Source organism: Chelonoidis abingdonii, chromosome 14 (assembly GCF_003597395.2).
Source record: "Chelonoidis abingdonii isolate Lonesome George chromosome 14, CheloAbing_2.0, whole genome shotgun sequence".
In the NCBI taxonomy this organism is placed as follows: domain Eukaryota; kingdom Metazoa; phylum Chordata; order Testudines; family Testudinidae; genus Chelonoidis; species Chelonoidis abingdonii.
The window spans coordinates 2,648,441-2,788,315 of NC_133782.1; the positions used below are offsets into that span (position 1 = coordinate 2,648,441).

The following is a 139,875-nucleotide window of genomic DNA, read 5'->3' on the forward strand; positions in this document are numbered from 1 at the left end:
AAAACCTTCCCCATACACATTGTTGGCTGCTTATTGCTATTTGCCGAAGCTGTGCTCTTTTGACATCCCTTGAGCTTCTTGCATTCCAGGAGTGAGAATTCCATATAGCTGGTATCTCCAGAGAACGGAGAGCTACTTACCTTGGGATTTGGCTCTGAAGTCATCCTGCAGGGATCCCCTCTCTTTAGCCACCTCCTGAGATTAGGCTCTCAGAAAAAGATCAATTTTCAGTCTCTTGTGTCTTTTTGTTTTTAATGCATTTATTTTCTGTTGATGGAACTGGCTTCTCTGAGAACTTTGCCTTCTACTAAGTGGAAGGAACTGTCTCGTATGTTTGGAGGGCAGCATTTATGCTTTGCTGGAGTAGGGAGACAGACAGTATGGGGCCTGGCTCATGTTTTGTCCCACTACCATGGCCCTACTGGGTGAGCTGCCCCACCCCTCTCAAGAGCTAACTCCCACTCCCAGAGCTAAGAGACTTCAGTCAGTCTCCTGCTAGAGAGCTAAGACCCAGGACGGAGAATTCTGCACTAATGGAATCATTGGAAATGGTTGTTTCCTTCTTGCCACTACCTCAAGATAAGGTTAGAGAGTTTGTTCTTGCTGGAAAAGTTTGCAAGGCTCAACCCCACATCATTTCAGCCTTATTATAGCCAACAGACCATCTAGGAGAGACTCAGCTCACAGAATTAAATGCATCTCCTACAAGTGGAGAGGGCCAGGGCCCAGTGACCTGAAGCCCTTACATCCTTGAGAAGGCAGCTGAAGCAGAAGTCAAACTGGGGGAAGTGAAATGGCCATAATCACACATAGCGCTCTGAAATACTCCCAAGCCCACTCGCAGGGCTACAGCAGGCAGTCTCTCATAGCAGACTGTATGGATAACCATAGGATATTCCTACTTATTACTTTGCTAACTGTTTTACTGATCATCAGTGTTGACTATTAAGAGTCTTGTCCGTCGGCATCTGACTGAGCACCCACTGAAATGAATGGGGCAGTTCATACTTCAGCTATGGTTTCAGAATCTGCAGACCAAGGCATTACTGAATGACACTGTTCAGATTGTTTTAAAAAAAACAATCTCCAGCTGTGACCCTCAAACAAACACAAACAATCTTAGATTCTGGAAAACAAGGCGGCAGCTTGAAGAGGTGGCCAACACCCGATAGGTGTGCACCAACTGAATCCAAGACACATCCGAACCCTTCCACAAAAAGGGAATTGAGCCCAGCAGAACACCTTTTACTTTATTAAAGTATGCAAAGTAGTTAATTTGTGTACACTATTAAAACCTGGCTCAGTCTTTAAGATGAACATTTCTACATGTTGTGTGAAGCCATGTGACTGGTGATCTCCATCCAGGCACAGCATATTTCAGCCACTTGCCTCTGTGAAACTGTTAAAGCTACTCAGTATCAGATAAAATAATGGAGGTGGGCATTCATTTAAGAGGAGTCCCAAGTTAGATGCAAGTGTTTTCTCTACATTCAAGAGGCTGGGAAAGAAGGGCTCCTACACACTGGTGCAGATCAACACCGAAATCGGTCGGAAAAGTTCGGAGACTTGGGCACGGTCAGAGGCTGGTCACTTGGCTTCACCTCCAGACTGCGGTACTTGCGAATTGGGTTTGCCTTGTGTACCTACAAAAACAAAAAGGACAGCTAAGGGTCAGTTACCCTCATCCCAATTTACCATAGTACAAAGCAGCAGCCACCAGGAGGATGCAGTCAGGGAGCTGTGTTTAGGCACCAAAGAGTAATGACTGTTTCCAGTGGCCTGGGTACTACACCCTAAGCAGGAGTTCTCAACCAGAGGTCTGGGACCCCCTAGGGGGCCTTGAGCAGGTTTCAAGGGGGCCTCCAAGCCGGGCCAGCATTGGACTCGGTGGGGCCCAGGGCAGAAAGCTGAAGCCCCACTGCCTGGGGCTGAAGCCTGGGTCCCTGAGCCCTGCCACCTGGGGCTGAGGCTGAAGCCTGAACAATGTTGCTTTGGCCCCAGGCAGTTGCCCTGTTTGCTACCCCATAACACCAGCCCTGGCTTTTGTATGCAGTGGCACAAGTGGGCTGTGGAGTTTTTATAGAATGTTGGGGGGGCCTCAAAGAAAAAGATTGAGACCCCTGCCTTAAGCAACCTGATGTGCATTTGCAGGAGCCTGCTTTGGTGTTTTTACTGTTCAGTTCAAGCTGTGTACATGTACCCTGAAGTACCGATGTGCCAGGTTAAGAAAACAGTCTGCCACACGTATCAATACCACCTCCAGAGGGACTGGTTTTAGACCAGTTTAGGAGACAGGGGCCTTGGCAGATCACTACAGCAGTAGACTCAGGACTGCACTTGGCTGCTGCATGTCCAAGACAGACAAGTTAATAAGCCCAGTCAGTCTGTGTTCCAGCCCCTGACCAGGAATAGCCTGCTCATTTACCAGTTCCTGTCTCAGTCTGGAGAGTTCTTCTTTCTCCCGCTCAGCCTCCTGCTGTCTTGCCTCTTCTTGAAGCTTCTCTTTTTCAGTTTCCAACTCAGCTAGTCGCTTTTCGAACTCTTGACGCTCTTTTGCTCTCTTTTCTGTAGCCAGCTCAAAACTTTCAGCAACTATGGAACCAGAAAGGCTCTCTAAATTTAGAAAGAGGGAACAACATTGGCACAATAGTCACCCAGAGCATAGCTATGATAGGGTTAGACAGAAGTCTCCTCCTCTAGAGGTCCATGCTTTAAGTGTATTAGTGGAGGCTGTTAGGATTTTGGGAGAAGGAAGGAAGCGCTTTATGCATCTGGGCTGCTTTGATACAGTGTCAGTTCTCCAATAATGGGCCAATGAATGTAGGTACTGGTCAGTCTAGGGCAGAGGTTCCCAAACGTTTCTTATTGTGTACCTCCTTCTAGAGCTACCAGCTGCCAATGTACCTGTACCTTTCTCATCACTGATACTGTGAGTATTCTTCTTAACACACCTGTCTTCAGCCATCTGTCCACATTTCACTGTTACGTGCACATAGTTATATTGCAATGTATACAACTGAAGCGCATTTTATGGTGATTGGAGGTGACGGCTCTGTGTCAGCGTCTGTGTTTTCATTAGCACATTTTGAAGTAAATTAACTACTGTATTTTATATAACAAATTCCCATAGAGATTTAAAACTTTGGCTGAGTTGCCCAATACGAAAATGCAGTAAATAAATAAAATCCACCCTTACACACCAGTTTGGGAACCCCTGGTCTAGGGCACTTCTTGGAAGAGTTCTTTACAAACAGGCTTTTAAGGAGAAGGTTGTTGTAAGATAGAGAACAGACAAAAGCTCCCAGTTCCCACAAACCAAGCTCTGCCCCTCTTCATAAAGGGGAAGGGAGGGAAAGACTGGCAGCTGCTACAGAAGTGTCAGCTGTCTCTACAGGGAGCTCCTTGCATGTGCTGTACCTTATCCCAAGCTAGTAACCATTATCTGCCAACTGCAAAGCTGTTAAAGCAGCTGCCATGTTAGAACAGAAGATGGAGCAGTGAAGAGGAGCCCCCCCTCTCCCAGGCACTCAGGCTGTTAGAGAATTTGTTGATTAAGTATTGCACAAGCACCACTAGCTATGTGGATACTAAAAAGGTATCAGCAGGTTTTCCCAGTGCAGTTCAACAGCACTTATCCGTCAGCCCTGGACTGCCAGCAAGTCAGTGCAGTGAGTGCATGTAACTCCACCTGATATTGGCTTGCTATCCTTCTTTGGCACAAAAGGCTCCTGGTGCACAACGGTGTTTGGATTAGCTTTGAAACACGCTGCCTCTTTTTGCCGTTTCAGGTCTTCTTTGATCTGCAGGGGAAGAAGGGTCCTGTTAGGAGCTGAGTAACTGAAATGCACCCCACTCTGCTTCACAGAGAACAAAGTTTAGACTTCAGACAATTCCATAAGTGAAAATGGAGAGACTTTAAACCCAAAAGAAATGTAGCCAAGCAGCACTTGTCTGCTTGGCATTTGTGCAGTGAGCTGCTTGGAGAGCAGCTTCAAAAGCCAATGGTCAGTTTTATTGCAGCACTTGGAATTCCAACCTCAGACTACAGGAGAGCTCCAGCTGTGCACAGCTGCCCTGGGAAATAGCAGGTGACAGCTGTTCAGGGGTGCTTTTCACAATACCAAAGGTCTGATGAGACTTGAACCCAAGGCAGGATAATTCGCTGCGTGAACCAATGCCAATATACCACTGTGATGAATGAACTGGTTTTAGATGCCAACAAGTCCCATTTCTGCCTAATTAATACTTGATATAGAAGCCAGACTCTTCAGGCCCAGCTCTGGAGTTGCTGTGGCCCAAAGTGCCACAGAATTGCTGTCCCATTAGTCCTACCTGTTGCTGCCAATTCTGCAACTTGGTAGCTCCCCGTTCATCTGTCTGCAGATGGAAGGGCTCTGGTTGTGTTGTGTTCTTCACTTTTTTTTGTGGCAAGTTGATGTAATCAAACTGAGGCAGGGGTAGTGCTTTGAACTTTGGTACCTACAAGAAATAAATTCAAACCTGAATAATGGTAAGAAATGTGCTACTTGGATTAAGATCACCCTTACTTTTCAGGTGGCAAACACTACACTCCCTCATCCTCTGGCGCTTACTGGTACAAGATACACCAAGGGCAGGGTTTTTCAAAGGAAACTAAGGGAGTTAAGTGTCCAACTCCTATTGAATTTCCAATGGGATTTGGGCTCCTAAGTCCCTTAGACACTTTTGAAAATCCTAAGGAATTTAGCTGACTCAAGAGGAATAAACATTTACAGGGGTAAGATTATCCAGCAATGCATTAGTTATTAAAAAGGAACTAATGGTTTAAGAAGGAAAAAGGTCTTTCTGCTTCAGGAAATAAGTCAGACTAATGGGGGTTAGGAAGAAGCTTGCTTTGCAGGCCTGCCTTTTTGTAACTGCCTTTTGAAGGATTTCTTGCACCTGTCTCAGAAGCATCTGCTACTGGTCCCTAGACCACACAGCCCAGTGCATCGATCCAGAATGGCAGTTCCCATGCTTCCTCTGAATATTGGGCCAACAAGAACAGAGGAAGAGGAAAACAGGAATTCCATTATTTTCCTCCAGGGATTTAAGGACAGTGAGATGGACAGTTGGAATATCTTCGCAGGTGAAGATATTCCCTAGAGATCCATATACTCTTATCAGGGGAACTGAAACCTCCTCCCGCCCCCAATGATTTTGTAGCACTCTTGAGATCTTGCTAAATAGGTTTTCAAAAAGCTGTACATCTGGTCAGTCTACATGAGCAGTTATGTTTGAACATGAAGCCCCACGAGCATTTCTGCCAGTAGCAAGAGACGGGATTTATTTATTTTTTTTGGAAACAGTAATCCAAGACATTTCCCAGCACGCACCTCCTCTTTCTGCAGCTCTTCTATTTTTTTCTCCTTTTGGATCCACCTCTCTCTGTCACGAGAGTCAAAAGAGAAGGGGCACACTTCCACATGTCTCTGCTCGGGGGCTTTGGGTTTGAAGGGCACTCCATAGTGTGGCATGGGGTTAGCTTTGATCACTGGGACCACCTCCTCTCCCTAAAGAAACATCAGCATTAAGGAGACAGGCTGAGAAACACAAGAGACACACTGATCCCCTGACCAGTGTTGTTCTTTGATGACAGGTTTAGGACTTTTGGTGATGGGAGATTCCTAGTGTTGCTAAAAATGAAGGGCTTAAGACTGGTACATTGTCCTCTCCTACTAGGAGGCACAGTACAGTGTAACAGACTGCCACAGGAATAATAATGCAGGTATCAGTCTTGAGACTTCTTGGTGAATAAGCTGAACAATGCAAGATCTTGCTTGTTCTACTACTCACAAAGGTTGGATTGTAGTTTCTCCACCCACCCTCAAGGGCCCTGGGTCTCCCCAGATGGACCATGGTAGCACCAAGGTGTTTGAGCCAGAAAGGCCTTCATCCTGCTTATGAAGAAGCTCCCCTTGCACCTAGAATAACTACAGTGAATAATACAAATCCTGAACATCCACTTCCCTCCCCAGCAGATTAGCATCAGGGCCAGAACCCTCACTCCTCAAGAAGGCTAAACCATGTAGTTTTCCCCAGGAAGACAAAGTTAGTGACAGCAGCAAAAGGCATACATTCAGTACCTCAGGAGCCCAAACAACGTCCCTTAAAATAAAAGGTCTACTTAGTTAAATGTATTTTCTTAAGAGGATTTGATTTCTCTGAAGGACAGAGAAAAGTCGTTCCCTTTGGGAGGTAATGGCCGTTGGAAAGAGGGCTAATTGGAGGTCCACTGAGTCATTTTCCCCCAAGTCTGAAGGCAAGAACTGCTTAACCAGAAGACCTGTTAATGCTTGTGAAGTCGCTGCTGGTTGGCTATGGGAAGGGTAGGGTCCCAGCTGCCACATGCTACAGAGACCAGAAACCGTCCCAAATTAGTCACCTTTTCTTCCTCTCTATCAGGCATTCGGATTCTGTTCTTCAGTGCAAAGGCTGGGGATTTAGGAACTGTAACAGGAAGGGGCTTCTTTTCTGGAACACCCTATCAGGAGGAGATAGTAAAGTGAGAATTTAGCCCTGACTAGGCAATACTTCACAGGAGCACCCTGGCATAAATTAACCCATTGTAGCTCTTCCCTGATATGAAGTGATATTCAGAGCTCTTTGGTAGACACAAACTGCAGTACAGCATCATAAAGAAATAGGGAAGCATGTTCTGAAATGGAAGCTTACTGCTGCTTCAGATGTTCTCATTTCTTGAGCAGAGATTGTGTTGCAAGAGAGTTCTTACCACAACATCCTCCAAGATTTTAGCTGGACATGGCCTGGAATGGAATTCATAATGCTCCTCCTCCTGCTGCTTCTTGCTCTCTCGCTCCTGAATCCTTTTTTCAACTTCCAAGTCAAATCCAATAGGCTGTGTGGGCTCTTTCACAGGGGGTTTCTTGGGCAGGATTGGCCCACCCTCTATGATCCTTGGATTAAGCTCCTGAGCTTTGAATTTGTATCTGCATGAAGAATAAGGGGACAATCATCTACAAACAGAACAAGGCAGAGAACAGTCATAAGTAGTTTTTCACTTGTCACAACAGTAGAAATCAGCAACAGTGACCAATTGAGCCTTGTATACTTCACCTTAAGCACAGCTCCGCTTCCTTACTAGGAGTTAGCAAGGATCAACTAAGCCACTCACCACATTTTGGACATGGAGTTCCCCAGGCGCAACCTTACCCATTGGATTACGCGACTATGTGTTTTTTACTTTAGAACTCAACTAGAAAAAAACAAGAAGTCTGGTTGTAGGAGAATTTATACTGCATGTGGTGATTGTACTTGCTTATTAGGGGAGTGTTACTAACCATAACTCTTGGCCAAGAGTTAGAGTCCTTTCCTTTTATGAACTGGATCATTTTCCAAATCCACATTATCAATCCTATATCCTTTTGCTTTAAATCTAGATCCATTAAGCCCATTTACACTATTGTTTCTAGCTTTACACAAGACTGTTCCTCAGAAGCAGTAGTTTAGCACCTGGAGACTTATGGGTTGGTTAAAGGTTGCTCTGTGGACACTAGGTTATTTTAGTGTCCAAACAATGCTTCCACTTACTGTCGGAGCTTCTCTATTTCCTCGGCCTCCAACTCAGCTGCACTCTTGCAAGTTACAGGTCTGAAGCGCTGTTTTGTTTGAAGCAGGGGAGTTTTGGGCTGCGTAAGCCTGGCCTTCAGTGGCTTTACTGGAATGGGACCTACAAATCCAAATCACAAAAACTAGTAATTAATAGCCTGAAACAGTTAATTTTAATTAGAGCAGATGGCCAGGCTCAGAGACACTCACACAAACTAGGCAGAACTTTAACAAGTTACTGCTTCCTGCTCCCCTTTTACCTTGGTGCACAAATTACCAGTTAGCCCACTTCACTAAGACTTACTTTCATCGGTCCTCCTGCTCCTCAAATGGTAACGAGAGGGAGTACGTTTCTGGAAGTTTTCAATCTGCTGAGCAAGGGGGACATACTCTGATGTAGTTTCTTCAAACTTCCTTTTGTTGCCACAGGAGAGATTGAAAGGTTTGGGGATGGTGGGCCCCTTCACCACTCGTGCCTGGAAAGAGAAGCTGCTGGTCATTGTAGCAATCTAAACAAGGCACTCCACCAAAGCGTCGCTCTTCCATCTTCCCACTAGTAAGGGAAAGTGTCAATGCTTAACATGTGACAGAACAGGAGGGAGGCACCGTACAATCGTTCGTTTAATCCTCTATGCCAACTGGTTGAAGCATTCTAATCGCCTCCTTATGTTCTAGTCTGCCACCTCAGATACTGTAGTCATATCTTCAGCTTATATTAAATGGACCCCCAAAGTTCTCTTCTCTCAAAACTACTTTAACAGCAAGAAGAGAATCCATGCAGAGATGAGAGCACAGCTCCCACTGATTTGAACAGATGTGCCTGCTCAGCACTGCTGAGGATAGATCCTACTACACTGATACTCAGATGTAGCTAAATAAGCAGACTCCAGCTTGGAAATAGAATCCTTGGTATGTTACTGGGGCTGAGGACTTGCAATAGCTTTGCTGGTAAGGAATCACCTGTAAGGAAAGAATACTTAGTTCCCATCTCAGACATCTGAAGCACAGGGGTACTAGGGAAGGCATACTCTTCTATTTTCAGAGGATCCTCTTTTTGGAGCTTCATGGGAACTCAATCTGTTGGAGTAGTAGAAGGGATTCCAGATTCCACTTACAACAAGCTCTGGGATGGGCCAGATTGGAAACTCTGCAGAGATGCTGACAGCCAGCGCCGCGATGCTCAGTAAGACCACAGCACCTCTATTAGTCGGTCACATCCCACATGACCTCTTACATTCACACCCAGTTAATTACTACCAGAAAATCCCACATTAGCAAACAGTAGAACAGGAAGAGCCACCAATAGATTTAGAACAATCAAGTAGCACCCTTGCTGCCCTATCTGCTCACCGGAGACGCAGGGTGCTTTCTCAGAGCTGCTATGAAATCCAGCTTCTTGTATTCATTCCCAGGTTGGCTTTCTGTGTGCTGTTTAATCCTCTCATCTGTGCAGAAATGGAAGTCAACTGGCTTTGTTACCTGGACAGTTGTTTTCTTCACAGGTTGTCCTAAAAAGGAGAAAACCCCATGAGGCTGATACCAAAGAGGAGCAGTTTATGCTTATCCAAAATCTGTGTTCTCTATGCAGCTATGTGCATTACATCAGGCCTGCAAACTCATCCTCAGCCCTTTATATTTCACAAGATAATTAAGCTTTGTTTCCTGGTAGATTTGTGGCCCAATACACTTTGGACATGTCATTTGATATGGTTCCAGAAATATGCTGTTAAGAATGTGGAAAATCTGTTTTTTGTGGATACATCTACCTCTGTCTATTCAGTTATAGTCATGCTGTCTGCTACATGGTGCAGAGATCTGACTCAGACTGACATACAGTTACATGTGCAAGAAAGCAGACGATGGTTGTAGCCAGCCCATCCCCAACACTTAAATACTAAAGAACCTGGAAATGGTTAAAAGCCTCAGTCCTGAAACTATGGGGAAGAAGAGGGTCTGGAGACTAAGGCCTACAGTGAAATTAATAAAGATTAAGGTAGGGTGTGAATTTAAAGCAGAGTAGCTATTCCTCACTAACTCCCTGTGTGAGTACTCTTATCCTGGATCAATCCAATCCACTTCCAAAGTGGATTACACTACTACACAACAAAACCCTTATTCCAAAATCAGAGTATCCACACAGGGAGTCATAGTTAAGGCTGCGAATCATTCACGGAGGTCGCAGTGTCCATGACTTTCTGTGACCTCTGATTTTTGCTGCACTGGTGAGGCTGAACCCAGGACCACCCCAGCAGCTGGGGATGCCCTGGGGAAAGCTGCCATGGCCACTGCTCTGGCAGCCCCAGGCAGCTGGTCCTGAAGTGGCAAGGGCGGGGGGCAGCACCTGGCCATCTCCCTACTGGAGCAGCAGCAAGGCCATAGGCCTGCCTGGACTGTTGGTGGGTGGCGCCATGCGCTGCCCCCTCCCCCAACAACAGCAGTTTCAACCAGTTTGTCTGGTACTAAAGTTCGGCTCACTGGCCTATAATTGCCAGGACTGCATCTAGAGCCTTTTTAAAAAATGGGTGTCACATTAGCTATCCTCCAGTCATCTCGTACATAAGCAGATTTAAATGATAGGTTACATACCACAATTAGTAGTGCTGCAATGTCATATCTGAGCTCCTTCAGAACCTACAGAACCTACCATCTGGTCCTGGTGATTTATTACTGTTTAATTCACCAATTTGTTCCAAAACCTCGTCCAATGACATCTCAATCTGGGACAGTTCCTCAGACTTGTCACCTAAAAAGAACGGCTCAGGTTTGGGAATCTCCCTCACATCCTCAGCTCTGAAGATTGATGCAAATAATTAATTTAGTTTCTCCACAATGGACTTATCTTCTTTGAGTGCTCCTTTAGCATCTCAATTGTCCAGTGGCCCCACTAGTTGTTTAAAAGGCTTCCTGCTTCTGATGTACTTAACCTTTTTGCTATTACTTTGAGTCTTTGGCTAGCTGTTCTCCAAATTCTTTTTTGGCCTAATTATATTTTTATATTTCATCTGCCAGAATTTATGCTCCTTTCTAGTTTTCTCAATAGGGTTTAACTTCCACTTTTCAATGGATACCTTTTTGCCTGTTTCTTTTACTCTGTTCAGCCACAGTAGCACTTTTTTGGTCCTCTGTTTTTTAGTTTGCACCCGTAGGGCCCCCCCCCAGGAACTTACAGTGCAGTACTCTGGTGCATGCGGATACTCACACCACTGAATTGTGGTACAGTGCAGATAAGCCAAGAGTCCTCAGAAAGCAGGGATACCAGGGTTAAGTCAGGACCATCTAACAATTTGTCTACAGATAGACACTCAGGAAAATTAATCCAAATTAATTAAAAGGTGTGAATTTAAAAAACGGATTTGTGAAATTGCATTGGATGGAGTATCCCCTCTTTACTGTGCGGAGCACCCAGCGGTCCAAAGTGATACAAGGCCATGCATGGTAGAAAGGGGATAGCTGGGACAAAAAGATAAGGTGGGGCGGATCCAGTTCTTGCTCTTGTGAGCCGTCCTCAACCATCCCTTCAAAAAGCTTATCTCTGGCCAGAAAGAGGCTTGGGTTGGCCAGAGCTCTGGCCTGAGGACAGGTGTGGCCTTTTCCTGCTGCTCCTATTCCTTCTTCAGGAACCATCCTGACAATTCTGTTGGTAGAACCTCAGAGGAGGTTGTGGCCTGAAGTGCTTCCGCTGAGTGGAAGGAGTGTGCAGGCCCAAAGATTTGAGGGTGGCTCTAGAAATCTTTCAGGCTATGTAGCCTTTTATCTGTCTTCTTGGCAAACAGTCACACCCTCAACGGAGAGGTCCTGTATGGTCTGCTGAACCTCATATGGGATCCAGAAGCCCCTTCTCATGGCCACCCTTGTAGCCATGACTCATGGTAGCATCAGCACAGTCCAGTACAGCCTGGAGGGAAGCTCGTGAGATTAGCTTGCCCTCTTCAACCAAGGCTGAAAACTCGGCACAGGAGTCGAGGGGGAGCAGCTCCGTAACTTTTGCCATTGCCGCACAGGTATTAGAAGAGTACCCGCTAACAATGCCCTGTTGGCTGGAAATATGGAGTTGCAATCCATCCATATAATAGACCTCTCTCTCAAAAAGGTAGAGTTTTTTTTAGTCTCCCTGTTTTTCGGAGAGGGCCCTTGGAAGCCTTGTCGCTTGCACTGATTGGCAACATCCACAACCAGGGAATCAGGTTGTGAGTGGGAATATAGGTGTTATTAGTCCTTAGAGGGCACAGAGTATCACCATTTGCCACCTGCGGTCAAGTGTAACAATGAGGCTGGGGTCTGCCACAGTCTTGGTGGTGTCTGCAATGTTTTTTTTATGAGCGGCAGGGCAATACGGGAAGGCCCAGAGGGTGCAAGGATATCCACCATGGGATTAGAATACTCATCTACCTCCTCTGCCTTGATGCCCAGACCCTGGCCAAGTTGACGCAGCAACTGCTGCAATACCCTATTGTCTTCAAGTGCTGGTGCTATGGCAGTGCCCGCCAGGGCTTCATCTGGCGTCGACGAGGAGGATGCTCCCTGCTGTCAGCGCCCAAGGGGTCTCGGGTAGGTGCCGACCTGGACAGCGCCATGCCCCTTAGTGCTTGGGCTGTGGATGACTGTATTGGTGCCGCTGTCAGTGCAGGAGCCAAAGTCTAAGCCAGTATCGATAGCGTCGACCCAGGTGGTGGCTGGTTGATCGACCGGAGGTGGAATAAAGGTGGCTGAAGCTACTGACATCACTGAGTGGGACCCCTGGTTCCTTCCCTGGCTCTGGTGGAAGGCCCAGGGAGTCCAGATGGGCCACTGTGATAAGTTCTACCACTGCGGTGGCAATCATGCCAGATAAACGCATCTGTCCCGCCGCAACCGGAACTTCCTGCTCTTGTCAGAGCAGTAGGAATCTGATTCCAAGGTCTCAGGAAAGGAAGACCATAGAGAAGACACACTTTGGGGAACCAATTGTTGGGAGCTCGGGGACCGACTTGGCTCTCTCTCTGGAGAAGCAAGTGCCAGAGGGTGCTGCAGAGAAGGAGAACGCTGGGACATCATCGCTGGCTTCCCTCTTGATTGCACCTGGGGCCAGGGTGGTGCTGATGGTGCTCTCTGGCTTCTTTTTCTTCTGAGGCACTGGCAACTGAGATTGGCGTCTACCTGCCGGCTGGCTGCAAAAAAAGCCGTGCCAGTGCTGAGTGTCTCAGGAAGAGTCCTTTCTTGGCACCAGTTCCTAGGATGACGGTGCTGGGGTGCTCTGCATCTACGATTACATGCTAGGTGAGAGGTCCTCTGACGCTGGGTCCAAATGGGGTCAGAGAGCTGCCTCCATAAGGAGAACTTTGAGCCACTGTTCCCTTTAATAGTTCTGGGATGGAACTCGGGGCAAATTTTAACACAGTCCTTTTGTGACCTTCCCCTAGGCACCTTAAACTAAAGGCATGAGGGTCACTATTTGGCATGCACTTAATGCAGACCTCACAGGTTTTAAACCCTGGGGACTGCAGCATACCATGGCTGCAGGGAGTCGGGGGGTAACACCCCCAACTAACTGAAGATGAACTATGGCACTTGACAGGGAGTGCTGTGTACCAGTGATGGTGAGGCCATCATTGAACCTTGTTTCCCTCCGTATCTTGAGAAACACCTTGTGTATGAGAGGCATAGGCGGAAAAGCATATAGGAAATAGCCTCCCCCTCGGAAAGTCTGGCATGCAAGGCATACTGCTCTCTGTTCTCTGACATTGATGTGGAGAGCAAGTTCCACCTGAGACCAGAGGCCTTGAGTCACCTGATTGGAATTGACATGAATAAGTACTTGAAGAAGAAAGCAGGGATACCAGGGTTAAGTCAGAACTATCTAACAGTTTTTCTTCAGATAGACACCTTAATTCTGAACAAGAGCATCCACATAGGGTTTTAATGCAATTTAAAAGGCTTAAATTTAAAGTGGGTTAGTTAATTTTGATTTATTTTCTTAAGGATCCCTATGTAGATGTAAGCAGAGTCAGGATGAGCTCTATCCCGATATCTGGTGGTGAACTGTGGTGAGTTGTGAAAAAGAACTTCAGGGGCTATCTTGTTTGCATAGGCACACCCACCCCACTTAGCATGAGCCCACAGCTGCCCAAATGGTCACTTTGGCTACGGTGGGATCCCGTTTCTCTGTTATTGGGGCAGGAAGTGTTGTTACCCTGATTATGTGAATCAAGGACAGTGAAACTGTTTTATGACAGAGGGACTCACCATCAACTCAAAAGCACTCGCTAGACAAGGGACTTGTGTTCCAAAACCCAGTGAATTGAGAGATCCTGGGGACAGGTATTTGTACCTGAGGTGTTTCAGGTCCTCAAAAACGGTCCATATCAAGTACACCTCCTCCTCCTCCCTCCACTGTGGAATATCAGAGCTAATTTTGATTCCATTAGGAGCCTAGTTACAGGCTGCTGAGCAGAATTCACTTTGTGCCATTGGTGCAACAGCACTGAGGTTCCCCTACAACAAGCTGAAATCACTAAAGGGCTAAAATTACTGCGTGCTGGGGGCAGCGGGGGACCCTGAAGATATATTGCTGAGCAGCTGGCGGAGCACAGCAGTTTGCGGGATGGCTGTAGCAGCTCACGGGACAGCGAGTGGAGTCGTTTGCAGTGGCTCATGGAGAAGACTGCAGCAGAACCCCATGGAGAGGCAGGGCAGTCAGCCTCGGACCACATAAAGTGCCCCTTAACACTCCCACATGCCCTCTCCCCCTCCATTTCCACCCAGGCTGGGAAGTAAAACTCTGCAGAAAAACTTTTTGAACTCTGGGGCTGCTCTGACCAGGGACAGAGACTTTTGGGTTGTTGGACTTTTGGGTGACTTTCTGGGTTGCTGGACTTAAGACCCTGAGGGGAAAAGGACACTGCCAAACTTACTTGGGGATGGGTCTTTTGCTCATGGTTTGTGTTATGAATCCTGGTTGTGGTGTTTCCCCAACATGCCACATTCTTTCCCTCCTTTATTAAAAGGATTTTGCTACACTCAGACTCGATGCTTGCGAGAGGGGAAGTATTGCCTCTTAGAGGCACCTGGGGGGGGTGGTATGTAATTGTCCCAGGTCACTGGGTAGGGGGTCGAGCTGGTTTTGCATTGTGTTATTCAAATGGAACCTCTAGATCCTGAACCCGGCCCTTGTTGCTGCCAACTCAGATGGGCAGAAGGGTTACACAGACAAGCCCCAAGTCTTCAGGGAAGCGATAAGCATAAGTAAGAAGATATGTATGTAGACCTTTTGTTATTTTTACCGTTCTGTTTTGGAGAAGCTGTCTACAGTCACTGCATTCGCATATTGAGGACATGCCCAAAGGGAAGCATCTAGCAGATGCCAAACCCTGTTGGGACCTGTTGCCTGCCAAGGAGCCAGTCTAAAACTAGGGTGAATCATGGGATTCTACTCTGAGAAGTGGAAGTGCTGCTCTGTCCCTGGAACCATGACATGCATCAACCCAAACCCTCCAGACTAGAATTCATTCAAGACAAGATAATCTGTGGATGGGTTAGTGAAATCAGGATATATCAGATGCCCATGTCAGGATCAGGGCATTTTATTTAGAGTACACCCACCAAAGAAAGGGAAGGTGAGAAGCAAACAGCTAAGGGGGCTCAGACTGCATTCCACGTTCTGAGAAATGGCCATATGTTGACATTTCCCTCCAGAAGGCACTATCCATAGCCACACCCACACAGGTCACTAGGAGGGCATGGAATGCGAAGCCTCCATGTCTAGCTAGAGCCTACCTGAGCCAGCAATAGCAGCTATCAGGGACTCTTCATTCTTTTTGCGCAGATCCATTGTCTCCTGCTGCAATTGCTTCATCTTTTCTAGCTCCTGCTCCTCTGTGCTCTTTAGCTTGCCAGAAAGACACTTCCTCCTGAAAGAGTGAAGTATGTTAGAAAGGTAGAGAGAGGAGTTGTGACACAAGGCCAGAAAGGGTTAAACATCCTGCAAAATAAATAACCCTCAAAAGACATGTGGAGGGATAATGTTTGTGTATTCACATATGTATGAGTAGGGTCAATGATATAATAAACAGACCCTGTCTATGCTGTATTCTGATACTTCAGAGATCAAAAGAACATTCTGCATTTAAATGAACTGTAAACATGAGATATCTCTGTATTTACCTCTCTTTGAAGTGTACTCTGAATGCTGGAGGAACAAGCAAATGGCCTAATGTTAATTTGTATAACTAAGTACTAGTGATGGACCTCCTTCAAAGTCACCCTAATTACCTTTTGTTCCCCAAGGAAATACCAAACTTGTCAAAAAAGATCATTAAATTGTCTAAGAGATCCTTGGGTCCTGATTCTGTCATCTCATATCTGCTTAGGCTTCATCGGGGAAGTCTGAGTTGCAAGACAGGTCCCAGTTATGCTGGTACGCCCTAAATATGATATTTGGATATCGGAATATAACCTATGAACTATTTCTAAAAGAGCTCTTTGCAACTACAAAGCTCACCATCTCCGCTATGAATCTGAATCTTAAGAATTGAACTCATGTCTGTATGTATATTGATTTTTTTTTTTAACTATACTCTCTTCTGTTTAATAAATTTTAGTTTAGTTAATAAGAACTAACTTAAGCGTGTTTTGGGTAAAATCTGGAATATTCAATAACCAGGGAGGTATGTGTCCAATCCTTTGGGACTGGTAGAACCTTTTCTTTTATGTGATGAAATAAGATTTTCAGAAGTCACCATATTTGACTTAGATGCCTGGATGAAGGCCTGAGGCTGGATCCTTTAAGGGAACTGCGTTGTTTGGATGTCTGAGTAACCAGTAAGGGAATAAAGAAGCTGTTTTATGCTGTATTGGAAAATCTAACTATTGGAATATCCACCAGCTTTTGGGGGATTGTCTGCTCCATTCTTTGCAGTTCACCCTAATTGAATGACTACAGCTGGCCCCCACTAGGACCCCTGTCACAGGAGTGAACAACTTCCACAAGTTTACAGGAGGTTTACCTGCTCCTCTTCAACAGCCTGAGGAGATACTAACCCGTTGCAAAATCTTTATGATCTCAACAAGCATAACTTCCCACTTCTATTTGATATTGCATTCCCACCTCACAGACACATCAAGTGAAGATCTGTAGAGCAGAATTGTGACTTCAATGCAGAAGTCTAACTCAAGTTCCAGAGACACTATTCAACAGCTGGCTAACTGCAGTCTTTGATTTTGTATCTCGAGGAGTACACATACAGCTGGTTGGGCACCTAAAGGCTACCTCCTCATTTGTACTTAAGGACTACTGCATACATGCTCAGAACACTTGTGGGCACACTGTCTCTCCCACCCACCATATAATAGTAAGACTTGAGATCACAGCTTTCCTTAAATGGTCATATTTTAAAATTATAGCTACTAGCACAAAAGAGATTCTTCCCATTCACAGGAAAGCTACGTACTTCAGCATTGTTGGCGTGGTAGGCATACTCAGCTTGCCCTTGGGTCTGGCTGGGGAGAGTTCGGTGCTCTGGGAGCGATCTCTCTTCATTGATACTTCAGTCATTCTCTCTCTACTGCTAGAGCTACAGTGACAAAAAAGATAAAGATCAACACAAAACTGAGCAAGCCATTCCTGGATGCCAGTGTTTTCAGTGCAACACTGGTTCTAGCTCTCACTAACATGCCCTGGACATCCCAAACACCTAGTGAATTCACCAGTCATCTGAAGATGACCCAAGGAAGAACCTTACCTGGCCATATAGCATGGCACTGGTGGTCTAGTTTTCCCTGGTACTCTGTTAAAGCTGCAAAAGGGAAGACTAGTTACTGAAGTTTCAGAATGTAGCTTCTCCTTCCAGAATGGGCTTTGATGTATGTCTGGTAGGTGGAGAGAGAGTAACTGCTGAGTCATACATCCCATCCTGTGACAACTGCACTAGTGTATTGTTTTCTTGATCCAAAGTTTCCTATCATATAGTGGAGTCATATTTAAATTGAATTTGAGAAATATTCTCTTCTCGTAGTCAAGAATTATTCGACTCCATCCTCACTAGTAGCATGAATCGAACTTAAAGACAGTTCACAGAAACACTGGGCCCAGAGTGATAGGGATTAAGACTCACAAAGCTGTATCACTCGCTATCTCTCCCCCTCCCACCCAGCATTCATCCTCAAATTTGGAGAGAAAAAATAAAACACAAAAACAAATCACTGGATTCATTTGTTATGAAATTAGTATCATGAACCAGGTCACCATCACCTCTACGTAAGCTTACAAGTCCACCTCATCTAGGCTGACGCCTATCAGAAGAATGGTCTCCAAGTAATTCGAGAGATAAAAAGCAGCACTCCCACCACCCAGCCCCAAGCAGGACTCTGGTGATGTACATTTTCTGTTTCTTGGTGGGTGGAACATCTTCCTTTTTGATGGAGGTGACAGTGCATCTCTCTGCTTTGACTTTGGCCTGACGTTTGCGTTGCTGGGCATTCTTCTGTTGTGCTGACAGTCTTCTGGATACCCTCCTGCAGGAAAGAACAGTGTCAAGTCTCCCATGTGGTCTTTGGGAAAGAGTCAGTTCCACATAGTGTATTTCAATATCTGCTGGAAAGAGTCACTGAAATCCAGACATGCTTCAGAGGAGACTAACAGCAGCTAATTGTTACACTGCTAATTGAAACCCTAAATCATTTCTGTTATTTGTACTATGGTACAAAGCCCTCTTGTGCATTTAGGTTGCAAGTCTGAACTCAGCCTCACTCGGTAGAAACTTCTGAGTATCACCAACAGCAAAGGGACTCTTAGAGCCTCAGTCCAATTCCAGATATCTATACATCCTGGAAATCACCAGCACAACTGGCTATCTCAGCCAACAAGTATGAAACTGAACTACCTTCTTATCCCCACAGATGGGGCCTCCGGGTTAGGAAATAGGCAGATTGACAGGACAGCACAGACAAGCTCACACGGTGCTGTATGTGGTGGGTTAAGCCGATAGAACTGGAGACTATCTATATGGAACTATTCATGAACATCTGAGACTGCTATGCCATCATTGCTCACCTAGCCCAAGACACAGCTTGGGCATGCTGCTGCTGAGGATCACCACTAGGCCTCACATAGAACTTGGTTAAGCTGACAAGCATTCTTACCTTTGAGAAGCTCCTGAAGGAGCAGGAGGTGAAGCATCATTTGAGGGGACTCTCCAGGCTGCTAAAGAACCGACAATATTCTGTGGTCTCAACATTGCCTGCGCCATTTCTCTCTCCTCCATCTCATGGTTTTCACCTAATTGGGTGAAACAGGGAAGTTAGTCTCTGCTTTTGAACAGGTTAAGGCTATGGCTACACTAGACAGTGGCACAGCTGCACCTGCACCACTATAAGATCTCTAATGTAGCTGCTGTAAGCTGACGGGAGAGCTCTCCTGTCAACTTCATTAATCCACCCCCAACGACCAGCCGTAGCTATATTAGCCGGAGGATCTCTCCTGCTGACACAGTGCTGCTCACACCAGTGCTTAGGTCAGTATAATTTACATCACTTGGAGGTGGCTTATTCACACCCAAGTGACAAAAAAGTTATATGACATAAGTGTCAATGTAGATATAGCCAAAAAGAGGGTAGTAGAAAATACCATATAAAACCTTGCTAAATGGTAATAGACTAAGAAGGTCCTGTACAGAACAGACTGAAAGGCTGCCCCTTCCCCCGCCCACACACATTTTTAGAGACTGAGCCTCAGGAGATGTTAGTACACAACTATGGAGATGGCCTTCTAAACTAAGGGCTTATATTTCTAGATATTATAGCAGACCATTGGTAAATGTTGGGACACCAGACACCTCCCTTGCCCTAGGAAAAAATAGGACGCAGGAATTCTAATGAAAAAAATCAGACCCGAGTTTGCTCTCTGAAATATGTAAAGTTTTTAGTTCTCTTTTCTGCAACTTAAGTCAAAAATGCTTTATCTAGTTTAACTTTTGCAAACTGTAAGTCCGGTTATGATAAGAACTTCTTGTTTCAAATTCTTCCCTCTACATTTTAATAAGTCTTGTTTTACAAAGAATTCTGCTGTTGAGTGGGATTTTCACATAGTTCTCTCTCTGAGAAAAGCATACCAGGATAAAGAGTTCTGAAACCAGGATACTCCACGCTTGTCTTGGTCGAAAAAGCATGGTGGTCCCCAAAAAATGTGCTGCAAGTGGCTCAGGCAGATAACTCTTAAAGAGGAAATGTAGAGATCTTGGAACTGGATACAGAGAATGAGGTGGGTCTACTGGTGACATTTCCTGATCAGCAGGGGAGTAACATTAATCTAGGAAAGTGTGTTTATAAGGTGACGGATGGATATGGTATCTTGGGCAGATGCAAGATTCTTTTTAGGAAGTTTATCAGGTTTAGAGTTGACATCATCTCTAGTATTAGAACCCAACAGAAGACTGTGTAAACAAATAAAAGGAAAAAGTTAAACATAGAACCCCAGAAGCAAGAGTGTTTGAGAGACCTCTCTAAACTGGACAGTAGAGAGGCATTACCGAATACAAAGTCTGGTCAGAAGACAAAATTTAAAAAGGCGAGAAAAAAATGTCTCACGTCTCCAGAGTGCATTTCTAAACTTTGCTTGTGAACTAACAAGTCTGAAAGGGTACTAAGACATGTCTGTCTTATCTTTCCAAGATGACCATAAGAACCTCACAGAACCATGCTGGACTAAGCCATTATGCCACTTAGCACCAATGCCTCTCAACTTCTAGTGGATGGAGGTTATTTTTTCAGAATTGTGCCAACTTACTGGATTTCACCATTGGTGAAACAATAGCTTGAGGAAGATTAGCCTTTGAAGAGGCAGGCTTGTACTGCAAAACAGTTGCCACGTTGTCTGCAGGAGGGACATTCTCTGAACTGGCTTTCAGATCTGTGAAAGAGTAAACACTGTCAACACATTCTATATTAAGCATTTGTAACAATACCACATGGTATACAAGTAATTATGATATTAGTTAAGCCTGACATCAACTCACTAGTTCTGATCAGGGATAGCATTTTACTGTATTTGGGTTTTAGACATGTCATTTACTGCATAATTCAACATAACCTACTTGATATAGAAGTCAAGTCTAACATAAGACAGTTTCCCAGAGCAGGGACATTTTCCTTTCCCAAAGCCTCACCTCAGCAGAAAGGAGACACCATAGTCTCCCAAACGCTAAGATACTTACCAAACCATGAATCTACACTCTGCATGTCATCATCATTCAGAGTCCTGAAGTTGATGTAGGTAGTTTCTGCATCATAGGAATAGGAAGACTGTGGATGAGACATTTTCAGTGCAGTCTTGTCCCCAGAAGTCTGTCACATGTACAACCACAAATCAGTTTTAGATTAATCACTGGGAAAAAAAGTGTTAAATTTAGGTTATTTACTCTAAATCACAATAGGACTTGCTACTGCTCCACACAATGGTGGAAATGTTAGACCCTGAAAGTCACCAGTATCAAGCATCTCTAGAGATGAAGGACAGAATGCATCAGACAAGACTCCTACTTGGGCTCAGAAGCACTAGGTATTATTGCATCTGTATCTAGTTTTCATGTCAAATGATAACAGTAGTTTATCTAAAGTTTGTTACTCTCTTATTAGCAAGCTTTAGATTCACATGAAAGCATCATGCCACACCCCTGAATATCGAAATTGCCCTTGAAAGTTGCTGAATGGTTAACATTGTGCGGACAAGCCCAACCACTGTGCCATCCACAGAAGATGCTGAGTATTCTACCAGTGTTGACCCTAGCTCCCAGAAGAGGTCCTCCATTTGTTGGATCAATGCTAGTAGGTGTCTAAAGCTTAGATTTTAAGATGCCACACTGAGTCCTCTAACTGGAAGAGAGAAGCAGCTCTGTCCTCTTTCATCTGCACAAGCCTCTGTAAAGATGAAAATAGGTCTCTGCCACTCTATTCCCTCTCCCAGTTAGTTCGGGAGGAATGGACAATTTCACCAATGTCCTCTGTGGAATTGTGGAACACTATAGTTTTGTTAATTTAAATCTACTGCTGCGCAAAACCAAGAGCAGCAGCTTTAGCATTGTAGTTGTTTAGAGAGTCAAATAAAAAACATGGCATCAGGTCACACTGAAAGTTTTGCAGCCATAATGGTTAGAAGCTTATTTTGAATAGAAAGTTTAAGTTCTGCAAAAAGCGATAGCTTTGCTGTGCGCCCGCCTACCCCACCAACCACACTTGGTAGGGAGATCTTCCCATTCATTGCTGGCAAACATTTTTCAAGTTGTGGTCCTTAGTCTAATAAAGAGAAACCTTCTACACTTTAGTGTGGCCTTCAGAAGCAACTTGGAATTCTACCACCATCTTGTTATATTAAACACCTCCATAAAAAAGGATTCTCAGCAACATTGGTCATTCAGTACAACCACGCCTTTGTACAATGAATGTTTAATTGCAATACTACAGAAACAGACACGTACTTAGCAACAATGCTGCAATGTCTCTTTATTTAAGCATACATACAGGATGGCAATGTAAACCCACGGAGAATGCCACTTCACTACCTGCTCAGTTTGCAGAGCTAGTATCGCCTGGAGTTTGTCTGCTTGGTGCTCCATAACCTTAAGAGCTGCTCTGTGGCTTCATTCTGGCTTGCCGCGTTCTCCTTTCGGTCCCTCTTCTCGCTGTCCTGCCACTCCTTCAAATTTCTCTTTCTTGGCTGTTGAGTGCATCATAACATCACACAGAAAGTCCTCCTTAGTTCTTGGCCACTTTCTAATTCTGTGCAGCTTTCAGCCACCGATAAAGTGGGAGTCTGGGCTCCCAAGGTCATAGAATGTCAGGGTTAGAAGGGACCTCAGGAGGTCATCTAGTCCAACCCCCTGCTCAAAGCAGGGCCAATCCCCAGACAGATTTTTGCCCCAAATCCCTAAATGGCCCCTCAAGGATTGAGCTGACAACTCTGGGTTTAGCAGGCCAATGCTCAAACCACTGAGCTATCTATCCCCCTCTGGTCATCTCTCTGAAGTTTAAATGCAACATTTTACAGAAGCAGTATTGTTTGCAATACACAGAATAGGGATTTAAAACACAGCCAGTACTCACACACTTGTTACTAACTGGTTCACCCCAAGCAAGTCCACATGAGCCACAAGAACACCCCCAAATGGTGAGTAGCCACAGGTGCAGGGTACATCAGTCTTCCTGGACCCTGCTGTACACTGGGCACATGGCTTGTGGGGAGAACTAGCACTGTAGGGAGGGCCTGATAATCATTCCTATCCCCACACTTTCCACAGTGGCGCAGGAAAGTTACCATTAATGGGGCAACAAAAAAAGCAGGTCTGCCAAAGAACCTGCGGCTGCAGATTGCCTAGTATCGCCACGAAAGTTTCCTGGAGATCTCAGGTAGATTCCTGTGAAGTGAAGGAGTCAACCAACAGCCTGTTCCGCCACTCAGACTAAGCATGTCGTAGGAGACAAACCTGCTTTCTGCAACCCTTCTGCCCCTAATAACTCACTTCAGTGATTCCCAAAGTCAAATCCACTTACCAGGAGCTTCCTCTTCTGTTTGCACTTCCCCAACATCCAACAGCTGAGACTGGCTAGCCTCCTCCGGGGTAGAAAAGAGCTCCTGGCTGCATGCATCTCTGCCTCCAGGTCCCCATCCCCCTTCAAGATTTCCTGCTCCTGGCTCAGTCCACTCTTGACTGGCACGTGAGCCACCAAAGTATCCACGGTGGTCTTCGCAGTGGAGGTAGGGTCACCACCAAGTGTCGTGCCCAGTTCTTTGCAGAACTGGCAGCTCGTGGGCCCAGCACTGGAGCGGCAGTTTGCCTCCCATGTCTTGTTGGTAGGCATTCTGCAGCTCCTTCCCTTTGACCCTGCACAATATGTCCTGGTCATGGCCCCTTTCTGTCATGTATCATGAAATCTGTCTGTAGGTATCATAATTCTTATGGCTGGAGCGCAGCCAGGACTGGACAGCCTCTCCCCAAATGCTGCTTAGGTCCACCAGCTCAGCATTGCTCCAAGCAGGGGATCGCCTGGTGCGTGGAGCAGGCATGGCCACTTGGAAAGATGTGCTGAGACCACTGCATGGATCACCAAGCAAACAGGAAGGGGACTTTCAAAATTCCAAAGAATTTACGTGGGCACGACAATTGGTTACCTGAGGGCAGGGCAGTAGAGTTCAAACAGATGACCAGAGAGGCAAGAACAGACATAGTGGGACAACTCCTGGAGGCCAACTGCAGTGCTGTAATCGACCATGGCGTCTACACTAGCACCACAGTGCTGTAGCCCTGGCGCAGAAAGCTGTATGCCTCTCGTTCGGGGAGTTTGTGCACTAAATGGTTTGGTAGTGTGTACATCTTGCATGTTACAGCGCAGAAACTTGCTAGTGTAGATAGAGCTTTAGAGACTCTCGGATACAAGAGAAATCCATGAATTAAGTTACAATTCCTTACATTGCAACCATTTAACATTTTGAACACAAGATCAGAGCTCATATAGTAAGGAGTAATGCAGACATTAAGAAAATCTGTATGCTGCAAGAGAGATATTGGGGTGGGGGGTGGACGGAAACCTTATGCAGCTGTTTGCTGTATATGAACACAACTTCTTCGGAGGCGGGCGATATTCTTGATCACCAGAAGCTGAACAGAATAATTCACTGCTTAAACAAGCCTAGCATGTTTCAGTCCAGAGCAGTTTATATATGCCTAAAAAAGGTTGGCTCCCTTCAGCAGGAAGGTTTGTCTGGGTATAAATCAGAGTACTATTAGCAGGTGCCATTGTAATTTACAACTCATGGATCCTCTCTTCCAAAATTTGCTGCATACTTGAGAAATCACCAGTCCCCCTAACATAGAAGTGCTGTAGCTAGGGAGAAAGTTGTCATTAGAGAAGAGTCATCTACATGATTGTGGAAATGTCAGGGCAAGAGCTTAAAAAACCGATAAGAGGCAAGCAGAAAAGAAAGCCATGGCCAAAACCAACTGTAACTGAGCTCAAGACACGGCTGGAATCAGATGCCTTCCTGTCCCTCTTAATCAGGATTGGGTTTCTGTCAACACTACTAACTTTTTTTTTTTTAAATCAAATGCGTCATCTGCATTCTTCCCCCTCCCCCTCCAAACAAGCCAATCTGCCAAGCTGGAGCACCAGGCATCAAATTTCACAAATATTTGTATCCACTGCAAGATTCCAGTGCCAGACTGCTGTAAAGTTAACAGCTCACTGAGAAGCCAAGTTACTTCTGTTCTTACTGTGAGATATCTAGAGAATGTTGCCTGATAATGGGGAGGCAGTTACTGAGTTAGAAGTATGCTTATGTTCTGCACATTTATGTGGCTAAGAGAAGTCAGACAAGCATTAATAAAGTGGGAATGTTTTCCCAGTTGTACACAGTGCACCTCATATTTCTTAGAAAGCCAGCAGGGAGCTGGCAATCAGACTCCAATGAGACTGATACACACCATTTCCTTATCTAACTATTTGCTCAGATTGACATTTATAGGTCTCTTTCCCATTTCCCACACTCTGCATCCATTCTCCAACCAAGTCAGTTTTATAGCAGAATAGTAGTTTACTAGAATGGCATCTCGGAGCTGTGCACATCAGTTTGAGCTCTGGACTCTGCCATTTGAATCTAGGTAGATTATGGAATTTAAGATGACTTGACAACTCTTTAGAAATGTTCATTCTAGTATTTATAACCGAGTTTAATCAGTTTGTGGTTTATGTATACTGTGCACCCCTCAAAGACAAGGTGCTGATATGCAGTTTGAAATCCCAGGTACACTGATTAACCAAAACATCTGACCAGAGGCTAGGAGTAAAGGCTGGCATCCCACCTCAATTCTTCCTGTAGGACATTGTTAAATAGTAGAGTAGGACAATCTCTTCTTCCATAAGATCTGCACTGGGAAAGTGCCTGCTGACACCATTTTTATCAAAAGAGAGTTTTTCTATGATGGCAGGCATGGGGCACATCTACTTTGACAAGTTCTCACTCTGGCTCTGCTCAGCTAGTTGACCAATATATGCTGCATTTGTGAAGGATGAACATGGTTAGTTACAGAACTGCACTTCATAGAGTACATAAAGGACAAGAGTTTAAGTGGCCAGTTTCTGTTCAGACTAAGGGCTTTTCTATGCTCGGAGTTACTCCTGAATAATTACGTGTTGACACCCTTATTCCAGAATAAGGGTGCTTTGGAGTAAACTAAACTGGAACGAGGCACTCTTAGGGTATGGCTACACTTGAAATTTCAAAGCGCGGCCGCGGCAGCGCTTTGAAGTGTGAGTGTGGTCGGAGCGCCAGTGCTGGGAGAGAGGTCTCCCAGCGCTGCATGTAAACCACATCCTCTACGGGTGTAGCGTGCAGCGCTGGGAGCCGCGTTCCCAGTACTGCCGCACTGATTACACTGAGGCTTTACAGCACTGCATCTTGCAGCGCTCGGGGGGGGTGTTTTTTCATACCCCTGAGCGCGGAAGTTGCAGCGCTGTAAAGTGCCAGTGTAGCCATACCCTTACTCTGGAATAAGAGGCCACAATTATTCAGGAGTAGCTCATTTTTAAGCATAGACAAGCCCTAAAAAATCAACCAGAGATCTACCCAACTTTCCAAAGAACTAACCAACTACATATAACACAAGCATGTAAGTACAAAATTAGAAAGGCCAAGGCACAAAACAAGATCAAACAAGAAAACATTCTACAAATACATTAGAAGCAAAAGGAAGACCAAGGACAGAGAAGGCCCATTACTCGGTGAGGAGGCGGGAGAAAGAACAACAGAAAATGTGGAAATAGCAGAGGTGCTTAATGACTTCTTTGTTTTGGTTTTCACCAGGAAGCTTGATGGTGATTGGATGTCTAACAGTGAATGCCAGTGAAAATGAGGTAGGATCAGAGGCTAAAATAGGGAAAGAACAAGTTAAAAGTTACTTAGACAAGTTAGATGTCTTCAAGTCACCTAGAATACTCAAGGACCTGACTGAGGAGATACTTGAGCCATTAGCAATTATCTTTGAAAAGTCATGGAAGATGGAAGACATTCCAGAAGACTGGAAAAAGGTAAATATAGTGCCCATTTATAAAAAAGGAAATAAGGACAACCCAGGGAATTATAGACCAGTCAGCTTAACTCCTGTACCCGGAAAGATAATGGAGCAAATAATTAAGCAATCAATAAAACTCATGGATTTTCACAAAGTTTAGTGGCCAATGGCCTCAGATATTTTTGAGTATAATTTGCCTATTTTGACCAGGTAAGCGAGATCTGGGCTGTGGTTCTCAACCTGCAGCCTGATCAGCACACAGCTGTGGCCCATGTGACATCCTCAGGGCCATACAGGTAGTATTGGATGTGGCCCACAATGGTAAACAGGTTGAGAACCACTGGATTAGAGCATAAGAAAAAGAATCACTGTTCTCAGTTTTCATAATAAACAGGTACACATCTCTTCAGATTTTAGAATAGTCTAATATTGGATAGACTTAAGATTATCGGTAAAGACAACACACTCTCTTATGGAGAGCCAGGACTGTTCTTTGTTCCAGACTTTGTAACCAGAGTGTATCTGAATTTCAAGACTCATTCACATCAAATACGCATAGTCTACCGAGGATGACTGTGCCAACCAGAGAGACCACAGACGATGGCATAGCAGCAGGCATCGTGTAGTGAATTTCCCAGATGTGGCTTAATCCTTCAAATGCATGAATCTCTGGGACTGCCCCCTGGTAGAGTCAGGACATACACCTCTTCGCGCATCAATGGAGAGTTTGAAAGTGGTGTGATGGGGTGTTTTTGGCCATCCTGGCAACATGGCCAAAAAGCATCCAGCACTGCTTTTGAATCTGAGGGACTGAAGGAAGACCAGATATTTTTTTAAAACCTGTGTCATGACATGTGCCCTGTTTTAGTAACTTGTTACATTGCTGTCACATCACAGTGCCTTTCAATATATAATGGAACAATCCTTAAAATCCCTATAGGATCTTATTAGTCTGTTTTACAGAGGGGAAGACCAGGCAAGGTAAGTAACTTGCCCGATGTGACAGTTCCTCAAGGCACCCAGTATCATAGGTCATCTGGTTACCCCCTGCCTCCAGCATGAGGAGTCTATCTTGTGGCAGCTCTTGCACAGCACGACTCTACCACTCAAACCCTCTCCTCAGGACTCTGCCAGTCCTATTTTGCTTTGCAAGTTAACACTAGGTGTACCCCTATCCCTGAAGGGCATTCTCCCTATAGCATCCAGCCCCATCACTGGGCACTCTCAACACTTACCAGTTAAGCTTTTGCCAAGAGACCGTATACATTACTCCTGGGGAAATTCTGCAGGACTGCGCACCCACAGAAAACATCCCCCCTGCAGAATGCCTGTGCTTCCCCGCAGAAAACGGCAGGAAAGAAAAGGGAAGCCGCCAGGGGTGGGGATCATGACCACGGGTGTCCTTTTGGGGGGGATTGCCTATCCCAGAGGCAAGGCATAGGGGGGCACACGGGGTTACCTGCTGCCACCGCTGCCCCCATTTCTGCAAGCACAGAGCTGCCCAGCTGAAGGAGGTTGCGTCTGGACTCCCCTGACTCTGCAGCTGAACTTCATCTCCTGGTTTCTAGTGCCAGTCATGCTCCCCTTTTGTGTGCTGGAAGCCTTCAGGTTTTCTGTGCAACAGTAAGTGCCCGGGGTGGGGCTGGGTAAGGGGTGGGGGTGAGGAGAATATGGGAGTGAGGGGAGGGGGATGAAGTGAGGATAGGGGAATTGGAGGGGTAGGGGGAGCAGGAACCCAGCATGTGGCATCTTCTCAGCAGCAGCTGAGGCTTCCCCATGAAACTGGTCAATCGAACCCTCACTCTGACAATCCCTAACCCCTCCTACACCTGGACCCAAACCCCAAACCTTTTAAGGGGCCCCCAACAGCTGCACCCGGCCCCTCCCGCCCCAAGCCCCACTCCATGCCCCCCAGCCTCATTCCCCACATCTGGACCCACACAACTGAGCCCCCCCGCCCCAAGCCCTCTCCCCACACCCAGACCCCCCTGTGAGCCCCAACAACCTTCACCCGGCTCCCCTGCAGAGTCCCATTGCCCCTACCATGCTGGAGCCACATTTATTTATTGACAATTTTAAAATATTGTGCACATAATTTTTTTTTTTGCACAGAATTCCTTCAGGAGTAATACACAGAGCTAGAAGTTTATATCTCGAATTTCACATTTGTTAGTACCACAGCAGTCAGGTATATCCAACATAAGACAAGAATAAGTTTAAGTGATACAGAGTAAGGATAATGGAAACAGGACTGGTTACACAAACAAAACAGAAGTATAACATGGTTTCTAGAGACTAAAAAGTAACTTAGGCTACCATTCTTATCTAAAGCAGTTTCTCCCCCTCATTACTATTAAATACACAAAGTAGGATTTAAATGGTTCCAAGTAGTAACAGAGAGAAAGAACAAAGTCAGTCACCGAGGAAAATAAAATAAAATGCGCAGATCTGTGTCTAATCAAAGTGAATACAGATAATTTCACCCTTAGACATGCTTTAGTAAATTTTTTCCTCAGACTGGACACCTTCCAGGCCTGGGCACAATTCTTCCCCCCTGGTACAGCTCTTGTTCCAGCTGAGGTGGTAGCTAGGGGATTTTTCATGATGGTTCTCTCTCTCTTCCTTTGTTTTCTTCCATCATTTTATATAACTTTTGCATAACGCGGGAATTCTTTTGTCGCTCTCTGAGTTTCCATCCCAATGGAAAGACACCAGGTTAAAGATGGATTTCAGTTCAGGTGACATGATCACATGCCACTGCAAGACTTCATTACCCACTTGCCAGCACACAGGTATACAGGAAGACTTACAGGTAAAACACACCCATCTGAAGACAATGGTCCTAGTTAATGGGAGTTATCAAGATTTCACAGCACCATTAATGGCCCACACTTTACATAATTACAATAGGCCCTTAGAGTTATATTTTATATTTCTAGTTTTAGATACAAGAGTGGTGCATTTATACAAATAGAATGATCACACTCAGATTATAAGATTTGTAAAGATACCTTATAAGAGACCTTTTGCATGAAGCATATCTTAGCTACATTATATTTACTTATTATTAAATCTTTATAAAACCATATAGACTGCACATTCCAAGGGGGTCTCCACCCACAAGAGAAAGTCTATTTAAACCCCTGGGAGACCCCTCCATTTGGTCTTCAGCTAGCTAAAGAGGGAGCCTCTCCACCCTCCAGGATACTTGGAAGAAACTGGAACAAAGGGGTGTGAGTGATTGCTTGACCCAGGCTAAAAGGAGATTAGTCTGTAAAAGGGAGCATTCTGGAACTGTTGAGGATCTTATCTGTATTCAGTTTAATTAGACATAGACTTGCACATTTTATTTTGCTTGGTGACTTACTTTGTTCTGTCTGTTGCTACTTGGAACCACTTAAATCCTACTTTCTGTATTTAATAAAATCACTTTTTACTTATTAATTAACTCCGAGTACGTATTAATACCTGGGGGAGCAAACAACTGTGGATCTCTCTATCAGTGTTATAGAGGGAGAACAATTTATGAGTTTACCCTGCATAAGCTTTATACAGGCTAAAACAGATTTATGTGGGTTTAGACCCCATTGGGAGTTGGGCATCTGGGTGTTAAAGACAAGCACACTTCTGTGAGCTGTTTTCAGGCAGACCGGCAGCTTTGGGGCAAGTAATTGGATCTTTGTTGCAGCAGACAGGAGTGTCTGGCTCAGCAAGACTGGGTGCTGGAGTCCTGAGCCGGCAGGGAAAACAGGAGCAGTGGCAGTCTTTTTTTGGGGGGGGAGGGCGGGGGGTTCTGTGATCTAACCTGTCACAAGTAGGTATACATAATTCCTCATACTGTTAATACATACACATCACAATGATACTAATGATCAGTGCATCACCAGTTTCCACTGATAGTCACAACATTCTTTACATATGAATACTAGGACAGCAATGTGTTAGGTATAATGAGTCTGGTAGGCCCCATAAAAGTTGCTGACACAACAGTGAACCCTTTGCCAATGAGGGCTTCAATGATATCCGGGAATTCTATGGCAGAGCTGCTACTGCAGTTCCACTTGACCAGTGGTTCTCAAAACTTATTTTTTCGCAGACCACTTGAAAATTGCTGAGGGTCTCGAGGGACCACTTAATGATCTTTCCAAACGTTTGTACCATTAGCTAACTTTTGTAAAGCGCTTTGGATATAAGTGCTATATAAAATAAACCTTAATATGTTTTGTTTGTTCTACAGATAAAAGCACACAACTCATTTTAATATCAGTAGCCTCATCTTTCTAATGCAATGGATGTGCCCTCTCCCCCACTACAGCAGCCCCTGAGCTGGGGTCGAAAAAAGGGGGAAGTCTATTTCAACAAATTGATGTGTTTTTAGTGTGTTGATTTTGACAAAATTATTTCTAAAATTACTTTTGAAGTTCTCTTTTCAAATGTGCCTATGTTGTAACAAGAAGAAATTACATAACATCACGATAACAAAGATGGAAAGTGTTTGTTCTTAATAGCTAAAGGAATCCAGTGCTCTGATACCAAAATTTGACATTTCAGTTACTTTGGAACTTCTTGCACTAGCCCATTCTCCAACATGCTCTTTAACCAAATGTTAAGTGTTTGTGTGTGTATGTTTTGTTTGCAATGGCACCTGAATGCCACAGAATATGGTCTGGGATATACACCTTAATACGCTTAAAACTGCCTTCTCCAAACAAGGATATTCCACCAAAGAAGTAGATAGCCTCATAAAACAAGCTACCGTGACTCCCTGAAAGAACCTGCTTCAATACAGCAAAAACTTCCCCAAACCCTTGCTCTGGCCTTCAAAGCACCCCACCCCACCCCCAAACCTCATCAGAAGCCAGCACCCCACCGACCAGGCCACACCAGAGCCTGCCAGAACAGATGCAAAAGCTGCAGCCACATCTCCGCTCCTATGACTATTAACCCCCCCACCCCAGCACACGTCCCCCATTCTGAGTTGGTCAAAACTTCAGCAAAGGGGCAGCTGAGTCGGGGCAGAGAGACGGGCCTGGAGCAACCCGCCCCTCCCAGCAACAGGCACCGAGCCGGGCACGAAGCTCGGCGGATGCTCGCCCCCGCCCCAGGCACCAGCGGGGAGAGGGGCCCGCTCCCGGGAACGCGGGACTCCCACCCCTCCGGCTACAGCCGGGCCCCAAGTCTGACACGGCCGGGGACCCACTAACGCCGCCCCCCAGGCGGAGACCCCAGCCGGGACGGGCGGGAGAGACCCCAGCCCGCGGGGGGCCAAGGGGCCCCCTTGCTCAGGAGCCAGCCAGGCCCGAACCCACTTACCGCCGCTACCGCCAATCCCAGCCCCGCTTTGCGCGAGTCTCCAGTGCTTCGCTTGGCTCCGCCGTTAACAAGTTTGAACAACGGTCCCTAGTCCAAACTCACCAATCACCGCTGGTCTCATCCCCATCCAACGTGCGGATTGGACAAGCCGCGGGACGGAGCCCAGTGCCCGGATGGAAACAAGCCCGCCCTGCTCTCTCATGAAACCAACTGCCCTCAAGGAGACTTCTGGGACATGTAGTCTCCAGCCTGATGGCGGCTTGCACGGCCGGCGAGCGTCGAAACCACAACTCCCAGAAGGCACCAGGAGCCGGAGTGCGTAGCCAATCCGAGAAGGAACTTTCAATTTTGGGGATGAAGTAGCCAATCGGCTTTCAGTAAGTAAGTAGCTGTTTGACTACGTTCCAGTGGCGGGGGCAATTGGTGTCCTTGGTGGCCGGAATAGTCCATTGTGAAGCTGATGTAACTATGGAGGTAGGGCAGGCAGACTACAGGAGACACTGGCGCTTGGCTTATCCCCATACCAAACCCTTCCCCCAACTCAGTGGGGTGCCACGTCTCCCATCCCCTCCAGCCCCATTGCCTCGACTCAGTGGGTCGGGCCATGTGATCTTCCCCAGCATAGAGCTAGGGGGTTGTGCTCTTTCCCCTAATCACCTTCCATGCCAAGGAGTCTCCCTAGTCCGGCACCTCCCAGGATCAGGCCCAACACACCTAGCCAGCTTTACACCAACACACTTCTCAGCAGGTTTATTTGCATTGTGCAGATGTCTAAATAACCCCCATTTTGAATTTTGGTTTCGTTAAAACTTGATGTGTTCACAAATAGTTTGGGGTTGGCCGAAACTGCATTTATCAGCAAGTGGTTTATTTGCTGAAATATTTCCCCTATCGCTAGCAGTAAAATATGGTATTCCACACTCCCTGATAACCCTGATCCCGCACCGCTCCCGTAAATGGCCAGCATGTTCCAGGGGGGGGCGGGGGCAAGGGACTCTGCACATTGCCCCAGCCTGCAGGCATGCTCCCACGGCTCCCATTGGTTTCAATTCCTGGCCAATGGGAATTGCGGAGTTGGTGTTCGGGGTGCAGGCAGCGCGCAGAGACCACTGCCCCTCCTCCAGGGGCTGCAGGGATGTGCTGGCCACTTCCGTGAGCAACACGGGGTTAGGGCAGGCAGAGCCTGCCTTAGCCCTGCTGCGCCTCTGGACTTTTAGCATGCAAAATCTCCCAGTTTGGCTTCAGTAGCCTCCAGGAAATAAAGTCCAATTCCAGGAGACTCCTGGCGAAACAAGGAGGATGGCAACCCTAAGCGTAAGATCAAAACAGCTCAAGCAACCCAGACTTCTTTATTCCCTTACCTTAGTTTGCATGCAACCAGACTATTTGACTTTTAAAACCTTACCCTGCGGAGAATACGTTACCCTTTAGTCGACTGCTCTTTGCACTGGCCAGGTACAGATAGTCGGTGTGATTCAGGTTTCCTCAGTTTGGGGGGGGGGGGGTCAGATGGTCAAAAAGAACAACATCCTAGACCAAGACATGCGCACATACCCTCCTGAGGTTTTACACATTTAATCTCATCTGCCTGCGGTGTTTTGAAGCAGGTCAACCAATCAGGTTAGGCCAAATTTAGTGTTATCGCTTTGGCTGTAGAATTCATGCTTATTTTCTTGTAGCCAATTATTGTTTTAGTTTATAAGTTATGCTCAAGGAGATAGCTTACTTCTATAAAGCCCACTGTCTCGACTGTGGTTTTCCTTAGTTTTCTAGGTAACTTACCTCTAAATGGGTTATTGGCTTGATTGTGGGTGAGGTTATCTTGATGACCTATGCCTAAAGGCCTAGCCTATCAAACCCACATAGGAATCTATTTTTTTGCTGCAGTGTCTCTTAACCACAAGTTCCAAAGGTGGTTTCAATAAGCCATACCCGGGGGCATGACCTATTATACCATATAGGAGTCAACATAAAATGTTGTCTGGCTGTAGGCCAGTTGCAGCTTAATTTTGCAAAGCTTGCTTTTTAAAGATAATTTTGCGAAGCTCATTTTATAAAGCTTCCGGAAGTTTTAGGCCTAACACTGGCAATACTGTTGTTCATCTTAAGCTTGACAATACTCATGCCCAAATTAATCACAACTGCCTATCATTACAGGGGCCAATCTGAACATATGTAAGGAACTCACCCAGGAATAAGCACCACTGCAAACCACCCCATCTTTTGCAGCAAACTCCAGGCAGGGGCACTGGAACTATTTGTACAGTGGGAGTGCTGACAGCCATTGATCCAAACTGTAAGCCCTGTATATGATGGAAACCACTTGGAGCCAGAGAGTGTGGCAGCACCCTAATTCCAGCACCTGTGACTCTAGGGTGCCAGTCCCTCTCTTGGCCAATACACTGGGGATTAAACTGGAGAGCTTCAGAGCTAAAAACATCAGCTGTTACAGCTTGAGCTACTGTAGCTGGGGACTGTAAGAACTCATATCCGCTGTAGACAGGCACAAAGGGGAACCTGAAAAACATACTCACCAAGGAGTTACACCATGCACACTTTGACCTGCTTCTGCTAACAGATGCAGAGTAGCATGTATAAAATTTAAAAACCCCAGCAAGACATGAGAAGTAATTCTTCTACTCTATTCCATGCTGATAAGGTCTCAGCTAGAGTAACATGTTGAGTTTTGGGTACCACATTTCAGGAAAGATGTGGACAAATTGGAGAAAGCCCAGAGGAGACTAGATTAAATGATTAAAGGTCTAGAAAAAATGACCTATGAAAAAATTGATTTGTTTAATCTGAAGAAAAGAAGATGGATGAGGGACATAAGTTTTCAAGTATGTAAAAGGTTGTTACAACGAGGAGAGTGAAAAATTGTTCTCCTTAACCTCTGAGACAAGAAGCAATAGTTTTAAATTGCATCAAGCATGGCTTAAGTTGGACATTAGGACAAATTGCCTACGGGGAGGTTGTGGACTCTCCAGCAGTGGAGGTTTTTAAGAACAAGTTAGATGCCTTAGGGATGGTCTAGTTATTACTCAGTCCTGATGTGAGCCCAGGGGAGAGACTAAATGACCTTGTGAGGTCCCTTCCAGGTCTACCCTTGTGATTCTATGAAAATGCTCCATTGCGCCCCCACTTCTTTCTGCCTGAGGACGAAAAGAGCTGGAACAACCATACATGAGGAGTGACCAGATGTCCCTGTTTTATAGGGACAGTCACGATAGTTGGGGCTTTGTCTTATATAGGCACCTACTATCCCCATCCCCTGTCCTGATTTTCACGCTTGCTGCCTGGTCAGCCTGCATAGGTGACTGATGCAGCCCTCTGGCTTTTCAGCTGGGAGCCACTGGCATTTTTGCACGGTGCCATCTAAGCCCCAGGCATGGGAATGGATGCCCCATAGGGCTGTTGGCAGGGCTGGCCCACGCAGGACACGCAGCCCCGCAGGACAGAGGCGGCGCTGATGGGCTGCTATGGGCACAGCCCCTCCAGCTGGGCGTGACCCAGCCCGACAGCTGCAAAGTGACATCACTGAGCGAGCCAGGCGGCGCGGTCCCTTTAAATCTCCACTTCTCTAGGGCGGTCACGCGAGGTCGCCAAAGTCTGCGCTCTGACACGATCTCCAGTTGTCTTGCGCATGCTCACTACTCACGCGTGTGCAGCCGCACGCTCAGTGAACCACATCTCGCGCATGGGTATTAACGCCCAGGCCTGGCCGGATATTCCCGCCCCAAGCGTGAGACCCGTTCGCGCATGCGTACTCCCCTCTCAGCCCTGACAAGGAGACCGTTGGGGGAGGAGGCCGCTGAAGCGGCTCAGGCGCTGCGGGCTCCCAGCGATCTCTGTCCCGGCGTCTTCCTGGGCGGGGAGCAGAGGGTTGGGCTCTTCGCCGGCCTCTGAGCAGAGAGCGAAGTGGGGCAGGCAAGGCGTGAGTGACAACCGGAAGCTGCCAATGGGAGGATGCTTGTTGGTCCCGCCCCTGATCCCCCAGGGGGCGGGGCCATGGGGAGGGGCAGAGGTGGGGGAGGGGAAAGGAAAGCGGGGGGGGGCGGTCTCCTTTTCTTCTCCTGCTGTTTGTTCCCCTCCCTCGGCAGGCTCCCAGTTCTGGGGCTCTCCCCAGCAGGGCCTTTGGCTAGGGTGGATCTCAGGTCCTAGGTTACAGCCATTCTCTCATTCACCCCTAAGCCTTCCCATGTGCCTGTCCTTTCCCCCCATTGCACGCGGACAAGGGAACTGGAAGGCGAACTCCTCAATGGCTTTGCCAAAGCCAAGAGAGTCAGTGCCTGGAAGGTGGGAGTCCTGGGCTTAGCCCATTAGCCCATCCTGCTACTCTTGGCTCAGAAATCACACTGGCTGTTCAGCAAAGAAGCCAATTCCTCTGTGGGCAACCAGCTAAGAGGGAATTTCTGGTAACATAGAGCCATCAGCAGCAACTAATTGGTACCTCTCCTACAGCCAGGAAAAAAGAGGGTCCCATAGGAGTGGGTTGCCAGGGTCCCAACAGCCTGCCCTGGATGCTTGTAGGATACTATGAATAAGCTACGATCACTGTGACAAACTTCCAGCTCTCAGCATCAGTGGGTTACATCTGTAGGGTTTTCTTTACAATAAAGGGTGCTGCAACTTTAGCCTCCCTGCTCCAAAAAGTAAGCTAAGATAAAAAATGATGCTGATTTACATGCAAGACCTATCAGGAATCAGTGGCATAGTACTGAGTGAGCGTCATTAATCCCAACAGATCCTGCAACAATTAATCATGCCCACTCTACTTTTCAACATATATTTGAGACCCACTGGAAAGTTTATGAAATGCCATTTGTTCTAATTCTGCACCCTCTGCTGATGGCGTGCATCTCTCCAAACAACAAAGAAGTATGAACTCTTGGGTTCTCCTAGATATATGGATTGCAACACGGGCAAGAAAGACCACCTTTTACCACCTTGCCAGAAGATTTCGGCTGTTTCTTTTGGATGAGTACTTAAAAACTGTAATCTCAGTTAACTACCGTAAGTCCACCTGGGTCTGAAGATGAATGCTACATAGAAATTCTAACTTGTGCAGCATGCAGCAGACTTTCTTTAAAGAAAGAAACTGCTAAGAGCTCATCACATGGGGACTTAAAAGAGTCCAGGGGCTCCCACTTCATTCTGGAATATAAGAACAACCATAATGGGCAAGATCAGTAGTCCATCTAGCCCAATAGCCTGTCTTCTCACAATGCCCACTGCCAGATTCTTCAGAAGAAATTAACAGCAGCATAATTAACACACAATCCATTTCCTGTCATCCAGTCCCCGATTCTAGCTGTCAGAGGTTTAGCAACACCCTGACCACCTTGGCTAGTAGCCATTGGTGGCCTTATCCTCCAGGAATTTATCTAAATTTTTTGTTTTAACCCAGCTAATACTTCAGATAGGTGAATAACAATCTTTGCTTTTAAGGAACAATACATACTAGATCTTGATGATCTTGGAGATCACCTTCACATCTGTGACCCTGCGAAACAGATGTGTTCCAAGCCAAGTGAATGCTCTGGCTGACAGAGTCCAGATGAAATTTACAAGAGCAAAGCCTTCTCAACCCACAGTTCTCAATTGGAGCTCCTCAGGAGAGGATATAAGAACTAGCCCAAGCCTGTTTGCTTTCAGAAGGTGATTTAAAAAACTTCCAGTGCTGATGAAGGCAGGAGAATGAATTTAAAAATAAAACAACAATAAAAACCTAGGACCTCTATGTAAGGTGTCTGAGCAAAATAGATATTGGCACCTAGATGTTGTGTTGAGGGGCTTACTGCAAATGCCTGAGAGAGAGGGCAGCAGCGAGAGGGGACTCTTGCTATGTATAGAGTTCCAAAGATCTGGGGGCTGGAAAGGGGGTGGGGCAAAGGAAGAGTTAGAAGACTAGTGGGGGAGGGACATGAGGGATGGGGAGCAGGGCAGCTCAATGCATCTTGTTGTGGGAGGGTCAGGGAGCAGCCTACTGCGTGCTGAGTCAGTGGTTGTCTTTTCTCCTCTGCTGCTGGTCCGACAGGGGCGGTGAACTGAGATTTCCGAGGCCAGAGCTTTCTCCCAGCAGCTACTCTAGCGGGTAAGTAGAAACACGCATGTATGTTCTCTCTCCAACCCATATTCTGATAGGGAGCCTAGGTATCCTGTCTATTGTTACAGATCCTTGTGGTTTAGGTGAGGCCACCCTATGCTGCTTCCCCTTGTAGGACCTAGGGCAGGGTGGAAATGGGGAAGAGAGAAGCTGCTCCTAGTAAAATCATAGAACTGAATACAGTAAAATGCTTTTAATAAAGAGTGTTGAGATGAAGGTAACTTCAGTCAGTGACTGAACTACCTGGTGATTTCTCTGTGGAACAATAAGGTTTCTTAATACAACTGATTACAGAAAGGTCTGAATATTTAGAATAACAGAAAACCCTGGCCCTCTTTCCCTGATAGATGATGACTGTATTTGTGATGGTAAGAGATTGAAAAAGAATGTATCTGGGGCATATTTCTGTAGGGTTATTTCTGTCCTTATATTACTCTAGGCTTCTCTGGTAATATTACAGGGTTTCCCTCAAAATTCAATGGTGCCAAGTCTCGCCCACTTTTATATGTGATTGGGTGCATTCCTTTTCCCTGGAAACCTCCCTCTGCAATGATTAACTACATCAGAAGTAATACAGCATAGATTGAATGTGCTTCCAGTCTTTGCTTGCTTTTCATGGGCACTCTGAAACTATTATGTGACTTCCTCTCCCAACTTTTGCTAACAAAGTAGGGCTGAGGGTGTGAACCTATAACTGGGATTCCAGTAAAACACATAAGGGGTCCGTTATAGGATCTCCTAAGGATGTAGTGGCACCCAAATCCAGCAAAGAGGAACTGCGCGGCTTCCATGCACCTGGAAGCTGGTGAAACTCAACCCAAGGCTAATCCTCTCTGGAATGGAAAAAGGAAAATGATGCTGTAAAGCTTAAAACAACTCCCCTGTGCAGGCTGGCAGCTGCTATTGTTCTAGGCTGAGCCTCGCTAATTGTTGGAAAATGTTACTTGACAGGAGTGAGAGAGGGCTGCATTGTTCTTTTAGTTAGTGCACAAGCAAATATTTCAAGGGACCTCACCCAGTAGTACGGGTCCCTTTAAAAAAAACAAAAAACCAGGAAGAGCTTTGATCTTCTCTGGGAGGCGGGGAGGAAGGAGGCGTGAGGGAGGGAGCGAGGGAGGGGCTCTTTGCGTTACTGCAGCAGAGCGGAGCTGCATGCACCACTCAATCAAGGTAATGGAGGAGCAGGCAGAGGGTGAGCTTTCGGGGCTCCAAAGCGTCTTTCTTTGCTTTCAGATTTCCAGCCTGCAGTGTCGCGTGATCGCTTCGGCAAGAGCTGCTTTTTCTTCTGCGGCTTAGCAGTGGCTGACTGGGCACTGAGCCCTTGTTGACCTTAGGCAGAGGTGTAGAAACCCCTCAACCTTCTGCGCAGCTACATGACAAAAGAGCTTTCAGGCTTTCCCTCATTCACGTAGAGGTGGCTGAACTGATTGCATTTCATGTGCATGTGACTTGTGGCTGTTTCAGAAGCAAGTCCAAGGGTTTTCAGCCTAGTTCTCATAGAAATTGATGGTTTTCCAGCAGTTTTCTGAGGTTCTGCCTAACATATAGCTACAAAAACACTTGAGGGTTTCAGTTTAGGAAGAAGCTACTGATGTTAATGCCCTAACAGTGAGTATAATGTTGTATTAACAGTTTATTTGCCTCTCTTTTCCCTCTAAAGATTGTCTGCTCAGGGTTCAGATGTTTGCCTTGACTCCAGAGGAGAGCAGAGTCTGGACGTGGTAAGCACGTTGGTCAGCTTGTGTTCTGGACCATGGACTCCATGAGAATCCCCCTAATGTGAAAATGTCGAACACTAACAGGGAATTAGTGATTGACTTTCTCTCCTACAAGCTATCGCAGAGGGGATACAGCTGGAGTCGGTTTGAAGGGGAGGATGAGATCAGGACTGATTCTGCAGAAGAGGCTGAGATGGCAAGTGTCCCTAATGGGAGTCCATCCTGGCATCCGGGTGCCAGCCACATAGTGAATGGGGCTGCTGGGCACAGTAACAGCCTTGAAGCCCATGAAAGGGTTCCAGCAACGGGAGTGAGGCAGGCGCTGAGAGAGGCAGGAGATGAGTTTGAATTGAGATATCGGAGGGCTTTCAGTGACCTCACTTCCCAACTCCATATCACCCCTGGCACGGCATACCAGAGCTTTGAGCAGGTAGTGAATGAACTCTTCCGGGACGGAGTGAACTGGGGGCGCATTGTGGCTTTTTTCTCCTTTGGAGGAGCCCTGTGTGTGGAGAGTGTCGACAAGGAGATGCAGGTGTTGGTTGGACGCATCGTCTCGTGGATGACCACTTACCTGACTGACCACCTAGATCCCTGGATCCAAGAGAATGGCGGTTGGGTAAGAACATGTCTCACTTCCAAGGGGACCGCGCTCCCCACTCAGCTATAGTACAAGTCTGATTAAAATGTAACTGGTTGAACGCCTTGTGCATGCTAGTAAATGTCCTAGATGTCCATAGTGAATCAAATGCAACTGGAATGAGCCTTTCCCTGCACGTTCTTAGTGATTTGCCGCAAGGGGTCACTCCATTGTGGCAGAGCCCACCGGCCAGGCTTGTCTGAATCCCTCTTTCTTCTCAGTCTCCTTGGATGTTGGAGGAACCGTTTTGGCAGCCCCCATAATCCAGGCTGGCTCTTAGAGATGAAAGCCCTTGTTCCTTAGCATGTCGGACAGTGGTTGGGAACCCAGCTCAGGACTGAACCTTCCTTCCACCTTTGTTAATGCAATGACCCTAAAATGCCAGGGCTGGGCTTTGCGGCCAGGTGGGATGGATGATGATATGCTAGCTGTCCACCTCTGGAGAGAAGAATTCACCTTCTGATTTGCTCTCAAATAAAGTAGGCCTTCTTCCACTGGGTATCTGTCCTCCATGTAGTTTGAGAATTAAGGTGCATGGCTAAAACTGTGTAAAGAGAGCCAACCAAAACTCCTACTGCTGTATAGCTGGCTCCCATCACAGTTGTTTCCCCCTGCTCTCCTGAGCACCAAACTTGCATGCCCTTTTAATGGGTTTGTGTTAACATGAGTAGGTGTTTTCCCACTGAAGTCCACAGTCTATTCTACTCATCACTAGATGGCTTGCACTGTGGAACTTGTTAGGTTCAGGGGATTTTGCCAATGGAAGATGGTTGGCCTAGTTTATACCTTATTTTAACTCCTACATTCTGGTGGCTCATGTACTAGTGCTGGCTGGACAGGGGGGACATTCCAGCTACTAAAATAATGAGGAGTCCGGTGGCATCTTAAAGACTAACAGATTTATTTGACCATAAGCTTTTGTGGGTAAAAAAAAGCCCTTTTTCGCTACTGGCATTTAAGCACTGGAGTATTGTTTCCCTTGCCCATTGATGAGCTGTGGTTTTGAAAATTGTGTTCACCTTCGCAGCCACAATCAGTATCCCACCCTGAAAGCTTGAGGAGGTGCTGGGGAGTATGGAGACAAGATTTTTTCAGCTCGGCCTTGCTCTGCACCTGCTCCTGGCACAGGTGAATTTGATCTGTCTCTTGGAGCTCAGGGAAGGCCAGCATTGGATCCAGGATAAAGTAAAGGAGTGGAGGCAGAAGGGAGGATGTGGAGCCCAGGAATGCAGTTGTCCTGGGGCACTGCCTAGGGTGTGGCTACCCATTTGGTTTCATTTTAATAACCAGGATTCTCACTGACCATCTCAGCAGGCTGTCTCTGGCCTTGTAGATCACCCTAGCAGTAGCTGAATGCTGGGTTTCATCCCTCTCCTCTCCAGCTTTGTCTTTTAAAAACAGAGATTAGTCCTAAATTGGGTGATCAACTGGAGGTTTCCCAGTCTCTGTGGCTGTTGCTGCTGGTGACAATTGGGTTGTGTCCTGGAGACCTGGGCGATAATGCAATCTGATTTTGTAAATGAACTCCCTGGGAGATTTAGATTAAATCACCGATAGAAAGTCACTGGTCTCTGCTTGTTGGGAATGCAATCCCCTCCCCCAGCCCAACCAAGTATCACAGTGTGCTTCCTTTTTGTCTGAGCACAAATTCATTGTTTGAAACAAATATTTGCTCAGCAGATTGCGTGAGGGTCAGGATTCCTCTGTCTGACACACCCACTGGCTCCTGTTCTTAAGATGGCTATTAGCCATTTTTTTTTTTTGCCAGAGAAGCAGCTTTGCTCTGTGCTGGTATCCCTGTTTGTGATTCTAGCTGCCTTGGCTGGCTTCGGCTTGCAACAATGTGGCACAGCCATTGATGCAGGGAGGCCATGCAAATACCCATGATGCCCAGAGAGAAGGTCTGGGCTGTTTCTGTAGGTTCATCTACACTGACAGCTGTGAAAAGATGTGGGGTGCATCTACTGTGTGGGTCCATTACAGGGGCTTCCAAGCAGACACCAGACCGGAGCTTTGATAGCTTTAGTAGTGGCGCTCCTGGCCTTGTTAGCACTAGGCCTCCCACCCACCCCCCAGCTTTCCCAGTCTTGTTCCCCTTGTTCACCGCTGCTGCTGCTGCTAACAATGGTGCTAATGTTAATAGTGCATCACAACCCAATAGGGGTGGAGGGTTATGGATATCTTCTCTTTCACCTTCCCCCTGCTTCTAGGTGCAGAGAGAAACCATTGGCCTCTTCCTAGCTAGTTCTGCCATGAGCCTTTACCCAGTGAGTGCTCCTCCTGGCCCAGTGATGGAGTAGTCGCTCTGTTACTGTCCTCTTTGCAGAGGATTACTGCTCACCAGCAGTGTGTATGGTACATGCGTAGCAGCTATTGCCTGGCCCATTCACAAAAAATTGCCATAGCCAAGTCTGAAACAGAGGAATGCAAGTTCTGGCTGGCCTGCTCCTGATATGTATCAGAATAGTTTGTTTCCTAGAGTATGGCAGCATTTCACTGCCTGCCAATTCCTGAGAGGCCAGGAGTAGGTCCAGACAGTCTTTTTGGGTAAGAGTTCCTGCTTTCCTGAGGCTGGTGAAAATGAAAGAGCTGCAGTGGTGCTTGGGATGGAGGGCCAGGATGCCATTAACAGAGAGAAATCCTTGCTTTTTTAGAGTGGGTGTGAATAATATTTTTCTGAGAGCTCTGCAAAGGCTGGGAATGATTCATGATGAATGACTCATTTACATTTCTAATAGAGATCTGGTCAGAAAGTAAAGGCTGGAATTGAAGGTTCTGGCAACAAATGTGCAATTCCTTGAATAAGTGGGAACTGGAGAATATACTGCTGTTTGCTGATGCTGACTGTCCTGTCTCTTGACTGGGGCATTGAGCTTTGTCCCATTGGAGTAATTCAAACAGTTCCCTAAAGTACTGATTTCCTGGATGTTTAACATGTAAACACCAAGGAGGCAAAGAAATTGAGGATGGCTCATGGGAGTATAATGAGAAGTAATGGGCGAAGATTGAACAAAGGAAAGGTTGGGGTTCCAATTTCTCACTGGAAAGAACTATTAGTTGTGTGTAATAGTGGAATAGTTTCTCAAGAAAAATAATGCCAATAGAATTATCTGAAGTCTGAAAAACTGGCCATCACTGGAAGGGGGATTCATAGATTCTAGGGCTGGAAGGGACCTCGAGAGGTCAAGCCCAGTCCCCTGTCCTCATGGCAGGACCAAATACTGTCTAGACCATCCCTGATAGACATTTATCTAACCTAGTCTTAAATATCTCCAGAGATGGAGATTCCACAACCTCCCTAGGCAGTTTATTCCAGTGCTTAACCACCCTGACAGTTAGGAACTTTTTCCTGATGTCCAACCTAAACCTCCCTTGCTGCAGTTTAAGCCCATTGCTGCTTGTTCTATCCGCAGAGGCTAAGATGAACACATTTTCTTCCTCCTCCTTATGACACCCTTTTATATACCTGAAAACTGCTATCATGTCCTCTAGAATGGACTAGATGAAGCCTCTTCCCTCTTCTTCTGACCTGCCCAACCCAAGGGAGTGCCCCAAGGGTCAGTCCTGGGGCTGGTTTTGTTCAATATCTTCATTAATGATCTGGAGGAGTGGATTGCACCCTCAGCAAGTTTGCAGATGACACTAAACTGATAAGCTGGAGTGTAGGGATAGGATACAGAGGGACCTCGACAAATTTGAGGATTGGGCCAAAAGAAATCTGATGAGGTTCAAGAAGGAGAAGTGCAGAGTCTTGCACTTAGGACGGAAGAATCCCATGCACTGCTACAGACTAGGGACTGAGTGGCTATGCAGCAGTTCTGCAGAAAAGGAACTTGGGGTTACAGTGGACGAGAAGCTGGATATAAGTCAACAGTGTGTCCTTGTTGCCAAGAAGGCTAACAGCATTTTGGGCTGTATAAGTAGGGACATGGCCAGCAGATCAAGGAACATGATCATTCCCCTCTATTTGGCATTGGTCAGGCCTCATCTGGAGTACTGTGTCTGGTTTTGGGCACCACACTACAAGAAGGATGTGGAAAAATTGGAAGAGTCCAGCAGAGGGCAACATAAATGATTAGGGGACTGGAGCACATGACTTATGAGGAGAGGCTGAGGGAACTGTAATTATTTAGTCCACAGAAGAGAAGAATGAGGAGGGATTTGATAGCTGTTTTCAACTACCTGGAAGGGGGTTCTAAAGAGGATGGATCTAGTCTGTTGTCAGTAATAGCAGATGACAGAACAAGGAGTAATGGGCTCAAGTTGCAGTGGGGGAGGTTTTTATTAGGAAAAACGTTTTCACTGGAATGGGTTCCCTAGGGAGGTAGTGGAATCTCCTTCCTTAGAGATTTTTTAGGCCCGGCTTGACAAAACCCTGGCCAGGATGATTTAGTTGGGGATTGGCCCTGCTTTGAGCAGGGGGGTTGGACTAGATGACCTCCTGAGGTCCCTTCCAACCCTGAGATTCTGTGAACCCAGATTTTGCCAGTTGCTGAGTGGTAGCCAGGTTGGATGGCGTCCTGCTGAGTTGCATTGCGGCAGGATGGAGTCTTGTGGCGCTTTGTGGAGAAAACCCTCTAGAAAATGTGATTATGGAGAGTCCATTTTCTAATGTCATTTTTTTTTTTTTGAATGATGGGAAATGACACAGATGCTTGTCATGACAGGCAAGTTGTGCTCTCCATGCACCCTCTGCTTTCAGAGAGCAAACGTGAGACTTTGCATCTCACCCTTCAGGCAGACTTTTTGCTCCTCTTCATGTCTACTCCTATGATTTCTGTTCCACTGTGGGGATTGGAAATAACCATGTCAAGGCATTCATCTCGCCCTCTTAGAGATGGCTGAGGTGGACTCAGTGGTAGAGTTTGTGACTGCACTGTGTGCAGATGCTAAATCCATGCTTGGGTTGGATGAGCAAACTAGATGTGCTCTCAAGCCCTCCTATCCTGGTATGCTAATCTCTGTTCCTAGCATGTAGGACTCCCATTGCCATTTAAGGGCGTTTGTGTCTTTAATTATGTCCATTTAGACCTTTTGGTTTGGGCAGTGAGAGGTTCACTGGCTGATTAGACAGCTTGGATAACCAAGATTTGGTGTGTAGTTAACACTGTGAGATTAAGCATTGATTCAAATAGGTATATTGCATGTTTAAAAGAGCTTTATAGAATCCACTACATTTTTCAAGGAAATGCAGCTATGTCTGGGTGGAACGTAGTCGTTTAACATACAGCACCACTGTACGACAGCTCGAAGACATGGAATGAAGACTAGGTGTTTGTGATGAGCGCAGTATAAATACCAAGATAGAAGAATACAGTATTCTTATTAAGTTACAAGGGAAATCCGTGTGGGCCAAATACAATTATGCAGACTGGACTGTGGCTAGCATACCAGAATTAATACTCCGACTCTTATATAGAAGTGACATGGGATCTTTAATGGCCATAAGTTGTCAGTATGACATCTTGGACCAAGAATGGTATCTCCAGGTGCACAGTCAGCTTTGACAGTGAAGTGCTCTCTAATTGTAAGGCTCCTGCATTATCAGGCAACTGGCTTTTCCTATTTTCTTTCCTCCTCCTGTCTTCTAAACAAATATCCCACCCATTCATCTACTCTGTGTGCTGTCTAGGGCTGGGGAAAGATGTCTCTCTAGGCATCACCTTTCTGGGTTAAATAAATATTTTTCTGAACACCAGATGGTTCTCTTCTCTCCCAGCTGAAGCCCTGAAGATTCTGTCTTCACTTCCGTCAGATTCAGTCTCACGGTCACACTTGTGTGGATCAGGGAGGGTATATCCAGGCACTCCCTGCAATCATGCTGATCCTTTCCCCAGAAGATTGACTGAGTACTAGGTGGAGAGGCAGGGTGGCTAGTTGCAGAAAGGGGCAATCTGAACAATGGGATTGTTTGAGATCTGTGCTCAGTGTGCAGACCTTTGGCATCTTCTCAAACTGATTTGGAGCTGGGAGACTTTTCTGTACAGCTCTTCAGGAAATGCCATTGGAATGACTTCCATTGCTGCTTCCTGTCCCAGCCCAGCAGCAGAATTCCTGCCTGCTAAAAAGTGAAAGATGGAAAGAAATCTTTGCAGACTTTCACTCTTCACCCTACTTCCTCAGTTTCTGCCTCTCTTCTCTCCCTATCTTTTTCCTATCTGGTGTCTCTCTCGGTGTTGTGCAATTTGATTACATATTTTGAAGGTCTGTCATCAAAGCAGGAATCTGTGTGTCAGAACCCCTGATCTCTCACCCCCTTGTTCTGTCACTGATAACACTTCCCTACCTTGCAGGGTGGACTGTGAGAGTTCATGTTTGTAAAGTTCTCTGAGATCCTGGGATTCAAAAAACAAAGTACTTTAAAAATACCCCAAGACGCATTTCCAACTATTTTTCACTGTTACCGATTCTCAGATGCTCTCGTTAACTTTAGTTCCCCCGATCTGCTGGTGGTGTTTGAGATTGGAGTTCAGGCCCTGACTGTGAGCTGCCCTAGGTCTTTGCATGTTCGTGCTATTGAGATGCCTTGCCTGACCCAGCCAGAGGGGTTGGGAATGGTGAGCCCTCACTCACCCTGTGGAAATTGCTGCTTTTTATGCATGTGCCTGACATGTACGGCCACACCTCGTTTTTGGGTCCCTGACTGGATGTCAGAAACTACATAAGTCTCCCTTTATATAATTTGAATGGAAACACACACAGCAGGCCCTCGGCAGGAGTGTGCTGGAGGCTCAGTGGTGATGTGATGTTTCAGGGCCTTTGCAGCTCTTCTTTCCTCCCCTCCTCCCTTCCCCCCCCTCACATTTTGTTGAGTGAAAGTTGGAATGTTGTGGGAATAGAGTCCCTTTCTGAGAGAACCAGGAGCACTTCTCTAGGACAAATAACTATTTCCCTAGCAATTACTAAGCCTGACCAGTCCTGGGAGAAACTGGATTGGCGGGCTTGGGGTGGGGATGCTCATCTGAGAACCTTAACAATATCTGATAACAAAAGTGGGAGCCATCCCTGATTGACGCTGGTTGTTTCTGAGACAACAGCAGAATGGCTAGGCAGAGATGTCTCCCCCCTTTGTGATGATCTGTGGCAGTAGGAGCTATAACTGCTATTGGCATCCTCCAGAGCATGCCTCAGTGGCCTTCTCTCTGCTGAGTGGTGCTCTCCTCTCCTGCTGCCCCTCCTGGCAGGGATGCTGCTCCTGGAAAACCCATTGTTCCAAAGTGGCTAAAGAGTACCATTGGTAACAGGGAAGGAAGCATTTTGGTCCCTCACAGACATTGCCCTGTTTGGGATGGGACCTGGGATTGTCTGTTTAGCATTCCTCTCCAAGGTCAGATTTCTTATTTCTGAACGTTCCCAGAACTCCCCGGTCCTATCTGTGCTGTGCCAGTGACAATGACGGTCTATTGGCACGAGACCTTCTCAAGCTTAGTTACTGACTGCCCTTTGGTGTGCACTTAAAGGGGAGCCCCTGTCGCTGGGCCTGCGAGAGCTCTCTCCACTTCACAGCATCAGGCCTGTCGGTCTGTTTCTAAAGAAGGAAGCATGACCTCGTCTGAACGCACAGGGCAGCTTCGGTTGTGTCCTCTGGGGCAGTGTTCGTTGTTGCAGCGTTCAGGTAGGGGGATAAGGTTACAGTTTGCCACACAAGCAAAACAGCCCAAGCTGACTGGAGGGCAGAACCGTTAACAGATGGCTCCAGCTGGGGGTTACTGGGGAGCAGGTGTGGGTTTCGTGACAGGAAAATTTTAAAAGAGACATGTTGATTTTGAATTCAGGAGGCCTATAAGGTTGTGTGCCTTCTGCCACAACTCGCATGCTGGCGAGCTGGGTGACCTAGTTATGGTGCAGAAAACTGCTTCCTTTGTTTTTTATTTTTAGGCCTTTCACTTATTTTTATTCTTGCACTTATTTTAGATAGAGCGTGAATAGAGGAGCTCACCAGTGCTGGGAAGGGCAACCTCCAGGCGGAAACGCCCAGCACAGCTCCTCCATGCAGCCAGCATCTTTACATCCACACGTGTTTTCTCCCAGGCACATGCTCACGTGTACTGATCCACTGCTGTCTCTTAGGATTCCATTAATGGGCACCCAGAAGCCCTCGGTGCTGGTGCCTGCCTTTAGGGGAGGGAGGGAGGAGTGGATGGAATTCAAAGGCGTCTTCGGAGTTTTAACCAGAGAAGTTTCTGCTGCCTCTGGGATTATTTGAATGCGGTGGTGGTTGTGCTTGTTTTCCCCCTCTCCCCCTTTTAAGGGAGCGGAGAGTTGAATGAACGTGGAGTTAATCTACTCTTCTGATTTCAGTGAGCTTTATACCCTGTGCACTAACTTGCAGCCTCTTCGGGTTGCTCTGTAACAGGGAGTTCCGAGGGAGGTCAGCATGCAGCCAGAGCTTCTGAAGCAGGATTTTGTCCCGTTGTAAACTGTGCATGAAGGGATGGCTATGTATAGCGTACCGTGAGGTGCCTTGCCCATGACGAAAGCAGCAGGTGCAGGCTGGGTTGATTTGTTGGTTGGAAATAGAATCATATGCTTGGGCTGAAGAGGGGAACGGACAGAACTGTCTGTTTGACAGCACAGGTGTCTGAGCACCTGGAGGCCCTTTACAGAGTGAGAAGAAAGGGGGGGAAAGAATAAAAGATCTCTCCTTTCCCTCCCCTCCCTCCTCCGCTGCTGTCGATACCAGTGCAGTCCTTCACCTGAAGCCAAGAGCTCCGCACTAAACAGAGCAAAGGTGAGGGAAGCACAGGACTCTCAACACCCAGCCACACCTTGGAGCGAGCTGCCTGGTTCACCATTGTGTGCACTGGAGCTAGAGTAAGGGCTTGTTTGACTGCTGCACCCTGGGACTGGTCAGTGCAGAGAGGAGGGGAACGGTAGGACAGCTTCCACTCAGATGGTTCCTGCCCTTTCTGGACCATTTCACTGGTGTTTTGGACATGATCTTGGTCCCACTCAGAAGTCCATGGGAGTTTTGCCATTGGCTTCAGTGGGAGCGGGTTAATGGCATTCCGCTGGCAGGAAAGCTGTGGTGACACTGTTGTCTCAGGCAGTGACTAGCTGTGCTGGTTAGGAAATGGAGGCTGTATACAGATGGTCACGAGTAGCCCTCAAGTGAAGCCCCAGCTTTGTGTATTCATAGAATCATAGAATCAAAAGGTTGGAAGGGACCTCATGAGGTCATCTAGTCCAACCGCCTGCTAAAGGCAGGACCACTTTCCCTAAATAATCCCAGCCAGGGTGCGGTCTAGCCGGACTTTAAATATCTCTAAAGATGGAGATTCTACCACTTCCCTAGGTAACCCATTCCAATACTTCACCACTCTCCTAGTCAGAAAGTTTTTTCTAATATCCAGCCTTGACTTCCGCAGCTGCAACTTCAAACCATTGCTCCTTGTTCTGTCCTCCGTCACCACTGAGAACAGCCTAGCTCCCTCCTCCTTGGAGCATCCCTTCAAGTAGTTGAAGGTTGCTATCAAATCCCCCCTTAGTCTTCTCTTCTGCAGGCTAAATAAGCCCAGTTCCTTCAGTCTCTCTTCATAAGTCATGTGCTCTAGTCCTCTAATCATTTTTGTTGCCCTCCGCTGGACTCTCTCCAATTGTTCCACGTCCTTTTTGTAGTGTGGCGCCCAAAACTGGACACAATATTCCAGATGCGGCCTCACCAGTGCCGAATAGAGGGGAATAATCACATCCCTCGATCTGCTGGCAACACTCCTACTAATACAGCCCAGTGTGCTATTAGCCTTTTTGGCTACAAGAGCACACTGTAGGCTCATGTTCAACTTTCCATCTACCGTAACCCCAAGATCCTTTTCTATTGAGGGCGTCCGATTTGAACTCCTATAAACCTGTGGCCATAAGCTCTTGGTTATGCTTATTCCGTCCTGAAATCATGTGGCTCACCAATATCTTATTGGATGAAACAATTATTTGCTTCCAGTGTGTGACTAAGGCCCAGAGTAGAGCGCTCCAAAGGAGCTTTCTCCTGCTGCAGTACTTTGCCTTGCATATGTTAGGGAGCTCCCTCTCCTGTTGGTCAGGAGGTTTCTTGCTAAGTGACTTCATGGGCTAAATCACTTGAGATCTCACATGGATTAAGAGGAACTAAATGAGTGCATCTCCCTCCCCTTCTCCAGCTCCATCCCAGGGGGGTGTTTGGAGGAGAAGCTCTGCTCAAAGGATCCCTGGGACTTACCCAAGAGAGAAGGGCTGAGACAGTCTATTTAAAATCAGAGTGGGTCTGTGTGTGGAAGGAGGAGTGGGTCCTGATTTCTTGTCTATTTGGACCATTTTCCCAAGGCATGTTTTTTGTGGGGGAGCATGTTCTTGCACCCAGCTTCTCAGTCTAGGGGGAGATGCCTAAGAAATGATAAGATTGCACTCTGGTCACAGGCTTGAGAGCATTGTAGGGCACACCCCAGCTCTGGCTCCAGAGAATGAGGAATGTGGACATGGTGTCAGAGTCCAGTGAAGCCCAAAGGTGGTGTCTTTGCAAAAGCTGCCTCCTTGCAGAAACTGTTGCCTCATACCCAGTTCTACAAAGATACAGGAACTTTCTTAATGCTTGGGGGCGAAGAGTGTGACTGGGTGAAAATGCAGCTCAGTTCCTCTCCTTGGGCACCACATACTGAAGGCATGGTCTCCCCCAAAAGTAGATGCTTGTGTTACATAGCAACCTCGCTAGGCACACAGCCGTTGCACTGTCTTCTAGGCTTCAGATAGCTCTGACACAAGACACAGAGTCTTCCCGCTGCCCCTAACATGTGCCTCTCTCACCACAGGCCAGCAGACTGGTCTGCCCTGTTGGGGCTCAGACACCATCTGTCCAGTGGGGAGAAGCCGCATAGAGACTGTTTTCCAAAAGGTATTAAATGGGTTAGTCCAAGGAAATGCAATCCCATTCCCAGCAGGTGCTAATCTCCTGAGTGGATCCGGCTCGACCTACACGTTCCTCACTGTGCTTTTGTATTATGGCTTCATGGCTCCCCGCTCTCCCTCTTCTCTGTGTTCCTGATACTGGTTCTGGTCTGTGGCTCAGCCCAGATGATTCTGAGGGAATAACTTTCACTGATGAAAGTTGGATGCAAGTGGATTAGTCATTCATGCCAGCTCTTGTTTTGCTGCACATTAATGTTTCATCTGATGGCTGATTGCCTCGCAATAGAGTGAACACGTCTGTCCTCTCCAGTCTCTTCTGAAATGCCCAGAACAGGCTGCAGCTCTCTGGATAACCCCTCTGACACATTGGGAAATGCTGAAATTGCTGGTGAGCACTTGTCATCTCGGAGTGGTGCAAGCGCATTGTAGTTTCCGTGAAGCTGGTGATGAAACCAGTTTGACAAGCGTCCCTGGCAGCAGGGTTAGGAATGGAATGTGCTAGTGACTGTTTGTCTCTGCTTCGCGGAGTACTGGCTTTGGCTGTAGTGTGCACTGAACTCTGGAGATTTATTGTACTTCCCACTCCAGTACCCACTCTGGCTGGAGCCTTTCTGCAAACTGGGACAGCCTGTGTGCCTTACCTAATGCTTGTGTCCTGCTGTGTGTGAATGGGGGTGGAGGGGGAGAGTGGCAGAGGTTTTATCTCTACACAGCCCTGGGTCACAACATCCTGGTGTTTGACAGTGATTGCTGAGAACTCAGGGTTCACATCACCCAGAATTCCCTGCTATTGTAATTGAAATTAGCCAGCTGCTTCCATGTAGGTCAGTTATTTGCATAACAGTTAAAACTGAGTCCCTGAAGCATTTGCACCTGCAGAGTCTGCTAGTATCTCCCCCCACTCTCTCCCCACTCGCCATGGAAGCTGGCAGTGAGTTACTGACAAAGCACTTGAAAGAACACTAGGGGCGGAACAGCAAAGCCGAGTGTGAGGGGCAGCTCTGGAGAGGGGTTGAGGCCTGTTCTCTGATGTCAAATCTGACGTGGGATGTGGCAGGGCAGTGGGGGAGAGGTAGTCTGTTTTCTGAAATATTTGGATTGCAAGGGTGGTGCTGTGCGCCAATGGCAATTATAACTGCTTGGACATTGCTGCTGCCTGACACTCAGGTCCTGGCTTTGAGGGATGTCTGAGCAGCCATACAAACATGCAAAGGGCTTGTGGGGTTTGCAGTCTGTCATCCGGTTCCGTGGAGGAGAGAGATGGAGCAGCGGACCCCTGGGCTCTCTTGGGCTCTAGTAGTCACGTGGGGACCCGCTGAGCTGTGTTTACAGGATTCTAGCAGCAGCCTTTGGGAATACTCCTGTTTTCAGTTTTTCTGATAGTGCTTTTCTCCATTGAGCTTCATCTGCAGGTTTGTACATGCCAATCCCGTGTGGTGAGTTGAGTAAAGGGCAGCTGTTGTTCCTGGGCTTTGCTGGAACCAGGGTGTTTCCTATTCCACACCTCGTCTTGCTCATCTCTGTGTGCAACTATTCCCAAATGCACATTAATCCAAATTCTAATGGCAGTTGCTAGCTCGTGGCTGGGGTGCATCATAGGTATTTTAGCAGTAACACAGCTGCTGTTACAGTTATAGTTACAGGTATACTAGAAACACAGAGAGCTTCTTTTGAGGGGAACAGTGTCCTGTGGCTAAACACCAGCAGTTGGGAGTCAAGAGCCCAGGATTGCGTTCCCAACTCTGCCACAGACTGGCATATGACTCTGGGCTGGTCACTTAAACTGCTTCGTGCCTCAGTTTCCCCATCTGGGATAATAGTGCTCCACACCATAGGATGGTTTTGAGAGCTAACTAATATTTAGACAGTGCTTTGAGACTCTTGAATGAACAGCCCAGTGTATTTGCTGAACTGTTTGGGGTGTTTCTCTCTACTGGTACACGGCTCTTTCCCAAGCAGATCTTGTTGGGGTGGCAGAGGGAGCCGTGTGTGTGGTGGTCACTCCGCTGTGTGTTTACTCACTGGGTTGGGCTATAAATAAGCTCCTGTTTTACAGGCTCGGGCTGTAAATAAGCAGGCGTGGCAGTGCCATTGCTAGGTGGAAGGTGCGGCCCTCGGGCTGATCTGTTGCCTGTTTCCTCCACATGGAATATTCTGTGTGAAAGGCCATTGAATTTTTTTCTGAACCCTGCCCAGGCTGGCTTGCAAAGGACCAAGCTCCCTCCCTGTCATCTGCACACACTGCCACTCTATAGGAGGGACTCCTCTGCTGTCAAAGAACCAAGTGACCCATTCACATGCTGGCGCACTTCAGCCATGCCACACCAAGGAATCTTTCTTGGTACCCAAACTCTTTCATTCCCCTATTAACTGCCCTGCTCTCCTCTGTACCCCAGCCGTGGCTCAGACAATATGCTGCTGCCCAGAGACTAGACAGGGATTATCCCCTACATCTGCTTCCCTCGTCTGTCCTCATGGATCACTGCTACTCGCTGAATCCTGCTTGTACCTTGAAAAAGGAACTTGGTCTGCGTCACTTGGCTCGAACTTGGCCCTGTTCCTGATTTCACTATAGAGAGTGCAACTGATTTCCTTCCCACCTGTCTAGTGTTAGCATTTCAGATAGTTACCTAGACACAAGAGAATGAAACTAACCCAGCTAACAGGGTTGGTACTACCAATTCATTTAAAGCTCTAGTTCCCATCAGTCTCCAGATAGGGATGTGAATGCCAGTGTCCTGGCCAAATTTCAGATCTGATAGATTATTGTTATCTGCCGAGATACTTCCTTCACACCCAGTTGACATTGTTGGCACTGTTTAAACATCTGCTGCATCTCACCCCAGAGGTGGCTGCGTTTTAGGGTGGATGAGGTGATTGGTAACTGCCTGCTTTACACATTTAAACGGATATGCAAAGTGTTGTGGGACCTTCAGGATGCCAAGCTCAGTGTAGGTGTGGGGGGGAATGAGGATCCAAGTGGGGTGGCGGATGGAGCGGAGTATGGGCTGTGAATCTGATTCTGTGCATGTACAATGTCTTCTGACCAGCAGGGAGGGTCGGGGTGGCAAAAACAAATAGAGAGATGCTGAACTGCACTGCTGAAACAGTGGATGGTTCCTGGATGACTTGGAGGTGAGGTGATACCTCACTAGCTATTGGCATAAGTGCTTCTGTTATATTTCACTATTGCCTACTGCCCCATCCTTGTTAGTGTATCTGTTGACTTGGGGGTGGGGGGGAAGGAGGGAATGTGTGAAGTGCAGAGAGGGCCTATTGTAAAACAATCTACCCTTGGGAGGATGGGGTAAGCCAATACAGATTGTCTGTGATCCTCTTTGTAACGTGCTGTTGCTATCAGAGAGTCATCGTTTGAGCAACTCAGGAATTCTAAACATTTCCTTTCAGATAAAGGTGACTGGGGGAGGCTAGAAATATCTGGACATGTCTGGACTAGTCTGATATCCAGAACAGGGGGTTGAAGAGGTTGAAACTGACACTTGGGGGGCTAGATCTCAGGTATAAGGGAAGCAAGGCCTTGAGTTAGTGCATGAGCTGAAAGGTAACCAGGAGACCTGCACTTCGCTAGTCTCCAGTATGGCCATCAAATTCTGAGCTAAAGCAGCCTTGTCCCTTCGTCCTGCCTGCCCCCAGTCTGGGCTTGCTGAGTCTGGGAACCGAGCATGGGGTGGGGGCAGAGCCTCATGCAGTGTGGCTGGAATGGGGAGCATTAGTGACTTCCGCAGAATTCACTGGCTTCTCCAGGCATGTTGACGTGGAAAGGGATGGGGGCCACTCTGCTGTGCGGCCCTCAGTGCCCTGCCAGCTACATGTTGTCCAGTTCTGGAGGAAGAGGAGGGGTGCTCCATGCTCCTCCACTGTTGTCCCTCCCTGCCTGTAGTGCCTGATAGCTCCATGTATTCACCAGATGCCATTTATCTCTTGCTCAGCAAACACTTTCTTTTCTTAGAAATAAGCGCTTCAAAACAAGTCAGGTTCCAAGAAGAATTCTAATGATTTCCACAAGCTCTGAGACAGATGCTATCAAAACTAGAAACAAAATGCTAGGCCAGCCTGCTTGCCCTATCGGCGCTCTGCCAAGCCAGCCTGCTTCATCTCTCGTGCCCTAGCGAAGGCCCTTCGTTCTGCTGGGTGACCGCTCCCTATAGCAGTTCTGTTTGCTTGGTGTCTATGCAGCTGCACAGTGTCTTGTGGGGGAAGGGCCTTTGGTTTTATCACCAAGTGGAAAGACTTAGTTCTTAGTTTCTTTGTGACAATTTTTGGTGCTATGATGAGATTGTGTCTAAATCCCTTAGTGCTGAAATCTATGCAAATATGGCAGCTTGTCAGTTACCAAGGCGTGCTAACACTCTGCCTGACAACACCCCCCCCCCTTTCCTGGAAGACTTATTAGAGCAGGGCAAGGGGGTGCTTGGGGACTGTGTAGGGGGAACAAGGATTTTCCCCCTTATTTAGCATTGGGCTCAATAAAGGAATCTCCACAGTCTTGATTCTCTCTCTTCGCCCCTGCCCCCCAAATAACAATATTGGTCACCCTAGAAACAAAGGTCTGGCGATTTCCTGAGAGGATGCGGAGACAGCAGCATCTGGGGGAGCGGCGGGAGGGAGGGAAAGGGTTCTAGTGCACCTGACTAGGGCCAGAGATCTGCCGTTGTCTTGTGAGGCAGCCCCAGCTGCGAACTGGCAGGTCAGGGAGCTGTTGGGCTGTGAGTCTACAGAATGACTGTGTGGACCCTTCTGAATAAGCACTGTGTTACCAGGGCCATTGGTGGGGAGGGGAGTGAGGCGATATATGCACTCAGCATGGAGGTTGGGGGAGTGGCAGGGTCATGCATATCCACACAGCGTGGCTGTTTGCAGTGGGAGGAGCTTATGCATTCCTGCCCAGCATCCTGCTAGGGAATCATTAACTAGCCCTTCCTTGGGAGCAAAGTGCTTCCCCTGACCCCAAAGTGTTCTGGATGCAACTGCCAACACATTGAGGGCTCGGTTTCTCTGTTATCACAAACCGCATGCTCACCTTCCCCCTCCCACCTGTAAATATGGAGGACGTTGGAAATAAACAAGAATCCTGATCTCTTTCTCTCTGGGCAGGATTCTTACATCAGTGACCTGTCCCCTCCCCACAGCAATGGCGCAGAGGATACAATATAACAGGTCTGTGGTGCCCAAAGGAGCTGGTAGCCCTAAAGTGAAACCTATCGGCCTTCTGTGTTCCTCTCAATGGATGGGAATTATAGACACACACATCTGGTACTTCTTCCCCAACAGAACGGTGAAGAATAAGGCTGGCATGGTAGGGCACATGGTATAAGTTAGCAGGAGTCTGTGCTGCCCTAGGGTCCTCTAATATTTCATTGCATTAGAGCGTGTTTTGCAATCAGTAGGTCGTGGCCCCTAGGGGGACAAGAAAGGCGAACAGGAGACTTCACTCCCAAGGTGTTGAAAACTTTATAACAATCTCAGGTTAAAAAAAATATCTTGTTCCTCCGTGCACACCCTGAGCCCTCAAGGTCAACTATTCCCTGTCAGCCTCTATAGGGGTTTATTGTTATCACTAAAAGCAGCAAAGAGTCCTGTGGCACCTTACAGACTAACTAGACTTCGTCGGATCTATTCACCCACGAAAGCTCATGCTCCAATACGTCTGTTAGTCTATAACAGGGGTAGGCAACCTATGGCATGTGTACCGAAGGCGGCATGCGAGCTGATTTTTCAGTGGTACTCACACTGCTCGGGTCCTGGCCACCAGTCCGGGGAGCTCTGCATTTTAATTGAAGCTTCTTAAACATAAAACAATAGTTTAGTTCTATATTATAGACTTATAGAAAGAGACCTTCTAAAAATGTTAAAATGTATTACTGGCACGCAAAATCTTAAATTAGAGTGAATAAATGAAGACTCGGCACAGCACTTCTGAAAGGTGCCACAGGACTCTTTGCTGCTTTTACAGATCCAGACTAACATGGCTACCCCTTTGATACTTGTTATCACTGTTATATTCACTGTAAAAATCAGAGTAAAAACATGTAAGGGGGCTGTGAAAAGTTTGACTTGGGAAAAGGGTTCGCCAACCTGATCCAGCTGCGAAACAGCATTAGTGTGTATCTGAGGCTGCAGCCAGAGACCCTCTGACACCTGGATCTGGGCCCTGTCCAGCTGGCTGTAGTATGAACTACTTGTTAGGTACTTTGAAGCACAATATAAACAGGAATGAATTTGTCCTCACTAACACGCCTGGGAGGTAAAATGATCCCCATTTTACAGGGCGAAATTGAGGCAGAGAGGTTAAGCAATTTGCTTCAGGCCACAGCAAGAATTGGTGTCGCTTGGGATTTTACATGACTCCCATCTGTTCCAAACAGGCCATTGAAAAACTTGCTTTTGAAATTGCACGTTTATCAATCTCTGCAGCAGCCTCATGTGGCAGCCCACAAAAATGAGGGTCTGTGACAAATGAGACAGGCTTCAGGCCAAATTCAGTCCTGGGGCAAGCAGGTGCAAAGCCCTGGGGCCTCTGAAAATCCCCAAATCCCTGCTTACTCCAGGCTGGAATTTGGTCATCGGTTAAAACTTTAGCATGTGTACACAGCAAGGTGTGGAGGGATGGGTGCTTTGCAAGGAGCTGTGATGGAGGGGCAGGATTTGAGGATGTTTCACATCTTCTAAGTAATGGGAGGAAGTGAGCTGCATTTTCTATGACTTATGGGGAGGAGCCAGTTTAAAAGCAGTTGGCTGAGCTACTTGTCAATCACAGCAGTAGCTTAGGAACTGAAACCCACGTAGCTGACCATGGCAACAGTCACAGCTTGTCTCTTGATGTCTTGTCTGGATGGTAATGGGGACATTACCAGGTGCTCCATGCCGTTCCTTGGCACAGCTGCTGGAGTCAGGAGAACCCTCTAGAGGCTCAGGCAGCGGGAGGGGATTTAGCAGAGAGCTGCCGCCTGTCTGATTTCTGTGCGTCGCACAATAAGGCGTGACACAGACACAGGGTCACTCCAAGCTTATCTGTGCTGTTGCAGACTGGATGACTTACTGCAGCCTTCTTTGTTCAGGAGAAAATCCTGCTGGGAAAAATGGCAGTCTGAATATAATACATACCCTGCTCCTGTGGGGGAAGAAAAGGGCCCTCAGCCCAGGTCAGGACGCAGAGCTTCTCATGGAGTGCGCTGGGAGCAAAGCGGTGTCTGGGGCCCATCAGTTGCTGGTGGGGCGGGGAAATGCTTGGCTGGCAAGCTCTCATTACCGTTTGTTGTTGTATTGATTCCCATTCGCTGGCCCTCCTTGGTCTCCAGTCCTGCGCTGTGCGATTTGTGCATAGCAGGGGAGCAGGCCTGTTTACTTCCCCAGTGAGCTAGGAGAACAAAGCTAGCCTCAGATTTGCCCTGCTCTCTGGAATGCTGTTGGGAAATGTTTGCAAGGCCAGTTCCTGCTTTAATCTGACCGACAGGCATGCTTGATAAACCTCAGGGCTGCCGGGGGTAAAGTTCTTCTGTAGTCTGGCTGCGTACTGAACTTGGACCCCCCGTTCCATGAGAGCCAGGATTGCTGTGGATTAGAGCTCTGATGGACAGCCGTGCCGTTTACCTGGGGCAGGTATATACCTTCTGCAGCAGGAGTTTCTCGTCTCCCCATCCCTCCCCAGGGTCAGACTTGTGCTTAATAGTAAGGTATCTAAACAAAAGCCTTGTGAATGTCCATTGCTCCTGTTGACTCCAGTGGGAATTCTGCACTTGGCACGGGGTACCCAAATTTGGTCTACATTGTGTTGCTGTATCTGGAAGAACCTCTTGCAGCTGCAGCGCAGCCCTATCCCTGTGGGTGGGGTCGGTGCTCTGTTCATGGAACTCTTTGGGGTGGGGCTTATTTTGGAGATTTGGAGTGCCTCAGTAGGTGGGAAGGAGTTGGTGTCCTGGGTGGGTCAGCAGAGCTGCTGACGTTTCCATGTGCTTTGGACCCAGATGATCAGCAAACTCCCCAGCCCTGGAAAGGCATCTTCTCGAGGTCCTGACCAGCCCTCCGGCTCTCTGACCCTTCCAAGGAACCAGCTCGGGGGGGGGGGTGGCCTACCTCGGTCATTCTCGGATCTCAGTCCAGGCTCTGCTGGGTCAAGGTTCTGCTGGGTGGTTGGGCGTGCAGTCAGGGCCTGCTCTCTAGCCAGACTGAGCATCTCACCGAGGAGATGCTATGTCTGTCTTCAAGCTGCCTTCCTGCGGTGACTATTGGAAATGTCACTTCAGGCCGAGACCCCTGCTCTGTGCATTGCTCTCAACTCCATGCAGCCCCAGGTCTAGCCTGTGTCTTCGGGGGGCGTGAAGATGGGTGGGATGTCTACCCAGCTCAGGGAATGAGCCTCCCGGCCCCGCTGGGCAGACCTGTGCTAGTGTGAGACCCCCTAGCCTTCCAGAACCACTGCACACAGTGCTTTGAAGTTGTGCTTGGGTGGTGCTCAGGCTGGGTAGCCTAGCAAGGGGAGGGCGGGGTAGGAGCTCTTGTTGCCGGGGCTATGGGAAGAGAGTGGATCCTGCCACTAGTGGTGCTGGAATAATGCAGTTGGGCAAGTATGGTTACGATGACAGTGCTTGTCCCGTAGGGGGTGAGGATCCCCCCAAATCCAAGCCACTGTGTCCTTTTGCCCGCTCCCCTGACTACCTTTCCAGCTATTCCCCACACTGTCCCTCTGATTCTGTCCTGTCCCTTCTCTCTGTCATGGGAGGGGAAGTTGGGGTCCAGTTGCCTCCTGTGCTGGCATGCTTTAAATCTATGTATATTTCAACATTCAGATGGGAGGTAGGAACCTCCATCTGTTGGCAGGAGGTGCAGGGCTGGGAGGAATCAGGCAGAGCCCTGAGTGGCTGCATTCCTGGTAGATGCCTGAGATTGCCCTGTGGCCTGAAACTCCAAGAATCTTGTTGTCCCAGAACACCCATTTTCCCAGAAATGACTCGTGGAGCTTGATAATGCTGAATGCAGGGCCCTGTTGTGAGGGAGCTCACTGCCAGAAGGGCTGGTGTGTCCCACTGGGCGCTAGCTGTGGGTGGGAGGAGAGGAGTGGGCACAGAGCAGACAATAACAGACATGTGGTGTTTGTTCTTAGAGTAACCATAGAAAATTGGGCTCCAGTCATGGAACGGTTTGCTCAGTCCAGCCTCCCCAGCAAACAAAGCTCAGCTGTCTCCCTGCTGCCCCCGCCCCCCTTCCTGAGTTCAGCACGCTGTGTGCTTGCGGTGCGCCTCCTGTCCTGCACTCATGGTGTCCTCCCCTCCCTGACACACGCTTCTCTCATGACTGGTCTTGTGCTTTCCTTTGCCGTCTTTACACACAGTTCAGGGTGGGGTGCGCAGGGCTTCTGTGTCCATTCAGCTCCCCTCCCTGAAGAAGGCTGATGTAGGTGGGGTCTGCTGCAGGAACACAGATGCTAGTCTCCCGCCTCTTCTCTCCCACACTGTCGGCTGCGGCGAAACTCCTGATGCCTGTTGGGTACTGACAGTGACAGGGCTGTACCAGGCCCTGGTGAAAGGCAGTCTCTGGCAGGTCCCCAAGATATTGTTGGTGAGTGGGAGGGTGTAATGGGTAGTTCACTGATCTCAGCGGGCACGGTGCACCTGGTGGAAGGGGTAAATGCCTGCAGGTGAAGATGGCTGCAGGCCTGGCAGCTGGGTGGAGTAGCTGCAATTGATGCTTGTTCTGTGGAGGAAACTGAAGTGCCTTGTGCCCCACTAGCGGGGACTAATCTGTGGAGGAGCCGTTGAGGCCTGGGGGAGCTGACCCATCCTGCCCGTTGGAAGGGCCAGGTCTCTCTGCCATTAGGCAGCCTCCATGTGACCACGCTGCAGTTTGGGGACCTGATCCGATGGCTGTTTAGGGCTCCGGCCTTGATCTCTCACGGAGAGTTCTGCCCCACGCTTCCCAGGGAGGGGAGCTCAAACCAGAAATGAGCCAACAGGAAGATGGCAGCTCAGCTGCTGAGCACTGAATTGGTTACATGTACACTGAAGAGAGAGAGCATTGCCACTGCAGTTACACAGTACTTCCCTTTCAGAACCTGTTCTAGCCACTTTAACCTGGAACATTAAAACATTAAATATGTTTTATACTGTAAAGATTAAACACGTGTAACAATCCATCCAGCCTTTGGCAGAAACGGCGAGTGTTAATGTAAAATGCACAAGTCCCTAGCGGTGGCAGCCCGAGAGCTGCTGGTGCCGATGGGAAAGCAGAGGCTCTGCAGAATATGGGCGAAGTCTGCACCCACAGAATCATAGCACAGGAAGGGACCTCGAGAGGTCATCTAATCCAGTCCCCTGCGCTCATGGCAGGACTAAGTATTATCTAGACCATCCCTGACAGGTGTTTGTCCAACCTGCTCTTAAAAATCCCCAATAATGGAGGTTCCATAACCTGCCTAGGCAATTTATTCCAGTGCTTAACCACCCTGACTGTCAGGAAGTTTTTCCTAATGTTCAGCCTAAACCTCCCTTGCTGCAATATAAGCTGCTTATCCTGTCCTCAGAGGTTAAGAACAACAATTTTTCTCCCTCCTTCTTGTAGCAACCTTTTATGTACTTGAAAACTTGTCATGTCCCCTCTGTCTTCTCTTCTCCAGACTAAACAAACCCAATTTTTTCAATCTTCCCTCCTAGGTCATGTTTTCTAGACCTTTCATCATTTTTATTGCTCTTCTCTGGATTCTCTCCAATTTGTCCACATCCTTCCTGAAATGTGGCACCCAGAACTGGGCACAATACTTAGTTGAGACCTAATCAGCGCGGAGTAGAGCAGAAGAATTACTTCTCATGTCTTGCTTACAATACTCCTGCTAATACAGCCCAGAGTGATGGTTTTTTGCAACAGCATAACACTGTTGACTCATATTTAGCTTGTGACCCCCGATCTCTTTCCGCAGTGCTCCTTCCTAGGCAGTCATTTCCCATTTTGTATGTGTGCAACTGATTGTTCCTTCCTAAGTGGAGTTCTCCTCATTTGTCCTTATTGAAATTCATCCTATTTACTTCAGACCATTTCTCCAGTTTGTCCAGATCATTTTGAATTTTAATCCTATCCTCCAAAGCACTTGCAACCCCTCCTAGCTTGGTAACATCCAAAACTTTATGCGTGTACTCTCTCTGCCATTATCTAAATCATTGATGAAGATATTGAACCGAACTGGACCAGAACTGATCCCTGCGGGATCCCACTTGTTATGCCCTTCTAGCATGACTGTGAACCACTGGTAACTACTCTCTGGGAATGGTTTTCCAACCAGTTTTGCACCCACCTTATAGTAGCTCCATCTAGGACGGTTGTATTTCCCTAGTTTGTTTATGAGGAGATCATGTGAGGCAGTATCAAAAGCCTTACTAAAGTCAAGCTATACCACCTCTACTGCTTCCCCCCCGCCCCCATCCACAAGGCTTGTTACCCTGTCAAAGAAAGCTGTCAGGTTGGTTTGACATGATTTGTTCTTGACAAATCCATGCTGAATGTTATTTATCACCTTATTCTACGTATTTGTAAGTCAATTGCTTAATGATTTGCTCCATTATCTTTCCAGGTACAGAAGTTAAGCTGACTGGTCTTTAATCCCCTGGGTTGGCCTTTTTCCCTTTTTATAGATCGGCACTAGATTTGGCCTTTTCCAGTCTTATGGAAGACGGGAGACATTCCAGGACTTTTCAAAGATAATTGCTAATGGCTCAGATATCTCTTCAGTCAGCTCCTTGAGTATTCTAGGATGCATTTCATCAGGCCCTGGTGATTTGAAGACATCTAACTTGTCTAAGTAATTTTTGACGTGTTCTTTCCCTATTTTAGACTCTGATCCTACCTCATTTTCCCTGGCATTCACTCTGCTAGATGTCCAATCGCCACCAACCTCTTGGTGAAAACCAAAACAAAGAAGTCATTAAGCACCTGTGCCATTTCCACATTTCCTGTAGTTGTCTTCCCCCGCCTCACTGAGTAATGGGCCTACTCTGTCCTTGGTCTTCCTCTTGCTTCTTATGTATTTGTAGCAGGTGCTTTTTTCCTTGTTACGTTTTTGGTAGAGGATCTCTGTTTGTTAGCGTGTCTCTGAAATCGTTTTCTTTTTAAACACGGGTGGCCCAATTTGTCTAGGAATTAGGGTGGTTCTCAAAGGAAACGTCCACATCTGACTCGGTTCGGTAGCTTTCGTCACTGTGTTCAAGGCTCGCCCTTCTCTTTTTCAGCGTTTGAGTTATTTCTGGTGTCATGGGAAGTGGATGCACACATGCCCTTCCTCTGGGTTTTGCAAGACCTCCCCTGCAGCAGGAACACACTCATTGTTCTCTTTCCCCAGTGCTGAAAATTGGATCCAATTGTCTTGTCCTTGGTGAACGTTCTCAGGATTTGTAATGGCTGCATACCTTGTCCTCCTGGATTTTCCAGCCAAATCTGACAGAGTTCTTGTGCATCTTAATCAGTATTTTAATCCACGCAAGTCCTTTGTTTTCTACATTTTTCTGCAGCCTTGTGGGGTAGCGACCAGGCTTGGTTTGGGGGAACTTCGGGGAAAAGGGGCTGAATAAAAGGAATGTCCTGGGTGTCTTGGCTGCTGCTCAGCTGGCTTCTTGCAGAGCAGGGCAGGAGGCTATTCTCCTGACTGCTGCCTAGCAAGGCTCAAAGGCATCTGTATCAGTACCTGCTCTCCACGAGAGAGAGAGGCATGGGGATGAAGGAGCAGTCACTGGCATGTGGCAGGGAGCGAACAAGAAACACGACATTGCCTATCCTTGGGGGGATCTCCCAGTCTGTTTCATGCCCTGCTCAGTGCAGGAGGCTGCTTGCGATGGTGCCATGGTGTGTGCGTGGGCCTGGGGGCCCAGTCATTGTGAACGAGGTGTGTGGCGTCATTCGGGAATGACTTTGTGAGTTTCAGGAAACCGGTATGAGCTCTCCTGGCACAAACAGACTTTTGTTGTTATAAGCCGCATCTGTGCCAGGAGGGTTTGCTGGTACATCAAGGGCAGCAAAGCTTTGCTGGTGCAGACTAGGCCAGGCTGCCTGACTCGTGCAGGGCCGGCCTTGGGCAGTGTCATCTGACTCGAGAACAGGGCTTGTGCCTCTGACCCAGGTGAGTGCCTGGGGGAGCAGCAGTTCAGGAATCCCCTCGTCTCCTGCTCACAAGATGGAGCCTGCATTTGATCATTGTCTGGTGTTTAAATGTGAGCTCTGCCCTGCCTCCCACACCCCGGCTTCTGCAGCTCCCTAACCCTTCTCTCTCTCTCTCTCTCACCCCCCCCCCCCCCCCCACAGGAGCGGTTTGTGGATCTCTATGGGAATGACGCTGCTGCCAAGAGCAGGAAAGGCCAGGAGCAGTTCAACAGGTGGCTTCTGACCGGGGCGACTCTGGCAGGAGTGCTCCTGCTGGGCTCTCTGCTGAGCCGCAAGTAACTGGACACTGACTCCTCCCCAGCGCCCAGGATGGCCCTGGGTCTGTGGCAAATGGCAAAAACCCATCACACTAATACTCCAGAGCAACGTGATCATTCCAAGGGGCAGCACCCCACCCACAGCCCATCTTGAAGGGCAGTGACTCCTGCCCCACAGATCTCTTCTGGCCTGTGTGCCACCATCTCCCTTTTATCCTAATCTTCACTTACTGTTGGTTTTAAAAACCCCGGAGACCAAGGCAGCTGTTCCGCAGGCTGCTGCCCGTAGGCTGCTGGGGACCCCAGCCCGTGCCTTAGGTCACCAAACAGCAGGGATTGGGGTGGAAACGTGCTTCCCCAGGTGGCATGGGGAGACGCACTTTGGGGGGGTGGGGAGGATGTTTAGGGTAAGGCTCTAGGGGCAAGCCCCACCCCCTCCACACACCCCCACCGTCATTGCAGGCTTTGTGCATATCTAGCAAGAGCCCTCAGTGCTTGGAGGGATGTTCCAGGCAATGCCCGACTCAGCTGGCCATGGGCGTGGCAGGGAGGTGGGGAGAAGTGTGCCTCTGGCAGACTGAACCCGGAAGATCTGCTGTTAACCATCAGTGCAACTTCCCCTCCTGGGTGTTCTGTCTGTGAGGTCAGCTGGTGCTGCGATTGCCTGGTTGCTGTGAGTGGCACCTGGAGCTGGTGGGAAGGGGTTAGGTGCAGCCAGGGCCCCGGGTCTGCCCTTAGCAGACCTCAAACCATTTTTTCTAGTTAAGGGGTAGAGTTTACAGTAGGCGTCTCCCCAGCCCTGAAAGTCCTAATCCTTCCCCTGTGCTGCAGGAGACTCCTCCCAGAGCCGTGTACTGCTGCATACGCCTGAATCTGCTCTCCCATTGCGTCTAGCTCCAGAGGCCAAGGCCCCGTCTCTACGCTGGCTGTGCCCAGCCCAGGGCACTCTGCTAGGACGGGTGTCAGGCCCAATTCTGTGCTCCCAGGCATGGGCACAGTGGGATCCTCGTGCTGTTCTCTCCCTATGAATGTAGATTTCTGCAGTGACTTACACTGTGCCGCCTCCTTCCCTTTTGCCCTAGGCTGCCACTTTTTCCCTACATGCTGCAAGCACCCGATCCTGCACCCCAGCACTCCAAGCAGGTACCCCACGTTCCTCGGGTTGGCTGCTCCGAGCATGGGCCTGGGGCTGCAAAGTGCTTTCCTACTCTCTGGGGACCAGGCATGTCTGCATTTGCTCTTCTTGCTTGGAATCCCCTAGATAGCGCCAGGTGGGCAACTCATGGACAGAGAAAAACACTGTGTCAGCAGCAGTGCCATGGCAGGTGTTTACATTTGGCTTCTAATTGCTCCCTGCCTCTGCTAGCATCGCTCTCTGGAGAGCTTGCGGTGGCTGCTGCCCAAGGAGCTTGCAGCAAGGGCAGAAGTAAACACTGCTCTGCCCAGGGCCTAGTAGGAGATCAGGTGGGGTTGCCCCAGCAGTGATGGGACTGCTTGCCCCGCCCCCTTCCTACACGCACCCTCTGGGCTAGCAGCAGAGTCTGTCTGTCTTTCCTCATTGCTGTGCAGGAGGGCAGGGTGGGAGGAATAAAGCGAGACTGCGGCAGAGGTGAGTGCTGCCCCATAGGGAACCAGCAGGAGCAGGGAGCTGTAGCATCATTGTCCCGAGGCCAGGGGGCAAAGTAGGAGCCTGATCTGTCCGAGGGGATGGAGGAGCTGGGCACTGGAACAGAGCACGGCCAGAGGCAGCCCGGCTGGCAAGGGGGAGAAGGGGCTGGAGATGGAGGAAGGCCCCTGCCCACCTTCCTGATAGTTCCACTTAGCTGAGTTCCAAGTCTGGCCCCACGCTCTAGCAGTGAGCAGGGCAGTGTTCAGAGCCCTGATGGCCCCCTGCTAGGTCCAGGGTGGCAGGTACTCCCTTGGAGTGCTCCCCGCTCACTCAGATACCCGCTGTGCTTTTCGGGATTGCCTGAGTAACAGCAGCATTTGGTTTAATACTGGGCCTGTGCATTCACCTCCTTGCGGGGCGTGGCATCTCCTGCTCCTAGCACGGGACATGCCCTCCCCTCCCTCCACATGGGGGGTGTGGGGCTGGGGAGGTGTGCCGCTTGTAGCCCCGCACCTCCTGTTCTCTCCTGCAAGCTGCTGAGGAGGAGCTGGGCCCTGCTAGTGCCTGCCTGGAGTTTCATCCCCCTGAAGCATTAACATGACGCTGGCTTTGAAACATCCCCCGTCTCCTGGGACTCCAGCGTCAGCGCCCGACAGGCCTAGCAGGTGTCTGCTTCATGTACATATTTTCTGTGCTCTGCTGTAAATACCGGAGAGTAGTTTTTATTCATTTGTGAATATTCTAATACTATTTTTGTTAACTGTATGTCTGTATTTATGTGTGTTGACAGTGCTCCCCCATCACCCTGCAGGGCATCTGCTATGCACTCTGCATGGGGCGGGCCCCAGGCCCCCATCCCCCCAAAGGAGAACCGGGGCGAGAGAGCAGGTCCCCGCAGACACTAAGAACCCACCTTGCACTCTCAGCTCCTGACTCAGCCTCTCATGGTGCTGGCCGGGCAGTGTGGGGTTAGGCCCACCCAGTCCTTTGCGTGCGAAAGTCACTCCCGACATAGCTTGTGGCAGGCATTTTGAAATGCTTTGATTTGCAGGTGGAGGCTCAATCCTATTAATAAACTCTGTTGTTGGAGCTGTGTGGTTCTGTGATTCTTGCTGAGAAGGGCCCTGTCCCTGCTGAGAGGTGTACCTGGCAAAACGTGGCTACTGCTGCTCCCTCCTCTCTCCCTGTCTTCAATTCACCCACTGGTGCAACGCTAGTGTAGACAGGGCACTGGCTGCTTTTAGCCACTCCAGCCCCGCTGGTGGCAGGTGGAGACGGTGTCCTGTAGAAACACCTGTGTCCTCTCTGCTCTGCCTGCACTGAAACCCCTTTGCACACTCGAGGAGGAGCCAACATGCACCAGCAGTGTGTCCGAGTGGAGAATGTGCCTATCCAAGCCCTGCAGGGCCAGGCCGATGTAGCGTTTAGCAGTGCGTGCCTGGCCCTACCTCCCTCTGTGAAATAGGTGGTTTGCCAGAGCCCAGCACTACGAGCTACAGCTGCCTGGGTTCCAATAGCCACTCTGGCCCTTCACTGCCTCAGATGAGTTGCTTATTCCCGCTTGAGGGAGAAGTCCAGGACTCTTCGCCCTGCTCCAAAGCCCCAAGGATTGCTGGCAGGGTGTTCTGAAGATGTGTCCTGTGCAGCGCTAAGTGAATGAACTACACTTGCAGAGATTCACCTGGAGCAGTCTGCAGGGGTGAGGCCTGAGCCCAATGCCACTGCACAGGCTGAGTGGATGGAGAAGGAATGGAGCTGCCTGCACTCCCAGAACTCCATTAAAATGCTCCCATGAGCACACTAGCCCCCGGGTTCCTGCAGTGTCCAGGGCTGGGGTGCCACCCTGGCTGACTCCTCTCCATAGACGAACACAGGCCTAGATTTCTGCCTCCCAGCAGGTAAGAACTGGCTATCAGGGAAGGGAGAAGAACCGGGTGACTGGAGAGGACAGTAGGCCTGGCCAGGTGATGCTTTAAGGAACTGCGCGAGGGCGAAGGGTTCCTTGCTGTACCCTGGGGGACAGGAGTGGATTGCATGGGGAGGCTCTGAGGGGGAAGTTACCAGGAACCCCGGAGCTGAGAACAGTGGGTCTCTCCTCCTCTCCCCTTTGTCAGGTACAAGACAGAAGCTGCACACTGCGGATTTAGTGTAGTGTTTTATTCCATGTGAGCAGGGAACGGACAGTGCCAATGCTCATTCACCAGAGACAGGCCGGGCCACGGGACGGATCTCCCAGTGGGCCAGGGAGGGGCAGGGCGGAGACTGGAGCCAGCTCACTGCCCAGGACCAGGCTGCACAGCTGAGCTGGCGCAGGAGAGGGAGAGCTGCGGACAAGGCACGAGGGGTCAGGTGGGGGGGCTTGGGCTGGCAGCCCAGTGAAGGATGGGGCTAGGGGAGCCAGGCAAGAGTGGCTTTGCTCCAGCTGCTCTCTCCCAGAGCGCTGGCCTCTTGCTGCTCGGGAATGGCAGTGTGCAGGCGCTGCCCGCTGCAGGTGGGGGGTGGAGGGCATCCCCTCTACTTCTTCCACTCATTCTTGTCGTAATCCCACTTGGCGGAGAAGCCCTGAATGGGGTTCATGCGCATGTCCAGCATCCTCTTGACCTGCTGAGCCTTCCACTCGTCCGTCAGGGTGTGCGGCTTCGGGGGGAACACTGGGGACATGGCGAGGGGAGAGCTCAGAGCACCTGCCTGCCTGGTTCTCCACCCAACGGGCCGTGGCCACGTTATTCCCCATCTCCCCTCCCGCCGGGGCATGGGATCAGCCCTGGACGTGGGCGGCTTCTCCCCACCCCCTTTCCCCACCCAGGCTGTGCTGGGAATGTGGCTGGCTCAGTGGCATTACGTGGGCACCAGGCCAGCCCAGCACCTGGCCCTGCCCGGCCCCCCAGCAAGGGGCACAAGCTGGCTGGGCTCAGGCTTGTTCACGCCCGCGAGGTCCCAGGGCAGCGGGGCAACCCCAGGCCTGTCCTAGGATGTGCTGGCTCCGGCGCCCTACACTGGAGGGTGCTTCTCCAGGAGGGGTTGGGAGGAATATTTGCAGCGGTTTATTTGTCCCTGGTGCCGTTTTAAAGAAGGGGCTTAGAAAACCTTCGGGCTCTTGCAGCCTGTGTGCACCGGGGGTGAGGCCAGCAGAGCCCAGAGGGGGTTTTAAGGGGATCTGAGGACCAGTGTCCCAGCACGATCTAGGTGTCAGCTCTGTAGAGGGCCTGGGTGGGCAGGGTTAAGAGCAGACCCACTCGAGGGCATGCCCAGATGGATAGAAGTGTATAGCCGTGCTCTGAGCTCTGCTTCGCCAGCTCCTCTGGGCCCAGGGCCTCGCTCCTCTGCCACTTCCATCCACTGCTAGTTCTTGCCCCAGCCCAGGCCAGAGCACGTGGCCAGCTGCAGGTCCAGGCCTGGATGGCAGCAGAGCCAGGTTTCGAATGATGTGTCACAAACCCCCACTCAGGCTGGGGCAGGAAGTTCTGGGCAGTGGAACATGGGGACACTCCTAGAACAATAATTGGGAGGGATTTAAAGGGGGAGCCTCTACAGAGGCAGTAGATTGTCACTACAGCCCCCCAGCAGTGTCCCGTTTGCCTTCCCACGTGTTGTCCTACAAGCCTACGGTCCATCTCTCCTTACCATAGACTCGCTGCCACCACACGATTAATCCAGTGAAGCCAAAGAATACGAAGACGCCTCCTAGCACCGTCTTCCATTCGCTGGATGGCCTGTTCATCTCTGCGAAGGTCTGATTGAACTTCAGGCGATAGACTAGAGAGACAGTGGCAAGGCTAAGGCAGCCCAGAGAATCCCAGCCCACTCTGACAGCCAGTTGGCTCCCCCACCCCGGGGGCTGCTGGAGAGACCGTGTTAGCACCGAGATTGCAGCCTAGAGGGTGCCTGTCTGTAAAGGGGGCTACAGACAGTTCTGGCAAAGGCTTTGTGGTGGCCGCTAACCTCAGAGCCCCCTCTGCCCCCCTCATCCCATCTGCTGCTCCCACAGGCTATTCGTGTGGCCAAGGCCCCATCCCTTGCACGGCCCATCCCACCTTTCCTCTTGGGAGCTGTCTGGTTTGTCAGGCCTGCTCTGGCAGGACTTGGACAGCAGTTAACAGGCACGGTAGAGACACAGTCCAAGCTTTTAGACCAGGAATCCAGATGGGAAGAGCACTGAAATCGCGAGGACTGGAATACTGTCCTAGCATAATGGCTCTTGTTGCTTGGCAAATGCAGCGATGTCTGCTTTCCAAGTCCCTCCGTCCGTCCATGTTGGGCTAACAGTGGGGAAGCGCCTGCGTAACACGGTAAGCATGAAGCCCCATGCACAGCAGCCTGTTTTGGGGAGCTCTCCTGTCCTGTCAGCACTGGGGCAGCTCCAACGGTGGAGCCAGGGCTCAGGGTCTCTTCTCGCAGGGCTGAGCAGGGCCAAGCACCATGGGGGTGATCCTAGTGCTACTGCTGAGGGCAGCAAAGATGAAACTGGCCCAGTGCTGAAAACGGGACAAGTTTTTCTACTGGAGACGCACCCTGGGGAGTCTGTGATCGTGTTAGAGAGAGACAAACCCATCTGCACCTGGACCGGGGAAACGCTGGCAGAACCACGCTGGCAAGAGGGGGCTGGAGTGGCTGGGTCGTGGTCTGGGAGCAGAAGATCTGGTCTCTGCCCCCTACAGACTATCAGACATTAGGTAAGTCATTTCACCCTCACTGTGGCTGCTTTGCAGTGCTGATGATGCTTCCCAGGGCATTGCTAAGGCATTGATACGCTTGAGAGCACCAAGGCCAGGGTTAAGTTCTCGATGATGAAGGGAAATGGCCGAGGGGAGGGAAGACCCTGGAAGTTGCTTTGCTCAGCTGTAAACAGGACGAGGACAGACTCCAGTTGGTGGTTACCGGTGTTACCCAGCCGACATATCAGCCCTTTGTGGCTATGTGCATTGATCTATGCGATGGATTCTTGGCCCCTACTTGCAGCCCTTCAGCTATGTGCTGGTTCCTGTGTAGCCGAGGATTCAGGGGCAGCCTGCGTATTTCATGCAGTGGAGCTGGGGTTTAGTTTTCCATGCTTTTGAGTGTAAGTTTTGTCCCAGCGTAAAACGCCAGTGTAATAGTTGTTGCCAGCAGGTGGTCATGTGCACAGAGCTTCCTTGGGCTAGCTCAGATGCAGGCTGGTGCAATATTTGCCCACTCCCCAGTGATTAGATGCATTGACCTGGAATAGATTTAACTGTTCGCCTTCTGCCTGCTCAGGACAAAGCGCTATCGATACACAGCTGGCTGGCTTTGGCTGGCTCCTCTTGTGATGGAGAATTCTGGGGTGACACAGCATCCTCCCTGGCAGATGCTCCAGCTGGGGGAGCAGCGTATTTAAGGCATTATACCAGCTGGTTTACCTGGTATGTCAACTAATGGTGGAGCGGAGAATGCAAGTTACAGGGGGGTTGGTAGCAGAAGGGGAGGGAGCTGCTTCCCGGCTCTGACTTTTCAGAGACTTTTGGGCCTCAGCAACTTAAACACTTGGGCTAAAATTTCCACTGGCACTGGGGTTTCATCACCGCCTGGAGGCCTGGCCCCTGTGGGAGCTAAGATGACTTGAGCCTGACCCTGCCAGATGCTGGGCGTGCTCTGCTCCAGCTGAAGCCAGCAGGGTTGGGGAGGCTGCAGCTTGCAGGATGGGGCTCCGAGTGAGGGATATCGTGGGGGGGAATCCAACTCTGCATGTGCCAGTGCTGATCTCGGCCAACGCCAGAAGCCCAGGGCTCTGGGTATGGACCACGAGGGAACCCAGGGCTATTTCTCAGCAATCACATGCTCAAAGACAATGGAGGATGCAGAGTTCCCTTCCTTTAAATGAAGCAGATCTACAGGAATGCCGGGCTGGGGAGATCTCTAATGCCATGGCCCGGAGAGGGGTGGTTATGGTTTCTCTGTGGGGTTTAGCTGGTTGGAACATCTCTGAATAGCCCAGCACCTCTGTCCCTCAGCCAGAATGGGGCATGGGGCCTGTAGGACTACAGCAGGTTCTCCCGCCCCTACTCGATCCAGGGCCCTCACTGGCTTCCAAGGCCCTGGCCCGCCCAGTTCCCTGGGTCCAGCAGCATGGCCTGTCCCTCCACCCACTGGGTCCCAGACACAGGCCTGCTCGGTCGCCAAGCAGGAGTTGGATGCTGCGCAGAGAAGATGGGGGGGAGGTAACTGACCAGACCCCCCCTCTGGTACCATGACCTCCCCCCGCTCCTGTTCCCACCCCAGCAACAGGGCTTCCGCCCCCTCCTGCTTACGGGCCACTTTCTCCTCGTTGCTCAGCTGCTTCCACGATCCCTTTTCCTTCTCCTTCAGGGCCTTCTGCTCTGCGCTCAGGTCCTTGTGGTAGGGGACATGGGGGAGCGGGGAGCTGCGCTTGTCGTAGTACTGGGGCACCGACATGTCCTCTTGAGTCGCCACTGGAGAGCGGGAGGGCAGAGACTGGCCTCAGCAGAGCCCCAGCACATCCCTCCCGCTGCCCCCCATCCCTCAGTGCTGGAGGAAGGCCAGCCGGGAGCGTCCATCTGCACAGGGACTGCACAGTGTCACCTCAGCCGTGGCCCAGGGCTGTACGGGGACCCTGACAAGTCTTATTCCCATGCTCCAGCTGAGCAAGGTCCATGCAGCAACTAGTTAACAGGGGCAGGACCTCAGGGGTTAACAGGGGAAAACAAGCAGCAGTTTGTGGGAAACGGGCACTGGTGCCATCTTGTGGATAAACTGGGAACAGCGCTTTAAAGCTGCTGGGGAGAGCAGGTAAGGGGGTGGCTACAAGGAGTTTAACTTTTTGTCTTTTTTCTTTTTACGCTGGTGATTTCAGGAGTACCCAAGGATGGGGGGAGGGGGAGGAGACAATAACAAAACGCGGCAATGGCTGAAGCCTTTTTTGTTTGTTTTCACCATACAAGTTAGCAGCGATCGGACGACTAACCTAGTAAACATCAGGGTAAGCAGGGTGGGATCTGAAGCTAAAATACAAAAAGAACAAGCTAAGAATTACTTAGACAAGTTAGGTGTCTTCAAGTCAGCAGGACCTGATGAAATGCATCCTAGAATACTCAAGGAATTGGCTGAAGAGATCTCTGAGCCATTAGCAGTTATCGCTGAGAACTTGTGGAGGACGGAAGAGCACCCAGAGGACTGGAAAAGGGCATAAAAAGAGGAACAAGGACAACCCAGGGAATTATAGACCAGTCAGTTTAAGTTCAGTGCCAGAAAGATAATGGAGCGAGCAAGCAAGCAAGCAATTTGTAAGCACCTAGAAGAAAATAAGGTGACAGTCAATATGTTTTTGTCACGAACAAATGATGTCAAATCAACCTAATAGCCTTCTGCCAGGTAACAGTCCTTGTGAATAGGAGGCGAGCAGCAGATGTGACATAGTTTGACTTTAGTAAGGCTTTTGATACTGTCTCACATGACCGGCTCATAAACTAACTAGAGAAACACATCCCAGATATAAGGTGGGTGCAAAACTGGTTGGAAAATCATGCTTGGAGAATATTTATCAGGGGTTTGCATTCAAGCTGGAAGGACCTATCGAGTGGGGTCCCACAGGAATCTGTTCTGGGTCTGGTTCTGTTCAAAATCTTCATAAATGATTTGGACAATGGCATAAAGAGTATACTTCTAAAGTTTGCAGAGAATCCTGTGGCACCTTATAGACTAACAGACGTTTTGGAGCGTGAGCTTTCGTGGGTGAATACCCACTTCGTCAGATGCAGGTAGTGGAAATTTCCTAAAGTTTGTGGATGATACCAAGCTGGGAGGGGTTGCAAGCAATTTGTAGAACAGGATTAGAATTCACAATAATCTGGGCAAACTAGAGAAATGGTCAGAAATAAATAAGATGAAATTCAATAAGGACAAATACAACGTACGACGCTTGAGGAATAAGCAATTGCACAAATACAAAACGGGCAATGACTGCCTAGGAAGGAGCACTGTGGAAAGGAGCTGGGGGGGACAGTGGATCACAAGCTAAATTTGAGTTACCGATGTGATAACTGTTGCAAAACCCATTCTGGGATGTGTTAGCACGTGTGTTATAAGCAAGACACAAGAAGTAATTCTTCCGCTCTACTCAGCTCTGATAAGACCTCAGCTGGAGAATTGTGTCCCATTCTGGGCACTGCACTTCAAGAAAGATATGGACAAATTGGGGAAAGAGCAACAAAAACAATTAAAGGAAAACATGGCAGAAGAAGGAAGATTGAAAACATTGTGTTTGCTTAGTCCAGAGAGAGAAGATCGAAGGAGCACATAAAACAAGGTTACTCACCTTTGTAACTGTTGTTCTTCGAGATGTGTTGCTCATATCCATTCCAGTAGGTGTGCGCGCGCCGCGTGCACGTTCGTCGGATACTTTTTACCCTAGCACCACTAGGTGGGCCGGCGGGGCGCCCCTGGAGTGGCGCCGCATGGCGCCTGATATATAGCCCTGCCGGCCCAACGCTCCTCAGTTCCTTCTTGCCGGCTCCGCGACAGAGGGGAAGGAGGGCGGTGTGTGGATGGATGAGCAACACATCTCGAGAACAACAGTTACAAAGGTGAGTAACCGTCTTTTCTTCTTCGAGGCTTGCTCATATCCATTCAGTAGGTGATCTCCAAGCCTTACCTAGGCGGTGGTTCAGAGTGAGACGTTGCCGAAAGCAGACTGCTGTACAAGGCAGGCATCGTCGGCAGTCGGCTCGATGATGGTCAACCAGCACATAGTGCGCATGTAAAATGTGCACAGCCGACCAGCGTACCGCCCGCAAAGTGTCTTGAGAGGTTGATGTATCCCCTGGATATTTGAAGAGAGAGATCTGAGACAGCGCCCCCCCACTTTTTGTGCCGTGGACACATGGCTCTTTTGTAGAACACACGAGCAAACTAGATAGGATGCCCCGCCGCGCTTTTTTTGCCCTTATAAACACGCTTGGATGAAGATAGTGGGCGGACACCCCCCCAAAAGACAGTAGAAGTCATTCCGCAGCACGTTTCTGAACAAAATTTTCTGTTAATAAGCAACGGCCGGGGTTTGGGAATCATCCCCCACCGAGCGTTAACCATAACGAATGACACACACATAGCCATTACACTTGCGTGGAATTTGTTTTTAGGGGAAAAAATAAACATTTTGGGGGAGAAGAAACACCAACTTATAGAGCGGTTGGGAGGGAGGCGTGAACTTAACACAAGGCGCTAAAACTATGATAGAAAGAGAAACACAACAGGAGGCAAAGACGCCGAAAAATACAAAAGCGAATAAGGCTCAAATGATAAGCATAATAAACCGCCTCTTCGCTCGTACCACCGCCTTAAAAATAAAAGTAAATTCGCAGCAGGGAGCACAACGGCCCCACCGATTTCTACCACGCCCCAACCGTGTCGTGCTGCCTGGTCCCTACTGCGCCTTGGACACAGGAAAAAGACGGCTCTGGCTATAACAGAGAAAGAAAAGAAAAAAACAAAGCAGTGCTCCGCAAAGAGATGCAGAGAGTCTTAATAGGGTTATATATAAAAAGTCGACCTTTTGTTTTTTTTTGTGACCCGAATGTTATTCTTTCAATGGTTTCTCAAACTGAGGAAAAAGGAAAGAAAACATCGGACAAAAGAACTGGAGATATGGAAAAGAAAAAGTTGGTGTCGCTCCCCCCTGACGCCAATTCTTTGAAACACACTAACTTCTGGTGATAAAATAAGGTAGAAAATTGCACGAGTGCACCCCTTTCTTCATTAAAGGATAAGAAAGGGATCCCAACTATCGAGTATGCGGCGACACACCGATAGCGGCGAAAGACAGAATATAGAACAAAACCCACGACGGGGAGGAAAGGATAAAAGCTACCAGGGTTGGGTTTTTTAAGTTTTGATCGTGCTTCTTGCAGCGCACAGAGCCAGTATAGGGTATTAGTAGAAAGAACACCGCAAAAGGGTCGGCACACCAACGCAACTGGGCTCAAAAGGGCCCCAATAAGTCATGAGGGCTAAGACCCCCCCCCGGCGGGGAGGGTTCACAAGGCCATAACACTTATTTGATTTGATCCACCACCACAAGGAGTGAGTGGGGGGTTGTATTAGGAGGTTGCTGTAACCTCCGCGCCAGAGTGAGTCCCAATATGTTTTCCGCCCCATTTTGTATTCCAACCCTTTCACCCACAAGGTACCTGGTTAAAAAAACAAAAAGAGAAAGGGTGTGGTTTTTTTTTTCCCCCCAATGGTGTGGGGGCGCCGCTCGTGAAACGGTAGGGAAGTACCGCCTCAAAAAATAACATTGTTTTTTTAAAACGTTCCCCTTTCATGCATAGAAGGTGTCCCAAGTTATCTTTCTGTGCTCACCCCCAGGCATGGATATTTATGGTCGGTAGAAATTATTGAGTTTGCGCCTTAGAAATTTGGAACTTTATAAACTTTGATTGATAAAATAGAGAGAAACGGTAGATTAAGGACTTACTCTTTTGGTTGGTGTCAAACACCTTGGTAAAGAAAGAGATTTTTTAGAAGAAGCTAGAGGAGTTATGTCTCATTATGGATACTTATTTCAGAGACTTTTTAAAAAAAATGTGTGAATCGGTTTTTACTAAGAACCGTTCGAAAGTACTCTTTTTTAACAAAAATTAAAATTAAAAATATGCAGATAAGCCCCCCTCTGGATCCGGACACCCCCTTGGGGCTTTGTGGGGCCCCGCAAGGACGCAAAGTGGAACACATCGCTCTCTGCGCGGAGGGGCCACAAGTCGCTTTGGGGAGGGGGAGTGGCACCCCCCAGGAGCTATTAGGAAACATCGTCACCCGAAAAGCCTTTTTTTGCAAATTGCTGAAGTAGGCCCGCCCCTTCTCTGCTTACCCCCGGCAAAAACAAAAAACGTGGCCAGCGGCATTGATCTCTGATGAACTGTACATGCCCGGCTACCTTGGCCTCGGAAGTCCCTCGAATCAGCCAGTCGTCGAGGTAGGGAAAACATGGATGTGACGACGACGGAGGTAGGCCGCTACTACTGCCATACACTTGGTAAAAACTCGAGGGGCCGAGGAGAGGCCGAAGGGCAGAACTGCAAACTGGTAGTGACGACGGTTCACTATGAAACGAAGAAACCTCCTGTGCGGTGGGTAGATCGCAATATGAAAATATGCGTCCCTCATGTCGAGAGCAGCGTACCAATCTCCGGGATCGAGGGAAGGAATGATGTTTCCCAGGCCTATCATGCGGAACTTGAGCTTCCTGATATACTTGTTCAGAGCTCGCAGGTCCAAGATGGGGCGGAGGCCGCCTTTCGCCTTGGGAATCAGGAAGTACCTGGAAGTAGAACCCTCTGCCTCTCAAAAAAGAGGAGAGATTAACCCTCCCTCTATGGCTCATCGAGGACTTGGAAACTTCCTGATAGGAGGAGTTGCTCGTAGAGGGTCCCTGAAGAGGACGAGGAGGAGGGTGGGAAGGCGCGGTCCGAAACAACTGAAGACGGTTAGCCACCTCCACCGTGCTTGAGCCCAGCGGTCTTGATGTTAGCTGGGACCAAGCAGGAAGAGAAGCGGCGAGGCGGTTTGGAAAACTGGGTGGATTCCTGGGGAGATCGTACGGTGTCCTCAGAGCGCACCTTCAAAAGCTGGGTTTTCGGTCCACAGGTGTTTTGCTGGGACCGGAGCCTGTACCCCTGGAGGCCAGGCTGGCGTCTATGAGAGCGTCCTGCCGTCTGGCTGCCTGGAAGAAGTCTTGTCTCGGCCGAGCGGGTGGGTAGAACCTCGGGGCTGGGGACGAAGGGCATCTTGCGTCTGCGGCGCTATGCATCCCCAGCGAGCGCATTATGACACGATTGTCTTTAGACTTTGAGGTAGGGTCTGCTCTTCTGAGAGAAGAGACCGCCGTCAAAGGGAAGGTCCTGTATCGTGTTATTTGTGACCGCTCCGTGCGGTAAACGGACGCTTTGCAGCCATGGAAATGTGCCTCATAGGCGACCCCTGTGCCGAGAGTTCTAGCTCCGGAGTCTGCCCGCATCTATAGAGGCCTGAAGGAGGTCCGCGCTACCTTTCTTACCTCTGCTGAGCGCCGAGAACTCTTTGCGAAGTCCTGTGGGAGAAGGTCAGTAAATTTCGTCCCTGCCTCCCAAGGTAAAACTGTACGGTCTCAGGTGGCTGTTGATTGGCGATTCTTGAGCTGGAGTGCCCCCAGCAGAGTCAAATCTTCCTGCCAGGAGGTCCATGCGCCTGCCTCTCTAGACTTGGGCGCAGGTGCTTGCTGGACCATTGCCGCTCTCAGCTCGTTGACTGATTGGACCACCACCGGCAAGATCGGAGGGTTGAACAACAGGTATCGTAACCCTGTGGAGGGGACATGTATTTGCCGCTCACCCTCTTGCCATGGGCGGACCGAGGCGGGGTCTGCCAGATGTATCGGCTCGCTGCCTGGATGGTACGAATAAAGGGGAGCGCTACTCGCGGGTCGGGGCCTCGCTGAGAGGTAGTGACCACCGGGTCGTCCACCTCGGGACTTCCTCCACCTGGCAGGTTTATGTTCAGAGCAACCCGCCGTAGAAGGTCCTGTGCGCCCTGAGGTTGATAGGCGTGGGCCTGATGTGGATGTTCCGCCACAGCCTCGTCCGGGAAGAAGAGGACGAGACTCCCGGGACCAAGGGTCTTGAAAGAACTCTTGGTTCGGTGGGCATCTGCGTTGATCAGGGTGAGGTGCGTCCTGTCCATAGCGTCCGCAGGTGGCCTGCTCACCGTGTCTAGGGTGCTCTTCGGTCAGAGGGAACCGAGCGAGCAGAGGCTGGTGATGCCCTGGCTCTGGTGGTACGCCACGGAGTCCAAAAGGCCACTGCTGAGGGCTGAGTGTCCGAATCCCCATAGACGCTGAGTCGCCATGGGAGGAAACGGTAGGCTGGCGGTTGGCCACAGCGGCGAGCGGTATGAGAAGGGAGACGATCGTCTCTACGGCCAGTGAATCACGTCACTGTGGTGCCGGGAACGGTAGTTGGAGTCCCGCCGGTGCGTGAATGGAGACCGGGATCTACTACCAGCTCGGGTGCCGGGAGATGACCAGTGCCGGGAAGCCGCCGGGCCGAATCGGCTCGAGACTGCGGTGCTGGAGGTCGATCGGTGCCGGGACCTCCCGTGCTGGACCGGCTCCGTGAGTGCGGTGCAGGAACGGTGCCGAGATCGGGAGCGTGCCGGTAAAGCCGCGACGGTGATCGGACCTGAGGCGGTCCCGTGAGTACGTCCGGTACCGTGAGGGGAACGGTACTGGACTGCGAGCGGCCACGGATCCAGAGCGATGGTGAGACCGGCCGGCCTGCGAGCCTCAGATCTGGAACGAAGTCCCACGGTGCCGGGTGAAGAAGGTCTTACGAGAGCCAGCTTGCCATTAGTGTGGGACCCGCACGGCGGTGCCGGGGTCGAGGCAGCTCAGGCTCGTCATCACAATAAGGTCCCGTGGGCGTGAGATGTCTCCGGGGTAAGGCACAATGAGTCAACCGCGGCCCGCGCCGGGAGCCAAAGGCACCGGACTCGACGGCCTGTCCGGGGCCGGAATCACGGTGCGACAGACCTCGATGCCACGGCAGGAGTCGGTGCGGGCGTCTGTGACGGTAAGCGCTCTGATGCGGGGCTGGGTGTAGTGGCCGCAGGAGGCTTACGCTTCTTGCCTTTCGGAGAGCGGGAGCGGTGCCGACCAGGAGTTTGGAGCCGGAGACTGGTGAGGTGTCTTTTTAGCGGCGGAGGGTGCGTGCGAGGAAGGGCGCTTGTGCCCGGTGCCGCTGGCGGGCGAGGACGGTGAGTGAGCGCTGCCTCCATAAGTATGTTTAAGGCGAATGTCCCTCTCTTCCGGGTTTGGGCTTGAACGCCTTACAAATTTTACATCTGTCTGTCAAGTGGGAGTCGCCCAGACACTTTAGACAGGAATCGTGCGGGTCGCCTGTGGGCATCGAGCGACGACAGGTCATGCACGGTTTGAAGCCTGGCGACCCGGGCATGGGCCCGGTGCCGGGGTTAGGGACGGGCTAACCCGCGATCCCTACAAACTAATTTACAACGACTAAACAACAAAACTATCTACTAACTATTATATAAAGTTCAACTATATACAATTCAAGAGAAAACGAGTGAATGCTAGGGAGGTGGAGAACAGATAATCTGAGCTCCACAGTTCCAACGACCGACACAGGCGGTAAGAAGGAACTGAGGAGCGGTTGGGCCGGCAGGGCTATATATCAGCCGCCATGCCGGCACCACTCCAGGGGGCGCCCCGCCGGCCCACCTAGTGTTGCTAGGGTAAAAAGTATCCGACGAACGTGCACGTGGTGCGCGCACACCTACTGGAATGGATATGAGCAAGCACTCGAAGAAGAACAGCAAGTTTCAAGGACATAAAAGATTGTTACAAGGAGGAGGGTGATAAATTGTTCTCCTTAACCACTGAGGACAGGACAAGAAGTAAAGGGCTTGAATTGCGCAAGAGAGACCTAGGTTAGACATCATGAAAAACTTGCTAACTGCCAGAGTGGTTAAGCATGGGCACAAATTACCCACAGTGGCTGTGGAATCTCCATCACTGGAGGTTTTTAAGAGCAGGTTGGACAAACACCTGTCAGGGATGATCTAGCTAATATTAGTCCTGCTTCAGTGCAGGGGCCTGGAGTAGATGACCTCTGATTTTCCCTGAGTTTGCGGTTAGTGTTAAAGGACGTGTCGGGCGAGTGCTCACAACTTAATTGAATCTTTAACAAAGACTTCCATTCTCCCAAGTGTGAGTTACTCACTGAAGTTAAATATGTGCTTATCCTTTGCTGCCGTCTGATTAAAAATCCCAACCCTGCAACATTGCTCAACTTTCATGCTTGGGGTGGCCTCATTTCTCCACATAGGGCCTTAATTTCTAATGTCAAAAGGTGCAGAGAGGAGAAGAGGTGGAGTAAAGCCCCCTGCCTTCTCAGGCCCCCTTTATACATCACAGAGAAGGGCCCAGGCCCAGCTTCCCTTGTCTTTGCTGGTTACCAGTCGGGGCCTTCCCCAGCACTCCACACCCAAGTCTGTTCTATTCGCTAGGGCTCACAGGGGCTCAGCGGAACCAGGACACTGTGAGAGCCCGGAAGTTAGCAAGTAGCCCTATCCCTACGGGAGAAAGACTCACAAGTAGCTGCAATTTCGGCACTTTGGAGCAAGCAAATAGCTGCTGTAAGAGAATTCATCGAAGAGCTCCAGCCACTGGTCTGAAATTCTGGCCCCATTGACGTCAGTTGCAAAATTCTCATTGAATTACTGGCCCTACTGAAGGCAGTCAGGTCTGGTGGGCTGAGCCCTGGGGGAGATCAGCCTCAACCCGGAGCAGGACTGGAGAGAGAATTGTGTCATTTTATGAGCAAAATGTTCAATGATTCAGGCTACGATCTTGCGTGGAGCTCTGAGGCCTAGAAAAGACTGATGCTGGGTGAGTGCTTGGTTAGAGCCACCGAGTCCCATGCTGCAGGGCGGAAGCAGTTTGCAGGCAGGGGTCAGGAAGGAATCCACTCCCTGTTCTCCAGAGTGTAGGGTTGGCCACTCAGGGTATTATTGGGAATAACTGGGTCTACCATGAACAACACACCTGCGGTGGCCTGGGTCAGCTGACAGGTTTACAGGGCTCAGGCTGCAGGGCCGTACAAGTGCAGTGCAGATGTTTGGGCTCCGGCGGTGCAGGCACCGTTGGCTCTGCGAGCCCCCTCCGGCCTGAGCTCTGCAATGTCACAGTCCTGCAGGCCGAGCACCTGAGCCAGCCGCAGGGGTTTAAGGGCAGGGTAGGCCTGAGGCCAGGCGTTTTTGCCTCCGACAGGCCAGGAGCCCCGGCTGGAGGCAGGCTGCAGAGTGGGGCGGCCTGTGGTGTGGAGCTCTGCTGTTCCCCAGGCGCATGCAATGCTGCTTACGCAGCCCTCCGGAGCCACAGCTCCAGTACCAGTTCCCCTCTGCTGCCTGACCTGGACACCAGAGCCAGTGGGGGCCCCCAAGAGAAAGGCAGGAGGGGAGCCAGTGACCCCCAGGGCTGGCTCGCAGGGACATTGGGCGAGGGAAGGGCTCTTACCTTGTCCGCTATGGCCATGTGCTGCTCTGATGCTGGCAGCGCCCAGGACTCCTCTCCTGGCCAGGGTGCCCACGCGCAGGGCCGGCAGCGAGAGCATCTGGCGGATCAAAGCATTGGCACCGCTGTCACGTGGGGGGCTGTGCTGTGCTGTCCAAGGGGGGAGAGCGCCACCCAGCTGCACCCCAAGGACCTGCACCAGCTGCCCCCCACCCAGGAGAATCTGGCAGTCTTGCTCGAACCCTTGATCTCCTCACCATCAGCCTGCTGGCACAGCCTTTAGCAGAGAGGGGGGTGTCCCCAGCAGGCCAGATGTAGGGAAGCTGCCATCTGATTGGCAGCTGGGTGGGAATCTGGCTGGTCAGTGTCCCCTGGCACCATGTCCCCTCCCCCATGGCAGCTTCAGGCTCACAGTGAAAGACCTTGGGCTGCAGAACCCAGCTGGCCTCAAATCTCTTGGTGCCCCTTGGTGGCAAGGACAGGACGGATCATCCCTGGTGCTGCCCGGCCCTCCCCAGCACAGAATGCTCCAGACCGAACGGGGGCAGGATCCTATCTCCAGTAACTGCTCTGGAAAGAGGCAGGACTGTATCCCGAACCCACATCCAGGGGGCAAGGGCATGAGCAGCAGCCCTGGGAGTTGGCACAGGACTGCCCTGGGCACCTGGGTTCTGTTCCTGGCTCTGCTACTGACTCCTTGGGTGACATCGGGCTAGGCATGCCCCCCTCTCTGTGCCTCAGTTTCCCCAACTGCAAGACCTGAATGGGGTGTGGAGAGAATTGTCATTTGGGAAGAACCTGTAGAGGCTTGGATGAAGGCTGCCAGAGCATCCCTGCAGTGCCAGCGCAGCTTGTCCCAGGCCCAGCCAGCGAGTGAATTTCCAAGCTGGGTGGAAGGGCCAGCTGTGCAGAGCATTCGTTGCCTTCACTGCAAGCCGCTCCAGCCCGTGCCTGCCAAGACTCATTTTCTTGTGATTTACCAGGCTGCTCTGCCTGCAGCTTTCTTCCCCACTAGCGCCAGCCTCTGCTCCAGCACCCGGGGCCCAGGAGCGCAGCCGCTGTCCCCGCGCCCCAGGTGGGAGGGCAGGAGAGCAGGCTTGCCTGCTGCAGGCTCAGCTGCCGTGAGGGGTGCCACCTGGCCAGGTTTTCCCAGGCTTGTCCCTGTGTCGAGGTAGCTGTGCCAGGCAGTCTGCCAGCCGGCTCTGCACCCTGCCAGCTGGCCGCTTGTATGGGCACAGGACGATCCCGGATGTCCTGGTTTTTTTGTACTTCAGAGGTGGCAGTCCTACCTGCCATGGCAGCTCACCTCCACGATGCCAGCCTGGTGCTGGCCAGGCCTGTGGCCCCCATGCTGCAAGACTTGGGCACTCGGGGCTCTGGCCCAGCCACGGGGAGGGCTCCGTGCCCTTCAGCTCGGGGCGTCACAGCTGACTCTGCCACCATGTGCTAAATAAGGAGACTGGGACTTGGCAGGACACTGTCCTGTCTGACCTCTACCAGCAGGACACAGCTAACCCACACGGGCAAAGATACAGGGACGGGGCCGCAGGGATGGGCCAAAAGCCCCCAGCCCTTGGCCAGCATTGGGGACAGTGGGGCCTGGGGCTGCTCCCACCCTGGGGGTCACCCAAGTGCACTAGATGCTGATGTCAGAACCGAAGGAATCCCCCCCCCCCCCGAAATGCCTGGAGTGTAGGGGGGAGCCTGGGAAGCCCCTTCAGTCCTGTGGAGTTACAGATACGGCCCCTCTCCTGCCTTAGGGACTGGCCCGTCTCCCCCCTGCCAGAATCAGCCCCAGGGGTTCATGGGGGGCCAGGTAGGTTTGCATGCGATTTCCAGCTGAAGCAGTGGGGTTGCAAGCTGCCCGTCGCCCTCTGCAGAGGGCTCAGCTGTGGGGCCAGGGGCCAGCCTGCTCGCCAAAGTGCAGCTAGAACAGAGGCAGCCGCTCAATGTCCCTACCCCAAACCCCTCTGTTTCTGGCTCAGCCCTGGGCCCAAAAGGCTGTGGATCCTGCAGCCCCCGGCCTGACGCGAGAGGGCAGTGCCAGGTAGCTGGGCCTCCGGCTGCCTCGGTTGGCCCCGCAGGCCCCCTGGCACCGGAGCAGGCAGGGCCGTGCGTACTTACTGCAGGACGAGGCAGGGCGGGCTGCAGCCAGCTGAGAAATGGAGGCAACAGGCGTCCCCGAAGTGCAGCTTGTGCTGGGTTCTGGGCATGGGGCCAGCGCAAACACGCCGGCCAGGCCAGCAGAGACTCTTATTCTAGAACAACTCAGCTGCACAGACGTGGGATTGTGGGAGAACATACCACCCTGCAGGGCCCCCCCCGCCTCCTGGCAGCGCACGGCCTCTGAGGGGGCACCCAGAAATCTCGCTGCTCAAGCCTTCAAGCCCCCCCTCCCACCCGAGCCCTCAGGCCTGACCATTTCAGCGGCAGGACTGCATGGGCTGGAATGGATCCCTCCAGCAGGCTGGCAGGGGGCCAGTTCCCAGGCAGACGCCCCCCCTGAGCTGGAGGCGCCGTAAGAGTCCCTGACCGAGCCAGGCTCAGGCAGGGGAGGAAGGGGGAGGCGGGGGCTGGAGCCACTGGTCTGCAGCCGCTGGCTCCTGAGCCTGACGCAGGCAGAGACGGGGCCGGGGCCATTGCAGGCTGGTGACCTGTGACCCCGTGTGAGGCTTGGGCCCCAGCCCTGAGCACAGCTGCAGGCCAATGCTCCCTTTGGGGTCCCATCTTCCTGCGGCCCTGCCGTCGCCGCAGGGCGCGTTAGAGGGGCCTAGGCCCTGCCTGATGCTGCTGTGCTATGAGGAGCCATGCCATGCTCCCTGCTAGCCGTGCCCATCGTACCCTCGAAACCAGGGGATGGGCGGGGCCCCTGGACGGCACGCCCCAGAAATCCTGCTGTTCCTCCCCCACCCCAGCCCCTGGCTCAGTGGCTGAGCTCCCGTCCCGCGCAGGCCCTGCTGGAAGGGATGTGCAGTGGGTGGGGCTGGGGAGAAGGGGGTACGAACCGAGAGGCACGACACTAGGCCCTGGCGGCTGTAGCCAGCCCAGCGGGAGTTAGAGCAGCCCGGGGGCTGCCTCTGTAGGGGCCAACCCTAGAACAGGGAGGCGCAAAGGGGGCTTAAAGCTGTCTCTCCCCCTCCCCTCCAGACAGCAAGGGGCTCAGAGATGCGGGTGTAGGGCTAGGGGGACTGAAAGGTCCTGGAGGGAGGGGCAGCTCTGGAGCAAAGTGGGGACTGCTGGAGGGGGAGGGGCAGAGAGGAGGCTTTAATGTGACACGATTGAGTGCATAAAAAAATCAGTTTTACTTAAAGTAACACAAAATCCCCCCTCTGGCCCTGGGCTCCAGGCTGGCTCCAGGGTAGGCAGCAGCAGGATGCAGGGGGTGAGGGGAGCCATGGGCTGTGCACGTTCTCCTGTGGGGCAGTGGCTCTCTCTCCGAGGGGGCTACCCAGCCATGGCAGCTCAAGCCTTGTACTGCACATCTGTGGCTACCAACACAAATCCCTGTGAAGACAAAACAGCAGGATGAGAGGCCGTCTGTGTTTAATGACGGCAGCTGGGGGGCTGTTTCAAGGCTGGCGTAGGAGTGCTGGCCATGTGGGGTGCAGAGTCCCCCAGCAGGAGTCGCTGATGGGGTAGCTGTGAGCGAGCTCCCTGCAGGACCCAAGACCAGAGGCACCATTTAGCGGGGGCAGAGGAACTCTACCACCCCCCCCTGCAAGTTTCGTACCTGAAGTCTGCTCACAGCACACATTCTAGCCCCAGATGGAGCGCCTAACTGCCATGTGATGAGTTCCGTGCTGCTCCCAGCTTCTGCCTTTGCAGCAGGGAGTTTGTTTATAAACAGAGGCCGATTGATTAAGATAACAAAAGACTTGTCATTACATTAACTTAAGAATCATTAGATGATCCTGAAAGCATTGCCAGGCATGCAGGATAAAACATAGGGACAAAAAGGTAGGAATAAATGGCGAGAGGGACACGCACATCTTGACCAGTGCCTGCAGATATGCTCGCCCCATCTCAAAAAAGATATATTGGATTTTGAAAAGGTTCAGAGAAGAGCAACAGAAACAATTAGGGTATGGACCAGCTTCCGTCTGAGGAGAGATTAATAAACCTGGGACTTTTCAGCTTGGAAAAGAGACGACTAAGGGGGGGATATGCTAGAGGTCTATAAAATCATGACTGGTGTGGAGAAATTGACTAAGGAAGTGTCATTTACTCCTCATAACACAAGAACTAGGGGTCACCAAATGACATTAATAGGCTGCAGATTTAAAACAAACAAAAGTATTTCTTCACTGTCAACTGGTGGAATTCTTTGCCAGAGGATGTTGTGAAGGCCAAGACTATAACAGGTTCAAAAAAGAACTAGATAAGTTCATGGAGGACAGGTCCATCAATGGCTATGAGCCGGGCAGGGATGGCGCCCCTAGCCTCTCTTGGCCAGAAGCTGGAAATGGGTGACAGGGGATGGATCACTTGGTGATTCCCTGTTCTGTTCACTCCCTGTGGGGCACCTGGCACTGGCCACTATCGGCAGACCGGACACTGGGCTAGGTGGACCTTTGGTCTGACCCAGTCTGGCCATTTTGATGTTCTTGTATAGACCCCAGATGTATCTTCCCTCTGCTGTAACTGACTAGACCCCACATCCCTCCCAGAGCTGAGGTGGAACCCAGGAGTCCTGACAGGGTCGCTCGCCCTGCAGAATTAGTAACAGAGTAAGAATTTACATTAAAATTTTAAATCTAACCAGTGCCCCTTAAGTGACTCGCCACAAGATATCAGAACATGTTGGCATTAGAGGTGAGTGAGGCTAATATTTATTTATTTTTCTTTCTTTTATATAAGTGTGATGGAGTGGGGGGTTTTTTGTGTTTTCCAGGGGGATGCATGCAGGGGGTGGGACTCAGTGTCCCCGGGTGTTATGGGTTTAACGAGGTGAGGGGAGAGGGAGTTTGATGTTACAGAGGACCGGAGAGGGAACTTGGGACCCCAGCTGAGGGCCTGGAGGATGGAGACCCCAGCAACCGGTGACCTGGTGACCAGGAGACCCAGCTCAGGAGTCGCAGCTGGTGCTGGCCAGTGGGAGGACAATGGGCTGCGAAGAGAGGACCCTGGTGACCTGACCAGCCGGTTCCAGCCAGAGGGGCCAGAGGAGAGCTGAGAGGAGACGAGACCCAGGCCTTCCTGTTTATGACCCTGTTTACCTGGAGAGAAGACAATGGACAGAGTAGGGGCTTGGGGCCCACGATATCAGATGCCCAGCTAGGAAGCAGGGCGCGTGCTGGGCTGGAGATGGGGAGCAGGCAGGGCCCGCCTGGGATGTGCGGAGCTGAGGGAGGCCAGGCCTGAGGCCGGGGAATTTCCTGGCTGAGAGTCACTCCAGTCTAGAGAACAGGGGACATCATCCCCTTCGGAGTGGAGGCCCGGGGGGTCCAGAGTGCATGGACTCCCTGAGGGGGCTCACGGCGAGAGACAGACATGCTAAGGCTCAGAGAGGTGCGGCTCCAGGAGGTGGAGGGGCCTGACCCCGAGAGACAGTGGCCCCGCGAGAAGGGCTGTCGCACTGAAGGGGGCACCCCCCACAGACCGCACGGGGCAAAGAGTGGGCACGACCTGTGAGTGCGTGACAATAGGAATTAGAAACAGTGCTCCGTCAGGTAATTGCTAAGTTGTCTGCCAAAAAATACAAGTTTTCAGGTAGCCCCTGGAATTACGGTCAAAGATGCCCCCACCCAGTCTGAAAAGGTACCCTGGCCACAGGCTTGGGGGTTCCCAGTGCAGGCACTGGATAGGACGTGGAGCCAAGACCATGGCTGAGCCCTACCTGGTTGATTTTGACATGGGGATTCACCAGGCTGAGATTATAGATGCTGGGCAGGGGGAATCCTTTCTTCAGCTTCTCTGGGGAGACAAAAGGAGCGCTGGTTAAGGGGGAGGACCCAGAGCCCAAGGGCAGCTGGGAGGGGCACTGCTACCCCAAGAGCAGGGACATAGGGTGGGGAAATGCGGCAGAACTCACTGTTCGCCATCGGCAATGCAACCATCCGCAGCGCAAGCTTCAGCACAGTCTCCAGAGTTTTCACCTGCAGAACACAAGCCAGCTGGTGAGAACTGGCACGGCGTGGGACAGAGCCTGGCTCCCCCGGGGACGGCGGGGCCGTGCACGGCGCGGGACAGAGCCTGGCTCCCCCGGGGACGGCGGGGCCGTGCACGGCGCGGGACAGAGCCTGGCTCCCCGGGGACGGGGGGGCCGTGCACAGCGCAGGGTGATCCTCAGGCCAATCTCCCCTTGCGGTTCAGTGGCAGCTTTGCCTGAGGAAGGGCTGTGCACAATGTGCCCCTGGAAATCTCCTCGTCCTACCCTTCCCTGCTGCCCACCCAGCCCCTGCTGCTGGCACGGCTCACCTGGACTGAGCCGATGTGGGACCGCACCACAGACAGGCTGAAGCTGTTGGAGACACAGAGACAAAGGTCAGGGCTGAGCGTGGTCGCAGCTCAGCCAGGCCGGGCCGAGGGGGCGGCTGAGCTCAGGAGACGCAGCGCAGCCGGGAGGGCTCTGAGTTCGGTTTCTTGCTGGGTTGCTATTGGTCTTGGGATGAGCGGGGGGGAATTGGGGCTCCCAGCTGGGATGGGACCCCCAGGGATGAGACATAAGCCCCTGGAGTTGGGGGTGTCTGGGTGGGATGTAAATCCCAGAGAGGGGGCGGGGCTGGGCTATAAACTCCAGGGGATAGAACCTCTCGTGGGTGTGGGCCCCTGGCTGGGCCATAATCCCTGTGGTTGGGGGAAGGGGAGGGGAGGGAAGGGGAGGCTCCAGACAAGCCCCAGACTCACTCAGTCAGAGCCACGGAGCCCCCGACCTTGGCTGAGTCGAGATGCAGCTGCCCCGCCAGGCTGGCATCCTGCCAACAAAGCGAGACGTTTCTTGGATTCTTGTTATCAGCAAGAGCAGCTAAAATATGGCCTTGGAGGCTCCACAATATCCCCCCACTCCCGAATCCCAGCTCCACAGCACAGGGCCCCAGTCCTCCCCCAACACTCCAGGTCCCTCAAGCTGGAGAGCTGGGGCCACCAGCCCTGCACCAATATGCCTGGGCCCCTGGGAGAGAGGGATCCAGGATGCCCAGGGCCCTGCCCAGCACTTACCAGGTCCAGCAGGAAGGCTGAGGCCAGGGTGGCGTTTGGCAGGACGACGAAGGCCTCTGCTGTGCCGAAGAGGGCCAGGGCCAGGCTGTCCGGGCGGCAGGTCAGCAGCGGCTGCTTGCGGGCAGACAGGTGCAGCTCCATGGGCATGTCGGGGTAGAGCTTCCTCAGCTGAGCCAGGGAGAGCAAGAGAGCAGCCCGTGAGATGGACAGAAACAGCCAGTGCCCAGCCCCGAGCCAGAGAGACATCTGCCTTCCAGGGCATGGGATACCATCCTCCACTGGGCGGTGCAACCTCGCCCCGCCCCCCATACATACACAGGGGGACACGCACCCCGTGTGTACATGATCCTGAACCCTAACCCGCACCCCCTGGGACTGCATGACCCCAACCCTTGTCCATGGGCACGTGACCTCCTTCCCCTCTCCCTTTGCATGCGGGGCGCTGAACTCCCAGAGGGCTGAGGAGGAGTCAGGATAAGCACAGCCTGTCCGCTATGAGTGAGCCAGCCTGGGAGCCCAGCCCTCCATAGGGTCGGGGTTTAACCCAGATTCAGCCAGTGGGGATGCATTTGCCCCTGTGCCAGGCGCAGCGGTGAGGGCACACGGGCTGCCCCAGCTGCCTCACCTCTGGGAAGAAGACCCCCACGCTCCCGGTGTTCAGCCGGATGGGGGAGCGCTTCGGGATCTGCAACACAAACACACGAGACACTGCAACACAAACACACGAGACACCGAGTTGCTGGGGGAGCATGTGCCAGTGCCTGAGCAACTGCCACCTGGGACAGGCAGGGGAAGCTGCCAATAGGCGGGGCAGCCTTCTGCCTGGAGCTGCTCTACCCTCAACTTCCCTTGGGCCACCACCTCTGAGATGCAAAAACCCAGGACATCCGGGATGATCCTGAGCCCAGAAACCTGCCAGCTGGCACCCTGCACCGCGCATCTGTACAGCTCTCCCAGATCAGTGACCTCAAACGGGGACGATCCTGGGAAAACCTGGATGGGTGGCAACGCTGGGCACAGCTGGGGCATGTTGGCTTTGATGCTGCACCTGCTCCATAGATAAACAGTCTCCCCTCCAGCGAGCACTGAAATCACGTGGGAAAATCTCCTGCAGCGACTGGATGCAGCTCTCAGGAAAGGTCTGGTCTCCTAGGGGAGCTGGACAGGGCCCATGGGCTCCTGAGTGTCACCCTATTCTGGGGCTGAAAGAGCAGGGGGAGCGTTCACCACACAGTCATGGAGGAAGGGGGAGATGCACTGGGAGCTGCTTAGCCCAATCAGGGAGAGGAGGGGACTCCCCACTGCTCCCGCCCAGAAAGCAGAGAGGGCCCTCATCCCACATCGCTGGCTGCCCTGGCGCCGTACCATGTCATCCCTGAAGTTTTTCCGCAAGGACCCCGCCGTGAAGTAGACGAATGCAGCCGAGTTGGCCGAGAACTCAGAGAGGCCGAGAAGCAGCATGTGGTCACCCTCATCGGGCAGTAAGAAGGGGGCGGGGGAGAAGGGGCTCTCCCCGTGCTTGCCCACGCCATAGAACTCACCCTGGAGGGACAGAGATAGGACATGTTACGTGTCACTCCCCGGGGATGGGGCGACTGCTGGGTCAGGCCCGAGTGGGCCGCGCAGGAGACAATCACAGCAACTGCTGGGCAGTAACGTGGATTTGCCACATGCGCCTGGCTCTGGCAGCATGTCCAGAGCAGTCTGCAAATCTGCTTTAGCCCAGCACAAGTCATTAGGCTCAATGCAAGGGGACGGGGGCACTCTGGCCTGGCTAGATAGGAGGGGAGAGCAGATGATCTAAGGTCCCTCTGGCCTGAGGTGTCACAGGGGGCCTGAGAAAAGCAGGAAACTGCAGGCTCCATCACTCCAGAGACAGGCAATCAGCCCTAATGGGGAGTGACCGAACCTAGCTGGGGTCAGGGGTAGGTGTGAGTCCAGGGAGGGGCAAGTCGCACTGGCAGCTCTGCTCCCACTACGCCTAGAGAGACATGCAGGGCCCAGCCGGCGAGATTGCACTCTGCGTAGGCAGCACATGCCAGCAGAAGAGCCACAGATTTAGATTTTCCCACTTTGCCCCTGAAGAGCTGATTTTCCCTTTACAAACGTTATGGCTGCTCTCAGCCCAGGCAGTTGCTTTCCTGCTTGACAGGTGTCCTGCTCCCAGCAGATCTGGGCCAGAAGACGTCCACAATGTCCTGGGAAGTCTACCTCCTCCCCAAAGGGTGCCTGGTGCCCAGCTCAGCTGCTTTACCTTCAGGTCCATGTCTCCATGCTCCCTGGCAATCACTGGCTTGTTCACCAAGGAGTAGTCAATTGCAGCAAAGGGGTCGATCTGGGCTGAGACTGCAGAGAAGCCGGAGACAGAGGAACACCATAGCACAATCCAAAGTGGTGAGTCCTCATATCCCCTCCCAGGTCAATAATGCCCAGACACCTCATCTGAGTCAACCCCGATGTCTCCTGGAAAAAGCTGGAGGACCAGCCTATCTTTTTTCATTTCTTCTTAATCACCAGCTGAGTTGAATTCGCATCCTGGATTCAGTCTAGGTTTCGGCCCAGATTCAGCCTGAGCTGCCCACTCCTGTCCTGCTGCCTCATACCCTGAATTCCTACCTAAGAATTCTCTGATATTTGACCCAATTCTCAGGCTTTCGGATGACTCATCCCATCTACCCCCCCTGTTGCCACAGGTCTCCATGGCTCCCAGTTCCTACCTTGCATGGTCTTCAGGACTTGCTGCAGATCACTGATCCCTTTCCCAAGCTCAGGACAGAGCTGGATGGAAAAAGAGAATGTTACAGATTCAGAAACCCTTTCCCAGAGGAAGGAACAGGCCAGGGGGCTCTTGTGGGGCCATGGAGGAGCTGTTTTGACAGAAAAGCAGGATTAGCCATAAGGTGAATGGGGAGGGTGTGTGGATACGTTATAATCACCTCCTGTTTAATTTCCTTCCTTCCTTTCCTTGTCACTTCCTCAGGTTTAGAATGCTCCTCTGGACAGAATGGCCCTGGGTTTCTCAGCTGGGTTTCAAATAGGAACACTGATACAATCCCCACCCAGGAGCTGCTCTCCACTGCCCCAGGACAAAGAGGTGTCCAGCATGACACACAGGGGCAGGGATGGTAGTGGGCTGATATTTCGCCCCATGTGCCAGGTACGTTAGGCAGGAGGCCTGAAGTGACCTGCGCTGGTACAATATGGCTAAGTGTAACACGCTGGCCAACATCTCCCTCTAGTGGCCTGATCCAATAGTGGAAACCAGCCTACCATGCTGCCAGCAAGGGGAGTTACTCCTTTAGCTCAAGCGAGAAAGGTCTGCGCCGCTGTGCTGAAGGTGTAGGAACAAGCCCTGCTGATAACCTGTGTTTGGAGGTCTCACTCCACAAGGACCTTGCACTCAGCAGCTCCTCTAGTAGCAATGAGCGAATGAGTTTAGTGCTTGGCGGGAGAGGCCGGGAAGGAAGACACTTGTTTAGCATTTGTCGATCTCATCCTCCTGCTACCTCCCGAGTCCTGGCAAACAGGGCCGGGAAGCTGCTCTCAGCAGGATGAACACTCACCTGCCTATTGACTTCATACCGCAGGGGTGCCTGGAGAGCCCCCGTGAACAGATTGTAAAGCCAGCTGTGGGGAGAGAGAAGGAGAACAGTCAGTCCTTAGTGCAGAGCTATGGGCGGGGCCTCCCGAAGCACTCAGCGCTGGCCCAGCTCCGTAACACTCCCAGGGCTGTGTAGGGCAGCACTCAGAGCAATGGCAAATCCCACTTTGAACAGTCAACCTCTTCAAAGCCTTGGGACGAAGCTCCACTGCCCTTCATTCACTATCAAGAGCAAGCGATTGCAGTGGCGTCTTCCTGAGTCTGCAGACAGCCTGAAACCACAGCTCTAGGGGATGTGACCTGCTCCCATTCATCTCCAGGGGATACTGACATTCACGCCTATGGTGCTGGCTCACCATGACTGCGATTTTCAGTGATCTAGGGGTGTCACTGTCTGCCTGGTTTGCACAATTTCAGACTGGGTAACTGCATGTGGCAGTGGCCAGGCAAACAGGCAGGCTGCGTGCCGGCCCTGCAGAGACCTGACTCGCGTTTCCCAAGGTCTGAGGCTGAAGACAAGAGTGACTTCGCCCGTTTCTGTCTCAGTTAGTGCACAAGGGCCATATTGTAACCTCCCTCTTTGTGCAACTCTGCTATTGGCCAGTGGGAGATCTGTGGGGATGGAGGGACTTGCCCCATATGTCATCGGCCTGGCCACAGACCATAAGTAAAAATGTAGGTTGGCCCCGTACTGCAGAGTGATTCCGATACCCCGACCTAGAGGACTAAAACCATGGACATGACCTGATCCCAACTGTGAAAGTCACTGGTAGCCCCCTTACAAGCAGCCAGTAGGGAGAAGCAGAAGCCTCATGGACACAGTACCCTGAACTTTTCAACTGTCTCCCCTTATCAGTTTTGAGGCAGTTGAAGCTGGTTCTTAGCTGGTTTTTGCTGAGCAGATTGCAGAAGTGCAGGGTTTGTTAACCACCAATCAAATGCTAGCACGACCGAAGCCTGTGTGAGTGTGTATAAAAGATTCTTAATTTTTGTATTAAGTAGAGTCTTTTGTACCAAGGTACAGGGTCTTCTTTCTTCTTTAGAATAAAGCATCTTTTCCTTATTCCTGTCAGGCTGTTATTGGCGCGCAGCTAGGCAGACCCAATATTTCGGTAACACAGCTCCCGCTCTGAAAAGACTGCTCTGAACCTGCCCCCATCTCCCAGCCAGCCCTGCGGTCCAAGCCTCAGCATGGTGCTTTCCACACTGGGGTAGACAGTGAGCAGGCTGGGCTCTGTGGGATAGAGAGGGTGTGATGAGCAGAACGTAGCCCCCCCATCCCACTGAGTGTGGCTCCCTTTAAGGGGGCTGACAGTACACGCAGCCTAGCTGAGCCCAGCTCGGGGGGATAAGGGATGTAGTAGGGCCTCAGGAAGCCAGAACTCACCTGGCTCCACCATGGAACTTCACATCCAGCCTCCCGATGCTGGAGCGGCAGTTGGTGCTCCACACCTGGGGACGGCCACTGTCATCCCTGCTCACCCCCAGCTCGGTGGAGAGGGACAGGTCACTCACGCTCAGGTCAAAGGACCCGCTGTCGGGTCTGGGAAGGGAGGAAAGCACGGGGCAGTTTAGCACCTGGCGGCTAGCGGAGCTCGGGCTGCCCAAGCTACGGGCCCAGAGGCAGAGGTGAAAGCCCCAGGGAGACAGCACTGGAGAGCGGAGTCAGAGCTGTACCTGCAGAGGGGGAGAGCTTCCCACACTGCCCTGCGTTGCAGGGACTTCCTCCAGGGGTTGGGGGAGCAGTGCCCCCATGACCCATCCAGGCCTTGGCCTCTCTGCTTAGCTGCCCACAAGGCTGCCAGCTGTGCCCGTGGTTTCTGCGAGGGCAGCTGCCCCCCTAGGAGCTGCACTCAGCACCTCTTGCCCAGAATGTGCCACTACCCCAGCACGGAGTCGTCACCTCCTTTCCCTGTCTTCTGTTCTATTGCCCCAGAGCCGTGTCCCCCAATCTGCCCCTCTCTCCCTCCCTGTACCTGTGCAGCCATGGAGGGGAGCCAGGGCATGGCAGGGGAGGTTCCCTCTTGCTCCTTTCCCTCCCTTCCAGCTATGCTCTTGCACCAAGGTTCAGCTTGCAGGAACACCCCCTAGGCTGCGTCACCGATGGCCCCGGGGAGCAATATGTCCGCAAAGGAGAAGGCATTTGGTGCTCCCTTCCCTTGGTCCCTTTAGCAAAGGGACTCACATCTTTTTAGACCCATGACCGAGCGAGGAAATGAGGGCCCTGCAGCCCTTGGGGCCCCCAACCAATGCCAGGCCCTGTGAGGGGGCTAAGGAGCTGGTAACTGTTGCAGGAGCTCTGCCCTCCAGGCGGGGGATCAGAGCTCTCAGCACAAGCAGGAAGGGGGCTCAACGTTACCCTCTTGGGGTTGTACCGCAGGGCGGCACTGGAGACAGCAGCCACAAAGCAGGGCCCCGTCCGACTGCTCCCCAGAGCAAAATTGGCCCCTGGCCAGACCCTGTGTCAGCATCTCTAGTGCCAATGCTAGCCCCCCTGCCCCTCCCACGAGGCCACAGTCAGGCTGGGCAAGTCACATCTGCAGGTGCACGCCCCAGAGCCCCCGCCCAGTGGAGGTGACCCAGCTCTGGTTACGGTGGAGAGTAGCACGTGGCATCTGGGATGGCTCTGGCCCTGGGTGGGAGTTTGGGGAGCTGAGGAGAGTGTGGGGGTGGGGTCCCTGTTGTCCCTGGGGCTATGGAGGGCTCCCAATGGCCTCACGTCACAGCACCAGCAGCAGAGTAGCCCTTACATGAATAGGACTTTCACTTGCCAGACACCATGGAGCTGGACGCGGGCACTGCTGACCACGAGCCTCACGCCTGTCCCCTCAGAGAAGCTTACGACAGACTCATTCAGCTGCAGCTCTTGAATCTGGATCCTGTGAAGCAGCAGAAAGACAGCCATCAGCCCGACTGCCCTAAGGCCAAACGCTCCCCCAAACGCCCCAGGAACAGCTATCACAGGGACCTCGGGAACCTCCGTGCCACAGTCCACAGCGTGTGTGGCTGGGGGATGGACTCCTGGGGCTGCTCTCTGCACAGCCTCTCTGGCCACTGGGTTCTAGAGAAACTGACAACACCTGCGAGTGTGCATGTGTGTGTGTGTGTGCATACACACATCTGCATATGGATGTGCGTGTGACCATGTGTGTGCATGTGGGTAGGTGTGCATATGCTGGGGGTAAGGGGGTGTTTGGCCACGATTTTCAGGAGAACTCAGCACATTGAGTGCTGAATCCTGGATAATCAGGCCCTGAGCTTATCTAAATGTCCCCCCATTCTCCTCCATTGCGAACATTCGGGGAGCAGCACTGGTTTTAGCACCGTGGGGAAAGGGACATTTATTGCAGCTGCTGCATCCTGGGAGTGTGGGAGAGAGAGAGAAAGCAGGTCAGATCTATAGGTGTGTGTGTGTGTTAGAGTGAGTCAGGGCAGAGCTCTCTGGGTGGGGTGTGAGACAAGGAAGCAGGTTCAGCTGGTATCACCTATACAGGGGTGATGAGCTTGTGGCTAAGAGGAGGTGAGAGACACTCACAGAGGGAACGTGGGGGATCGACCTGAGTGGACAAGGTGCGAGGGAATGGGAAGCGTTGAGAGGATTTGTTAGTGGAGGAAGTTCAAGAAAAACACTCAGGCGCCTAATTTCTAATGCACCTAAAACAGCTCGGTGCATCGAACACCTGCCCTGGCCACCCGGGTGCAGTTTGGAGTCAGAGCAGTTGAGTGCCAGTGGGCACTACCCAGAGGGCAGAACATTTGACTGACCTTGGAGGTAAAGGTTAAGGTTCTGTAAAGCAGCTCATGGCTCAGAGCCCCAGCACCGTCCTGCGGCCAGAGTCACTGAGCTGGAGGTAAGACTGTTACAGAGATGGCCGGCAGGGACAATCTAGCAGCTAAAACACCCATCGCTGCAGCATCTGGGCACCTCACCATCTACCTGTGAACGGGGGAATAGTCCCACTATTGTGGGGAACTTTCCTGGTTTACACACTATCCCGGTGAAATGGGCTAGCGAAAGGATCTGAGTCCCCGCTCCCGCTCCCACTCCCTTTACACATGGGCCTGCCTGACCTCTAGGGCTCCCCCTCCTTGCTGCCGCATGGCAGAGTCCTTGTAACCCCGACATAGCTGGGCCCAGGATTCCTGGGGAGCTGGGCCCCCCGTCTTGTCGTGGTCATATAGGACAGGGGCTAGGGTGTCTCCACTCTGGGGCACTGTCTCTGCACCAGACACTTCCCTGCCCCACTGCTCACTGCACTGAGTTCAAGTAAATAAAATTTTTTAAACAGCAACTAATTTAAAAAAATGGGGCTCCGTGGGCCTGGGGCACCACACTCAGCCATCTCGGGGGCGCAGGGACATTCTCAGCCTGCTCCTCGCAGGGCCCACACCCCTGCCCAGGCCCTGGCTGCGCTGCCATGACCCCGGGGCTCGCACCCTGCTCTGGCGGTGCCCACACACCTGCAGGCACTAGGAGACAGGGCCCATCCCCCGAGCGTCGCTCCTATTGGGGTCACCAGCCCCTCCCAGCCCAGCCTGCAAGGCCTTGTGTCTGGGGCCTCCCTGCACTGGGTCTGGTGCCCAGGGCCACTGGACTCCTCAGTCGCTCACTCGCCCCAGCCCCATTCACATCCTGCCTCCAGCTCAGCTCCCGGGGCTGCTCCTTTGGCCCTGCTCCCAGCCCAGCCAGGCTCCTGCGCTCCCCTTAGCTCTGCCCCTCCAGCTTGGCCGCTCCATCTCACATGGGACCCTGGCTTCCTGACTCCCTCATTGGCCTGCCTGCACTGTCAATCAGCCTGACCTGGAGCAATGGCCTCTGCCCATTAGCCCTGGGGACTGTCAGTCTCAGGATCCTGATTTCCCATTGGCCCTCCCCCTTTCTTTTGGTAGTGGGAGAGGACCAACCCAAAAACCCGCCCAGAGTTTCAGTGAGGGTCCACTGTCCCCTTCCATAATGCACGTGGCCGAAGGGCACACAGGGAGCCCGGGGTGGAGCAGGGATTGAACCCAGCTGGTGCCTGCACCACTGGGCCACCCGACCTCATACCATGGTGCCAGGCAGCCCCGACCCCGCAGCTGAGAACGGCAGTCCCGTGGCACGGAAGGGAGGGAACACCCCCTCCGATGAGATCCCGCCTGTCTCCCGCGGGGTTGGGGCCCCAGGGGAGTGGCAGGCCATGGGGGGAAGGCATTCTCTCATTCCAACCAGCTCACGTCACCCATGCCCAGCCCCAAGCGACTCTCAGCAAAGGACCCAGGAGTCCCCGTTACGAGCCCGAGGTGTCTGGTGCAGAGGGCCTGGGACCCGGGGGGGGGGGGGCAATGAGTGTGTTCCTGGCCCCAGAACCAGGGAGAAGGAGCCGCGCTCTTACCTGGACACGGAATAGGCCACGTCCCCAATGAGAGGGCTGTTGTATGAGCCATTCAGATCCGGGATGTACTCCTTCTTCAGCAGTGACTTTACCGCTTCCAGGCCGAACTGCTGACCTTGAATCAGAGAGCAGGCTGGGGTCACAGCAGGGCCCATGGAGAACCCCGGGGCCATGGCAGGGCATTGCAGAGAGCAGCTGGGGGCCATGGCAGGGCACTGCAGAGAGCAGCCCGGGGCCGTGGCAGGGCACTGCGGGGAGCAGCCGGGGGCTGTGGCAGGGCATTGCAGAGAGGGCCGTGGCAGGGCACTGCGGACAGCAGCTGGGGGCCGTGGCAGGGCATTGCAGAGAGCAGCCGGGGGCCATGGCAGGGCACTGCAGGGAGCCGCTGGGGGCCATGGCAGGGCACTGCGGGGAGCAGCCAGGGGCTGTGGCAGGGCACTGCAGAGAGCAGCCAGGGGCCATGGCAGGGCATTGCAGAGAGCAGCTGGGGGCCAAGGCAGGGCACCGCAGAGAGCAGCCGGGGGCCGTGGCAGGGCACTGCAGGGAACAGCTGTGGGCTGTGGGAACAGGAGGGTGGTGACAGGCTCACATCCTCCCTCCACACTGCCCCACAGCACGCAGGGGAAGGACCGCTTTGGGAACGTTCCCCAGGCTGGCTGAGCCAGGTCGTGCCCCTCTATTATATAGCACATGCTGCAGGGAGTGCTGAGGCTGCTCCCAGAGCATGGATCCCAGGGGACAGGGCCAGCCCATGTCCGGCTCAGAGGGAGAGCAGGGCCCTGGGGATGTCTCCAGGCTGAGAGCACAAGCCACAGTTCCAGTGAAAAACAAACAGGGTAATAACTATGCAGAGCCACAAACCGTACTCCAGGCCCTTCTGTGTTATTCTGCCTTTCAGCCCGGCATTGGTTCCCTCTGCCCGACAGCTGGAGCCCAGCAGAACAAAGACAAATGTCCAAACCATCCTCTAGGACCGGAGCTGGGATCCTCTTCACCACCTGCAGCAGGGAGACAAAGGCACGAGGCTAGCAGCATGTGACAGCCCAGCCCAGCTCTCCCAGCACCCATCCCACAGCCTCCCATGGGAAAGCTCCAAGCCTGGCACTTGCAGCACAGGGCTGGGTCCCCAGCTCAGCTCTACAGCATGACTTTGGGCTAGTCCTTTGCCGCAAGAGCCACGTCCATGGGAAACCACTTTCCTCTCTCCCCAAGTTGCTACTTGGCAAGTCTGGGACAGTGAAGCCAGCCCGGGGACCCGGGACTCCAACCCTAGCCAGTACCTCAGCTCCTGACGAGACCCGTCACTCCAAGTGCACACCCGGGGTAAACCCAAGACACAACCCCACAACTCCAACCCTAGCCAGTACCTCAGCTCCTGACGAGACCCGTCACTCCAAGTGCACACCCGGGGTAAACCCAAGACACAACCCCACAACTCCAACCCTAGCCAGTACCTCAGCTCCTGACGAGACCCGTCACTCCAAGTGCACACCCGGGGTAAACCCAAGACACAACCCCACAACTCCAACCCTAGCCAGTACCTCAGCTCCTGACGAGACCCGTCACTCCAAGTGCACACCCGGGGTAAACCCAAGACACAACCCCACAACTCCAACCCTAGCCAGTACCTCAGCTCCTGACGAGACCCGTCACTCCAAGTGCACACCCGGGGTAAACCCAAGACACAACCCCACATTTTTATGGCTCGCCGGCTGGAGAGGAGCCGCTGTGATGTAACGGGGCTGGCCTATGCTGATGAGATGGCAGGAAAGCTTTATCTCTTGTGCTTCCCCCTGCTACGGGTACTTGCAACAGAGCCGTTTTTCGCCCTGCCTGTGACCCGAAAATGCTGTTCCTGCGGCCTGCCAGTGAAATCCCGTCCTTTCCCCACACAGTGACGCAACGGGGAAACCAAGAGAAAGGCCCGGCTGATCGATTTTTCCCGGATTGCAAAGGGTTTTTTTCTCACACGAGCTGTTGAGGAAGCAGCTGCTTTTTGCATGATCACAGAATCCACACAGGCCGGGCGGAGAATTGTGCAGGTGTTGGAGGTTCATTGCTCACTGTTTACTAGTTATTAATCACTCTCCTGCCTAAAACCAAGCTGACGTCATGTGCCCAAGATGAGTGCTCACACTCCAGGAGTGAACAGTCCCGTGACACAATCCCTGGGAGCGGCCAGGCTGGATCAGATCCAGGGCCAACTTGCACAGTCACTCTAGCGGGACAGCACCTGATGCTGCAGAGGCAGGTGGCCGATGGGGGGTATTCTGCCCCTCCCTATTAGAATGTATTATCTGTGTTACCATAGCATCTAGGAGCCCAGGCCTGTACCAGAATCCCCGTGTACCAGGTGCTGTACAAACCAGTGACGCCCACATGCATGTTACGGGCAGGCCCCTGGTGGGGGAGCCTGGAACAGGAGTTGGCGCCGGGACAGTGGCGAGGTGAAGCAGCCCTCGCTGCCCCAGTGCCCACTCAGATTTGGCCCTGAAGCCCCTCCCGGACTGGGCCACCCCCCAAACCTGAGCTGAGCTCTCCACGCACCAGCTTGTAATGCCACTCACTCAGTTTGGGCCCTCCCGTCCCCTTGGTGTGACGGAGCTGGCGCTGGGTCCACCAGGGCTGCTTCTCAACCCTGTTGGGGGCCTGACTCCTTGTCACGGAGTCTGGGGGAGTCCGGCCCTGCACCCCTCTTCCTGGACCCCACAGTGACTTTTATCCAGCCAGTAAAACAGAAGGTTTATTGGACAACAGGAACACAGGTTACAGCAGAGCTTGCAGGCACAGTCAGGACCCCTCCACTGAGTTCTTCTGGGGGTTCAGGGTGCTTGGATCCCAGCTAGGATCCCCTGAATTCCTCCCCACAGCCCCAAACCCAAACTGTCCTGCCTTGTTCCCGGCCGGCCGAATCCTTTTTTTCTTCTCCTCCTCCTCCGCCCAGCAGCTCCCCCTCCCCCCTGCCGGCTCGGATTACAACCTGACTACCTGTCCCTCACCTACAGACATCCCCTGCTTTCCCGTTCCCCACACAGACAGCCCCTACTCCATCACACCCCTGCCTCAGGGCTCCCTGCCAGGGGCCTGCCCAGCTTCACCCCACCTACAGCAGCCCCGTCCGCTCTGCTCCACCTGCAGGTCTCACTCAGCCACCGCCTCCAGACCGGCTTCACGTATGGGGAGTTGCACTGAGTGCCCACGCGTGGAAGCAGGCAGGAGGGGAGCCCTGCGGGGGAGGGGGTGATGCCACGGGGTTCGTACCATGTGAAACCTTCCTGGGGCACCCCAGGACAAACACAGAACAAAGCGACGGTCCCTGCTCCAAAGAACCTACAGTTTTGGTGGGGCTCATCCTAGTCTCTAATAGAATCAGCTGAAGCCCTGAAGCAGGGGTTTAATAGCCCTGCCACCATTGTCTGCTAATCCTGGATATTCTTGTTATCCATGAAACGTCCAATCCCTTTGTGATTCTTGCAAAATTCTTGGCCTCAATGGCTCTCTGTGGCAGTGAGTTCCACAGTCTCCTCTCACACTGTGTGACAGGCATTTCCTTCTATCAGTTTTGAGTTTCCTACCTTTTAATGTCACAGGCTGTCCCCTTGTTCATGTGCTACAGGAGAGGGAGAACAGTTGCCTCTGATCCCCCTTCTCTAGCTCATTTGTTATTTTATAGACATTTAAAGGGACAGTGGTCAATTCTTTGGCACGTCCACTGAGGGCAGGAGAAGAACGAATCAGTGTAGGTTGCAGGTTAGGTTCGATAGTAGGAAAAACTTCAAACTCAAAGGAGAGGGACGCACTGGACCAGATTATCCAGGGAAGTCATGGAAGCCCCAGGAAGGTTTTTCTGGAACAGGTTAGACAACCACCTCTCAAAGGTGGTCTAGGTGCATCTAATCCTGCCTCAGCATGAGGCAGAGCCAAGCTGACCTCTGGAGGTTTCTCCAGCCTTATATTTCCATCATTCTACAACCCTTCCCCTCTTACTCGTGTGCTCTCTAAGGCAACGACCTCAGTTGGTTCAATCTCTCTTCAGAGGAGAGTCTCCAGACCCTTCTCTGGACCCCTCCAGTTCTTCACTCTCCTGTGAGCCATGGGTGGCCATGGGGCTGTGCCACTGCATGGAAAAGACATTAGAATATTCTCCATATTAGTCCTGTCCCATTCCTTAGGAACCCTGACACCTCAGCAGTGCTTGCAAACACGCTTGTGCTTTGAGCAGCGTCTCTATCACACTGTCCACAATGTCCCTCAGGTCCGTCTCCCAGCACTTCAAAGGATCATAAGAGCGGCCAGACTGGGTCAGACCAAGGGTCCAGCCAGCCCAGTGTCCTGTCTCCCAACAGTGGCCAATGCCAGGTGCCCCACAGGGAATGAACAGAACAGGGAATCATCAAGTGACCCATCCCCTGTCACCCTTCCCAGCTCCTGGCAAACGGGGGCTAGGGACACCATCTCTGCCCAGCCTGGCTAATAGCCACTGACATGGCCCTAAGGGTACATCTACACAGCAACTAAACCATCACCACTGGCCCAGGTCAGCTGACTCAGGCTCAGGCTTCAGGGCTGTAAAACTGCTGTGTAGATGTTCAGGCCTGGCTGGAGCCTGGGCTTTGGGACCCCATGACAGGGGAGGGTCCCAGAGCTCAGTTTTTAGTCCTGTGAGCCCAAGTCAGCTGACCTGGGCCAGGCAGGGCCAAGCTGTGCGTCTTTTTGCTCCCGTATAGATGTGGGACCAGCTGTGGGTTCAGTGGAGTCACATCAGCTGCTCAGCCAACACTTGTGCCTGATAAATGTATGGACACAAATCTGGAGCCGGGGAAAGCGACTCATAGACAGAGCAAAGGGCTAAACTCAAAGTCAGTTAATTCACACCAAACAATTCCAGCCCCGTGAACCCTGGGCCAAAAGATGTGCAAGCTAAAGGAAAGAGAGGGGACTGGGGAAAATCCTGGGGGCGGCCTTCCCTTCTGCTAACTGTGTCACACACAGAGCATCTCCCCTTCCCAGCTTGCATCAAGCAAACTAGATCCCTATCAAGTGTGCAAGAGGGGATGGGACAAGCCACTGGACATAGGGGGATCAGGAGCTGTCACCTCTCAGAGCAACTTAATGCCCGCTAATAACTGTGCAGCTGGTCCATGGGATGCAATGGGCTTTGGTCGGATCCTCAAAGGCATTTAGGCTGCTGACTTCCATGAAAATCAATGTGTTAGGTGCTGAGGAGCTGGGCCATGGTGCCTGTGTATGTGGGAAGAGGAGCACCAGAAATACTTCAGGTAGAGAGCACTACAACCGGTGATACCAGGATTAGGTACCTACTGGTGTGGTTTCCCACTCTGGTGGGGGACATCCTGCTTTGGGGCACCTCAAGTAGGATTTTAAATGTTTGAAGGAATAGTAACCACGCACATGCAAACCCCAGAGGCTGATGTCCCAGCCCCACTGACATCAGTGCGAGTTTTGCCATTGACTTGGCTCTTGGTTTGATGTCAGTGGGAGCTGTTCCCCAAGATTTGACCCCTAGATTGTGAGTGTCCACTTCCCTTTTGGCAGAAAGCAGCATCGGTCATGCCAAGATTCCTGTAGCCTGCAGCCTTTTCAAACCTGTCACTTGGCAAAGCTCACCTCCTGCTCCACGCAAGGCGTGGCTAAGCTACTGCACACGTCTGATAATATGGACACCAGCATGCGCCCGGTCCTGCCTTGCTAGGAAGAGACCCACTAGAGTGGAGTCAATGACTCTAGCCAGGACTGGAAAAAACCTAAACTGGAAAATCATGTCCCCTATAGAATTACTGCCCCATAAGGAACCCTCTGAAGCAGCAGCCCAGTCTTAATAATAATTGTAGCTTGTACTCACAACGCTTCGTAGTGCTTCCAGAGAAAGCGTCTTTCCCACGAGAAGAAAGCCCCCTGCCTGCCAGCAATGTCAGAGGGCTTTGCCTCGTTCCATGCCCTACCAGCCTGACAAACACATGGGACTTTTCCACACCTTGTTTGCAGGCAGGAAGCAAATCAGGATAGACCTGCCAGACACCCTGTGTTTCCTCGCAGAAAGGACGGAGGGGAGCACAGGATCTCTGGGACTATCCATCCATATTGCCCCACAACATTCCCCGATACGTGTCTATCTCCAGATCTCACCCTCCCCGGCCCCTGCTGACAATCACTTTGGTCTCTGAGCCCAGAGAGAGCTGCCAGTCACCAGACATGGGCCGTTGGCCCCAGAAGGAAATTCCTTCTTTCCGCTTCTATCCTTGGCTCTACCGGACTCACTGATGACTTGAGCAAGTCACATGGCCTCGCTGGGCCTCATTACCCCAGCTGTAAAGCAGGGTCAGCATCACCTATGCACCTGCTGGCCTCTTGCTGGCTAACGCTGCCTCTTGAAATGTGCAAACCAGTATTATAGCAGTGAACAAGTCGCTGCTGAAGCCTGGGCAGTTGCTGCAGCCCCTGGGAGCCACATGGCTGCTTATCCACTCTTCCTCCCTGTGCTGCGATTCCCCCCTGCCCTGAGTTGCCCACGCAGCGCGTCTTGACCCAATCATTCTGCGCAACTATGGACAGACAATGACCAATAAGACAAGCCCCTAGTCTAGCCTTCGGGTCCTGACTGCACTGCACAGCTAGATGAGTGAATTATCTATGACCCAGCAATATGAGCCCTAAAAGCATGAGTCAGCTGGGCTCCCCAGATCCTGGCTTAAACCTCCACTGAGCCCTCGCTGCAGAAGGAATGATGTTGATACCTGTTCGCGTCTTGGCTCCGAAGTCCTTGCAGCATCCAAACGGGTTGATTCCAGTGGGTCTAAGTCCCAGCACCAGGACAGCTCCTGTTCTTATAGTCTGTGTTGACATTCAAGGTTGCCCAAATTCTTGACGGTCTGGTTGAACCAGAAAGACGCCAGAGCTCCTTGCTCCTAATCTCAACAACACTGTCAGTCCCGCGGCTCCAGCTGAGTCACTGCCAGCCAGGCCGGATGAGGAGTGAGCGGAGCTGCCGCTCCCCTGGCATTGCGGGCATGGCCTAGCTCGCTGGTGGTTCACACCTAGTGGGCCATGTGTCTCCAACACGCAAAGAAATGGCCAGTCCCCGCGTTAGGCAAATCCCAGGATGGATCAGCCTGTTAGAATCTGCTCTCCAGTGACCTCCACTAGCTTGACAGACACTGGCCAGAGGGTGCTCCAGGGGTGGAGAGAACACAAGCACCTTTGCATGGCATCCCTGCGGCTCCCCACCCGGAACTCTATTCCCTCAGACATCGCTTCCCTTCAGGCTCTTCCCAGATGCACTACAGCCAAGGAGCACTGGCTCCGTCCCTCTACGGCTCCTTTCTGTGCATGTTGCCACCCTCACCGTGTGCTCTTGCTTTGCCTTCCCTTAGGAACTCAGGGCTTGGCTGACTGATTCTGCTGGAGCCCTGGCGTACCAGGTAGATTAGCGATGTCAGAAGAGACACAGAGCAATTTCGGCAGCCCGCAGCTGGGGTAGGGAGGGTGCTGAGCCAAGGGTATGGGGACCAGGATACACTGCGGCTGTCCCCAGATAGGGGTCTGCCTTGCAATGGAGCCGGGAATGAGCCCTGTACAGACACATCCAAACATTTAGCTCAGTCTGAGACCTGGATTAAACACAGCTAGGGCTTTCTACCCGACCGGATGGTTATCAGGCCTCTTTCAGCCGTGCTTGGCCAGACTAGTTGCCGTGAAACCCCAAACCAGTTTGTTGGGATCTTGGTCTCACATCCCTCCCCAGTTCAAGTGACTGCTGGGCTCAGCTGCAGTCACCACCCCATGGACCTTGGCCAGCAGAAGCAGAGGAGCTGCAGAGGCTGAGAACTCATGCAAAATTCCAGCAGATTTTTCTTTATTTCAAATACGACAAGGCCACCTATGTGCAGCCCAAAGAAGCAACAGAGGCCTAAGGAGGGGCATGGGAGGGCTCACAGTCATCAAGAGAGGCACTGGAGGGGGACTGAGTGGGCAACGTGGTGCAGCGTGACCTTAGCCAAGATGCCACGGAAATGCAGCGGTGCTGTTTCTAGACTCCCCAGCTGCACGTTCCCCTTGCTGAGCCTTCAAACACTGCACACTCCTGTCTTCCAGAGCTGCACTGTGACAGCAATTAGTGAGGGGAGAGGGGGGGCTTTAGAGAGGCCAGACGAAAAATAAATGCATCCAAATGCTCCTGATTCACAGCTCCTGGAGCCCCACTAGCAGCAGCTTGCCCCCGCCTAGAGCAGTGAGTGTTGGCTCACAGACAACGGGGAGGCAGTGCAGTGGCTGCAGCAGAAGCAGGAGGCCGGACTGTACCAGTGTGAAAGTTGCATGCAGGGTCCGGATGCAGCCCAGAGCCCCCGGGGGGCTGCAGCTCATGTCAAGTGGGGTGAATCGGGAGAGCTGAGGAGACAGTCCCCTGACTTGGATCCGTGCAGGGGTGCAAACGCCTCTGCGCTGTAGCATGTTGCAGAGAGCTGCACATGCAGCATCAGTCGCACTGCCCAGGTGACTGGCCATGCAGAGCCGAGCTCCATTCAATCTCCAACCTCAGCAAAGCCCTTAAGGAGCAGGGCTCACACCTGGAAACAATTCCAAATCCCAAACACACAGGTTCCACTGGTGTCAGTACGGCAGGAAGATGAAACCCACTGTCCTGCTGCCAGGGGTACCAGCCTCCCCCACTGTTCACTGCAGCAAGCCCGAGTGCCAGGGCTCCTGGGGAAAGGGTGCATGGCCAAATTGCCCGAGGCAGCTTTGACTCGTTCCTTGTCTATGCAGTTGGGAGGGGCGGTGTGTTGAGTTCAGCACATACTGCCACAGTGGAGCCAGTACCCGTTTACAATGGTGCCAGTGAGCCGGGCCCATGCTCAGAAGGGGACCTAGCCTGCTCCACGTGCACTGTGCCCGAGACCCTGCCAGCCTGGCCGAGGGCTCCTCTCCGCCCCCTGGTCCCACCTGCTGGCTCCTATCTGCCCCCGGCCACACCCTAGTGCACCTCCAGCTCCAGGCAGTCTCTGCTTCCCACCACCTGTGGGGCCTTGCCTGTCTCCCCGGAGGTGAGCTGTCTGGGACTAGTGCAGAAGCCTGGCCAGTCTTGGCCAGTTTGGGGGTGGGTGGGGCAACTTGGGGGGCTTGACTTGGCCCCTCCAGGCAGGTGCGTCCTGAGGGATCCTGGCTGGGACAGGCCCTGGCCTGGCTGATCGCATCATTCCCGAGGGACCGGAGCAATTCCCCACCCTGGCATCAGCCCTGGGGGCGCTGCCGGTTCAGCCTGGCAAACACAGTCGCCTCCCAGAAGGGCCTGTGAGTGTGGCCGGAGGTAGGGGGTGGGCGAGTGGGTTTCTGGGGGACCTGGTGGGGTACTGGGCTGTGAGGGGGGTGGGGAAGATGTGTGTGTTGGGGCACTAGAGAGTGGGGGTTCTGGGTGCGGTTCTGGGCAGTTGCGGTGGGGCTGTGGACAGGCGGGCACTGGGCAAAGATGGTGTTGTGCAGGGTGCTGTACATTTGTGGAGGGAGTCTGGGGGGCGCTGGGCATAGCGGGTCCATGTGTGTGTTTGTGTTGCGCAGGGGAGGCTGTGTGGCATGGCATGGGCCTGCCCCCCAGGGGAAGGGTCACGCTGGCACCACAGGGCCAGGCTTTCTCCTTTGCTTTGGTTAATCTAACATACAAGTCATTCAGCTGAATGCTTGGAAAAATGTAAGTAAGGGGAGTGGCCCGTGGGGAGGGTTTGACTTGGCCACACTTCTTTTTAGGGAGGCCACGCCCGCTTTTTCTTACCGCGCCCTGGAGAAGGGAATGAGCCCCACAAATCACCTTCCCCATCTGTCTGCAGCAGGTGGAGCCGGGCTGTGACCCCCCCGGCGAGGGCGAGGTGTAGCTGGTGTCGTTTGTGTTGACTGTGCCTCGTGCCCAGCTGGGGTGAACAGGCCTCGAGTGTTCCAGCAAGGGGGGAAAGTGGCCCCCGGCTCCAGGAATGTCTCACGAATGCTGAGCACTGATCACATCTCTCACTCTAATGCCAACCAGCGAGGTCACGGCCAGGTCAGGCCCTGGGCAGCACCTGTCACCAACTCAGCTGGGCCTGCCTCCCACCTGCCGTCCGTCCGTCCGTCCAGCCGCAGGGATTGTGCACAGGCAGGAGTGATGCTGAGCTAGCCAGGGGCCTTTTATCCACCTCATCAGGGACCCTGACATCAGAGCCGGGGAAGACGAGCTCTTTGCACCTGGCAGAGCAACAAAAGGGCTTGAGGAGCCATAGAGCAGCAGCGATTGTGTTGGGTTTCAAAGGGGACGGTCACACTAACCCTCTCCCTTTCATCAGCCTGCGGGAAAGAAACCAAAAGCGTCAGGCCCAGCTCCCAGATCATCCCAGGAGCCCTGAGGAAACCGGTCTCTCAGCAGCCCGTCTCGCTCGCCCTGAGCCCTCTCTGCTCAGCCCGTGTTGGGAGCCAGGGGGGCTGGCTCTGCTATTTCAGCTCCCAGCACCTCTCTTGCCCCATCGCAAAAACAGGCTGGCCTCAAACGCCTCACCCCACTCGCCTTGTGCCGGAGGAGGAAGATACCCCCCCTCTGTACTACGCTGGGATCACAGTCCCACTCTGGGATCTCTGGCCATCATAGGAACATAAGAGCGGCCAGACTGGGGCAGACCAAAGGTCCATCCAGGCCAGTATCCTGTCTTCCAACAGTGGCCAATGCCAGCTGCTCCAGAGGGAGTGAACCTAACAGGTAATGATGAAGTGATCTCTCTCCTGCCATCCAGCTCCATCCTCTGACAAACAGAGACTAGGGACACCATTGCTTACCCAGCCTGGCTAATAGCCATTTATGGACTTAACCACCATGAATTTATCCAGTTCTCTTTTAAATGCTGTGATAATCCCAGCCTTCACAACCTCCTCAGGTAAGGAGTTCCACAGGTTGATTATGCGCTGTGTGAAGAACTTCCTTTTATTTGCTTTAAACCTGCGGCCTATTAATTTCATTTGGTGGCCCTATGTTCTTATATTATGGGAATAAGTAAATAACTTTTCCTTATCCACTTTCTCCACATCACTCATATCCCCCCTTACTCTCCTCTTTTCCAGGTTGAAAAGTCCTAGCCTCTTTAATCTCTCCTCATATGGGACCCGTTCCAAACCCCTAATCATTAGAACCTCTGAACCTTTTCTAGTGCCAGTACATCTTTTTTGAGATGAGACCACATCTGTACGCAGTATTCAAGATGTGGGCGTACCATGGATTTATATAAGGGCAATAAGATATACATCCCCACCCATCATGATATTTCTGGTCACGTCCTGGCAGCCTGGGATTCAGAATAACCAGGTGGGTTGGGTCTGATGGGCAATTTTGATGCCCAGTGTGAGTTTTACCCTCCAGCTTTTCTATGACCTGCAGGGTGCAAACTGTGACTCCTTGGAACAGCTCAAGAGCATGACAGCATCTCTGGGGGAAACTGAGTCGCCTCTGCTGCATTTGCTGTGTCTTTTGCTCTCTTCAGCATTGCTAATCCTGTAGCACAAGGGCAGGCAGCAAAGCAAGGGCGATGCTGTTCAGAGGCCAGATGAGTAAAATAAAGTGACCTGAAGGAAAGGGCTGGAATTGTGTCTTCTCCCAGTTCTCCGCAGCCCCATGGCCTGTGGCACCAGCAAGGTTCAAAGCTCTTTGCAAAGGGGGGGGGGAGTGTCAATATTACAGTCCACAGTTGTCATATGGGGAAACTGAGGCACAAAGAGGGGCAGTGACTTGCCCAGGCCCACACACTAGGCCAATGGCCAAGACAGGCATGGAAGCCAGCTCTCCTGATGTCTCTCTCCATGTTCAATCCTCTGGACGCCAGCACTTCTGGAGGAGAGGCCTTTTCCTTAGAAATCAACTGTGCTCCCTGGAGGAGGAGAAAAGCCAGCGCACCCACTGCATGGGTGTCAGGGTGTGGGACTGCATCCAGGCTGAGCACCCTGGAGCTCAGTGATGGTCTTCGGCACGTCATAAATAGAGGACCCACCAGAGGGCACCATTGCACACAATTCGGCATCCCAGACGCAGACCTGACCCAGGGGCTGGTACCTTTGCTGCTCTGCTCTGGCTTCTCCCTAGCAGCCCCAGGCCTGACCAAAGCCCGGGTCGCCGTGGGGCTCAGGCAGGGCCTTGGTGTCTTCCCGCTCCCTTGCTCACAGCCACGCAGGGACGGACACTCACCCAGCAGCCAGAACCCCAGGGAATCAGGAACTCTGGCTTTACAGGGCATTGCTACAATGGTCCCGTTTGTGACAAACCTGGGACCTTTCTGCCACTTTTCACTCCTGGCGAGCACCCTCCCCTGTTGCTTGGCAGTGATTCCAGACCAAGCCTGTCCCCTTAGGCCCCACTCTAGACAAGTGTTTGCAAACACTGCCCTGGGGGCGCTCGCAACCTCCCCCAGCTGGAGTCACCGCCATATTCCTCCGCCTGCCGGCTCTGGAGATCTCCCAGCAAGGCAGGGGCTGGCCTCCAGCCTCGGGTGGCACTGTGGGGGGTGGGGAGATGCACACAGCTGCTCCAGCTACAAGCACAGGGATCTGGGCCAATGTGATCTTTTCGCCTCACCTTCCTCCTGAGCTGCAGACCCTGCAATTGCTGCTTTTGGCAGGATGACTCTGGTTGTCTCTCGAGCTCATTTATCCTCATTGCTTCCATTGTTTCCCCTGGTATCTTGTCCCATGTGTTTGTTACTCTGTGCAAGAGCCCAGCTCAGATTCCCTCGGCTCTAGGGTGGACGATGGATCTGCTGCAGCTGCTTTCTCAAGTGCCTTGAGAATCCCAGAGTCTCTAGAGTTGGCAGGCTTGGCTTCTCCTTGGGCTTCTCCTATGGGAGGTGACCGGTAGATCGTACGCTGCATTCCAGAGAGATGCTAATTGTGCTCCCGTGCAATAGCGGCATCACCCGTCGCATTCCCTATCCCTGGGATGAAAGCTGCCACCCTGGTCACTTGTGATCATTAGGTAGGAGCAGGAGTTAACCCAGATGAAATTCAACTGATCAGGGTTTTGTCTGTCTACACTGCCAGTTGACACCCTTCTTCACTTCATATCCCAAACTCTGTTAAACAGCTGCCAGGTTCCACCTGAGAGGTGGCTGCATTTCAGTGGCAAATTAAATTAACCCTATACAAAATTTGCCAAGAACTTTGGGGATCCCTTGGGACAAAAAGGGGGATATAAATTGAAGTGTTACTTAGGGTTATTAATACTCCCAATGATAAGTCATTTCCAGTGGCCTGTCCCATTCAGCGCATAGTCCCTTGCTGGGTTTCTTGATCCCTGACTAATTAGCTCACATTTCTCTTCATTGCTTGCTTGGCACCCGCAGGCTCATCAGATCCAGATAGTGTGAAAACCAGAGCTGCCTGCATAGAACAGCCAAGGGCTCAAAACTGAACCCCTCCCCCCCAATCCTCCCTCACCTACTCCTCCCCAACTACCAAGGCATCCCATGACAGCTGCCCTGTCTCTGAGTCCCTGGGCTTGCCTGGAGCTGGGAAATTGGCACGGGGTGAGCACACCGATGGAGTGACACTGCAGCAGTACAAAACAGGGCTGGGCCTGGTGTCACTTACCCTGGCAACTTCCCCCTCACACTTCTGCACCACACCTACACTTGGCTGTTGCGTTGGGGTCGCTCCATTGGTGCAAAGTGCATCTCCAACATAGACAGGGCCTTAGCACACTTGAGACATAGGTGTGTTTGCCTTTTTTTTTTTTTCATGTAATTGACCCTTCAACCTCCTGCAGCCTTCTTAATCAGGAGAGACTAACACCATCCCAGTGGCAAATCCACCACCGGAATTCCTAGTACGCCACCTGGGCCATCGAACAGCAAGGACAGGAGCTGAGAACTGCACAGAGAAAGGGGGCCAGGAGGATCTCAAGGTCCTTACAAGCTGCCCTATCGTCTCTCTCACCCCCCACCCCCAACCCCCGAAGGAGCTAGGACTGTTCAGTCCATCAGTGCCTATGAGAGGCTGCAGCTGGCCAACAAAGTGGCAACCTGCACGGGATTCCAGGCAAAGGACTCACTGCTCACTACAGCCAAGATCCTGAGCCTGCCCAGCGCATGAGGGGTTACCCAGGGCAGGCTCCACCAGGGAAGTGCTGCTGCTTCCAGGCAGCTAACACCAGGTCCCACCTCACAGCCAGCCCAAGCCTCACTCACAGTTGCTAGCATGGCCACCCTCCAGCCGCAGGATCCATGCCGCGTGGCTGCTCTGGGGCTGCAGTCTGCATGGCGCACCAACCCCCCCAGAACAAGCACCCCCTGGAATGCCAGGCGAGGCCCCACATCCCATGGGGGCGTAGCTAACCCAGCTATTCTGACCTAACGTGTGCAGGAGCTGGGCAGAGCTTCAGGGGCCTCTTGCATTGCGCTTTCCCTCCTGACCAGCCACCCCGGGCACGGTACTGCAAATCCAGCACAACCCTCGACTCATGCCATGGCGCTGAATAGCCAGGCAACGGCGCCCTTCTGGCAGGCTAGCTCAGTGCCCAGGGAGGCCGCCTGCAGGTCACGCTGTTCCTGGAAGCTTGCAAGAGACACCCACGCTGCTGGGATGTTCTCCCTTCTGTTTGGCTGAGGATTGGAGCCGGGAGAGGGGCAAGGGAGTCCACCCAGCTCTCCAGGGCTCTTGTATTAAGCCAACCCCAGAGTGGAGAAGGGGCTCCCAGGGCAAACTCCTCTCAGGAATGAATGGGATGGGTAGGGTGTGTTAGGAGGGGCTGGAGCATGCCCTCCTTCACAGACACCAGGGAAAAGGGCAAACGACTTGCAGTCCTGGGACACAATCACAGGAGCCACCCTGGATCTGGGAACAGCAACTGGCCTGCACGCTGACACCTGGGCACAGGGATCGCTCCATGCACTTGCGCTCAGGGAATAGGGTGTCCGGCATCAAACGGAGTCAAAGGCTCCCTCCTGTACCCGCACGCGCTGAGTATAGTATCCTGCACATGGAGGTGATGGGCCGTGACTCTCTCCTGTGCCCACACGCGCCGAGAACAGTATCCTACACATGGAGGAGATGGGTCGTGGCTCTCTCCTGTGCCCGCACGCACCGAGTACAGTATCCTGCACATGGAGGAGATGGCCCATGGCTCTCTCCTGTGCCCATACGCGCCGAGAACAGTATCCTGCACATGGAGGCGATGCACTGTGGCTCTCTCCTGTACCTGCACGCGCCGAGTACAGCATCCTGCACATGGAGGAGATGGCCCATGGCTCTCTCCTGTGCCGATACGCGCCGAGTACAGTATCCTGCACATGGAGGCGATGGGCCGTGGCTCTCTCCTGTGCCTGCACGCGCCGAGTACAGAATCTTGCACATGGAGGTGATTGGCCGTGGCTGTCTCCTGCACTGAGGCCCTGCGGGTCGGGTTCCCCCTAGACCCGGCTGTCCATTGGGCCTCCTTGGTTATGCCCCCTTAGTTTGGAATATCACCGAGGGAAAGTCTGTTCCATGCTAATGCTCAGTGACTAAATCAACCCTGCTGCGGCATCTGGCGCCCCGGAAGGCTTGGGTGGGGTGAGTCAGGCCCGCCGGATAGCAGAGGCCAGCGCCAGTCCCAGCTGCGGTGCCCTTTGCCTGTCCATTGCCCTTTGAGGCATCCCTGCAGCTGGGGCTGGAATTACACAACCCCCTCTGATGCAATTTCCTCCTTCTGAGCGCTTCTATTTACAACTCTGCTTATGAGGTTTTGCAACAACGTGCAGCGGAAATGCAGGCAGGCCTGGCGTTTCCAAAGCAAGCAGCACCCTGCACCCCTCATTCCCTCGCCCCTGCGAAGTCACTGCAGCATTGGCCCTTCACAAGCTCCTCCTGCTTCAGCAGGAGGCCAAGCAACTCCCCCTTCAGCTCCACGGTCACAGCAAAGGCGAGGAGCCTGCCTCCAAACGGGGCTGAACCGCTGACTCAAAGGATGACCTCGAACAAGTCACTTTTAACCGCCTTGCACTTCAGTCAACCCAGCTGGAAAATTGGGTAAGGCCTCAACCTTCCTGCAGGCCAGATGCTGCTTCTGAGCTGGGACGATTCAGATTAAAAGAAAACTCACTGCCCTTTTCCGGGCCCCTGGAAGCCAGGGGAGGGGGCTACTGCGCTTCTGTCCCTGGCCCTTGGCTGCACCGTCCCATTCAGCCACCCACCTTCCTCCCGGGAAGCGAGCTATTCTTAGAACCTTTCAAAGGGGCTGCAGGGCTAAGAAGAGAGGGCTCCAGCCTGCAGAGGAAACAACTTGTGTTACACTAGTGCTTCGAGCTGAGCTCAGGGCCTCCTGGTGCTGTGACAGCCCCTGTCCTGAAGAGTGGACTGTGGAAACAGGCAGCCAGAGGATAGGCGAAAGGACGACGCGACGCAATCAGCAACGGGAGAACTTGGACACAGAGGGATTCAGTAACCTGCCCAAAATCACACAGGAAGTTTGCACAAGACCCAGACCCCCTTCCATGCCAATGCCACCACACGAGTAGCCTGCACCCTTCTAATCATACACCCACACTTGCCTAGTGCCTCCCCTCCAAGGATCTCAAAGCACTTCACAAAGAGCAAGACATTCTGTCTTGTAACACCAGTGGGTGGCTGCTCAGATCATTGTTCCCACTTTCTAGCTAGAGAAATGGAGGCAGTGATGTGACTTCCCCAGTCACACCAGAAATCAGTGGCAGAACTCGCAACAGAATCCAGGTGTCCTTCCTCACAGCCCTGTGCCCTCACTGCTTGATCTGCCTGTTCACACTCAGCTGCCCATGGCTCCTTGGTTCTCCTGGCTAGTTACTCTACCCTATGCCTGAGGACCCTCCTTTTGTTGTCCCGTACATGCCAGTATCGCAGGGCTCATGGGCCTACAGACATAGCATGGGTCCAGGAACAGAAATCACTGTAGAAAAAAAGCATGAGGTCAGATTGTCTCCTGCTGGAACCCCCAATTCAATGGGGTCATGGAAGCATTTCTAACTAACATGCTAAAGCAGGTAAGAACCAGCCCAGGCTAAGGGGAAGCTGCTCTGTATGTTCTCAGTTGGATGTGGCTGGAAAGTGGTTAATCTATTTACTTTCCAAGCAGCAGTTGAAAAGAGGGAGTTTTGTGTGTAACGTCTCTCTCTGTGTCTCCCTCCCTGGGTTTCTTGGGCAATGCTTCTATGTTCCCAGGGCTGAGATGCAGCTGTGGGGGTGGGACGTTAGCTCCACAAGGCAGCCGTGTGTGCTAGGGAGGGGGGGCTGAGTGTTTGTCTAATAGATCTGTGCCAAAGGCAGGCCGCCTGCCTGGGAAGGGCCTGCAGCCTCAGACAGAGAGGCGCCTGTGTACACCTGGGGAAGTTCAGGTTAAATAACTGCACATTCCTTAGCACACAGCTGACTGAAACATTAACAAACGGGCAGGCTGAGCCAGGCTCCGGATGGGCTGGGAGGGAGCCAAAAGGGAAAGAACAGAGCAACTCAGGAGAGGGAACAGCCGGCTCCTCCACTGGTGGCTGTAGGGGGGTCCTGTTAAACAGTAGAAACCTCAAAGCAAAACTGTTTTACCCCCCACCCTGAGTCCAGCCAGCTCCTGGCTCCCTCTCCAGGCCTCCCTCCCAGCACCTGCAGTGGGGTTAGCACCTCAGCTTTACTTTTAATTGGGGGGAAATATAGTTTAATGGTTAAAAACCTCTTAAGACCAAATAGAAGCAGGGTGGTGGAAGTTTAGAAGACAGTGTGATGGAGGGGAGAGGGAGGATTAGCCTCTGCAGAATACAATGGAGGTGCAGCTGTTAGGGGAATTTAATTTGTGTCTCAGTCCTGGTGCATCCCACACTCCCATTTAAACCCAGTTGATACTGGAAGGGGGAAGTTATCAGTTAACAGACAAGACTGGATACAGAAGAGTACAAAGCTTCAACTAAGCTGCTATTGAGGAAGGACAGTGAATAGATGGACTGAAGTCTCCCTCCCCAAAATGGGCTGTAACCAGGCTTAGATTTCATTGGTAAATGTCACTACACACAGCATATTTCCATTAATAATCAGAGTTTATAGAGAACAAATATGTGAACTCCTGTTTGATTTAAGGCTATTTACATCCTAGATGGTGATGTGTTTTTAAAGTGTAAAGCATTAGCTTTTTGAACCTCAACAGCTGTCATTCCAGTTAACACCTCTGGTATCTCTCCCTCCCCACCATTCCCAAAACTGAGGGAACTAAGCTCAGAGAAGGTTAGAATAGACATTTTTTACCTCTGATGAAATATCAAGTTGAGTTCTGTCCACCTGGACCAGTCACCCAAACTGGCTGACCCATCACTTTCTGCCAGAGAGCCAGGAGGTTGGTACTGGCCCAACAGTCCTTACAGGAGAGATCAGCACAGCTCTGGGGAGTAACACTTTAGTCAACCCGAACCCTCCCCAGCATACCTATTACATTGCCCCTGAGAGGCATCAGTCCTGGGCAGCTGCAGAGGATTCACCTCATCTGAAAGTCCCAGAATTTCACTGCACCACCGTGCACTTCCATGACTAGATGAACCCAGGCTGTAGTTGCTCAGGGTTTCAGATTTGACTGTGAACCAGGGCTCTCACTAATGCAGGCATGTGTGACCTTTATGAAGTGATTCAGTAAACGAAACTGTTTGTACCCACTGCCCTACAATTTACTAGTGCTGGTCACAGAGCCAGGTCCAGCAAAGCACCATTTAAAGCCCTGTTTAGAAGGGCCCCATTGACTGGCAGGGGCAGAGGGGAGCCGGGGCACAGGAACTACAAAAGGAGACAGTTCTCCATAAACAATCAGCATTTGTTTAATAACAAAAACTCCAACTATTGTAGAACAATATTCTTGGTAGCATCATTGTAATATACAATACAGAGAATATTCTCAGCAATCTGAGAAGGATACAGGTTTCATTTTTTTATATAAAGTTAGAGTCTCCCATACAGAAAAGTCTCAAGAGTCTTTGATGTCGCAGCAGCAGCTGAAGAGCCAGGGCTGTTGCAAATTGCCCCAGTCCTGGTTCCTGTTCCTCCTTCCAGGATCCCAGAGGGCTCCACATGCAGGCGAACAGGAAGGCTCAGCAAAAACTCCCCATTCTCATCCCTTCCAGAGGCTTCCACAGCTCCCCCTTCAGATGGAGCTAGAGCAGGGGGACACCAGCCAGACCTCCCCCTTATGGGGAATAGAGCTACTGCTCCTCAGTCCTAGGAGTGCTCCATGCTCCCAGGCAGGCGCTCAGTGGCAGAGGATCCTGTCGCTGGCACTCACACAGGCAGCCTGCTGGAACAGAGAGGAGGCAAAAGGTAAATGACAAGTCTGGGGTCATGGTCCTGCTCAGTCTTCTGGTCACAGGGCAGCACCTCCTCTCCATCTCATGCCTTCAGGAGAAAGGCCACTGCCCATCACCACATAGAGACCTAGCCAGGGTTGCTCCAGTCCTACAACCAGGCCAGACCTTTCACAGTCACAGCCTTAGAGATATAAGGAGAGACTCTTCCCAAACCTATTAGCCTTGCCTGCGGCAGAAGGCTCCAGGGGCTGGCTGCACTGGGCCTCCCCAGGCCTGGGAGTCAGATCCTGGGAACCCATAGCAGCAAAGGCAAGTACAGCCCCTCTGTCCCCAGCCACTGCTATGGGGAAGCCCACAGCAGGCTGGTCAGGCCACTCCAAGGGAAGAGAATGACACTTCCCGACACAGGAGCAGGGCACCTCAAGGGGCGGGGGGAGGAGGCTCTGGAGCCCAGCACAGGTGTGGGGGAGCCTAGCAAACCCAGGTCAGATGGCAGGAGAGGGGAGTAGTCAGGGAAGCGGGCAGAGGAGCTCAGAGCACGAGGGCGGGGAGCAGCAGCCGGGGGAAGGGGAGAGGGGCCCCGAAGCAGCTGTCTCACCTCCGCGGCGCCGCCGGGCTCCCCGTCGGGGCCGCCCCCCAGGGGCTGGCCGCGGGCCGGCGGGTGCTGCAGCTCCAGCTGCAGGTCCCAGATGTAGTCGATGACGTGCTGCAGGATCTCCACCTTGGAGACGCGGCGGTGGCGGGGCAGGGTGGGCACCAGCGCCTGCAGCCGCGAGTAGCAGCCCTTCATGTCGTAGAGCAGCGAGGCGGCGGCGGCCGCCTGCTCCGCCTGCTCCAGCAGGGGCAGCCCCACCGCGGGGACCCGCCGCCGGCCCGCGACAGCGACACGCTCTGCTCCGAGAGGCAGCGCACGGCCTCGCCCGCGCCCCCGCCCAGCCGCACCCGCTTCAGGGGACAGCTAGGCCCGGGGGAGGCGGCGGCGGCAGCGCTGGCGACCTTCATGCTGGACTGAGAGCGGGACGACGATCCGTCGGCGGCAGGACCCTGCGAGGCGCACTGGCCTGCCCGCGGCCGCGCCGGCTACTTATAGAGTGCGGGGCCCTGGGGGCGCGGCCAGCTCCCTGCCCAAGCAGCCAATCCGAGAGGCCCTCCCTGAGGGGGCGTGGTTTCCAGCCCGCCCTCCGCCCTTCTCCCTGCCGCGCGTTCGGAGACGGTTTTAAAGGGACAGTGACGCGCAGAGACAAATGGGTCTGGGGCGGGAGGGTTTCACGTGCGTGGGGAGGGGGGTGGCGCGCAGGTGGAGGCCGCTTGAGGGCATCTGGCTGAGAAAGGGGGAGGATTAAAGGAATGTGACAAGCACTTGGAATAGCTTTTTAACGACCGTTCCGACACCGCTCCCCAACTTGTTGGCAATGTCTCCTCCCCCCCTCCCCGCAGACAAAACCAGCTGCCCCACAGGATCTACCCCGGCGGGGCAAAGAGACAGAACCCCCCCTCCCCACCACCACCACCACCCACACCCCCCCCGCATGCAACAGGCAGAAAACACTGCGGGGGCGGGCGAGGCATTGCACAGTTCTCCAGCGTAAGAACAGAAAGGCCAGAATGAGTCAGGCCCCGGCGCGCCCAGCCCAGGACCCTGCACCCCCGGCAGCACCGGGCTGGGAGCTGGCGACTCTCAGCCCCGGGAGCTGGGTGCGCGCTCCCACGCGGAGGGACTGATCGTTAACGAGTGGTTCATTGATGGTGCGCGTATTAAGCTCGGACATCCCAGGGCTGCGCTGCAGCCTCGGCAGGTTTGAACCCCGCTGGGAGGGAACAAGGCGCTTCTCAGCTCGCGGGTTCGCTGCTCCCCAGCGCCCCGGGGCTGTTGGTCCCATGGCGGGGGCACTTCACAGCCCGCTCGTTGCAGATTATCTCTGCGCCCCCGCCGCCAGCCCGGGCTCCGCAGCCCCCGCCGCAGCCGGGCTCTGTGTCTAAACAAGCTGCTCAGACCGTTAGACGCCAGGGCTGTGACGTCACCCATTCATAAAACTCTGAGCGCTGTCAGCCTGGCGCCTCGCGGGCGGTGCCCATGGCGACCACAAACAGGGAGCCGCCGCCGCCCCCAATCACCTGCAGCCTGGGCAGAGCCTGAGAACGGCCCCGGCCCGGCGGTCATTCATCACCTTGCAGGCCGGGAAGGGAGATTCCTGCACCGCCCCGTGCACCCCCATACATCAGCTTCAGGGGCTGGCGGGGGGGGCTCCTGCCGTCCCCTCCCCAGGCTTCAACTAGCTAATCACGCTGGCTCTGGCAGCACTCCCTCCGGCTTGGGTTGGCTGGGGGGTTGTTTTCTAACACGAGGAAATGAAGATTTCTTTAAATGCAAAAAATGTCAGGCACCGCGTTGCCTGGGGTTGGTTCCCTGCACTTCTGTCAGTGGTGTTCACAGCGCTTTCCAGCCCCCATCTGTTCAGCCTGATGACACTCTAGGAAGCAGAGATCATTAGTCCCACTTGACCGATGGGGAAACTGAGGCACAGAACCATTAAGGAACATGTTCAGAATGCGCAGGGCCAGGAACATGACTCACATCTCCTGATTCCCAGGCCAGTGCACTATTCAAAGACCACCCTTCTTTTTATCCTGTTATGTGTTAGAGCTGATTTTATTTGCAGCTAATCAATAGTCTAGCTTATATAGGTTTTTATACTACATTCATCACCACAGCATCTGAGCGCCTTGCAAGAGTGCATTAATTTGTGTTGTCATGTGCTTGTTCTGTCCTGTGCCCAGGGTCAGAAGTGTGTGCAGTGGGGTCTCATGTTTTGGATTTCTTTTCTTTTTTTTAATGTCTACACATATGTCTGACATGGGCCCAGGGCAGGTGCACATATGGATGTACGTTTATGGTAGAGAAGGCAGGTCAAAAACGTGCCTTGTACTTGAGGTAGAAGGGGGTGAGATTTGGGATGGTCTCATAGACTTTAAGGTCAGAAGGAACCATCGTGATCATCTAGTCTGACCTCCTGCACATCACAGACCACAGCACCTCACTCACAGCTCTGGCTGAGTTTCTGAAGGCCTCAAATCTTGATATAAAGATTTCCAAGTTACAGAGAATCCCCCATTTACTCCCTTCCCAACCCCAATATGGCGATCAACTAGACCTGGGGTATGTAGTTGAGACCTACCTGCGAGACACCTGGGAAAGGTCCTTAATTCCTGGGGAGTTTGTCCCGCTGTGTTGGGCCAGCCCCCAAGGAATCTCTGTCTCCTGCACAGAAGAGTTTTACCCTTAGTGTAATGAGTCCCACTGCGCCAGAGGAGAAAACCTGGCAAAAGCACCATCTATATCTCCTGCGTCTGACGAAGTGGGTATTCACCCACGAAAGCTCACGCTCCAAAACATCTGTTAGTCTATAAGGTGCCACAGGATTCTCTGCTGCATCTATATCTTGAACCTTTTCGCTCTTTTAGTGATACTGGACCCAGGTCACTGAGTGCCTTGACATAAGGGGCTCTATTCCTGCACAATGGGAAGAGCAAATATGCCAAATAAAAGCCACTGACGTCAGATTTTCAAGGGCCCTCAGCCCTGTCTCTACCATTCCCCCCCCCCCCACTTTTTCATGCATACATCTGGGCTTGCACAAAATCTGGACTGTGCATAAACTGCATGTACGTCCCTGTATCGGCTTGTCAGACACCGGGTGCCTGTTCCATCGGCCTGTAAAAACTGCAAGAGCAAAACTGACAAGAGTGGCCAGGGTGGCAGTGTTGCAAGATTTGGTGCTGAGAGTTCACCCTGAAAAAAAGAGGCATTTTGGATTCCCAGTTGTTTAGACTGATAGAAGCTGTTCTCGCTGCACATGCCTTCCTGGGGTTGTCTTTAGCAGACACACGCAGCATTGCCAAGGCTGTTCCTCCTACACAATGCTCTTTCGTGGGTCAAATTTTGATGCTACAAATTTTATCTTTTACATTTTTATGGCCTGACACGGAATGTGACTCAGGAGACGTTGCTCCTGTTTATTTTTTGTAGGAGGGGGATTTTCACATTATTTATTTATTTTGCAGTTGTAGATGACTCAGTGTTTTCATCTCCCTCGACTCCCCTAGCGACCTCGGTGCTAACTTTTTGCAAGATGAGGAGACAGGAGCCTGCTACTTGAGGCAGAGCTAACTTTAGGCACAAGCAGTGCAAACCACTTCATGGGGCCCTGGCTGTGTGAGGACCCTGGCTGTGTGGAACCCCTGGCCACTTGGTGGTTAGACGAGTGGCCTGTTTCCCAGCTGACTTGACCTCTTCCTTGGATAGCAGAGCCAGAGAAGGCTCATGACTCACCCCCTGCTGCAGTAGTTTGGGGCGCTGGAGGGGGTCCCTATCAGGATTACTGCAGCACCTGCTCTGGTTAAGGATCTGCCAACATTTCCATGGTTGCGCCTCATTTTCAGAGGTTTGTAACTTGGCTGGACTTTGCCTGGATTGAGGCTTGACGTCAATGGAAGGAGACTTGGACCCAATTAGGGTGCCAACCCTGAAGTTAAAGATTATGTCATGTGATGAAATCTCTAGGAATATGGCCAACCAAAACTGGCAACCCAAGACCCAATACAACAATGCTAGGAAAGCTCAGCTCTGATCCTTTCTGTCCATGTCAGTGTGGAAAGCCCCTTACCCCGCAGCGATCTCGATGGAGGAGCTGGAACCATCTGTTGGAAAGTCTGCTCCTTTTCCACAGGAGTGCAGATGGAAACAGTCACAAGAATAGAATTCACACAAAAGGAAACCGCCCCACCTAAAGACCGGTGAGGCTGTAGCTGAAATGCATGCAGAGCAGTGGCTGCTCCTTCGGGTTTTATCAGCCGCACCGTCGGTTCCTGTCCGCCTGTCCCAGAGTAGCTCTTAGCCAGCCAGCAGAGTCCCAGAATGGCAGACCGCAGAGAAGCCATGGTCCAGCCCACTCTGCCAAGGTGGGACTCTTCACAGCTGTGGGCCCGATTCTCCCCACCTGGCACCGGGTCTAGGGGCCAGGAACTGTGTGGAACAGGCAGCGTTTCACCATAATGACTCCACACGCCTCAGGGCAGGGGGGGAGCAGGTCCCATATGGAGAGCTGTGAGTGAGGGGCTGCCAATCAGTACCTGGGGGAGGGGGTGTGCCACTGTGGATAGAGCTCAGCGCTAGGAGCCTGTTCCTGATGTTAACCCTCAGTTCTGTCTGGCTTGGCCTCGCCTACTGACAAATCGTGCCAATGGAAATCAGATTAGAAACCAACCTGGGTAAATCAGGGCACCTGCTGGGTATAGACAAGGCCTGCATGTCGCCCCAAGCAATTCCTTACTCTTTGCACTCCGTGGGTGCTGCACTATGCAGGCCCAATAGCAAAGACGACGGGCCCTCCTGCGCTGCGCGTCCAGCCCCGCCGAAACACGTACATCCACTTCCCCACAAAGAGCCCTGCTAGAGCCCAGTGCACGGTACGGCCAGCGCAGCGTCGCTCTGAGAAGAGCCAGGGCAGGCGCGGGAAGTACAGGCTCAGGTGAAGCAGCAGCAAGCAAGAAGCCTGCTCAGCCCCCCCCACCCCCATCTGTGAAGAACAAATCTAGTCAGTGTCTGTCTCAGCATCTCCCGACTGGACAGTGACATCGGCCACTCACAGATGATGCCCATGTATGTGGACGCTGACATGCTGGCACATCTGCCCCCCACCTGCCACCAATACAACAATACAAGCATCACTGGGGTGGGAGGCGGTGTCTGCATCCTGCCTCTAACCTTACCCTGTGGCAGTTAGATCGCTGCTGGCGGAGCAGGGAGCCAGTGTGGCAACAGATGAAGGGTCCCATTCTGCAGCTCCAACAAACATCAGGCTGGTTTATGAGGACATCCATCATCCCACGAGAACAGAATCATGCAGCCTCTTGCATTCCCCCTAGACACACGGCCAGTCTGAGCAGCACGAACAGAGCAGGGCATCCAGGGTGCAGAAGTTGAGGGTAGCAGAGCCGAATCTGGCCATTTCTCATGATTCCTGTTCTTGGCTACATGGACCATGGGAGCCCCTTGCGGGTTCACTTGAACCATGAAAGACAATATACCAGGCTTGAAAGGTACATGGAAGGGTGCGGCAGAGTGGAGCAGGCAGCATGGCCTGGCAGTCAGAGCAGTGGGCTGGGAGTCAGGATGGCTGCGTGCTCGTTCTGCTGCTGCCACCGACTGGCTGCGTGACCTCGGGCAAGTCAGTTCATCTCTCTGCATCTCATTTTCCCCCTCTGCCCAAAGGGGACAGTGATCGCTACCGCAGAGCGAGGAGGGGCGGTATTGCAGGTGCTTTGGGTGCACTGGGTGGAAGGTGTTATAGGCAAGAAAAACCAGGAATCATTGTTTATATTGCAACAGCCCCGTGTGCACGGCATTGGACAAACACAGACCAAAAGCCGGGCCCTGCCCCAAGAGCTCCCCCTGGAAGCGTTCGTTACTATCACAGGATCCCAGCCATGGCGGCCGCCTGCGCACACACTGTACAGACCCCCATGAGCAGTGACAATGGCACGGGGAAGGCTCCCATCCATGGCGCCAAACACAGACGACACAAGAGTAGCTGAACCTATAGAAGAGCCAAGCAGAGCCCCTGTACACGATCCTGCTCCTGCAGGAGTGAAAGCACAGGAGCCCCCTCTGCAGGAACAGGCAACGGGGATGGATCACTTGGTGATTCCTTGTTCTGTTCATTCCCTCTGGGGCACCTGGCCTTGGCCACTGATGGCAGACAGGACACTGGGCTGGATGGACCCTTGGTCTGACCCAGTCTGGCCGCTCTTATGAGACAAGATGATGTCAAGGGAATGGTCAATGAATGCTGGGGACAACAACATGGGCATGGCGAGGGCTTCCTGCCAGCTGGGCCAACACTCTTGGGTGCTGCAAGAATTCCAAAGCCTCTGACACATAAGTGGAGACGGTGATTGCCTTGAAGCGGAAGCATGGCCAGGCACACAGGCTGCCCCTCCAGAAAGCTGTCAGCCCTGGCCTACACTAACTGCACTGGTGCCACATCTCACCTTTAGTTTATCCGGCGCAACACTGCATGAGGACCAGCCCCAGGAAGGGGGTGCAGTGGGTACAGTCCAGGAGTGGGCATCAGAACTCTTAGGGTTGCTGCAGACTTGCTGTGTGACCGTGGGCATGGCATTTAACCTTGCCGTGCCTCACTTTCCCCAACTGCAAAATGGGGCTATTGATATATTTACCCACTATACATGAGGTGCACAAGGCTTAAGTCATGCACTAATCAGTAATGTGTGTACCCAGCAGTCAGCGTCTCCCTGCCCTGGGAAGGGGCTCCAGAAACAGAGAGTCCGATCAATATTCTCAGCTCCCCAGCCCAGAGCAAGAGTCCATTTCCCAGGCAGCTTGAACCCACCGAGCTCATACAGTCCATCCCCAGCTCCTGCAGAAAGCTCCAGGCTCTTTCACAAGTCTCCGTCTTTCACTCTTTTCAAAAGCAACTTATATAAGGAACTGCACCCCATCCTGTCCCAAAGACACTCAGTGAAAACTGGGGGGGAGGGGGCAGTAAAGAAAAAGCCACTCCAAACTGTAGCCTCCCTCCCCCATTGCGCACGCGCGCGCGCGCACACACACGTACGTGTGTGAATATAATATTTCGGCCTCACCCCCCCCACCCCCCGCTCCAATTCCCCCTTGAATGTGTGGCCTGTAAAGCAGATGAAGCAGAGCCCAGCTGTGCAGCGGCATTGTTGGCTGCAGCAGGAAGTATTGATAGCCTCTGCAGCTGAACAAAGCCTGAAGAGGTTAGAATAGGGAGCCCCAGACAGAGCGGCTCCAGCCCAGCTCTCTCCCACAATCCCGCACTGATCTCCCATTGTTCTCCCGCTGCCCTCCGCTGGCTAAGTGGTGACCTGGACTGGACAGGCTGCCAAGACAACAGGATGTGAAAGTTAAAGGTGTTATCGCGGGAAGGTAGAGCCCAGGCGCCTTCGCACCCAAATTCCGGGGCTAGGAAATGGCTCCTTTCCTTGGGACTGGGCAGCACAGGGCTCCTTCCCGCTCCTGCAGGGGGTGTGATCACACTGCCTGAGCGGGTCAGTGACAGTCCCCCTGCGGTGGCCTCGGCCCTGCCATTCCTTCATTAACCCCCATCCTCAGGCGGCTGCGGATTAGAAAACACTGTGGCGTGTGTGGGACGCTCACTCCCACAAGTCATGCAGCAGGAATCTGCCTTCCTTGCCCCGTGCCTGACAGCAGCTCCAGCCGCCAAACCTCCCGCAATGCAGCCCCCGGGTCGATCCGGCTGGCGAGCACTGCGTGTTGATGAAGGGAGCTGTGGCTGCTTCCACAGTTGTTGGGGTAGCGCATTCAGTTGTCTTGTGAGATGAGTGGCTGCTCAGCTGGATTGCACCCCCTACTCACATGCACCCTGTGATACACCCCATGTGCCAACCCCCAGGGCTGGTGGGACCCTCCCCAAGGGAGAGGCCAGGCTCTCCTTGGAGCAGCTCTGATAGGAGGTCCCATCAAACACAATACTGCCCTAAGCAATGGCTCCAGCAGCCAGCAGAGCTTCCCCCAGCCCTCAGTGAGTGGGCACCCCGCAGCACAGCTGGGCGCTCGCTGGGGCCCTGGTGTCCATATGGGCTGTAATCAGGGGGTGCCTACCTCCCCAAACACAGCTCAGTATGTGCGTGCCTCTGTACCGCCTCCCACGCACATGTCACTGTGCCTCAGAGCCACACTCCCACCTTTGCACCCCTTGTGCTTCACTTGCACGGCTTTGCATGCATCCCCGTGACCCACATCAGAGACATGGCCCTCTCAGCCTCCCTGGCACATTTCCTGCACGCCCCCTGTGAGCGCTGAGCCCCCCAATCCACACACAGGGTTTGCTGGAGAGAGACACTGACGGGATGTGAGCAGCCTGCCCCAGCCTGCCACCTCTCTCCAGAAATGATCTGGTTTAAAATGACTCAACTTTGCAGAGCTCAGTTTGGGAAGGGACAAAAAGGTACTTAAGGGCTAATTACTGAGCGCACTAAATCCATCTCCCCTTTCTTCTCCCTGCCGCCCTGTGCAGGGACATCTGGACACAGGAGGTTTGGAATTAATCTGGCTGCTCTTGCAATTGAAAGGTGCGCTGGCTGCCTCCCTGATGGCTTCCTACCGTGGCCACGCTACTAATGCCAGTGACAGCTGTGCGTGCCACTGCCTCCTCTCATCCCCGGCCCACTGGCTGATAGGGATCGGCCAGCCTGGAGCAGGTGTGTGAGTGAAGGGCAGCAAAGCAGGCCTTGGGGGGTTGCGCTCTCCCCCCGCCGCAGGGCCTGTAGGAAAACGGGCAGCATGGCCGAGAGCCGGGGGTGGGGAAGAGAAAGTGCAGGCGTTTCCTGTGCAGCCGGGTTAGCTCAGCCCTGCAGAAGGGCTGCCTCCATCCTGGCTTCACTGCAAGGCCAGTCCCAAGCACCTGCTGCAGGCGTGGGGCAGAAGCTGTGAGTCACAGCAGCAGGGACTGCACGGCTGATTGCTGCCTGGCAGGATGGGCTGCCTGCTTGGGAGGCAGGTGAAGGACTCAGACAGGGGAGGAAGGCAGAAAAACATCTGGGCAGGGCAGAGTGTGGGGAGGGGGCAGGGTCCCTAGGGGAGGACAGTTGGGAGAGACAGGCTCCCATTTAGCTTTAATCCGCCCCCCTGGCACCTGGGCCCCCAGGCTGTGGGGAGGCCCCTGCCTGGAAGTGGATGTAGTTTTCACAGACTTGCAGTGGGCAATTGGGCCCTGTTGTCTCAGGCCAGCCCTGACTTGGGGCTGGGGTCGGGGACACACTCAGGGGCATCGGTGGCAGGGAATGCACATGATTCCACCCATTCATACAACAGCACCATCCTGGAGCAGCCGTGCCCAGCCATCTCTCACCTTGGCTGCAGCAGTGCATTCTGCATCTCCCAGTGCACCTATCCCACAGTGCACAGCTGGCCCTTTGGGTCCCTTCCAAATGCAATGAAGTACTTGGTGCCCGGGCAGGCTCCTGCCACTGAGCTGAGCAAGTCCCTCATTTCAAGCCGGTCCACCCAGCCCAACTCCATGGAGCGTTGTGCCAGCTTGTCAGGGGATCTGGATTGGCCAGCTGGCCAAACTACCCAGGTCCCTATATCCCATCCACCCTCCTGGCTCAGGCCTCTGGGGCGGCCAGGACTGCTACTGTGCACAAGCAGCAAGGGAACAGAAGATACCCCCTAGGCAGTGCTGCCCAGGCTCCTCACAAGCAGGGCTGGGGAAATCCCCCTGCTCCTGGGCTGGGCTGGCTATGGGGGATGCAGGGACCCTGGCTATTGTTCTGCTCCAAAGTCTCTTGCTCACCCGTATCAGATCGGGCCAGGCCTGCACGGCACGGCACACCAAACCCATCTGCTGCGGCTTCAGCCGAGCCTGGCTGTGGCTCTTTTCAGCTGTCTGTCTTTTTTCTCTCGCTCACACCCCCGGATTCCTAGGGCGGGTACTGCCGGCAGGGCGGCCCCACCATTCACACGGCCCAGATGCGTGCCTTGTGGGTGCCCTGTTCCCACATAGCCTCTCAAAGCAGCTAATTAGCCCCCATCTGCCAGCAGCAGCCGCAGCAGCCACCAGCGGTGGCATGTGAGGGGCTATTGAGGAGCGGGGCATTGTGTGCAGGAATGTCTTTCACTGCCTGAGCCCCGGCCTGGGGAGCAAGGCGGGCTCTGCAGCCGGGCCAGGAACAATGCCAAAAGGCCTGACTCCTCTCACCGTCCCTCCAGCCCCGCTTAGCTCTGTAGCTGGGCTTATGGCACATATTAGCCTCATGTCAAAGCTCAGGACTCTAGGGCCAAAGGGTCGAGTCGTAGCCCGCTCCCTACTAGGAATGATTTGCCTGGGCCGAACCCAGCTACCCCCAGGATCCCATTTGGCTGACGCTCACAAGTGCCCCCAGGGCATGTAGTTTGGTCACAGGACACGAGGGGCTGAAATCCCCCAGGCCAGCTCACACCCCTCCTCCCACTGCTCCATAGACCTGAGACACAGGCAGGTGAAGTGAGCCCCAGATGGGGAGCCAGGAACGTCACAGCTCTGATGCACATTCACTTGATGGCCTTGGGACAAGTCACTGTACCCCCCTGTGCCTCAGTTTCCCCATCAGTTACAAGGGGATGATAAAACTGGCTTACCTCCTGGGGTCACCATGGGGCTCCATTCTTTAATGCTTGCACAGCAGAGGGCCAGCCTCTTCACTGGGGGGCGCCCACTGAAGTCAGTGGTGTGACGTGACAATTCATCTGGCCCCCACAGTACTATCTCATCGTGGTAACTGGAAGGGGATTGCCAGTGGGAATCCAGCTGCATTTCCCCTGGCACGGGCATGGCTCAGAGGGGATCTGAGTTCGGGGGAGGATGCCAAGCTGCGGATTCTTCCACAGAATGAATGGTGGGGCCTAGATGCCACATGAGGAACCCATGCATAGATACCCCAGGGAAAAACACCTATGACTACACCCACCCCTCCGTGACCATGCCTTGATTCGATGCGAGCTGCTGGCGCTAGGCCCAGAGCTGTGGGAGGGAAGGGAAGAGCAGAAGATTTGGGCTGCAGTGCTGCTGGCTGAGGGGGCACTTCCAATGCTACGGCCAAATTCACAGCCTCCCTGGGCATGTAACCGGTGCATGCAGTCCCCATGAAACTTGCAACTGCGTATGCCTTCTGCATTGTGCAGATCTCCACCCAAACTCCGAACAAGCCAAGGGCCTGGGGGAAAGCGGGGCAGCCTGGGACCCAGCCGACAATGAACTGCAGGGAAGTGGCCAGCCCAGAGGTCATCATTGTTCTGAATTTGGAGAGGGTAAAGATCTAATGAAAGAATGGCCTTTGCTGTGTCACCCAGGGGCCCGGCCCCCGGCCCAGATACGGTGCTGCCCTGACAACCTCAACCTTTTCCAGGCCACCCACTAATCAGGGAGCTTGACTTCCCCTCTGTTGGCTGGGGGTCAGTGAATGCTGCTGTGAGTTGCCCTTGGGGGTCTGTGGAGTGAATGGCTCTGCTTCCTTTCTCACCGGGGATGAAAACCTGCTGGCTCAGTGGGCTGGGACATGAGCTGGCTGGGCTCAGCTCTGGGGCCTAGGGGAGACGCGGCTGCGGCACAAGCCCAGCCTGGATGGTTCTCCTTTCCCAGGAGAGAGGCTAAGGGATCGAGGGGGGCCACAGGGCAGAGTCCTCTTGCCAGGCCGCTGGAAACGTGGCTTCCCTGGCTGCAGCTGCCCTATGGCTGGAGGGTCCGTGCGCCCAGGCCAGGGGCCACAGCCTCTCACCACAGCCACAGTCCCAGGGCTCTGCTCTGTCACCAGCCCCCCGATCCCACTCCTTGGCTGGCTGCTGGGTTGGAGGACAGGGCCCTGGAAGTGCCCAGTGTTCCCCGTGCGTCTTCTCCAGCCCGGCCACACCCCGTGCGCTCCTCCAGGCAGGCAGGGCAGTTCCTGCCGCACGGTTCCCCAGATACTGGAAGCAGCTCATTACACACCAAAGGCCCCAAGCTGCCACCTTCCTCCATGTCAGGGAATTGGTCTAGGCACCACTCCCTGGTAAGAGTGACGCAGCCCGGCCCCTCCCTGCCAGGTGAGTGCAGCGAGTGGCGGGGTTACAGTGGATGCTTTGGGGGCAGCAGAGGGAGAGCATGAGTGTGCAGGAGGCTGGATAGGAGGAGCTGGGTGAATGTTGTGAAGCTACTTCCAGGGACAGCCCCAGTCCCAGCCGGGCAGAGCAGCAGGAGCCCATCGCCTCTTGGCGCCAGGGGAGGGAAGGAATCAGAGAGGGAGGAAAGGGAAGCTCCAGAGGGCTGCTGAACAGACAAGCTCAACAGCAATTGCGACAGACAGCCGGGAAGCCCGGGGGCCAGGGAGTGAAGGAATCCAAGGTGGTGCCTAGGAAGAGGAGGTTTCATGAACTGCTTTTCTCTCCATTACGCTTGGCGGTGGGAAAATCAAACAGGTGGTTTGAAGGCCATTGACAATGTGCTGTGGCTGTGGCGTGAAAGGCTCCGGGCCGGCAGGGTCCCTGCACAGCATCTTGGACAGCCTCGGACTGTGTCAGAGTGCAAGACGAATAGCTTCATTACCATGTGAATTCTGGGAAACAGGAGCGGAGGCCAGTAACACCATCCCTGTCCATATGGCACTCGCTCAGAGCTAAGCTGAGGATTGCTGGCAGATCCCAGCTTCTTTGAGCAGAGCAAAGGTTGCCCAGCAGCCGCGGATATCAAAGGCGCTGCAGACTATAGGCTATTCACTTGGGCTCTTCAAAACAAGGTTTCTGATGAGACCACACAAGGCAGGGCTGGAGTCCGGTTCATCGCCAGCCAGCACCTCCTCACTGCACCAGCACAGGGGAGATGACTTGGGCTGTCACACGTGGTACTGCAATTAAAGCGTTAACGGACTTGCCCGCGGCTGCCGTTGAAATGAGTCCATGCGTCCAACGAAGTGGGGATTCACCCACGAAAGCTCATGCTCCAATACATCTGTTAGTCTGTAAGGTGCCACAGGACTTTGTCGCTTTTTGAAATGAGAGACGCGCCCAGGTTAAAACCCAGCACATCCTAACACCCCTTCATTCTCGGGGATCAGAATCTGCTCCAGGATCTGGGCCCCTGTCTCTACAATGGGCCAAATCAAATCCCTGGATGAGAATCCCCTTGGCCTTGCCATGGTGGAAATCCAGAGCCCCACTCTGGCAGCTTGTGGTCCCCCGTGTGCAAGCGCTTTAGTCCCTCTATAACATGGTGGGGGGGGAACCTGGCAGCGTTCGCCAAGGCACCAGGTGGGAACAGTCCACATAAACATTTGTTCCTACTGGACTCTGACCCGCAAAGACCTGGTGTCATGTGCAGAACCCCGGCTGTCACACATACAGCTCTGCCGCCCCAATGGATTTACTCTGATCCACTTGCATTTATCGCATCCGGAGTGGGATCTGCACAGTCACTCCCGGTTCACTGCACCTGCAGCGCAATCACTGAGCCCTCATTCTCCGCAGGCACTGGACACTCCCGGAGCTCACCCCACGCCTGCGGCTTGTCTCCACTGACAGCGCTGCACCGGAGCTGCTGTGCCCTGGTAGCACTTAGTGAAGACACTACCTACGCCTACAGGAGAGCTCCTCCCGCCGGCGGAGTTAATCCACCTCCCCTGGAAGCCGTAGCTGTGTTGACAGGAGCAGCTTTCCCACCGACTTAGCGCGGTCTACACTGGGAGCTTGGCCAGTACCACTCCATCGCTCAGATGCACCCCCGAGCCACAGAGTTGTACCAACAGACGTTGACAGGTAGCCCAGGGCTCAGAGGAGTCACTGCTGGCTCCCTGCAGATTAACTGCCCAGCCACTGTGATCCCTGCAGACGGGGCACCAAAGTGCTTCGGAATGTCCTGTGCAAACAGCAGCCATGCAGCTGAGGGCATCTGAGCCATAGCAGTGAAATTGCTGCTGTCAGTGGCTTCACACCCATCAGAGCAATGGACGGGATTCCGGGTGCTGGATCAGGGGACTCATTAGAGCTGGGATGGAGTTACTGCAAGATCAAAGCAATCAGTCCCTGGTCATTGGAGACTCACTGCCCTTCTGGCCGATTCCTGCTGCCTGGTCCGGGGCACTCAGATGGGTGGCCTGTGGTCAGAGCATCCAGTCACAGAGCTGTCAGTGCAGCCAGGGTGTACTCTCTGCAGGGAGAGGGCCAAGCACTGCTCATGCCGTCCCTGACACCAGTAACGAACAATTCTCATCGCTGGCTGCCAACAGCAAAGGGGGGCAGTGCCCTGGGGGCTAGGAGGCGAGGGAGGGTGTGGGATCTCCATTCTCCTGGCACTCTGCACATGCTGGCCCCAGCCAGACACCCCAGGGATCATGCACACCCAACAGGGCCCTTCCAGCACCTCGCGTAGGGCACCGGTTCTGGTGGGCATTTAGCTGGGGCCTGGGGCCAGAGTCACCCTGCTGTAACTCCTCCCGCGTTCGGCCCAATTTCCACCAGCCCTTGCTCTCACCCCCCCCACTCCCTTTCATGCCCCTTGCTTAGCCAGGGCTGGGGGAAGGTGGGAGCAGGGTGGGGGTGGAGAAGGCGACCGGTAACCAGCTTTGCTCCAGATGGCACTTTATTTTGCTCAGATGTGCAGCTCCTTCACATGCAGATGGCCACGTTTGTCTCTCTCCACTGGCTCTCTTAGCATGACAAAGCTAGGAAGCCACCCTGCCTTTGTGAGCTCCAGAAGAGGCCAGAGCCTCCCTGCTCCTTTCTCTCGAAGAGATTAGGGCTGGGATCCGGGGGAGGGGAGGGGATCCGGGGGAGGGGATCCCAGCCGAGGGAAACGCTGTTCATTGCTCCTCCTTCCCCTGCATGGGGGTTACTCCTGATTTACCCTGGCACAGAAGAGAGCAGGGTCGGCATGGACAGGTTTGGGGAGCACGTGGGCTTAGCCAAAAACCTGTTTGGCTGAGGGCATCTGTGCTGAGTGAATGCACAGAGCGTGTCTGTGTCCAGGGCTTCGTGCTGCTTCCATCTGACGCTCAGTGTGGTTTGTGACTCACCGAGCTGGGGCGGGCTGAATCGAAAGGCCACATGGCATTGGTTTGGGGGAGAGTTACGCCAACCATCAAAAAATCCCAGGCACAACAGATAGTCCTCTGCACATACACGGACTTATGGCAAGACACGTTGTTGTGCACTGATGGGCGGTGACACACACACACACACATGGGTACAGACACGGACACAGCGATATTCACAGCAGACACCTATATGAAAAGAACAAAACTTTGGACTCATAAAACCAGCTGCAGAGAAGTCCCCGGCCATGGCCCCATCTCCAATGCTATGCTAATGACGGTTTACATCGCTATACAGTTTTCACCAACACATTCTTCCCTTGTTCTGTATACACAGCCCTGCTGCCATGCAGACAGCTCTGGGGTGGAGGACGCAACTGACTGGGGCACCACAGCACAGTGCACAGAAAAGAACGGAGTGGGGCAGCAAACGACAAAACCAAAACCCTTGTCTCCTGGGACAGGTCACAGATTGAACACCCAAGCGAGTGGACAGGACCTTGTTTGTAAGTGTTGTCCCAAAGATACGCCCCGTGTAAATCAGACAGGACTTGCGTTATCTGCCTGGCCATGGATCCAAACTCTCGTCTCAGGAACTCAAGGTATTTCCAAGCTGAGACCTTCCCACCGCAGCCAGCCCTCTGCAATACAGATAACTCCACCACAGACAAAGTTTTAACCCATCACCTGAAAACATCCTCTCAATTCAAGCCCCGTCCCTCAGCTCTCACCTTCTCTGAGCCACAGTTGAGACGTTTTTCAGAGTAGCAGCCACGTTAGTCTGCATTCGCAAAAAGAACAGGAGTCCTAGTGGCACCTTGAGACTAACACCTTTATTTGAGCATGAGCTTATACTCAAATAAAAGTGTTAGTCTCTAAGCTCAGACAGTGGCAGAGTTAGAGGAAAGCTATTGCACAGGGGAGCATCAAAATGCACAAAACTCTAGTTCTGACAGTGAAAAGATTAAATGAAGGACAGACAGAATAGCTGGCCAGCTGGGACAGTGAAGAACAATCAGGGCTAGAGGCTTCATGAACATCAGCTGAATACGATGGAACAAATCTACTCAAAGCACTAAATAGCACCAAACTTTAGCATCAGTGTGTGTCCTTGACAGGAGCCAATGGCCTGGGATTTAGGCTGTCAGGGTCCGTGTCCCTGCCGCTGGCACATCGGCGCTGGAGTTAGGAGGCAGCTGGCTGCTCGGGACAGTGTCAGTAACGGCTCAGAGTCCGAAATCTGCCCTCAGCTGCCCAGGGTGTGTGACTGGCCAAGAGGTGGCTTTGCTAGAGGACAGTGACAATTTGTGTGGACAGACACAGCCTGTGGCAGCATCCAAACAAAACGGCTGGGGCCTGATCCTGCTAGGGTGACCAGATGAGAGGGAGAAAATACTGGGACATGTCGGGGAGGGGTCCGCTGGCAGAGCAAAAAAAAAAAAATCCGAGTGCTGCCGGTGGAACGAAATATCGGGACAAATTGCATCCCAACCGAAGATTGGTCGGGACGCGGGACAAACACCTAAATATCGAGATGTCTGGTCACCCTAGACCCTGCTGTCCGGGAGCCTTCAAGGGGAGCAGGACTGGGCCCTTAATCAAGACAGACGGAGTCAGTATTGTATGAGCAGATGGAATTGCTCCGTTACACCCTGTCTTATGCACCCCCTTCAGTACAAACCTCCCCCACCCTGAGCTCTTGCACCAGGGCTCCTGGCTCTGCTCCATGCTCCTGGCGGGCAAGTTTCCCAGCAGTCTTTGCTCACGCACCTGCCAAGAGCAGCTGGAGGTGGCTGCCATTCTGCTGCAGATGGTGGGTGCATTGCACGGCCTGTTTGCCAGCCTGTCAGGTGCTCCCCAGGGAGGTGGGCTTCCCAGGGGCCTCTAAGATCCTGAGGCCACCTCTGCTGCCAGGTGGGAGGAAAAGTAGCCCCGTCACAGACGGTGAAACAAGAGGGACCCAGGAAGGCATCTACTTGCCAACACAGATGTGACCCAGTGTTGGCTCCCTTTGCCCGTGAGCTCACTAGCTGCACAGCTGTAGCAAGGACAAAGCCTGGGAGCTGCCTGAGAAACCTTCTATTCCCTCCCCCTCCCATTCGCTTCCCCTCCCCTGGCTCCATCCGCTTCAGCCCAGACCAGCTGGAGCCAAGCGCCCCTTCCTGGGATTTATCCCAGCTTCCTGCCCCTCCTCGCGCAGGCAGACGTCAGGCTGTGGCTGTTTGCGCCTGTTTCCTTTCTTCGCTTCAACCAGGAGCTGCACCAGGGCGCGGGCAGCCGCCATCCATCACGCCCCAAAGCAGCGCGAGCAGGGCTGGACTCGGCACACAGTCAAGCACCCCAGCCTGGCTTGGAATCAGCAACCCTGGGAGAAGCTCCAGGGCTGAAGGGATGAGGGACAGCTGGAGAGGAGAGACGGGCCCTGGTGTTATTAACTCTGGGTTCTGACGCAGCAGCCACCGCAGCAGCTGATTACTAGAGGGAGGCTCTTTGGGTCACAGAGATCGTCAGGGCCAACTGGGGCTTCGGGGTCATGCTGGCGGGGATGTGTCAGACTGGAGCAATCCTAGGCTGCCAGCTGGGTGGGGCAGGACTGTTCATACAGCACCTAGCACACGGGGTCCTGGGCCATGACAGGGGCTCCTTGGCGCTCTCACCAGACAGCTAATGGATGGAAACTGGTTTGTAGCAAACAACCCCGGAATTCCCTCCCACCCCCGCAAGTGGGTATGGAGGTCACCCACTTTTCACCAAGATCACTGCCACCAGCATGTCCGCTCTTGAGCCAGGCCAGCCGACCTCCCCAGGAGACATACACCCCAGGTCTGTTCTCACCTTCCCATGGAAGTTCTCCTCCCATTGCATTCCCACGTGGGGTACCAGCAGCGGGGATGCTAGTGCAGACGCGGGCCGGGGGCAGCTGATGCCCAGCCTGGGCCAATGCTAGGTGACAGCAGAGCACCCTCCAAAGTGCCTCTCGAAGGTACTCAGGCCAGCTGGTGCTGGGGGGCTGCGAAACGTTTTAAGAGCTGTTGAGTGGTCGCTCATCACATTTCTGCAGGCCCTTTGCTCTGAGCATCCCAAAGCCCTTCACAACGACCGATTCTCACAGCCCGGCTGGCTCTAAGCGCTAGGTCACGCCCCCCGGGCCCCGCCAATGTGCTTTGTCACAATCTTATAACTTGATGGGCCTGAGGCAAGAGCTCCCATTGATCCAGTGACAGGATTTGGAACGTGGTTCATCTAGAGATGCGGCTGACGTGGAGAGGAAACCAGAGGATGTGTTGGCTGATGGCTACAGCAGGGCCTGGGAGTCAGGATCCCTGGGTTCTGTCCCACCTCCAGTAATTGGCTCCCTGTGAAACCCTGGAGAGGTCCCTTCAGCTGCCCATGCTCTGTGGTGCTCATGCACGCCAGGCAGGTGCTAACGCTCAGCTGACAGGCAGGCCCGGGACGTCTGTTAACATGTGGAAAGTACTTGGGGAGGCTTGGATGGTAGGCAAAGTGGGGGCTAGGCAGGCCCCAGGCTGCAGGCGCTAACAGCTATAATGAAGGGCAGGGCCTAAGGCTGCTCCCAGCTCAACCACTTCATTGAAGTCCAAAGTTTTAACTCCAAGGAGCATAGGCAGAGACAGGAGCACGTGAGTCCCCGACCTGCCCCTGAGCAGCACAACCAGCCGGGAAAAACATCCCGGCTACAGGCAGCGGGTGACGCAGCAGCTTTGAGCTCAGGGTCCTTCCATCCCCCAGTCCCCAGTGATGCTTGGAGTCGTGACGCTGGTTTAGCCCATTGGAGAGATGGGACCCGCTGTGAAACTCACGATCCGATCCCGAGCCCACCCTTGGTGAGAGTTCTGGGGGGTCTGGCTCTGGGGAGTCCAGGCCACAGGGAGGGCAAAGGAACTGAGCTGAAAAAGCCTCATTAGGTCCCATCGCCACCGGAATTTTTGCACCCCTGTAGCTACACCCATGCAGACACCTTTGGTTGATGTCAGCGGGTAGGTGTATAATTCACACCAGTGCAAGGCCCATTTTGCATTGGTGCAGGGTGTCTTCGTTAGAGAGGCCAAGGCTGGCACTAGTGTAATTATATGGCGGTTAGGCCCTCTGGGATAGTGTCATCTACCGTGGACCAGCTCCCGGTTCCAATCCAGCCCATCATGCCTTGAAAGGCCAGGCTCCCTGCAGAGGGTGGGGATGGAGGGAGCTGCGGGTGGGGTGGGGGCAGTCGCAGTGCAGGAGATAGACTAAGGGACTGTGTATTCCTGTCTGCCATGCCCTGCTCCAAACCCGGCCCTGGAAACATGCCTGCAGATTCTGAAAGACAAATGGAGATTTCCTGCAGGAGTGGCGCACATTCCCTCCTCTGGAGGACGGCTTTCCCGTCTGGAGGGCCCCGCCGAGAGAAGGAAGGTGGTCTCAGCAGCTGCCCAGAGTGGAGCCGGCTTGTGGGGAAGAGCGACCCAGCCTGGGAAGCTCTGTTATTGTAACAACTAAGCAGCCGGTTTGCTGCTACGCACACCAGGGGCAGACAGAGAGGAGGGCGCTCACAGCGCCTCGGGCTGCAGCTCATGCTGGCACACGCAGCGAGAGAACAGGAATCTTCCCGTGACCTTTCTGCTTCCTTCCTAAATGCCCTGCCCCTCCTCTGCGCTGCATCCCCATCTCTTATCTGTTCCAAGCCAGGGCCTCGCACTGCTCCAAGGGCGAAGGCAAGTCCCCCCGGCCAATCCTTCCGCTCCTAATTTCAAGGCCAAGCCACCTCGAACTCGTCAGGCCAGTCGCCTGGAGGGGAGGAGGTTGGGTAGCACGCAGGCCTCGCTCGCAGGAGCTGGTGTGGGTATCTGCTGAGCGGGGAACAGAAGGCTGGCTTTGTTCCGTTGCTGTGTGCTAAAGCATCCGGGAAAGGGACAGGAAAACGAGGACAAGGGAGGTAACACAGCGCGACAGCATCCCCAAGACCAGGGAACGGCTCCACCTCTGTGCTCCCAGCCCCCCAAAGGCCGGATGATGGGATCAGCACAAACCTGCCCGTGTTATCGGCTGTAATAGGGGGTCTGGTGGGAGACACACTGTCCGCATTCATTCACACTAGAAAGAGTCTCCACTGAGGCCCACGCCCTGCACTGGAGCCACTTGATTACAGTGCCTCCCTCTTCCCCTTCAGCCTGGGCTGGCAGGCAGAAGCCAGGCAGCGTGGAACAGCTCGAACCAGTCTCGGCTCAGTGCCCTCCCAACTCAATGGAGGCCAAGTCAAGCCAGCTGGCCCCTCTTGGAACCCCTCTGCCAGCCTGGCCCTAGCAAGCTGAGAAATCACCCCTCCCTCCACACCCCTCCTGAAACTGGTGCCCAGGCCAGAACGGTCGAGCCAACACCCCATGCAGGAGGCCTGGCTGCAGCCCCCCGTGTAAGGGAAACAGGCAGCAGCAGGAGCAGGGGAGTGTGCCCCTAAAGGAACCTTCATACACAGCTGTGCAGGCGTCTGTCTTCACGCCCCAGCCGCCCCACCAGCCAGGGGAAGGTGGTGGAATTTTACACATACAGAAGCAACATGTGGTAGCGTCTCCCCCGGCCCCCAGGACAGAGCTGCTTTGATCCTGGAGGTTAAGAGAGGGGAAAGGCTCCAGGCACAAGGAACAGAGAACCCTGGAATCCAGGACTTCTGCAAGTGCCTGGTGGAACAATGTTCTTACAGGTTTCCCAGGCTACTGGATTCTGCAGTGGAGCAGGCTCCTCCGTTAGCTTCCCTGCTCCTGCATATCATGCCTCGTTCCAAGGGCGAGATTTGTCAGAATATGTGATTTAAAGTCTGGGGCCCAGGATCTCTGCACATGCTTTGTATATAGTATGTACAGGACTTACAATTCCTGCAAACTGCCTACGTTCTGCAGAGGTCTGGGGCAGGGACTGGGAATTGGGTTCTGGAGCCTGGAGGAGCAAAGAGAGGTGACGCAGATGGAGATCCTAAGTTCGCAGGGAACCTGCTGCTTCCTCGCTCTTTGGAGCTCTGCAGAGCGCGCCTTGCCCTGGCTCATCTGGAGTTCAGGCTGAAGTACGTCTCAGTCACACGTTTACGCCAAACAAAAAGAAAACTTACACTGCCAGCGTCGTGGGCAGAAAACTTTTAGAAAGTAGGAATGTCAGAGTTAAGGTTAAATTGAAAATAAATCCCACCATTGACAGTCTGGAAGCACACAGTTAAAATCACCCAAATAACCTTAACTCTGCCCCTTAGTGACACCAGCTTCTTATCTTCCTTAGACATTCACCTCCAAGTTCCTGATCCAAGCTCGCAGGCACAGGGCCAGCTGCTCACGTGGGAATTAGAACGGGCTGGAGAGCAGACGATTGACTGGAGAATGTAGTTTTCTCTAATTTCCTTCTACCTCCACTTCTAATGAAATAGCCTGACCCTTCTACTCAGAGAACACTGCTAATGACCAGGGGAAAGGCCCAAATTAAAGCCTTAACCTCTCTGGGCTGTTCACCATAAGGGATTAATGTTCAGATGGA

General features: G+C 52.5%; 5 protein-coding genes across 14 annotated transcripts; 1 reads left to right on the plus strand and 4 right to left on the minus strand.

The window, feature by feature from the left end:
- Positions 1 to 1,229: 1,229 nt before the first annotated feature.
- On the minus strand, positions 1,230 to 33,508 carry TPX2 (TPX2 microtubule nucleation factor). 7 transcript variants are annotated; one of them, XM_032766311.2, is made up of 17 exons: positions 33,356 to 33,508; positions 20,772 to 20,837; positions 20,345 to 20,467; positions 18,703 to 18,838; positions 17,941 to 18,075; positions 17,013 to 17,135; positions 15,340 to 15,473; positions 8,938 to 9,095; positions 7,892 to 8,063; positions 7,570 to 7,708; positions 6,752 to 6,968; positions 6,404 to 6,502; positions 5,355 to 5,531; positions 4,333 to 4,479; positions 3,689 to 3,800; positions 2,426 to 2,613; positions 1,230 to 1,643 (listed from the first exon to the last, which is right to left on the minus strand). In XM_032766311.2, the coding sequence occupies exons 2-17, from the start codon at positions 20,794 to 20,796 to the stop codon at positions 1,533 to 1,535; spliced, it is 2,196 nt and encodes a 731-aa protein (XP_032622202.1). In that variant the 5' UTR covers positions 20,797 to 20,837; positions 33,356 to 33,508; the 3' UTR covers positions 1,230 to 1,532. The 7 variants fall into 7 exon arrangements, with proteins under 7 accessions (XP_032622202.1, XP_032622199.1, XP_032622200.1 ...); XM_032766308.2 differs by having other exon boundaries at positions 20,772 to 20,901; XM_032766309.2 differs by having other exon boundaries at positions 2,426 to 2,592; positions 20,772 to 20,941.
- Positions 33,509 to 37,858: 4,350 nt separating this feature from the next.
- On the plus strand, positions 37,859 to 67,386 carry BCL2L1 (BCL2 like 1). Of its 3 annotated transcripts, none has more exons than XM_032766371.2 (3): positions 37,859 to 38,025; positions 39,698 to 40,374; positions 64,573 to 67,386. In XM_032766371.2, exons 2-3 carry the CDS (start codon positions 39,823 to 39,825, stop codon positions 64,708 to 64,710), a joined length of 690 nt encoding a protein of 229 aa, XP_032622262.1. In that variant the 5' UTR covers positions 37,859 to 38,025; positions 39,698 to 39,822; the 3' UTR covers positions 64,711 to 67,386. The 3 variants fall into 3 exon arrangements, with proteins under 3 accessions (XP_032622262.1, XP_032622263.1, XP_032622264.1); XM_032766372.2 differs by lacking the exon at positions 37,859 to 38,025 and adding an exon at positions 39,153 to 39,229; XM_032766373.2 differs by lacking the exon at positions 37,859 to 38,025 and adding an exon at positions 39,159 to 39,207.
- A 1,047-nt stretch (positions 67,387 to 68,433) lies between these two features.
- Positions 68,434 to 85,176, minus strand: COX4I2 (cytochrome c oxidase subunit 4I2). Its single transcript, XM_032766374.2, has 5 exons — positions 84,458 to 85,176; positions 82,337 to 82,433; positions 72,564 to 72,725; positions 69,922 to 70,053; positions 68,434 to 68,948 (listed from the first exon to the last, which is right to left on the minus strand). The coding sequence occupies exons 2-5, from the start codon at positions 82,431 to 82,433 to the stop codon at positions 68,812 to 68,814; spliced, it is 528 nt and encodes a 175-aa protein (XP_032622265.1). The 5' UTR covers positions 84,458 to 85,176; the 3' UTR covers positions 68,434 to 68,811.
- Positions 85,177 to 85,611: 435 nt separating this feature from the next.
- On the minus strand, positions 85,612 to 99,892 carry LOC116816830 (bactericidal permeability-increasing protein-like). Of its 2 annotated transcripts, none has more exons than XM_032766391.2 (16): positions 99,832 to 99,892; positions 99,326 to 99,462; positions 98,465 to 98,579; positions 95,843 to 95,971; positions 94,480 to 94,635; positions 93,055 to 93,118; positions 92,209 to 92,269; positions 91,746 to 91,837; positions 90,857 to 91,033; positions 90,117 to 90,176; positions 89,492 to 89,659; positions 89,180 to 89,247; positions 88,751 to 88,793; positions 88,365 to 88,428; positions 88,170 to 88,246; positions 85,612 to 85,837 (listed from the first exon to the last, which is right to left on the minus strand). In XM_032766391.2, the coding sequence occupies exons 2-16, from the start codon at positions 99,426 to 99,428 to the stop codon at positions 85,796 to 85,798; spliced, it is 1,419 nt and encodes a 472-aa protein (XP_032622282.1). In that variant the 5' UTR covers positions 99,429 to 99,462; positions 99,832 to 99,892; the 3' UTR covers positions 85,612 to 85,795. The 2 variants fall into 2 exon arrangements, with proteins under 2 accessions (XP_032622282.1, XP_032622280.1); XM_032766389.1 differs by lacking the exon at positions 99,832 to 99,892 and adding an exon at positions 99,745 to 99,811.
- A 17,725-nt stretch (positions 99,893 to 117,617) lies between these two features.
- Positions 117,618 to 118,926, minus strand: ID1 (inhibitor of DNA binding 1). Its single transcript, XM_032766314.2, is given in 3 exon segments — positions 117,618 to 117,749; positions 118,358 to 118,609; positions 118,612 to 118,926. Coding segments are annotated over 3 exon segments (447 nt in total). The 5' UTR covers positions 118,762 to 118,926; the 3' UTR covers positions 117,618 to 117,704.
- Positions 118,927 to 139,875: the final 20,949 nt, after the last annotated feature.

Coding starts and splice junctions, on each gene's coding strand:
- TPX2 (XM_032766308.2), bottom strand. CDS start 20,874: ATGTCTCATCCACAGTCTTCCTATTCCTATGATGCAGAAACTACCTAC. Junction 17,136..17,940: donor CCCACCAAGAAACAGAAAAT/GTACATCACCAG, acceptor TTGTCACTGTAG/CTCTAGCAGTAGAGAGAGAA. Junction 9,096..15,339: donor AGCTGCTATTGCTGGCTCAG/GTAGGCTCTAGC, acceptor TCTCCTTTTTAG/GACAACCTGTGAAGAAAACA.
- BCL2L1 (XM_032766371.2), top strand. CDS start 39,823: ATGTCGAACACTAACAGGGAATTAGTGATTGACTTTCTCTCCTACAAG. Junction 40,375..64,572: donor TCCAAGAGAATGGCGGTTGG/GTAAGAACATGT, acceptor CCCCCCCCACAG/GAGCGGTTTGTGGATCTCTA.
- COX4I2 (XM_032766374.2), bottom strand. CDS start 82,433: ATGCTCTCGCTGCCGGCCCTGCGCGTGGGCACCCTGGCCAGGAGAGGA. Junction 70,054..72,563: donor CAACGAGGAGAAAGTGGCCC/GTAAGCAGGAGG, acceptor CTGTCTCTCTAG/TCTATCGCCTGAAGTTCAAT. Junction 68,949..69,921: donor GTGGTGGCAGCGAGTCTATG/GTAAGGAGAGAT, acceptor CCATGTCCCCAG/TGTTCCCCCCGAAGCCGCAC.
- LOC116816830 (XM_032766391.2), bottom strand. CDS start 99,428: ATGGTTTGGACATTTGTCTTTGTTCTGCTGGGCTCCAGCTGTCGGGCA. Junction 95,972..98,464: donor GTGGCCTATTCCGTGTCCAG/GTAAGAGCGCGG, acceptor GCTGCTTCACAG/GATCCAGATTCAAGAGCTGC. Junction 88,247..88,364: donor TGCATTGCCGATGGCGAACA/GTGAGTTCTGCC, acceptor TTGTCTCCCCAG/AGAAGCTGAAGAAAGGATTC.